The sequence below is a fragment of the Bombina bombina genome, chromosome 1, assembly GCF_027579735.1.
Source record: "Bombina bombina isolate aBomBom1 chromosome 1, aBomBom1.pri, whole genome shotgun sequence".
NCBI lineage: Eukaryota > Metazoa > Chordata > Amphibia > Anura > Bombinatoridae > Bombina > Bombina bombina.
Window position 1 is genome coordinate 1,537,041,023 of NC_069499.1, and position 102,500 is coordinate 1,537,143,522.

The window sequence follows — 102,500 nt, forward strand, 5'->3', positions numbered from 1 at the left end:
TAGTATGCATGGGCTACAGGAGCAGTAGTACAGAACATAAAAGCTATATATATATGCTATAAACTATGCATGAGGTTTACAAGGGGGGCTTTCCACCGCTTTGAACCCCCCAGGCGGAGGCAAAAAAGATAGTGAAGATGGGGGAATTACAGTACATCCTATATATGTTTGATGCAGTGAGTCTATGCACTCTGAGGAGGTTTAGAAAGTTATATCAGGATTTATATATATATATATATATATATATATATATATATATAATAATAGCACACAAATCAGAAAATAGTAACTGTAAACAACAGTATAGCAAAGCAATAGTCCCTGAGGCACTAGTGTGCCACAACTATGTCGGGTGTCTCCGGAATGAGTGACAAAGTATACTTCATATACATATGGCCTCCTTAACATAGAAGGAAAGTCCTACAAATGTAGAGCTGACAAAAGTCACTTGAGTAAAAGTCCTGGTCGACTTGACATCCAAATGGAGTCACCCAATGTAGTAATATAGGGTTAAGATCAGTACTTAGCTTTATCTCCACTTTTGACATAGGAAGCAGGTACGTGATTAGATGGTACTTCCAATCTCCAACCTCACCAGGCGGTCTGTGTGCTCAGCTAATGCGGTCAACATCCACCGGCGCGTCCCGTCAGGCTAGCAACCCCCCGGTCGCGTCGATAGGAAATGGCCACAAGTTGCTGACCCACCGTCTCCAAATCAGCACATATGTTATGTTACACTCACGCATACCATTGACTTACATGTCCTTTTGATAATGCTTGTGATTACCTTATTCTTGCCTGCTATGCTTAAAATTTTTCATAACCAATGTTTCTCTATTAAACATGCAAGCTTCTGCAAATAAAATAACTTAGTGAATGTTTTCATTAGTTCTACCCTGCTAATCATTGCATTATTGTAAAGATGTTACGCTTATTGATTTGCTTGACTCAAATATTAGTTATCATTTCTTATATTTCTTTTCAGAAACTATGTTTATTTATTGATCAGTTTATTCAATAGACAAATCAGAACTAAAAGGATTCAGGTTTTATATGTATTGTCCTTTGCAAATGATATAATTCCAAGTGTTTTTAAAGGGACCGTCTACTTGAAAATCTATATTGCTTAAGAAGATAGATGATCCCTTTATTACTCATTCCCCAGTTTTGCATAACCAACACTGTTATATAATACACTTTTTACCTTTGTGATTACGTTATATCTAAGCCTCCACAGACTGCCCCCATTATCCCAGTGTTTTTTACAAACTTGCATTTTATCCAATTAGTGCAGGTTCCTGCACAACTCCACAGGAATGAGCACAATGTTATCTGTATGGCACACATGAACTGGCACTGTCTGGAGGTGAAAAGCTAATAAAGTGCACTGAGGTAAGATGCAGTCTGCAGGGGCTTACAAAAAGGCAGAGGTTTAGAGGTTAAATATAGCAATGTTGGTTGTGCAAAGCTAGAGAATGGGTAGAAAAGGTGTTATCTATCCTAAAAAAAATCAAGTACACTGTCCCTTTAATTTGCACACAAAAGGGCTAGATTACAAGTGGCGTGCAAGTGATATCGGGTTTTTGCTTGGATTGGAAATAGCACACGTATTACAAATTGAAAGTAAACGCAAACAAGTGTATGTAATCGCAATTTATGCTCATCATGTTAGCGAGACTTCAGAACTCTGGTTAACAGTTTCACGTTTGATTAAAAAGTTGTATAAAACACATACAAAATATACTTTAAAGTATAGTTACAATTATAATAACACTGTCTGATAGAAATTCATTTAAAAACAAGGGCTGCATATGGCTTTAACATATAGATACATACATACACATGCATACATACATATGTATATGTATATATATATATATTTATGTATAGTATGTATATGTGTTTGTGTGTGTGTCTACAAATGTATTTATGTATTTATATGTGTATACAGTATATGTAAGTGCATTAGAGCCCTTTGCAGTCAAGTAGCTGAAAACACGTAAAATCATATTTATGCAATATTCTTTTTTAAAGGGCCCCGTAAACCCACAAAATGATGTTATATAATTCTGCATATAGTGCAGTATTATATAACACCAGCTTAGTGCTAACTTTATACCTGAAAAGATTTCAGTGAAAAATTCCTACAAAAATTACTTTTACAGTACGCCGTTCCTGGCTCTACTGAGCGGGTCTGTTTGTTTTCCTTAAGTGCATCGGGCACGCTGTCTATTCACAGCTGGTCCGATCGCACCATTAAACTCAATGTAGCTCGCTCCTGCTACCAGACCAGAGTGGGAGCAAGCTACAGTGAGTTTAATGGCGCGATCAGGCCGGCTGTAAATAGACAGTATGCCCGATGTGCTTAAGGAAAACAAACAGACCCGCTCATTAGAGCCAGGAGCGGCGTACTGTAAAAGTAATTTTTTTTAGGAATTTTTCACTGAAATCCTTTCAGGTATAAAGTTAGCGCTAAGCTGATGTTATATAATTCTGCACTATATGCAGAATTATATAACATTATTGTGTGGGTTACTGTCCCTTTAATAAAGTGTATGTACTGTTAATATTTCACATTCCAATTTTCTTCAAGTATTTTTAAATGTATATCCCTATATATATCTGTATATATCAATACCTATATCTATCTAATGATATATATATATATATATATATATATATATATATATTTATAGATATTTAATTTACCAAAAGACATCAGATATACTGTATATAGAAATATTCATTTAAGAATAAATAGAACATATTCTGCTATGTAAAGATCATTCAAATGTGAAATATTCATATTTCTTGTCAGGTTAAAAGACTTGGTTAAACCTAATTGGGTTAGCACGTGAGTATGGGTGTTTTTTCCCACTTTTCATGCTCCATTGAAGTCTATGGGGGAATACATTAACGCGTTCAATAAGAAGTTTAGCTTTTTGCATTTGTCAAGTTTTTGCTTGCACACAACTCAACTTGCAATACGAGCAAAACCCAAAGCAAGCACAAAGCCTTTGTCTAGCGAAGTTAACGCCCTCCACTCGTAATCTAGCCCAAAGTTGGTAACCACTGATTTAATGTTTTAAATTACATTAATAAAATTATAAAGAGGTTCCATAATATAACTGAATAGAATAACATTCCTAACAGTTATACAACTATATATTTAGTGGCCGCATATGAAATAAATAATGCAGACTCGTGAGTCTCCCAATTTATTCTATGGATCTTTCTTTTCACATTGCATAATTTTTAATCCACTAAATTGAAAGACTAAATCAGATGCTGGATGCAGTCAGGTTTGGTTACTTGTTGTACTTTTTATGCAGATATAAGACTGCTCTCTATTTACCTTTATGAGAGGGACGCTACAAATAAGGACCTTCCAGGAATATTTTTGAGCATGATATGACTTGCTGCTCTTCATTCAGAATTTCCTCCTTACAAAACAGCTCTTTAAATAAACACATTGTTAAAGGCAATCCACATGAAGATTTATAAAACACAACAGTGTTTTCCGGTGAAAAGCAACTTGCTTCTTAGTGGCCCCTAACAGGATTTTACCATCTTTGGCCCTATCTTATTTAATTCTTAGAAAACTTCCTTTAGATATAGTCACGCTGCTGAGAGCAGTTTATTAAACAGTGCTAAACCAATGTGCTATAATAGCTATTACTAAAAATGTTATAACTTCATAACTTGTATTGAGTCTTAGCTCTTCAAATCCAAATCCACATCAAAAGATTTAGATTCAGATTAAGACATTACTAGATCCCCTAGTTTCCAGGTCATCTTTTTCAATTTAAATCTTAGTATTTAAATAATTGGATTTTTGCATTATTAACCTATTAAGGACTTGATTCCAGATGGCACGCTAAAACTTACACGTGTGCAATATTGGTTATTTTTCATCTTTTTGCACACGTCGGAAATAGTGCACGTACTACAAGTTGAAATTAAAAGGGTTTACTTGAGTGTAATCATGATCACACTTTCTGGGGAACAAGATTCTACTCAACATGTGCACAAGCTCACAGGGTATACGTATACTAGTCTGTGATTGGCGGATGGCTGTCACATAATACAGGGGGCCAGAAAACGGGAGAAAAAAATCTTCTGCTTACGTGAAATTCAGAATAGATGTTAAATCAGTGTCTTTTTATTATGCACATGTTAATTATGTAATTCTACTGCGCTGAGTGGTCCTTTAAGGCAGGTCTAGCCTTTTCTGTACTGTTCTGTACTGTTAGATACTGAAATATTTACAGGGATACTAAACCCACATTTGATCTTTCATGATACAGATAGAGGGGCCGAATTATCAAGCACCGAATGGAGCTTGTTGCCCCTGTTTCTGCATAACATCAGTTATGAAGCAGCAGTCTTAAGACCGCTGTTCCATAACTGGTACGCTGCCTCTGAGGCTGCGGTCTGCAATCCACCTGATCCTATACGATCAGGCTGATTGACACCCCCTGCTAGCGGCTGATTGGCCGCAAATCTGCAGGGGGAGGCATTGCAAAAGCAGTTCTGGTGAACTGCTTGTGCAATGTTAAATGCTGACAGCATATGCTGTCGGCAGTCAGCGATGTCGGACAGATATTGATAAATTGGCCTGATAGCATGCAATTTTAAGCAACTTTCTAATGTACTCCTATTATCAATTTTTCTTCATTATCATGCTATCTTTATAGCACTTGAGTAGTGCTTGCTGATTGGTGGCTAAATGTAGCAAACCAATCAGCAAGCTCTACCCAAGTACTGAACCAAAAATGGGCCAGCTCCTAACCTTAATTTTCAAATAAAGATAGCAAGAGAACAAAGAAAAATCGCTAAAAGGATTAATATAGAAAGATGCATAAAATTGCATGCACTATCTGAAAAATGAAAGAAAAATTTTGGGTTTAGTATTACTTTAGCAAGGTCTCTTTGCTGTTACTAGGGGATCTTTGAATTTAAATCACAAATTCCTGTTAATGCAATATACATTTTAATTAGTACAGTATTATGCAGGTTTTGCTTTCTATTTTTTCCCATTTCAATAAAATGTAGGAAGCTTACAGGAAACAATACACATGTTTCTTTCCACAAATCACAAAAGAGCTGATCAGAACAAATTTCTATAGCAAAGATATAGAGAAAGCTCCCCAAAAAACAAAAACAAATAAAATAGAAAGTAAATAAATATTAAAAAATAACACATTGGGGCCAATTTATCACGGCCCGAATGGCTTCAGGCTCGCCGGAAACCTTCAGGCTCACCAGAAACAGGAGTTAAGAAGCAGTGGTCTTAAGACCGCTGCTCCTTAACTCGTCTGCTACCTCTGAGGAGGCGGACAGCAATCAGCCTGATCGGATACAATCAGGTTGATTGACACCCCCTGCTAGCGGCCGATTGGCCACAAATCTGCAGGGGGTGGCATTGCACAAGCATTTCACTAAAAATGCTTGTGCAATGATAAATGCCGACAGTGTGGCGGACATGATCCGCTACAACGGATCATGTCCGCTGCACTTTGATAAATCGCCCCATAGTGTTATATTTATTTTATGAATAATTGTTTCCAACATTACAAGTCTATTTTGTGGATAAATGTAAAACATATATATTCTATAAACAAATTAGAACATACAAGTTTAGCTTGTTTTAAATTGACTGCCATAAATGCATTTTCTCTGTGTTCTCCTTTTCCTTCGGATGAATGGTGGTTCTACATTCCATTATAAAGGGAATCAAACAGACTGGAACCAGGTAATATACATTTTAGTCAACAAAAGGAAACACCATTTAAGTTCTTGCAAAGATCTACATTCTTTATTACAATAAAGTTAAGACATTAGAAAGACAACAAAGTGATAAAGATGTTCACATTTTGTGAGTTTCTTCGTTCACCTTGAGGTCCATATGCTCCTTTACTCTTCATTTTTTGAAATTTTGGTGACTTCTCGAGTTTTAGCCCTTAGTTTGTTGACCTGGGACTCTGCAATGTCTGCACGTTCCTCGGCTTCTTCCAGCTCATGTTGCACCTTGCGGCACTTGCTTAGGTTGATATTAGATTGCTCCTCCTGAAAATAATATTAACATATAAGCTGTCTGTTTGCATCTATCATCTATCTATCTATCTATCTATCTATCATTTATCTATCTATCTATCAATCTATCTCTTTACCTATCTGTCTGTCTGTCTCTCTATCTAATGTATCTGTCTATCTATCCATCTATCTATCTATCTACCTATCTATCTATCTATCTATCTATCTATCTAGTTATTGATGCAAAACTGGTTAAATTATTTCCATGGTCTTTTATGAGGAGGATGTGAGTAAAACCATAGTGGAAAATGTTAAAAAAAAATCAAAATACTTCTACTCATTCATATTTTAATGTTATAAAACTGAATTAAAAAAAGATGATGAATATTTGTAAGGATAGACAGATGGAAAAATAGATAGACAGATATGACGGTTGCCCAGTAGTAATCCTGTAGGACTGTGTCCACTAAAGAAAAAATAATAACACTAACCTAACATACACATTGATTATGAAATGGACATTCTTAAAATATGGCATGTCTCTAAATAAATACAGTTGTGTTATACAAAGTAGGAAACACCTGGAATACATTTGCATACTTAAGCTTAGAATGTTTGGAATGGTGTCTTTATAGTATACTTCTTAAGTAAAGTTCATAAAAGACTACTTACAATTTCCTCTGTCTGTCTCTTGTATGCTTTCACCTTCAGTTGGAGTTTATCAACCAGATCCTGAAGTCTTATTACATTCTTTTTATCTTCTTCAGACTAAAAAAGCAAAGGAGATAAATATACAGAAAAAATAACCACAGACAGTAATTCTTATAGTACATATTTTTTTGAGACTACACTTTGTTTACCTGATACGTTAGTTCTTTTACTTTCCTTTCATATTTACGTAGACCCTTGATGGCTTCTGAGCTGCGTTTTTGCTCAGCCTCAACTTCATTTTCAAGTTCTCTCACCTGATAAAACAGCAATAAATGTTACAAATAAAAGAACATTGAGTCACATCATATGCTTGTTATAATTAAACTGTTTTGGAAAAAATCTAGCATTAACAGATTTTCCTAGTGGCTCAGTAGTTTAAGTCACTGTTTGCTGTTTTTTAATTAGATTTACTATATGTGTTCCACTAAATAATAGAGTTGCCAAAGCATTTCTCACCCCAGGGGATATAACACTAGTATCTGTATTACATAGGTGTACAAGGTATTATTTAGTTTTAAGGGGAGCCATTGGGGTGGGAGAACGTGTTTTACATGTATACATACATGCACATATTTAGACACGTGTAAATGTTAAAGCCCTAAGCCTTTTTTTTCTAACACCTGAGACTTAATATAATTTTTTTCAAATAATTTTTATCAGACAGTATTATTATAAGGGTAACTGTACTGTTAAATGTATTTTTGATGTGTTTTGTACAACTTCTTTTTCTCGTGTAACAGTTAACCAGCGCTTTGAAATCATGCTAAACCGAAGCACGTTAACTTCATTTACACTCAAGCGAATGCGTGTTCTTTCAAAAACCCGCGATATATACCCCTTAACTCTCATGCACAATAGTTAGGACTTCACAATCTAGCCCTGTATATTTAATACTAACCCTGGCTTCAAGTTTTTGAAGCTGCTTCTTGCCCCCCTTCAATGCAAGTTGTTCAGCCTCATCAAGACGGAGTTGTAGATCTTTTACTGTCTGATCAAGGTTCTTCTTCATTCTTTCCAAGTGAGCACTTGTGTCTTGCTCTTTCTTCAGTTCCTCAGCCATCATGGCTGCCTGATGATGCAGATCAGAAAAATTAATCAAGAACTGCGATACTTACCAAGACATCTTTAAAAATATATTTTTTTATATTTTATATGGCGTCCCTTATCACACGGTTATTTTATAATAAAGCAATATAATCTTACATCAGTAATGGCTTTTTTAGCCTTTTCTTCAGCATTACGAGCTTCCTGTATGGCTTCTTCTACTTCAGTCTGTAGCTGAACTATATCATTCTCCATCTTCTTTTTGGTGTTGATCAAGCTTGTGTTCTGTTAAGAGATTATGTAAATTACAAGTTGCTTATACAGTATGAGAATTTAAGTAACATTGCTCTTTATCTAATTTTCTATTTTGGTAGATTTTTACCCAAGGACTTTATTACTGGAAAACAATAATAATAAAATTAAACCTAAAAGGTTTACATCTCATTTTATTTAAAAAAAAAGAATGGAAAAGTGTCTAGCATAACTTTGTTAAACATTAATAAGTAAATGAATTAGCAGGTTTAAAACACAGCTGTCCCCTATTGCGGTAAGTGCAGCAAAAAGGCTAAGATGTTGCCTACCTAATTTGCATATCTTAACCAGAATCCTCTGGTGTATTGGTAACAGTGTATATGGAGTATTTCTGGGTAAAAACAAGTGGAGATACTTGCTTAGAGGTGCTAATTGCCTATGCAATAAATTCTGTTGTTTTACTTTTATGAAATGTAAAATTTTAATCTCATGCTTTTATCTCTGCCATAATTAAAAAAAATATATATATATATATATGTTAGCAGGGTTCAATATATGAAAAATAAATATTAGTAATGACTGAGATAGACACAGAACCCTCATTTATTACCTGTGAGTGCAGAAGCTGGACGCGCTCACTTGCATCCAGAAGTTCCTGTTCTGCAACCTTTCTGCTCCTGTCTGTCTGCTCAAGTGCTGCCCTCAATTCTTCTATCTCAGACTGCATTAGATTGGCTCTACGTTCAACCATAGCTAACTGTTCTTTTAGATCTTCTTGACTTCTTAGTGAATCATCTAGGTGAATCTGTACATCCTGTATAAAGAAACAAGGAATATAACACATTTACCTTCAGTTTTGTCTTATAGATGTGGCCTAAAAAATACTGTCAAGTTTATACAGTACCTTAAGTATTCCTTGGACATTCCTCAGCTGTTTCTGATACTCTGCAGCTTGACGATTAGCATGACTTAGTTGTATTTCCATTTCATTTAGATCGCCTTCCATCTTCTTCTTGACTCTCAAAGCATCATTCCTGCTTCTAATTTCAGCATCTAGTGAGCTCTGCATAAACTCCACAACCCTGATATGGTTCCTCTTCAACTGATCTATTTCTTCATCCTTCTCTGCAATTTTTCTGTCAACTTCAGATTTTACTTGATTAAGCTCTAATTGGATTCTCATAATTTTGCCTTCCTCGTGTTCAAGAGAGGCCTGAATTATAAAAAAACAAAAGATTATCATAATTTATGATATTCAAAATCAAACATGTTCTTACATATATATTAAATAATGAACAATTAGCAATATTTGAAATGTTTTAGTTACACCACAGTATGTAAATGTTACATATTATGATTAAGTTTTAATTTTTCCAACTTATATTTACATTCGGCAAACAAATCTACACATAATGTCCTTCAATATTCTACTAAAGTCCTATATAATAAAAGACCAAGTATGTTTGTCCGACGAAGTCATGCGTAGTAGAGTCTGCACGAGACAAACATACCTGGCCTTAACCCCTTAACAACCTGCGCCGATGTGCAGTAGAGACTTGCTAAAAGTAGCAAGATCGTGATATATCTGCAAGCCCCAATCATTGGTGGTGTGGGAGGGAAGACGGGTGAGCAGCCGATCTCTGGAGGGGGGGGGCGTTAACAGGTGGGGCCACTACACTACAGAACAAATGTATGCTAAGAGCGGCAGGGAGGGGGAAGGAGGTACAGGGGGATCCTAGAGTGGAGGGGTGAATAAAGGATAGGGAAAGGATCTTGGAGGGGGACATTTTGGCCCATTTACACAGGCTTTAACACTAGTATGTCATATTTTGTTAAATTTCTCTTTATAGTTATATTTAATACCTTCAATTTATCCTTAATATGGCATTTTTATATAATATATAAATTAAAAGAAATACAACAACAAAAAAAGAAATAATTACCTCAGCTTCTTCAAGAGCTGTTTGAATTTCTGTTTTTTCATGCTCGATTAGTTTTTTGGCCTTCTCTACCTCATGCAGAGTCTTTGTACTTTCAGATACTTGTTCACTGAGGTCAGAAATCTCCTCTGTAATTTTAGGAATAGGAAAGTAAATAAGAAAATAAAACTCAAATCATATCAAGTTTAGGATTTAAAAAATACAAAAATATATTTTTTTGTAAATAAAGTTTGTGTAAATAAATGTGCCTGTGTGCTTATACATGCATAGATGCCACACTTTTAGCACAAGATTATGTTGTGTGGTATGTCTTTCCCATAGGCAATATAGTCTTTTCGCAAGCAAATGTAATTGCGCAGATATTACAAGTCTTGAAAAATCACGATTGTTCGTGTGCGATCGTCTTTTACACAACAATCCTTTCCGTGCTCGAAGAGCTGTAGTTAACAGTTTTCCTCAACAAAAAAGTTTCACGAAACACTTCAAAAATACATTACACTCATATTAATACTATCTAATATAAATTATTGTAAAAAAATATTGCACACAAAAGTTATAAGGGCTAAAAGATAGGAGATCTTTGACATACATACACATACAAAGAGAAACATGGATTTATATGTATAGAGATATGTTTAACTATGAAGATATTGGAAAGATTTTACACTTTTCAATCTTATGCACATTAAACAATATCTCAGATAAATTTTCAAAGAGATATTCACATATAGATCTCGAGATATCTAGACATATAAATGTTCATATACATATCTCGCTATAAATAGATATATCTGTCCAAAAATCATCACACATATAGAGAAATATTTATTTACAAATAAATAGGACCTATTCCGTTAACAAAACTTTCTTGCAATATGAAATATTCGCATTTTGATGTATGCGCTACAGATTAGGGTGTTTGTTTTTCTTTCTATTTGTCTTCTCCATTGACAACTATGGGGTAATACATGAATGCGCATGCAATGTGACTTTTTGGACTATGCGGGTTAACGCACATGCAAAATAAGTTACCTTGCAATTTGTAATACCTGCGCAAACCCCAATGTGCAAAAACTTTAACTCACGCTGTGTTTTCACAGTTGCAAATCAGATTTGCACTGCGACTTGTAATCTCGCCCTTAGTGTCTCAAAATATATTTTTCACTATAACCACAATGCACACCATGCAATACTGTTGCACTGCTAAACCTCAAATATGCCATGAATTTGTAGTACTAGTATTTTTTTTTAAAAGACAAGTGCTCTACACAGACTAAAGAAAATGAGAAAGGATAAAGAAGTGGTTTAAAATAAACAATTAAATACATAAATAAATGTTCCTACTTGTACCCCCCTTGATATCTAGTTTTTGCACCCTAAATTGTATGTTATTGAGCCAGCCCTGTGTAACCAGCTTTCTTATTTCAAGAATCCTCCAGCTATGAAACTATGTTGTTTTAGTTTAAATTTAGTTTAAATTTAATTAATACAAAGGTCAGGATCTTAAAATTTCATTTTGATAAAGTAGTATTTTAATTTAGGACTTTTTATATGTCACTTTAAGAGTCTGATGTCCATCAGTTGTATACACACCTAGCCAACAAATTTAGCACTTACGCTGTAAGTTCTTGTTCTCGCGTTTAATGTTTTCAAGGTGATCCATAGATTCTTCATAGGCGTTCTTCATCTTGAATAATTCAGTGCTGAGAGATCGAGATTCTTTCAATGAAGCTTCAAGTTCAGCCTGGGATTCTTCAAACTTCTGCTTCCATTCTGCCAGTATCTAACAAAAAAAAAAAAAAAAAAAAAACAATGTTACAGCAAATAAGGTTATTTTAGTGCACGCAATAACTGACTTGAGTTAAGTTAAGAAAATTATTTTGTTACCTTATCAAAATTCTTCTGCTTCTTATCTAGAGCAGCGCATGCACTGTTAGATCTTTCCACATCTATCATAAGATCTTCCACTTCATTTTGTAGTCTCTGTTTGGTTTTTTCAAGTGAGGCACATTTGGAATTCACAGCTTCAATGTGTTCTTCTGCGTCCTGCAAACGCTGGGCAAGCTTTTTCCTAGATTAAAATTGAAATTAATGTATCTAGCATGTGCAGGAAATACACAAGATATGGCAACTAAATCTCACTAAAGGATTTATTGCTGTAAAAGTATTTAACCAAAGAGTTTAATTTAGTTTTCCGTGACTTTTAAAGAAATCTTAAACTCTTACTGAGACAATTTACCAAAAAAAAGAAATAAAGGAAAGAAAGAAAAGAAAGGTGATTATATCTGCTGTATATAACTACTGGACCCACTGAGAAGTTTGTAGCTATGCAAAATTAACAATCTTTAAAGGAGATTCATAGGCTCACTTTACTGTAAATTGCACAGTTATTTACATAGAAGCCATTTTGAAATTGAGGCAATAAAATAGTCACCCATGGTGGACTCTTTTAATGATTATCTACACTAGAATGTTCAAACATTTTGCTTAGAGGGAAGGAAAATAATGGTAGAATTACATTATGCTCACATGTATGCTACATAAAAGGCTTCAAATAAAATTATAATACAATCCCATGTTGCTTTGAAATTACTTATAAAATTTGTTTTTTTAACTGAATTCAAATTTCTGTATTACTCTGATTTATAAAACTGGTATAAATTGTATAAATAAATTTTATTTTATCATAAGTACAAATATAGGCCACACAAAAAACCTTGGCTGGCCAGACTGTTTGGGTAACATTGATTTACACTATACTTTAATAATTAAATAAGGTCCATTTTACAAAAATCCCATTAAATATCTTGGTAAAGGTTTTAAATATTTAAGTATCTTAGTCAGTAATGAACAGAGTGCTCCAAAGATAATGTTTTTTTGTATGGCTCATACTGTACAAATGTCTTTTAAACATAAGAAGTAAAGATATTATATTCTGTTAAAAATATGTTAGATATTAAAAAAGAAAAAGATTCACATATTGGGCTTTGAGATACAAGTTAGAGTAAATGTAAGTTTCGTAGATACCTTTAATGCTATACTACAGCTATGAATACTTTTCAGTCTGACCAAAAGGTAAATCCACCAAAGTTGCCATATGCTTTAAGTAGCTATAATTTATATGTTACTATGGTAGAATTGAAGACAGACATAATCTATTCCAAGCTACAAATGGCCTCCCTTTTTAAATGTCAGCAACTCCTTTTGCAGTTACGTACTTGGCTTCTTCAAGTTCCTCTGTGCGCTGTATGGCATCTGTTTCATATTTAGTTCTCCACTGGGCGACTTCACCATTAGCCTTGGACAGAGAGCGCTGTAACTCAGACTTGGCCTCTTGTTCCTCTTCATATTGCTCCCGGAGAAGGTCACAGTCATGGCGAGAAGATTGCAATGAATGAGCAAGGGCATTTTTAGCCTGTAGAAGAGAACACATAATTATGAAGTGAAACGGATTCCTTGAACTAACAAGGCAAACATAATATTGCTTTTGAAAAGGTTAAAGAAAATCGATGAAATTATTTTGCATTTCCAAAATATTAGTTCATAAAAGAGTCCACATACTTTAGTTTCCTCTTCTAGAAGTCTCTTCAGTTCTTCAATTTGCTGAGTAAAAGCTTGTTTTCCTCTTGAGAGCTGAGAAATTAGTGCATCTTTTTCATCTAATTGCCTGGCATATTCACCTATGGAGACATTTAATTTTTTTGTTTAAACAGAATATGATGATTTTTGCTTTATCTCGCTATAACAGAGTCTGAGGATAATGTTTAAGATGTATGTGTTGTTTTACCTTAGAAAAAATATAGATATAATAGAGCAACAGAGCTCACAGTTCTAAAAAAAAAGACTCCTAAACCAATAGAATCCCTGATCAGAAATCTATATTACATATACAGTGCGTATGTTAGATTTTTGTGCATTAAAACAGCTTATAGACTACACAGAAGACTTTTTAAATATATATATTTTTTTTTTTGTACTGCAGCTGCATTTTAGAGACTAGATCATACACATGTAGCAGAAAAGTACTGGCCATTTGCTATAATTTGCTAGTAATAAGTCATTATTGTGGCCTTTAACTCTACAAAAGAAGACTGCAGCATTATGAATTATGAATATATTTATTATGTATGTATTGGGTAATTGTAAAGTGTGGCTAATCACCCATGTGGGTCCAAAGGTGCTGCTCATTTTATCGACCTCGGAAGGATGAAAGGCTGAGTGGACCTCGCCGGGGATCGAACCTGCAACCCTTGGGTTGCTACAGAGCTCAGCCACAGTGCCTTAGCATGCTGAGCTATCTGTCAGTAATAAATACATTCATTATATAATATATATACATATATAGAAAAATGTATTAAGGTTTCTGGGAACACAACGTCCCCTTCCTCAGAACTCGAAACTTTAATACATTTCGGTGGGTTTTCTTTAAAAAAATCCTGTGAGTGCTTTCTTTTTTTTTTTATTATAATACAATGTTAGCTTAACACCCAGGTGGCTGGCTTTTTGAGGGTGCTATAACTGCAATCTTGAATATATATATATATATATATATATATATATATACAGTATATTTACAGTACATCATTATTGCTAATTAATTAAATATTTCTTTGTTCTGCAATTTATTTTTGTAAACTTATCTTATATCTAATTTTTCTGTAGAAGTTTTATAACTTAAAACAGGCAGTACAAATAAAACAAATTAGAGTTAGATTACAAGTAGCATAATAACTGTTGCACACAAGCAATATCGCTCATATTACTACAAATTTAAAGCAAACGCAATCTGGAGAGCACAATCGCATTTTACACTTGTTGGACTAGCGCCATTGAAAACCTCGGGTAAAGTGTAGTTACACTTATATAAACACTAACTAATAAAAAATATTAATATAAAGATTTTTAAAAAAGTATTAGGGTTCAAATGTATATGGCATTCGACAAGGTGTTTGACTGCAAAGGGCTATATTGTATATATACATACATATACATGTCTAAATATGTGTATGTATATATATATATATATATATATATATATATATATATATTGAATAAAAGGAAAAGGACCACTATTGTCCAGCACTAGACTATTATAACATAAATAAGAAAAAATCCAAGGGGAGAAAACAAGAGGACTTAAGGGGACTAGCAAGCTCAAAAAACCAGAGACCACCTTTCAAATAGTAACAATTTATATTGATAATGGGCAACATGGTATCAATTTGAATCTATAGGGCAAAAGAATCTGCAACATGAACCAAGTTAATACAACAATGTCCATAGGTACATCCTAGATCATGGATAACATTTGTTGAACACCAGTACGAGTTGCAGTTCATCAATTCACCTCCCAGAACATTGCAAACAGCGGGATTTAAGTCCCATTCACAGAGTAAACTACTATTCCTAAATATCTTCTCAGAGGATATAGTAATTTGAAAGTTGTGTTGGAAACTTATATTTGATATTTGTAAACCACAGGTAGCATAGTATGCATTAGATCAATATTGCAGACAACATCCCTGTATGTTATATATAACACAAGCAGTCAATCACACCCTCTGACTTTCAGACTGCCGGAAGAAGCCTGTATGTTTGGATGGGTGAAACGCGCGTAGCAGTGGAACCACGGCGGTGTTAACAGCTGAACACCGCCACTTCAATTTGTTTCTATTATATGGGGCATATGAGTGAAGGAGTGCGGAGCACTTAAAAGTCTTCCAGTTATACACCAACCAGAATTTGAATCAATAAAGATTGTGTTGTGTTTGGGACCATCCTTTACAGGTGACATTGCAATGGTTATGTAGCATCTATCTTGGTCTACATTTAAGCAGGTAATCATCAATATTTTGCAACACACATGCTGAGACTGCTGAGACCTCTGTGAAGCGGTTAAGATAAAGATCGATATCTGTTACCTATCAGTCAGAGAGTGTGAACGATGGCCTTACATGTATAACCTTTTGTGGATTGCTTACTGGCTGCATACTAATACACGCTATATATATTATGACTCCCCTGCATCTCTACATATGCTGTCTGCTTTTTTGCATTGAATACACACCTATACACACTAATACCTCTGTGAAACGGCTAACCGAGGAAATCTTACAGTCTGAAAGTCAGAGGGTGTGATTGACTGCTTGTGTTATACATAACATACAGAGATGTTGTCTGCAATATTGATCTAATGCATACTATGCTACCTGTGGATTACAAATATCAAATATAAGTTTCCAACACAACTTTCAAATTACTATATCCTCTGAGAGGATATTTAGGAATAGTAGTTTACTCTGTGAATGGGACTTGAATCCCACTGTTTGCAATGTTCTGGGAGGTGAATTGATGAACTGCAACTCGTACTGGTGTTCAACAAATGTTATCCATGATCTAGGATGTACCTATGGACATTGTTGTATTAACTTAGTTCATGTTGCAGCTTCTTTTGCCCTATAGATTTAAATTGTTACAATGTTGCCCATTATCAATATAAATTGTTACTATTTGAAAGGTGGTCTCTGTTTTTTTTTCAGCTTGCTAGTCCCCTTTAGTCCTCTTGTTTTCTTCCCTTGGGATTTGTTCTTATTTATGTTATAATAGTCTAGTGCTAGACAATAGTGGTCTTTTTCCTTTAATTCAATATTTGAATCATTTACCACTACCGTGCACCTGACAGATGTATCTATTTTGAGAACATGAGTCGTGAATGACTGTATTGAATATTACACTAGTAGTGCTGATTTGTTAAATTATATATATATATATACAAAACACAGAAGGGGACTGCACTCTCATACCGGACCAGGTACACATCCCATGACTCTGCAACATGCTCAGCCCTGGGTGCTCACGGGCACTCACAGAAAGCTGTGCTGTCCCCAGAGTCAGGGCCGCCATCAGGGGGTGACAGGGGTGACTCCTGTCAGGGGCCCAATGGGTCAGGGGGGCCCCATGAGGCAAGAACTTTTTTTTTTTTTTAATTTTGGCAGCCACCAGTGGGTACTACAGCAGAGTGCTAATTGAGCATGGGGAATGTTATTACAAGGAGTAAAGTATTAGCATTTGAGAGGATTTCTGAGTGTGCACTAAACTACTATGCACAGTGTGAGACAGACTTGGCAATTTGTTGGTACAGTGTGTGCCTGAGTCAATTTTGAATTCACAGAATTATTTTTGTTTGCACATTTACAAATATGATTCTTTAAAAAGTGATCTCTTAATTTCTGCAATTTTTTGATCATGCATGTCACACACTGTTGATTTAGGGGATGCAAGGTGCATAAATGTTTCCTCCTGTGAGTGTTTCTGTGGGTGTCTGTGTTTATGTCTTTGTGCTTTGGTTTGTGTCTCTATGAGTGTGTATGTATTTGTTTTCTGTGGGTCTCTCTGTGAGGGTGGGTGTGTATGTCTTTGTGCATTTTCTGTGGATGTATGTGAGGGTGTGTGCATATGTCTTTGAGCTTTTTCTATGGGTGTCTCTGTGAGGGTGTGTGTATGTTTGTCTTTGTGTATTTTCTCTGGATGCCTCTGTGAGGGTGGGTGTGTATGTCTGTGTTTTCTGTGGATGTCTCTGTGAGGGTGTGTGTGTGTGTGTATGTATGTATGTCTGTGTTTTCTGTGGATGTCTCTGTGAGGGTGTGTGTGTGTGTATGTATGTATGTCTGTGTTATCTGTGGATGTCTCTGTGAGGGTGTGCGTTTTCTGTGGGTGTCTCTGTGAGGATGTGTGCATGTATGTTTTCTGTGGGTGTCTCTGTGTGTGTGTGTGTGTGTGTATGTCTTTCTGTGTTTTCTGAGGCTGTCTCTGTCGGTGTTTCCTTGGGTGTATGTGCAAGTTTGTGTTTGTGTGTGTCCATTGTCTGTTCCTTTTTAGGACATTTTGACTTTACTACTGATTATTCACATCTTTCTACAGACTTTGAGACTAATGAGACCTTTCCGGAAGTCACCAATCCACCATTTAACCTTTAAATTATTGTTTAGGCAGTTCAGGGCCCTTCCTTTCAGCCACTGCACGCTGTTGTCATCATTTAGTTGGCATCTTCCTTTACAGAAAGATAATCAGAACTCCATATTTTGTTTTCTAAATCTCCTTTTTTTACAAAACTGTAGTCTAGCTCATTACTTGTCAGGTCAATGTAAACAAGTGCTGAGTGTCTGTTTGGATGTCTGTGTCTGAGTGCGTTTCTTTGCGTGTCTGCTAGAGTGTCTATATGTGAATCCTTATGTGTGAGTGTGTGTTTCAGTGTATGAGTGTGTCTGTGTGTTTGTATGTTACTACCTTTACAACATTTCCAAGTTTAAATAGACACTTAAGAATAAGGTGCATATACGTTTTAGTCACTTGGTTAAAAATTGCACATGTCAAAGGAGGGGGGGGGCCCTGATCAATGGTTAAGTCAGGGGCCCCAAAATTTCTAGTGGCGGCCCTGCCCAGAGTCACAGGCAGTTAACCCCAGACAGGTCTGGGTGCAAGAACCATAGGGAAAATTACAAAACAAATTAATACAACACACAGAGAAAGTCCAGCACTCACTTACAAGCTCTCAGCTAAGATTTAAAAGCAAAAATGGAAAGGTTAGTTACCGCATCTTAAATCTTAGCTGAGAGCTTGTAAGTGAGTGCTGGACTTTCTATGTGATATATATATATATATACAGTATATATTTATATATATATTTTTATATATATATATATATATATATATATATATATGTATATGTATACATATGTATTTGTGTAACATACCAATGTTCTTCACATACAGGAACATTTTATTTGTATACATATTTCTATATATCTCTATACATCTATATTTTTATATCTATTCCTAAAGATATATATATATATATATATATATATATATATATATGTATAGATATATATTTTACATTAACATTATCAGATATATATATATATATACATATTTAATAATTAAAATTACATGTTTTTGTATGTGAAGAAAATAGGAATGTAAAATATGCATAATGTGATTCGTGTTTCGTGTTTTAGGTCTAATGCGGTGTCAGGTTAGCGCACATGAAGATTTAGTCATCTTAAAGCGCATTCTTAAAATATTAAACATAAAATATTAAACAATATTAATGATTATTAAAAATTATTATCCATTCTGTAATATATATATTTATATATTCTATGGATTATTTAGATTATTTTTACAGTATGTAAAATATTAATAGCACAAAATATTAATAGCACAATCATGTAAATTCACCATTTTCTGTTTGAAGTCGAGCTCTTTGGGCTGTGATATCATTAATATTTCTTTGATGTTCTTCTTCTTTGGTCTTAACTTCACTCAGTTGGTCTTCCAAGGTACGACAAATCTTTTCAAAATTTGCCTGAAATTAACAGAAAATAGTCTATGGGGTCAATTTATCAATGTCTGTCCGATATGCATATGCTGTCGGCATTTAACATTGCGCAAGAAGTTCACCCCTGCAGATCATATAGGATCGGGTGGATTGCAGACCGCAGCCTCAGAGGCAGCGGACCAGATATGGACCAGCAGTCTTAAGACCGCTGCTTCATAACTGCTGTTTCTGGCAAGCCTGAAGGCTCTCGTGGAAACAGGGGCATCAAGCTCTATTCAGAGTTTAATAATTCGGCCCCAAAGTATCTATATGTTATTGAAGTAATTAACAATATAAATGAACAAATATATATAAAGTGTTATCCTATTGATATTAAAGAATATTCTATAACATTCTATAGTACATTATGTTTTGGACTATCAATGTTGTATATTTTATAGGCTACCCAGTAATTGTTGACAGCTACATATGTTATTTACATGTTTTTAAAGTATTAATAAATTTATAGGTACCTTAGCCTTGGTAACATATTCCATGTTACTGGCCAGGTCATCAATCTCCATTTTAAGTTCACTTTTTTCTTTCTCCAGCTTTTGCTTGACACGTTGAAGGTTATCAATTTGTTCTGAAAGTTCTGCAGCACTGTCAGCATGCTTCTTTCGGAGAGCAGCAGATATAGCTTCATGTTGTAGTGTAGCTTCATCAAGGTCACGGCGCATCTTCTGGAATTCTGCTTCACGTTTCTTGTTCATCTCAATCTGAACAGAAGTTGCCCCACCTGCTTCTTCCAGACGCTCACTGATCTCCTCTAGTTCTCTAGAGAGGTCAGCACGCTGCTTCTCTGCCCTTGCACGGGCTGCACGCTCAGCTTCAATTTCTTCTTCAAGTTCCTCAATACGAGCCTTATTTAAAAAAATAGATTTCATTTTTTTTTTCAGAAATCATAATGATATATTTTTTCCAAACATAATTATGATTCACACTCCCATGCTTACCTGTAACTCCTTAATTTTTTTCTGTAGCTGGGATTCAAGAATTTGTTCATCTTCAATTTTGCTCATTAACTGGCTTATTTCAAAATCTTTCCTATAGTGAAAGTAAAGTATGTCAACATTATAAAAGTAGTCAAGATTAATTAAAATAAATTGATAACTCTTTTAGGTATACATTAATATAAAACATCAATGATTCTACAAGTATTCTATCAGTTGGATTTCTTGGCAACACATACTTTTTAAGTCTCTCATCCAGTTGCTGTCTATCATTTTCCAAATCCATAGTGGTTTCTTGAGCCAATTTTAGATCACCCTCCAGTTTTCTCTTTGCTCTTTCAAGGTCCATTCTGAGCTTTTTTTCTTGTTCCAGAGAACCCTCAAGCTAAATAAATACATATTATTGGAGCCATGCCTTTAGAAAATATCCTTAAAAGGACACTAACCTTGTAATTACCAGACATTTCTTTTGTGTTCCTATACAGGGAGTGCAGAATTATTAGGCAAATTAGAATTTTGACCACATCATCCTCTTTATGCATGTTGTCTTACTCCAAGCTGTATAGGCTCGAAAGCCTACTACCAATTAAGCATATTAGGTGATGTGCATCTCTGTAATGAGAAGGGGTGTGGTCTAATGACATCAACACCCTATATCAGGTGTGCATAATTATTAGGCAACTTCCTTTCCTTTGGCAAAATGGGTCAAAAGAAGGACTTGACAGGCTCAGAAAAGTAAAAAATAGTGAGATATCTTGCAGAGGGATGCAGCACTCTTAAAATTGCAAAGCTTCTGAAGCGTGATCATCGAACAATCAAGCGTTTCATTCAAAATAGTCAACAGGGTCGCAAGAAGCGTGTTGAAAAACCAAGGCGCAAAATAACTGCCCATGAACTGAGAAAAGTCAAGCGTGCAGCTGCCAAGATGCCACTTGCCACCAGTTTGGCCATATTTCAGAGCTGCAACATCACTGGAGTGCCCAAAAGCACAAGGTGTGCAATACTCAGAGACATGGCCAAGGTAAGAAAGGCTGAAAGACGACCACCACTGAACAAGACACACAAGCTGAAATGTCAAGACTGGGCCAAGAAATATCTCAAGACTGATTTTTCTAAGGTTTTATGGACTGATGAAATGAGAGTGAGTCTTGATGGGCCAGATGGATGGGCCCGTGGCTGGATTGGTAAAGGGCAGAGAGCTCCAGTCCGACTCAGACGCCAGCAAGGTGGAGGTGGAGTACTGGTTTGGGCTGGTATCATCAAAGATGAGCTTGTGGGGCCTTTTCGGGTTGAGGATGGAGTCAAGCTCAACTCCCAGTCCTACTGCCAGTTTCTGGAAGACACCTTCTTCAAGCAGTGGTACAGGAAGAAGTCTGCATCCTTCAAGAAAAACATGATTTTCATGCAGGACAATGCTCCATCACACGCGTCCAAGTACTCCACAGCGTGGCTGGCAAGAAAGGGTATAAAAGAAGAAAATCTAATGACATGGCCTCCTTGTTCACCTGATCTGAACCCCATTGAGAACCTGTGGTCCATCATCAAATGTGAGATTTGCAAGGAGGGAAAACCGTACACCTCTCTGAACAGTGTCTGGGAGGCTGTGGTTGCTGCTGCACGCAATGTTGATGGTGAACAGATCAAAACACTGACAGAATCCATGGATGACAGGCTTTTGAGTGTCCTTGCAAAGAAAGGTGGCTATATTGGTCACTGATTTGTTTTTGTTTTGTTTTTGAATGTCAGAAATGTATATTTGTGAATGTTGAGATGTTATATTGGTTTCACTGGTAAAAATAAATAATTGAAATGGGTATATATTTGTTTTTTGTTAAATTGCCTAATAATTATGCACAGTAATAGTCACCTGCACACACAGATATCCCCCTAAAATAGCTATAACTAAAAACAAACTAAAAACTACTTCCAAAACTATTCAGCTTTGATATTAATGAGTTTTTTTGGGTTCATTGAGAACATGGTTGTTGTTCAATAATAAAATTAATCCTCAAAAATACAACTTGCCTAATAATTCTGCACTCCCTGTAGAATAAAACATCACCCAAGTCTTAAACATTTTTAAACAGATATCTTTTTTCCTGTAATTATTTTTCAGTAGCCAAATTCTACCTAATCTTTGCCTTATTCAGAGGAGCCATTCTGAGCTTTAATCCACAGACAACAAGGATAGCGACTGTCATAAAGTTAGTATAAAACACATTGTTTTGCAGTTGTTATCTGATAAAGACCAATTAGGTACATATATGTAACAGGGTTAGCCTTGGGACGTTAGTAGGGTACATTTTAAGTTCTAAGAATAAAAAATGCTACATTTTCAGAGTTAAATAACATTAAAAAGGGGCAAAATAAATAATAAAAATATATAGCAAAAGTAATTTCATAACGCATAACTAAACATTTCATATAAAAATCTCAGGGTGTACTGCACCTTTAATGGATTTGATTTATTCCGCTCTACTTACATCATCAACCTGCTGTTCAAGTTTGCTCTTGGCTTTGGTCAAAGAATTAACTTTATCCTCCTCTGCCTGAAGATCATCAAGTGCTTGTTGGTGTGCTTCCTGAAGGGCTTTCTTTTCCTTTGTTAGCTTGACAATGTTCTCATCCAGCATTGCCATTTCTTCTGTAAGGTTCTTTACCTGTTTAGTTGACAGAAATTAATTTATTACATGAATTATACTAGGCAATTAACAATCATTAAAGGGACATTCAACACTAAATAAATGCTAGATGGAATTATGCATTCAAAGAAAAGATCAGTCTGAGAATAACAGGGAAATTATTTTTTTTAAAGTTTCATTAGCTTTTTAAATATTGACAATAAAACAATAGGAGCTGCCATGTTGTAATTTAGGTTACCTTCTTTGCTGTGGCCAATTAGAGACAGTTATAAATAGGTCACTAGAGTGTGCAGCCAATGGCTTTGTGGAATATTTCTAACAGGAACTGAAAAGCTCACAATTTCAGAACAGAATTACAGGAAAGGGGTACAAACTAAATAACGAAAGCATATTGGAGAGTTTTATATATATATATATATATATATATATATATATATATATATATATATATATATATATACTGTATATATATATATATATATATATATATATATATATATATATATATATATATGATTTATCTTTTAAAATTTCCATCTAAAAGTGTTTACTGTCCCTTTAAGTTTGTTGACACTATAGTTTAATAATTATGGTCCTGTGTAAAATATAGTATTGATAACTTTAATAGCTTACAGGCTGAGACATGCTCAAAGAAATATTTATCTAGAAAAGATATAAAATATAACAAATTTGATTCTTTATCATTGTATGTAATCAAGAGGATGGTCTTTTTCAAACATGTATAATGTTTGGCAGTAGAGCTCTCTACAAGAGCAATATAAGTTTGATGCGCTATACAAATAAATGATAATAATAATAATGACACATGCTGTCTAAAGTATAACACAGGCCCGAAGTCTTAAGCAACAATGTATATTTTAATGTGCAGCTAACTACAGATATGCAATTAGAATTTACTGTCTGGTCAACAAATTCTTAAAGTCAAGAGAGCACACCATTTTATGAAACAATATTTGGAACAAAACATTTTCAGTTTCTTAAAACTATATTTAAAATTACTTTTAGTAAAAGCTGTGAAAATTACTATTTCATTTGAAAAACTATTACATGTAAAACCTTTGCCCAAACGGAACAGGGAACTGTTTTTCCATATAATAAGCATTACAACAAATTTGATGAATTTCCTCTTACTTTGTTCTCCGTGGCATGTTTCTCTTTCTCAACTTTGGCCAATGTCAACTCAAGGTCATCAATATCTTTCTTTAATTCTGAGCACTCATCTTCAAGTTTCCTCTTTTTGGCTGTTAGTTCAGCATTTGATTCCTCTTCATCTTCTAGCCTTTCATTAAGCTCTTTGATTTTGGTCTCCAATTGGATTTTTGTTTTAATTAACTGATCACATCTCTCCTCAGCATCAATTAGATTTTCAGATTCCTGAATAAAAAAATGGTAACAGTAAAAAAGATGCTATAGTCATATACATATATATAAGATCTGGCATACATCTAGAAATTATCACTAGTTTCTCAACTATGTGAGTTAAAAAAAAACCTACAGCAGTCTCTTGATTAGAAAGTTATTGGACTTGATTTAACAACTGCTGGGCAGACAAGGTTTTCTGTCAACCCAGCTTCGTGGGCAGCCCCCAGATAACATTGCACAATTCACTGATTGCGCAATGCCACACGCTGCTTGCACGCATCCAACCGTGCGCAAGAGGGGGCTGTCAATTATCCCTGAGCAACCCTGAAATGCTGGGGCTCCGAAGGTGCTATCACAGCCCATTGTTTCAACATAATTACTTATAATACATCCTTTCACAATAAGTCATTTTAAAATCACTATTTTCTAGTTTTTCCCCAGTTTTCAAAATGTTTTAATACATTATGCTGCCTAACATATATCTGAGATAATTCAAGAACATCTAGATTCCTGCATATGGATGCCTATAAATACCTTCATTTACAAATAGGTCTTTACAGATATTATTTATAAATATGTATATGTCACTGAAGGATTCACTGAGGTTGTATAGACCTACATGGATGCTTAAATAGATAAGTAACCAATAGAAAAGTAATAACAATTTTGTTAAAGGGACAGTAATGTCATAATTAGACATTCATGATTTAGACAGAACATACAATTTTAAACAACTTTACAATTTACTTCTATTATTTAATTTGCTTCCATCTCTTGCTGAAAGGTTTATCTAGGTAAGCTCAGGAGCAGCAAAGAACCTAGGTTCTCGTTGCTGATTGGTGGCTGCATATATATACCGATTGTCTTTGGCTCATCCATGTGTTCGGTTAGAAACCAGTAGTGCAATGCTGCTCATTCAACAAATGATACCAAGAGAATGAAGCAAATTTGATAATAGACATAAAGTGGAAAGTTGTTTAAAATTGTATGTTCTACCTAAATTATGAAATATTTATTTCATGTCTCTTTAATGCAGCCTACGGAGAACTGCTGAGATTTGACCACAAGTTGATATAGGATAAGAGAGGGGGGGCAAATAATTAACACCATGCAAACCTGGCATAAACTCTGATGTGCAGCATTTCTTAGCTGCGGGTTTTTAAAGTACACTGAAAATTATCATGGTCAGTCAAACAAAGGTTATTTGTACATATATTTATAGCTTAGTTTTATAGGTAAAACCTATAATAATTATTATTATTGTATTATTATTGAAAAACGAATACACGCTTGTCCTATATTACAGCTGAGCAGAAGATCTACTAAAACATAAGTTCAATGAGACCTTTATATAATTTGATAATGCTAAGCTATACTAATTAATATTAATTAACTTCTGATTTTAAAGTAGCAAACTGATTTGAACAAATCTTTATTAATATTGTAATCTATTTTTAAGGATTATTTTAGAGATTAAAAAGTTACAACAAATTTGCATAAACATATTATGCCTCATACTCACAGACTGGACTTGGAGTTGTAGATCATTTTTCTCTTGAAGAATTTTGTTCATTTTCTCCTCCAGTTCCTTTCTCCTTGCTTCTGATTTGGCTAAACTTTCTTTAGTCTTCCCAAATTCTTCTTTCATGTTTGCTATCTCCTTCTCAGACTCTGCGCTCTTCAACAAAGGCTTGATTTTGAAGAACAGCTTCATCCATGGCCAATGTTTAACGTTCATGAATGCGCGAATGTTATACTGAATAGTGAACAAGGCCTCTCTAAAAGAAACCAATAAATATAGAAAAAAAAGTTACTCATCATAATAAATAGAAAATGTTTAAAATTAATTGATATAGTATTAAAGGGGCATAGAATTAAATAGATCACACCATTTTAAGAGACTTTTAAATTTACTTCTATGTTATTCTTTTGGTCTCCTTTGTTGAAAATAATACCTATACTACTGGAGCTAGCTGGTGAATAGGGGCTCTCACCAGTGTTTTGCTGCTCTGGAGCTGATTTTTACTATGTTTTTAATAATTTGTAGGGAGTAAACACATAATTATATGGAACACATAAGAGTGTTTTTTGTTTGCACAATTATGTTCCTCTAAACTATATTATTGGGTATATAAGGATTGTGTGATATATCTTCTTGGTAGACAAATTGTTAATACATTACTTGTTAAATTGTTTTACCTCCTGTCAATCATCTTTTTGTATTCTAATCTCGAAAGGTATCCTCTGCACCGAGCTTGGGTTCGTGTTATGACTTGCGCTAAGCGTTCATCTCGCATCTCTTCTAAGGTCCCCAGAAGTCCAGCTTTGAAGAATACCTTTAGAAATGGAAAAGTTACATTGAACAGACTAGTAACAACTTATAAAAGAACATTGTAATTTAGACAATAAGCACTTATTTCTTATTCTAAAGCATGAAGGCATTGTTGTTGTACCGCACTTCTTTTGTTTTATATATATATATATATATATATATATATATATATATATATATATATATATATATATATATACAAAGACAAACTATCTTTTATTTATCTCTCCTATCATTTATATTTTTTCCTCTTTATATTTTCATTCAAGTTTATTTTAAAATAATAAATGAGAATACTTTTTTGTTTCTTTCTTTTATACCTTAGTATGGCCAAATCTATATTGTGTGTGGTCCACATCAATGGAACCAAGAAGCTTTTCAGAAGCTTTCTTGCTATCAATAAAATGTCCTTCTGGGATTGCACTTGCATTTAGGATTTTGTATCTGTTAAGACAGTAAAATAAAAGTAAATATACAAAAATAGAAGTAATATAGTTGTTTGCATATGTCCAGGATTAACCATTATACAACAATGATAAAGTATTGAGTAAATATTGTAAATTATTTTTATATCTGCCAGGGTGTTGTTTATTTTACAGACTATATATTGCAAGAAATATATCAGTCAGAACTTGTATTATACATGTTAGTACCTTTGTTTGAAGTCACCATAAAGGATCCTGCTTGGGAATCCCTTTCTGCAAATTCTGATCCCTTCCAGCACCCCATTACACCTCAGCTGATGCAGTACAAGAGCATGCTCCATAGACCCTTAAGGACATATGGACAAACATATTAGAAAAACAATTATGTGTAATAATTTCTGATATTTACCTTATGGTTATTATGAAAAAGAAAAAGGTAATGTCTCTTACCTGGCGTCTTTGTCTCATTAGGAATAAGACAACGCACAAAATGAGGATGAGTTGTTCTAAGGTTGCTCATCAACTTGTTAAGGTTCTCCTTTAATATAAAGGATTTTTTTTACATTAATTATAGTCGAGTTTGTCTCTTAATAATTTACATTGTATAAGATGGTGTAGGTACTCTACTAAATGATCTGCCAGGCAACTATTCCCATTTTACTATATTTGTCTAAAACAAATACTCAGCTATGGTTAATTGTACTGTATTTTGGTAAGATGTTTAAATACCACACAGATCCTTGAAAAATTGTGTAATAAGTATTATTTAACACTATAACATAAACAAATTACTTTGCACATCATCCTTTGAGTAAGAGGAGCTTTACTCAAGGTAAAAATGTAGATGAACACTCTACAGGGATACTGTAATCAAAAAACAAAATGCGGCTGTGGGTAAAGCCCAATGTAAGATCATAAATCCCATCAGAGAGCATGAGCTTCATCGAGTCACAGCATCAAACAAATATAGCATGCACTATCTTTTCTGCTTCTGCCTGGGGGTTCAAGGGGGGCAAAGTTGTCCCCCTTTTAATCCTTAACCCCCAAGGTTCACTGGATGCCAGAGGATCGGCGGCATGCCTTTCTTGAATCTTTCAGGTGGAGGCCAAAAAATTAGTGTAGATGGGGGAATTAAAGTATATCAGACTTTATCCACAGCTGCTTATATATATAAAGCTGTTGCAGCGAAAGATGTTAAAATTGAAAGTAAACTTGTCTGCATTGTCATTTCCTGTTATGAGCTATTTGATACTGTAGTATTGTTCTGTCCCACACAACTGACAATTTTCCAATGCTCCCTAGCGACTTGTATTACATGTAGAGAGAACCCTACTCAGCTACCAGGAACCCCTGTCTGAGGCATCACTGTATGTAACAGTACTAGCTGTGCAGAGTATATTGTGTAACCTGACATCACTGTGTGTAATAGTACTAGCTGTGCAGAGTATATTGTGTAATCTGACATCACTGTGTGTCATAGTACTAGCTGTGCACAGTATATTGTGTAACCTGACATCACTGTATGTAACAGCATTAGCTGTGCACAGTATATTGTGTAACCTGACATCACTGTGTGTAATAGTACTAGCTGTGCAGAGTATATTGTGTAATCTGACATCACTGTGTGTCATAGTACTAGCTGTGCAGAGTATATTGTGTAACCTGACATCACTGTATGTAACAGTACTAGCTGTGCAGAGTATATTGTGTAACCTGACATCACTGTGTGTAATAGTACTAGCTGTGCAGAGTATATTGTGTAACCTGACATCACTGTATGTAACAGTACTAGCTGTGCAGAGTATATTGTGTAACCTGACATCACTGTGTGTCATAGTACTAGCTGTGCAGAGTATATTGTGTAACCTGACATCACTGTATGTAACAGTACTAGCTGTGCAGAGTATATTGTGTAACCTGACATCACTGTGTGTAATAGTACTAGCTGTGCACAGTATATTGTGTAACCTGACATCACTGTATGTAATAGTACTAGCTGTGCACAGTATATTGTGTAACCTGACATCACTGTATGTAACAGTACTAGCTGTGCACAGTATAGTGTACATCTGACATCACTGTGTGTAATAGTACTAGCTGTGCAGAGTATATTGTGTAACCTGACATTACTGTGTGTAATAGTACTAGCTGTGCAGAGTATATTGTGTACACCTGACATCACTGTATGTAATAGTACTAGCTGTGCACAGTATATTGTGTAATCTGACATCACTGTATGTAATAGTACTAGCTGTGCAGAGTATATTGTGTACACCTGGCATCACTGTATGTAATAGTACTAGCTGTGCACAGTATATTGTGTACATCTGACATCACTGTATGTAATAGTACTAGCTGTGCAGACTATATTGTGTAACCTGACATCACTGTGTGTAATAGTACTAGCTGTGCACAGTATATTGTGTACACCTGACATTACTGAGTGTAATAGTACTAGCTGTGCAGACTATATTGTGTAACCTGACATCACTGTGTGTCATAGTACTAGCTGTGCAGAGTATATTGTGTAACCTGACATCACTGTGTGTAATAGTACTAGCTGTGCACAGTATATTGTGTAACCTAACACCATTGTATGTAACAGAACTAGCTGTGCACAGTATATTGTGTAACCTGACATCACTGTATGTAACAGTACTAGCTGTGCACAGTATATTGTGTAACCTGACATCACTGTATGTAACAGTACTAGCTGTGCACAGTATATTGTGTAACCTGACATCACTGTATGTAACAGTATTAGCTGTGCACAGTATATTGTGTACATCTGACATCACTGTATGTAACAGTACTAGCTGTGCACAGTATATTGTGTAACCTGACATCACTGTATGTAACAGTACTAGCTGTGCACTGTATATTGTGTAACCTGACATCACTGTGTGTAACAGTACTAGCTGTGCAGACTATATTGTGTACACCTGACATCACTGTATGTAACAGTACTAGCTGTGCAGAGTATATTGTGTAACCTGACATCACTCTATGTAACAGTACTAGCTGTGCAGAGTATATTGTGTAACCTGACATCACTGTATGTAACAGTACTAGCTGTGCAGAGTATATTGTGTAACCTGACATCACTGTATGTAACAGCATTAGCTGTGCACAGTATATTGTGTACACCTGACATCATTGTATATAACAGTACTAGCTGTGCAGAGTATATTGTGTAATCTGACATCACTGTGTGTCATAGTACTAGCTGTGCAGAGTATATTGTGTAACCTGACATCACTGTGTGTAACAGTACTAGCTGTGCAGAGTATATTGTGTAACCTAACACCATTGTATGTAACAGAACTAGCTGTGCACAGTATATTGTGTAACCTGACATCACTGTATGTAATAGTACTAGCTGTGCACAGTATAGTGTACATCTGACATCACTGTATGTAACAGTACTAGCTGTGCAGAGTATATTGTGTAACCTGACATCACTGTATGTAACAGTACTAGCTGTGCAGACTATATTGTGTAGCTGACATCACTGTGTGTAATAGTACTAGCTGTGCAGAGTATATTGTGTAACCTGACATCACTGTATGTAACAGTACTAGCTGTGCAGACTATATTGTGTAACCTGACATCACTGTATGTAACAGTACTAGCTGTGCAGAGTATATTGTGTACATCTGACATCACTGTATGTAACAGTACTAGCTGTGCAGAGTATATTGTATACACCTGGCATCACTGTATGTAATAGTACTAGCTGTGTACAGTATAATCTGTTCATCTGACATAACTGTATGTAATAGTACTAGCTGTGCACAGTATATTGTGTACACCTGACATCACTGTATGTAATAGTACTAGCTGTGTACAGTATATTGTGTACACCTGACATCACTGTATGTAATAGTACTAGCTGTGCACAGTATATTGTGTACACCTGACATCACTGTATGTAACAGTACTAGCTGTGCAGACTATATTGTGTAACCTGACATCACTGTATGTAACAGTACTAGCTGTGCACAGTATATTGTGTAATCTGACATCACTGTATGTAACAGTACTAGCTGTGCACAGTATATTGTGTAATCTGACATCACTGTATGTAATAGTACTAGCTGTGCACAGTATATTGTGTAATCTGACATCACTGTATGTAACAGTACCAGCTGTGCAGAGTATATTGTGTACACCTGACATCACTGTATGTAATAGTACTAGCTGTGCACAGTATAGTGTGTAACCTGACATCACTGTATGTAATAGTATTAGCTGTGCACAGTATATTGTGTACACCTGGCATCACTGTATGTAACAGTACTAGCTGTGCACAGTATATTGTGTAATCTGACATCACTGTATGTAATAGTACTAGCTGTGCAGAGTATATTGTGTACACCTGACATCACTGTATGTAATAGTACTAGCTGTGCAGAGTACATTGTATACACCTGACATCACTGTATGTAACATTACTAGCTGTGCACAGTATAGTGTGTAACCTGACATCACTGTATGTAATAGTATTAGCTGTGCACAGTATATTGTGTACACCTGGCATCACTGTATGTAACAGTACTAGCTGTGAACAGTATATTGTGTAACCTGACATCACTGTATGTAATAGTACTAGCTGTGCACAGTATATTGTGTACACCTGACATCGCTGTATGTAATAGTACTAGCTGTGCACAGTATATTGTGCACACCGGACATCACTGTATAAAATAGCACTAGCTTTGCACAGTATATTGTGTAACCTGACATCACTGAGTGTAATAGTACTAGCTGTGCACAGTATATTGTGTACACCTGACATCACTGTATATAACAGTACTAGCTGAGCACTGTATATTGTGTAACCTGACATTACTGTATGTAATAGTACTAGCTGTGCACAGTATATTGTGTAACCTGACATCACTGTGTGTAATAGTACTAGCTGTGCACAGTATATTGTGTAACCTGACATCACTGAGTGTAATAGTACTAGCTGTGCACTGTATATTGTGTACACCTGACATCACTGTATGTAATAGTACTAGCTGTGCACAGTATATTGTGTAATCTGACATCACTGTATGTAATAGTACTAGTTGTGCACAGTATATTGTGTAACCTGACATCACTGTGTATAATAGTACTAGCTGTGCAGCCTATATTGTGTAACCTGACATCACTGTATGTAATAGTACTAGTTGTGCAGAGTATATCTGACATCACTGTATGTAACAGTACTAGCTGTGCACTGTATATTGTGTACACCTGACATCACTGTATGTAATAGTACTAGCTGAGCACTGTATATTTTGTACACCTGACATCACTGTATGTAGTAGTACTAGCTGTGCACAGTATAAGCTGTACAGCTGACATGACTGTATGTAATAGTACTAGCTGTGCACAGTATATTGTGCACACCTGACATCACTGTATGTAGTAGTACTAGCTGTGCACAGTATATTGTGTACACCTGACATCACTGTATACAATAGTACTATCTGTGTACTGTATATTGTGACACTGTATGTAATAGTACTAGCTGTGCAGGCTATATTGTGTAACCTGACATCACTGTGTGTAATAATACTAGCTGTGCAGAGCATATTGTGTACATCTGACATCACTGTATGTAATAGTAGTAACTGTGCACAGTATATTGTGTACACCTAACATCACTGTATGTAATAGTACTAGCTGTGCAGACTATATTGTGTGACCTGACATCACTATGTGTAATAGTACTAGCTGTGCACTGTATATTGTGTAACCTGACATTACTCTGTGTAATAATACTAGCTGTGCAGAGTATATTGAGTATATCTGACATCATTGTATATAATAGTACTAGCTGTGCACTGTATATTGTGTACACCTGACATCACTGTATGTAATAGTACTAGATGTGCACTGTATATTGTGTACACCTGACATCACTGTATGTAGTAGTACTAGCTGGCACAGTATATTGTGTACATCTAACATCACTGTATGTAATAGTACTAGCTGCGCATAGTATATTGTGTACACCTGACATCACTGTATACAATAGTACTATTTGTGTACTGTATATTGTGTACACCGGACATCACTGTATGTAATAGTACTAACTGTGCACAGTATATTGTGTACACCTGACATCACTGTATGTAATAGTACTAGCTGTGCTCAGTATATTGTGTTCATCTGACATCACTTTATGTAATAGTACTAACTGTGCACAGCATATTTGTACACCTGACATCACTCTTTGTAATAGTATTAGCTGTTCACATTATATTGTGTACAACTGACAACACTGTATGTAACAGTACTAGCTGTGCACAGTATATTGTGTACACCTGACATCACTGTATGTCATAGTACTAGCTGTGCACAGTATATTGTGTATACCTGACATCACTGTATGTAACAGCATTAGCTGTGCACAGTATAGTATGTACACCTGACATCACTGTATGTAATAGTACTAGCTGTGCTCAGTATAATCTAATCTGTACATCTGACATCACTGCATGTAATAGTACTAGCAGTGCACAGTATATTGTGTACACCTGACATCACTGTATGTAATAGTACTAGTTGTGCACTGTATAATCTGTACATCTGACATAACTGTATGTAATAGTACTAGCTGTGCACAGTATAATCTGTACATCTGACATAACTGTATGTAATACATTGTGTACACCTGACATCACTGTATGTAATAGTACTAGCTGTGCACAGTATATTGTGTACACCTGACATTACTGTATATAATAGTACTAGCTGTGCACAGTATATTGTGTACACCTGACATCACTGTATGTAACAGCATTAGCTGTGCACAGTATATTATGTACACCTGACATCACTGTATGCAATAGTACTAGCTGTGCACAGTATATTGTGTGCATCTGACATCACTGTATGTAATAGTACTAGCTGTACACATTATATTGTGTATACCTGACATAACTGTATGAAATAGCATTATATGTGTTCAGTATATTGTGTACACCTGACATCACTGTATGTAATAGTACTAGCTATGCACAGTATCTTGTGTACACCTGACATTACTGTATATAATAGTACTAGCTGTGCACAGTATATTATGTACACCTGACATCACTGTATGTAATAGTACTAGCTGTGCACAGTATATTATGTACACCTGACATCACTGTATGCAATAGTACTAGCTGTGCACAGTATATTGTGTGCATCTGACATCACTGTATGTAATAGTACTAGCTGTGCACAGTATATTGTATACACCTGACATCACTGTATGTAATAGTACTAGCTGTGCACAGTATATTGTGTAACCTGACATCACTGTATGTAATAGTACTAGCTGTGCACAGTATATTGTGTACACCTGACATCGCTGTATGTAATAGTACTAGCTGTGCACAGTATATTGTGCACACCGGACATCACTGTATAAAATAGCACTAGCTTTGCACAGTATATTGTGTAACCTGACATCACTGAGTGTAATAGTACTAGCTGTGCACAGTATATTGTGTACACCTGACATCACTGTATATAAAAGTAATAGCTGTGCACAGTATATTGTGTACACCTGACATCACTGTATGTAATAGTACTAGCTGTGCAAATTATATTGTGTACACCTGACATCACTGCATGCAATAGTACTAGCTGTGCACAGTATATTGTGTACACCTGACATCACTGTATGTAATAGTAATAGCTGTGCACAGTATATTGTGTACACCTGACATCACTGTATATAAAAGTACTAACTGTGCACAGTATATTGTGTATACCTGACATCACTGCATGTAACAGTACTAGCTGTGCACAGTATATTGTGTATAGCTGACATCACTGTATGTAACAGTACTAGTTGTGCACAGTATATTGTGTATACCTGACATCACTGTGTGTAATAGTACTAGCTGTGCACAGTATATTGTGTACACCTGACATCACTGTATATAATAGTACTAGCTATGTACAGTATATTGTGTACACCTGACATCACTGTATATAAAAGTACTAACTGTGCACAGTATATTGTGTATACCTGACATCACTGCATGTAACAGTACTAGCTGTGCAAAGTATATTGTGTATAGCTGACATCACTGTATGTAACAGTACTAGCTGTGCACAGTATATTGTGTATACCTGACATCACTGTATGTAACAGTACTAGCTGTGCACTGTATAATCTGTACATCTGACATAACTGTATGTAATACTATACTAGCTGTGCACAGTATAATCTGTACATCTGACATAACTGTATGTAATACTATACTAGCTGTGCACAGTATAATCTGTACATCTGACATAACTGTATGTAATACTATACTAGCTGTGCACAGTATAATCTGTACATCTGACATCATTGTATGCAATAGTACTAGCTGTACACAGTATATTATGTACACCTGACATCACTGTATGTAATAGTACTAGCTGTACACAGTATATTGTGTATACCTGACATCACTGTATGTAACAGTACTAGCTGTGCACTGTATAATCTGTTCATCTGACATAACTGTATGTAATAGTACTAGCTGTGCACAGTATAATCTGTACATCTGACATAACTGTATGTAATAGTACTAGCTGTGTACAGTATATTATGTACACCTGACATCACTGTATGCAATAGTACTAGCTGTGCACAGTATGTTATGTACACCTGACATCACTGTATGCAATAGTACTAGCTGTGCACAGTATGTTATGTACACCTGACATCACTGTATGCAATAGTACTAGCTGTACACAGTATATTGTATGCACCTGACATCACTGTATGTAACATTACTAGCTGTGCACAGTATAGTGTGTAACCTGACATCACTGTATGTAATAGTATTAGCTGTGCACAGTATATTGTGTACACCTGGCATCACTGTATATAACAGTACTAGCTGTGAACAGTATATTGTGTAACCTGACATCACTGTATGTAATAGTACTAGCTGTGCACAGTATATTGTGTACACCTGACATCGCTGTATGTAATAGTACTAGCTGTGCACAGTATATTGTGCACACCGGACATCACTGTATAAAATAGCACTAGCTTTGCACAGTATATTGTGTAACCTGACATCACTGAGTGTAATAGTACTAGCTGTGCACAGTATATTGTGTACACCTGACATCACTGTATATAACAGTACTAGCTGAGCACTGTATATTGTGTAACCTGACATTACTGTATGTAATAGTACTAGCTGTGCACAGTATATTGTGTAACCTGACATCACTGTGTGTAATAGTACTAGCTGTGCACAGTATATTGTGTAACCTGACATCACTGAGTGTAATAGTACTAGCTGTGCACTGTATATTGTGTACACCTGACATCACTGTATGTAATAGTACTAGCTGTGCACAGTATATTGTGTAATCTGACATCACTGTATGTAATAGTACTAGTTGTGCACAGTATATTGTGTAACCTGACATCACTGTGTATAATAGTACTAGCTGTGCAGCCTATATTGTGTAACCTGACATCACTGTATGTAATAGTACTAGTTGTGCAGAGTATATCTGACATCACTGTATGTAACAGTACTAGCTGTGCACTGTATATTGTGTACACCTGACATCACTGTATGTAATAGTACTAGCTGAGCACTGTATATTTTGTACACCTGACATCACTGTATGTAGTAGTACTAGCTGTGCACAGTATAAGCTGTACAGCTGACATGACTGTATGTAATAGTACTAGCTGTGCACAGTATATTGTGCACACCTGACATCACTGTATGTAGTAGTACTAGCTGTGCACAGTATATTGTGTACACCTGACATCACTGTATACAATAGTACTATCTGTGTACTGTATATTGTGACACTGTATGTAATAGTACTAGCTGTGCAGGCTATATTGTGTAACCTGACATCACTGTGTGTAATAATACTAGCTGTGCAGAGCATATTGTGTACATCTGACATCACTGTATGTAATAGTAGTAACTGTGCACAGTATATTGTGTACACCTAACATCACTGTATGTAATAGTACTAGCTGTGCACAGTATATTGTGTACATATAACATCACTGTATGTAACAGTACTAGCTGTGCAGACTATATTGTGTGACCTGACATCACTATGTGTAATAGTACTAGCTGTGCACTGTATATTGTGTAACCTGACATTACTCTGTGTAATAATACTAGCTGTGCAGAGTATATTGAGTATATCTGACATCATTGTATATAATAGTACTAGCTGTGCACTGTATATTGTGTACACCTGACATCACTGTATGTAATAGTACTAGATGTGCACTGTATATTGTGTACACCTGACATCACTGTATGTAGTAGTACTAGCTGGCACAGTATATTGTGTACATCTAACATCACTGTATGTAATAGTACTAGCTGCGCATAGTATATTGTGTACACCTGACATCACTGTATACAATAGTACTATTTGTGTACTGTATATTGTGTACACCGGACATCACTGTATGTAATAGTACTAACTGTGCACAGTATATTGTGTACACCTGACATCACTGTATGTAATAGTACTAGCTGTGCTCAGTATATTGTGTTCATCTGACATCACTTTATGTAATAGTACTAACTGTGCACAGCATATTTGTACACCTGACATCACTCTTTGTAATAGTATTAGCTGTTCACATTATATTGTGTACAACTGACAACACTGTATGTAACAGTACTAGCTGTGCACAGTATATTGTGTACACCTGACATCACTGTATGTCATAGTACTTGCTGTGCACAGTATATTGTGTATACCTGACATCACTGTATGTAACAGCATTAGCTGTGCACAGTATAGTATGTACACCTGACATCACTGTATGTAATAGTACTAGCTGTGCTCAGTATAATCTAATCTGTACATCTGACATCACTGCATGTAATAGTACTAGCAGTGCACAGTATATTGTGTACACCTGACATCACTGTATGTAATAGTACTAGTTGTGCACTGTATAATCTGTACATCTGACATAACTGTATGTAATAGTACTAGCTGTGCACAGTATAATCTGTACATCTGACATAACTGTATGTAATACATTGTGTACACCTGACATCACTGTATGTAATAGTACTAGCTGTGCACAGTATATTGTGTACACCTGACATTACTGTATATAATAGTACTAGCTGTGCACAGTATATTGTGTACACCTGACATCACTGTATGTAACAGCATTAGCTGTGCACAGTATATTATGTACACCTGACATCACTGTATGCAATAGTACTAGCTGTGCACAGTATATTGTGTGCATCTGACATCACTGTATGTAATAGTACTAGCTGTACACATTATATTGTGTATACCTGACATAACTGTATGAAATAGCATTATATGTGTTCAGTATATTGTGTACACCTGACATCACTGTATGTAATAGTACTAGCTATGCACAGTATCTTGTGTACACCTGACATTACTGTATATAATAGTACTAGCTGTGCACAGTATATTATGTACACCTGACATCACTGTATGTAATAGTACTAGCTGTGCACAGTATATTATGTACACCTGACATCACTGTATGTAATAGTACTAGCTGTGCACAGTATATTGTATACACCTGACATCACTGTATGTAATAGTACTAGCTGTGCACAGTATATTGTGTAACCTGACATCACTGTATGTAATAGTACTAGCTGTGCACAGTATATTGTGTACACCTGACATCGCTGTATGTAATAGTACTAGCTGTGCACAGTATATTGTGCACACCGGACATCACTGTATAAAATAGCACTAGCTTTGCACAGTATATTGTGTAACCTGACATCACTGAGTGTAATAGTACTAGCTGTGCACAGTATATTGTGTACACCTGACATCACTGTATATAAAAGTAATAGCTGTGCACAGTATATTGTGTACACCTGACATCACTGTATGTAATAGTACTAGCTGTGCAAATTATATTGTGTACACCTGACATCACTGCATGCAATAGTACTAGCTGTGCACAGTATATTGTGTACACCTGACATCACTGTATGTAATAGTAATAGCTGTGCACAGTATATTGTGTACACCTGACATCACTGTATATAAAAGTACTAACTGTGCACAGTATATTGTGTATACCTGACATCACTGCATGTAACAGTACTAGCTGTGCACAGTATATTGTGTATAGCTGACATCACTGTATGTAACAGTACTAGTTGTGCACAGTATATTGTGTATACCTGACATCACTGTGTGTAATAGTACTAGCTGTGCACAGTATATTGTGTACACCTGACATCACTGTATATAATAGTACTAGCTATGTACAGTATATTGTGTACACCTGACATCACTGTATATAAAAGTACTAACTGTGCACAGTATATTGTGTATACCTGACATCACTGCATGTAACAGTACTAGCTGTGCAAAGTATATTGTGTATAGCTGACATCACTGTATGTAACAGTACTAGCTGTGCACAGTATATTGTGTATACCTGACATCACTGTATGTAACAGTACTAGCTGTGCACTGTATAATCTGTACATCTGACATAACTGTATGTAATACTATACTAGCTGTGCACAGTATAATCTGTACATCTGACATAACTGTATGTAATACTATACTAGCTGTGCACAGTATAATCTGTACATCTGACATAACTGTATGTAATACTATACTAGCTGTGCACAGTATAATCTGTACATCTGACATCATTGTATGCAATAGTACTAGCTGTACACAGTATATTATGTACACCTGACATCACTGTATGTAATAGTACTAGCTGTACACAGTATATTGTGTATACCTGACATCACTGTATGTAACAGTACTAGCTGTGCACTGTATAATCTGTTCATCTGACATAACTGTATGTAATAGTACTAGCTGTGCACAGTATAATCTGTACATCTGACATAACTGTATGTAATAGTACTAGCTGTGTACAGTATATTATGTACACCTGACATCACTGTATGCAATAGTACTAGCTGTGCACAGTATGTTATGTACACCTGACATCACTGTATGCAATAGTACTAGCTGTACACAGTATATTGTATGCACCTGACATTACTGTGTGTAATAGTACTAGCTGTGCACTGTATAATCTGTACATCTGACATAACTGTATGTAATAGTACTAGCTGTGTACAGTATATTATGTACACCTGACATCACTGTATGCAATAGTACTAGCTGTACACAGTATATTGTATGCACCTGACATTACTGGCTGTAATAACACCAGATTTGAAGAGCTCCATTTGTAATCTTGACCTTATTGTTTTTTTGATATGCAAAATGCAGATCTATTTTCCTGCTATAGGTTTGTCCTTACCCTAAAGAGAGCAGATACAGTCTGGAAAGAAGAACCCTTCTTTTTTGCTCCCTTCTTGCTTCCAGATTCTGTAAAAATGATAAACAAAAAATACAATGCAAACATTTGTGTGGTCTTTAGAGGGAAATTAAATTCTTAAAAATGCTAGATATTATTATTATTCATTTAATGCAAAATTTATCCTGAGAAAAATTATCCATATGCATTTCTGTATTTAGTTGGATACATATTGAAAACAATAATATCCGTACAGTGAATAACAACACATTGTAGCGGTATTTGTAACAATATAAAACAGTTCCACAAACAATGTTGTAAAACACTGTTGCCACATAGGTGAGAAAAACTGATATCACATTAGACTTAACCTAGATTTACTCTTTAACAAAGTATACCAAGATAATAAAACCAAGTTTGACAATGTATATTGCTGCTGCATGTAATATATGCAAACAAAATATTGTAAGCTCCTCCTAGGTAAAGTTTGAAATTAGTTAATTAATTGATGATTTTCTGTTACTCAATAAACGGCTAGAATACAATGTAAATTATGAACTAAACCCACTTATATAACCATGTACCCAATACATTTAGGTAGCCATTAACTGCAAGTTTTGGAACCTAGTATTTACTCTTAAAGGGATACTGAACCAATTTTTTTTTCATGATTCAGATACTGCATGCAATGTTCAGCAACTTTCTAATTTACACCTTGTATCAATTTTTCTCCGTTCTCTTGGTATCTTTATTTGAAAAAGCAGGAATGTAAGCGTACGAGCTGGCCCATCTTTGGTTCAGCACCTGTGTACATCTTGTTGATTGGTGGCTACCAATCAACAAGCACTATCCAGGGCACTGAACTAAAAATGGGCAAGCTCGTAAGCTTACATTCCTGTTTTTTCAAATAAAGATTCCAAGAGAATGACTAACAATTGATATTAGAAATAAATAAGTTGCTTAAATTTGCACCATGAAAGAAAAAAATTGGGTTCAGTATCCCTTTAACTGCTAATGTAATTATCCATTAATCTGCTTGCTTATATCCCTGATAATTACCTGCATCAGTGGCAGAATAGCTGGAGAACAAATTTGCCAATGTCTTCATTGAAGACTTCTGGTAGAGCCCAATGACAGTTTCATTCAGTGGGTCCTTGTTCTTGTCAAGCCAGCCACTGATGTTGTAGTCCACAGTTCCAGCGTAGTGGACAAGGGAGAAGTGGGCTTCAGCTTTGCCTTTGACAGGTTTTGGTTTCTGGAAGTTGTTGGACTTGCCGAGGTGCTGGTCGTACAGCTTGTTCTTAAAGGAAACGTCTGTTGCCTTGGGGAACATGCACTCCTCTTCAAGTATGGAGAAGATGCCCATTGGCTGTTTGGAACATAAGACATTATTATAGTCCAGTATACCTAATAACAAGTCATCCTTGGGCTAGTGTGTTCAAGGTTTCTGCAGATTTTTCTTTCCTTTTATTATGATCTTTATATTTTATGAGAGTTTCTTCAACAGAGTATGCGTTGAGAGGTAAATCCATATTAGTGACAATATAATATATTAACAACATTTGAATGTTTTCTTACTTGTATGTCATCACAAGTTGGTTATTTTTACCTTTAATGTCCTTCAAATATAATGCACAATATATTTACCTTTTAATAAATAATATTAATGATGTTTATAACCAAAGAGAGAATAGATTTCTTAGTTAAAGGTCATGCAATTATCTTATAGAGTGGGTGAAAAATAATATTAATGCACAATTCTTTTTTTTACCTGGGCAGTAATCAATGTAATTCAAAAGGATTTTTTTTAAACTTTAAATATTGTAATACCTTCTCAATCAGCTCAATGCAGGCAGCCAAGTCCATTCCAAAGTCAATGAACTCCCACTCGATACCTTCCTTCTTGTATTCCTCTTGTTCCAGGACAAACATGTGATGGTTGAAAAACTGTTGCAGTTTCTCATTGGTGAAGTTGATGCAGAGCTGCTCTAAGCTGTTGTACTACACATAAATGGGAAAACAGCTATAAACAGTTGGGTAACAGACATATTTTAACACATTTAAAATGGCAGGAAGAATGAGATAAGGATGTCTAGGACAAAAAAATATGTAAATTATTTTTTTATCCAGATAAACAATAAAGTGGTATCTTGATACATAATAAAAGGAGAGCCACACATTTATAAAGACTTTGGTTTACCTTAAAGGGACAGTAAACACATTGTAATTAAATGAAATTTCTGTTGCGTTAAAATAGAATAACGTATCAGCCAAGTCTGGACAATTTTACAAGTTAACGTCTTGTTTGCTGTTGTTCTTTCTCAGTAGCGAAAATCCACCAACTACTTTATTTGGAAGAACCAATCTTGGCTTGAGTCTGAAGACAACAAGGCTAGCACTTGTCTTTACAGTAGTATAAAGTAAAAAAATTTTTTTGTTCTTAGCTGTTAAAGTAAAGTTAGGGAAAGATATGTAGCTGGGTTAGCCTTGAAAAATCTGTGTGTGCATTCCCAGCTTTGAGAATTTGAATATTCAGATCAAAATCAGACCTAAATTACATGAAAATTACATAAAAGTACAAGGTGTTTACTAGAGGTGTGCACGGCAAAAAAATTTTTGGCTGAATCTTTCTTTACGAAAATTCAAAAAGCGTAGTTTTTCAAATATGTGTTACCTGTGCTATTTGGTATTCATCTAATTTTAAACAAAACAAATACAGACCATTCGTGGAACATTTACATTAATTTTTGTTAAACAAATGTAAATGTTCTTTTGCGACAGGTGATAAAAGTTCACCTAATATCATAACATACTTACATTTAGCGAGCTGGAATGCTGCGCTAGTCCCTATCTTTCTTCACAGAGCCCTGGGTGCACGCTAATAGGAGGCTTAGCCCGGTGGCTCCCAGTAAAAGGACCTTTTCCTTTTGTGTAGGCCCGGGGAGCCACCACACACACCACCACACACAAGCATATGTTATAACCAAATGCTTTCACATGCTTGTGTGTTGCTTAAAGTTATTGTAAACTTCAATGAATTAAAGCCCAGTATCAAAAAGTAATCTTAAAAACAGGGGCACTTTAATTAAAGTTTACAAAGACGCTTCTTTTTTAAATACTTACCATTGTGTTATGGTAAGCATAACGCCGATCCTCTGCCCGCAGCTCTCCAATTATTGCGTGCCCCATGCGGTGTCCAGATCGTGAGGCACGCAAACGATTGGAGGAAGCTGGAATCATCATCAATCTGCTAAAGAAAGCCAGAGCTGCGTGCGGAGGATCAGCGTTATGTTTAACAAAAAACGAAGTGTCTTTGTAAACTTTAATGAATTAAAGTGCCCCTGTGTTTAAGATTATTTTTTAATACTGGGCTTTAATTCATTAAATTTTACAATTAATTTAAGAATTCAAGTTTTTGTTTCTACAGATGGAACTCTTTTGAGCAACTGAAAACAGTGACTTTAATGTTCCATTTATTATGACATTATGGGGTCGATTTATCAATGCCTGGTTGACATGATCCGCTGTAGCAGATCATGTCCGCCAGACATCACTGAATGCCGACAGCACACGCTGTCTACATTTAGTATTGCACAAGCAGTTCTGGTGAACTGCTTGTGCAATGCCGCCCCCTGCAGATTCGCAGGCAATCAGCCGCGAGTAGGGGTGTCAATCAACCCATTCGAACACGATTTGGCGGATTAATGTCCGCAGCCTCAGAGGCAGCGGACGAGTTAAGGAGGAGCGGTATTTGGCCCCATTCGGGCCATGATAAATCAGCTCCTATGTTTCTTGTCAGATTTGTCGAATTGAAAGAATTAAAGAAGAATAAAGTTGAGTAACACATTATCCACTTACATCAAAAATCTCAAATCCTGCAATATCCAGGACACCAATAAAGAATTGCCTTTGTTGCTTTGTGTACAGTTGTTCATTGATACGTGTTACCATCCAAGAGAACATTTTCTCATAAACTGCTTTTGCCAGTGCACCAACGGAGTTATGCACCTACAAACAGAGCAATGGAACAAATGCACATTTACAAATTACCAACAGTAATACTGATGCAAAAAATGTATCATAAATATATATACACACACAACCCCAATTCTGAAAAGTTGGGACAGTATGGAAATACTTAAGAAAAAAAAAGTTATTTGAAAATTCAATTTACCCTGTACTATATTGAAAACACATTATTTGTGAATGTAACGTATTTTTAAAAATATACACTCATTTAAAATCTGATGACTGCAAAACGTTCCAAAAATTTGGTACAGTTGACTGTTTGCCACTGTGTAACATCAACTTTTCTTTAAATAACACTTATTAAGCTTTTGGGCATTTCTTCAGCTGCGCAACTGTACGGGACCTTTGTTGCCTTATTTTGCACTTCATAATGCACCGGTCAATCGGAGACAGGTCAGGAATGCAGGCAGGCCACGCTATCAACCGCACTCTCTGCTTACACAACGATACACTTGTAATCTGGGCAGAATGTGGTTTGGCGCTGTCCTGATGAAAAATTCAGGGACGTCCTTGGAAAAGATGACGTCTGAATGGCAGCATATGTTGCTTCAAAATGTATATATATCTTTCTGCATTAATGGTATCCTCAGAGATGTGCAGGTTACCCATACCATGGGCACTGACACCCCCCCATACCATGACAGATGCTGGCTTTTGGACCTGATGCTGATAATAGCTTGGATGTTTCTTTGCCTCTTTGGCCCGAAGAAAATGACTGCTGTTTGAAAATGTTGACTTGTCGGACCACAAAACATAATTCCACTGTGCTACTGTCCATCTCAAAAGAGACCAAACCCAGAGAAGTCAGTGGCGCTTCTGGACAAAATTGATGTATGGCTTCTGCTTTGCATAGTTAAGCCTTAACTTGCATCTGTGGATGAAGTGGTGAATGGTGTTGACTGGCAAAGGTTTACCAAAGTATTCCCAAGCCCATGTCAGGATATCCATTACAGACTCATGACAGTTTTTGAGACAGTGACATCTGAGGGATCGGAGATCATGGTCACATCGCTATTAGTCCAAAATTGCCCCTTTCCCAACTTTTTGGGAACGTGATGCAGTCATCAGATTTGAAATGAGTGTATGAAAATATATTACATTTATAAAGTAAAACATTAAATTATGTGTTAATAATGTGTTTTCACAATTTTATGCTTGTTTTTGTGCATTTTCCATACTGTCCCAACGTATTTGGAATTGGGGTTGTACATATCAAGATGTCCTGTTCCTTCCCAAAAAAATTTAAAATTAATGCCATATGGAAAAACAATCCAAAAATAAGTATCTCTTGTTTTTATTACTTCCATGAAGTACTATAATCACAAAAGTATTAATGTTTGTCCATGATAGTGGTAGAATAGAAATAGATGAGAAAATATACGAATATAGGAAAAAAATATATAAGAATAATAGGAATAGAGACTTACCTGCTGTACAGTTTGCCCTTTTGTGACATATTCATTGCCCACTTTTACTCTGGGGTAGCAGAGAGCTTTAAGCAGATCTGAGGAGTTGAGATTCATCAGGTAGGCTGCCTTATCTGCAACTGTGATTAAAAGATATTGAATATTATTCAAGAGCATTTATTTTGCTGTGGTTTTTTTGTTGTTTTTTTTTTCAAATAAATATGGTAACAAGAATAATCCACATAAAAACACAATTTTAATAGTGGAAAATCACAAATCAGAAGAAAAAAAAACCTCATATTTCTCACAGCATAGTCCTATTTTGGGAATTAATTGTTCTTGCAATGATTACAATACCTGACAGCACAGTTTGGCAACAAAACCATTATCCTTAAAGGTCAAACTTTAAAACCTTACGGATGCATTTAAGTTTTAATTAAAAGTATTTTTTTAAATTTGTCTTTATTTGCAAAAATGGTAAAGGTTATTATATTTTTGGTATTGGTATGGTTTTGAATTTTGATGCTATAGTCACACATAGCATATGTGTGTATGCTTCAGAAACAGTTATAACTTTAACTAGAAACATTTTTGGTAATTGAAGTATATTGAAAAATATTTTTATTAGATAAAAATAGATAAATTCATACGCATTTCCATTTTCACCTTTCTATCCCTTCTTTAAAGGGACAGGAAACCCCAACATTTTCTTTTATGATTTGGATAGAACAATTTTAAACAACTTACAAAATGTGCTACTATTATGAAATTTGCTTCATTCTCTTGTTATCCATTGCACTACTGGCAGCTAGCTGAACACATCTAATCAGCCAATCACAAGAGACAAATGTGTGCAGGCACCAATCAGCAGCTAGCCCCCACTAGTGTAGGACATGTGCATATTCCTTTTCAACAAGGGATACTAAAGAACGAAGCACATTTAAAAAAAAGAAGTGAATTTAAAAGTGTCTTAAAATTACATGCTCTACCTGAATCCTGCAAGTAACATTTTGACTTTCTTATTCCTTTAAAGGGACAGTTTACTCAAAAAAAATCTCCCTTTTAATTTCCCAATGATCCACTTTACCTGCTGGAGTGTATTGAATTGTTTACAAGTATTTCCATTACCCTTATATTGACATTTTAAATAGTTTATTTAGGCTGTGGTATCCCCACCCATCCTAAAGGTTTTTGGCCTCAAGGCCAAGCTGTGTTAATACAGCCAGTAGAAGAAATTACACTCCCAGTGGGTTACAGAAGAGATAAGGTAATAAAATGTTAATTTTCCATTGTTCTCTCCAAGTATTGGTGATTGGTTTATGAACAGATATAATATAAAGAAGCATGTATATGTACACAATGTGATAAAGTAATGAGATATGATTATACCTACAAGGCTCAACCCATTTTATTAGGTTGTGGCTTCAAAACACAAAATCAGCTAATTCATATACACAAATAAGCCTTAAAAAGCAAATCTCATACATTTTATACTCTGCAGCTGGTAAAAAAGTAATGGGAAACACATTAAAGGGACACTTAACCCAACATTTTTCTTTTGTAATTCAGATAGATCATGCAATTTTAAGCAACTTTCTACTTTACTCCTATTATCATTTTTTCTTCGTTCTCTTGCTATATTTATTTGAAAAAGAAGGCATCTAAGCTTTTTTGGGTTCAGTACTCTGGACAGCACTTTTTTATTGGTGGATGAATTTATCCACCAATCAGAAAGGACAACCCAGGTTGTTCACAAAAATGGGCCGGCATCTAAACTTACATTCTTGCATTTCAAATAAAGATAACAAGAGAATGAAGAAAATTTGATAATAGGAGTAAATTAGAAAGTTTCTTAAAATGTCATGCTCAATCTGAATCACAAAAGAAAAAAAATGAGTACAGTGTCCCTTTAAGGGAAAAACTATTTTATAGTATACTGTCCCTTTAAGGTTCTCAGATTTAGTCTACTTAGATTCATTATTAGCCTACAGACACTAATATTAAACAAGATTAGGCGACTTGCTAGATTACTCTTCGGGTTATATGTACTAAAGGTCGAGTGAACAGGATCTGCTGCCCGTATGTATCATTACTCGCTCAAGTGAGAGTGTAAAGCCTGCCCCTTCTCTCGAGTGACCAATCGCGTGAGAGAAGGGACTGTCAATCGCTGAGAGCGAGCGAGCTCTTGGTAATTCCTCCTCGCCACCTTAAAGGTGGCATAGAGTATAAGAAGCAGCGGTCTAATGACCTCTGCTTCTTAGATTTGCGGGAAGCAGGCTTGCATATGCGAACCTGCCACGCAAGGGCTCTGGAGCAGCTTTCGCTGTTTAGTACATGGAGCCCTTCAAGTCTGAAAGAAGCAAAGAAAAGTCACTTAATTTCTTCTAGTTCTCTACCTTCTGTGCCGTCTGGTTCAGCCTGCTCTTCACGCGGCTTCTGCTTGAATTTCATGTTGCCATAATGCATGACGGCACCAGTCAGTTTGTAGATGGTATTTTTCTCATCCTGAGTGAATCCTAGGATGTCAATAGCACTCTGTGGAATAAACCATCAAAGAAGCAATTCAATATTCTTAATTCATCAAAGTGAAAATGTTTTAAGGTTTTGCTTCATCTTCCTTTCATTTTTGAGATATGAAACAAACTGTACTACTATGGTCAGTGTTTCTTATGTACTGGGCACATTTTATTATGTTTAAAAGGACACACAAGCTAAAATAAACTTTTATGATTCAGATAGATCATGCTTTTTAAAGACACTTTTCAATTTACTTCCATTGCAGTGTCTTTTAATATACGTACATACTTTATGGGGAACAGGATCCTACTGAGCATGTGCACAAGCTCACAGGGTATATATACATATACTAGTCTGTGATTGGCTGATGTATGTCACATGATACAAGGGGCTGGAAAATGGGAGAAAAAAATAATTTGGCAAAAAAAAAAAAAAATACCGCTTATTTGAAATTAGGTTTTAAATGATTATCTTTTAGTTATGCACTTGTTAATTATGCCATTCTACTGCATTGAGTGGTCCTTTAAGCTTTGAAGTGAATGTACATTTTCATGAATCAGTGCCAGTTTTTAAAAACACTATTAAAAATAGGGGCACTTTCATTCATGAAAGTTTACATTGCAGCTTATTTTGCAAATACTTACCTTTTTCTTCACCAAAGCCAAATCGGCGATCCCCCGACCGCTTCTTCCTGCTGTACATACACAGCAATGACGAAACCGGCTTCCTTCAATCAAGGCGTGGCCTCACGAGATGGACGCTCTGGGGGTAAGCCATGATTGGAGGAAGCCGGTTTATTCATTGGTGACTTAAGGACAGAGGAACTGCAGGCAGGGATCGGCGATCCGGCATTACTGAAGAAAAAGGTATTTCTAAAATACGCTGCAATGTAAACTTTCATAAATGAAACTGCCCCTGTTTTTAATAGTATTTTTAAAAACCGGGCACTGATTCATGAGAATTTACATTCACTTTAAGGCCCATATTTATCAAGCTCCGTACGGAGCTTGAAGGGACGTGTTTCTGGCGAGTCTTCAGACTTGCCAGAAACAGCAGTTATGAAGCAGTGGTCACAAAGACCGCTGCTCCATAACCTGTCCGCCTGCTCTGAGCAGAATATGCTTAGAACATTTACAGCATCTCAACACGTTGGAGTTGATGTATCATATGTCAAGCGGACATGATTCGTTATAGTGAATCACGTCTGCTCGACATCGCTACATGCAGAAGCATTTCTGGTGAAAAATGCAATGCCACCCTCTGCTCACTGACGGCCAAAATAAAGGTAGCAGGCAGCTTAAGGAGCAGCAATCTTACGATGGGACTCCGAAAGCATTTGCTGCGTCCAAAATGGAGCCCTTTGTGGACATAATAACTAGCTATTCAAGTATTAATACATATACTCTAATGTGTGTCATAGTTTAAAATGTTGATTTCTTTATCTTTCTTATATTTTAATCAAACTAGGATGTGTTAATGCTGAAAAGTGAGGTGATGCAAGTCTAAAAAATAAAAGCCATATGAAAATCCCATGTGTTGTGCTCTTTTTTTTAAATTCTTTTATTTTATACCCAGAAAATTAAACAGTTTACATGTTGTATGCCACATAAGATTGCAGAAAAAATCAACAAAGGATAAAAGCGGCATAAACAAAGAAAAAAAGATATCGAAGGAGAAACACATATATTTTATCATCTGCTTTCTATCTATTTGTAGTAAATGTTAAAATTTGCCCCAACCATTTCCCCATGTAGGTATTCAAGGATTGTTCTATATCAGGTGGTATGAGATGTTGTTCCAGGATTATTAAATCCCTTACGTCTTTCAGGATCCTAGAAAGGGAAGGAGCCTTGCTATTCCTATTTGCTAGAATGAGATTTCTTCCTAATAATATAACTAGGTTTATCAACTTGAAATTTCTGTGTCTATCTGGAGCACATAAGAATAAGATAAGTTTTTATATCAAGACAAATATCCCGTTTTAAGGCCCTATTGAGTCAATAATTGACTTTATTCCACATTTGCCTAATTTTTGGGCAGTACCAAAAGCAACGGGGAAGATCGGCCCAAGCCTTATTACATCTAGTACAGTTTAAGGAGTTATTTCTAGACCTTTTACCTAGTACTGCTGGTGTTATATAGACCCTCTTTATAATCTTATAAGGACTCTATACAAGTAGATTTACTGGCCAGTTCAAAACTGTTTTGGATCTCTTCCAGGGTTATAGAGGGTACATCCTTTACCCATTTTATTTGTAGATCATTTATATGGATTTGACCTAAATTATCGACCAGAATATTATATAGGAAATAAATTGAATACAACCCCTGCTTATAAAGATTAATCGCTACATCTAAATTACCTAGTTCCCATTTTGATTCACAGTTTTTGATGGTCTGGTTAAAGAAGTGCCTAAGTTGGAGATAAGCATAGAAACCGTGTTTATGGAGACCAAATTCTTGTTTTAGTTCATCAAATGTTTTTATAGTATCTGAGGTAACTTCTTTAATCTGAATCAGATCCCTAATACCTTTATCCTCCCATTCTTTAAATACTACAGAGTTAGTACTTGGTGGAAAGGCTGGATTACCTCGAATCGGTAGATGTTTGGAAAGTTTATGGTCAATATGAATTTCCTGTGTATATTTCTGCCAGGCTATTATAGGTCCATTGAATATATACATTTTTGAAATATGCTTAGGAATGTGAGCGTTAGGACAATGTATGATAGCTTTCAAGGAAAACCGTGTCGCTATTGTTAATTCTAAGGGTGTATTTGTCACATAGTCTTTACCAGTGATCCAATCTAAGACCACTTTTACTAATGTTGCTAGATTATAATATGTTAGATTGGATAAGGAGAGACCCCCTAAATGTCTATGTATAGATAACTTTATAGAAGAGATTAATTTTTTATTTTTTTTGCCAAATAAACCTAGCTGTAGCTCTATTAAAATTTAAAATATATTTAGAGTGAATTAGAAATGGTAAATTTTGCAATAGATATAGCAGCTTTGGAAAGAGGATAGTTTTAATTAAGGAAATTCTAGCTGATAAGGAAATTGGTAACTGAGACCATCTTTTCAAATCTTCCTCTAGTTTCGAGAATAAGGGGACATAATTAAGATTATACCATCTAGTTGGATCATTACAGATTTTGACTCCTAATTAATTGAGCCATGTGTGCTCTTACTAGATCTTGAAAATATTGTTTTAAATGTCATTCAAAAACGGATATTAAAAAAGTGTTTTCTAAAGGACTGGAATAAAGTTTGGGAGTGATCTCAGTGTTGAGTATCTGACAACTTAATTAAGTACAAAATCTTTTGAAAAGTGTTTGACAATCTCTTTTTATAATGCATTAAGATGGCTGCAGATTTGAAACTGGCTTATTGTACTTCTGTTATATGCAAAAATGAAAACATTGAGAAGACTGGATTGTCTAGTATTGTTTATCTAACAATTAAAACTTTATTAATATTTACAAAACACACATTAAAAGAGGAGATGTATGGATTTTATACTCACGTCAGTAGCCAGAAGTTCATCTGAGTCATCAATGCTGGCCACTGTAATCTCACCCTGGCTAACAAATGGATAGTCATAGGGGTTGGTCGTAATAAGGAGCATTTCTGAAAGGAAGATAGAAATATACACCTAGATTACAAGTTTTGCGCTATAGAGGGTGCGAAACGAACGCAACAAAAGTTGTTTTATTTCACGCTTCATGGCGCTGCCATGAAAAAGCCGCATTGTGCATGCGATATGGTGCTTTTAAGCTCCATACTGCACAAAATACAAGTGCTGCTTTGAAGTGCTCGTACACGCTTTCCCCATAGACATCAATGGGGAGAAAGTGTTAGAAAAAACTTAACACCTGCAATCGCAGAATGAAAAGCTCCATAACGCAGCCACATTGATATCTATGGGGGAAAAAGTTATCTTTAAACACCCTAACATAAGCCCCACGTCTAAACACCCCTAATCTGCTACCCCCAACATCGCAGACACCTAAATAATTCTATTAACCCCTAATCTGCTGCTCCGACATCGCCGCCACCAATATCAATCTATTAACCCCTAATCTGCTGCTCCCAATATCACCGCCACTATACTAAAGTTATTAACCCCTATTCCCCCGCACCCCAACATCGCCCACACTATAATAAAGATATTAACCCCTATTCCACCACTCCCCAACATCGCCACCACTAAATAAAGTTATTAACCCATAATATATATATATATATATATATATATATATATAGTTTTGTTGCCCCGGGTCCAAACCAGCCATGAATTACATGCAGCATTCCACTAATCAGTTCTTAGAAATATGTTTCTGGTTATGTAAAGCATGTTATAAAAGAGCCTTCGCTTTCCACTGATAAATATATAGTTATATATATTAATATAGCTTTCTTTATGTCAGACAATATGTGTTGCTTCTCTGGTCTTACCAATCAGCTCTGGTTTCTTGTTGGACGTAATCTGGTAAAAAATATGGTAGCTCCTCTCAGCCTTTAGTTGAAAAGTAACTCTGGATTTCTCCAGCAGGTCTGTGAGAACAACATGATATAATCTATTTTATTGCTCTGTTATCTTTTTTTACCCAATTAGTATATGTGCACTATAAAAAGAAAGAAGATCAGGATAACACTGGAATAATTTGCTTACATGTTTCAATGTCAGCAGATGACAGCTTTCCTGACGTCCCAAAATGGATTCTGATGAATTTTCCCTAAAATAAAGAAATGTTTTGAAGATTTTCTTTGAGGTTGGACAGTATTTATGTTCTTTTCTTTTCTTTTTTTACTACAACTACCAGGCTGTAAATTCTGTATTATAATAGTTTGTTTTTGTGTATAGCATGTTGACTATTATATTCCCATCTAAACATAGCTAGACTGACATGGCTACAGTCACGGGGTGGTACTATGGACTAAATGCAGAACTTCAGTTCACAGAACACACACGATTTGACATTAATCAATCATTGTCAGAGACCTGATATTCACCAGGAACTGCTACAACATAGTTTATTTAAATTTGCTACAAGTAGAAATGTTACCCAGGTATCACTTATATCATTTTCAACATTAGAGTCAGGGACTTTTTCTATATCAGTGGGGAAGGGGAGAGGGTGACAGACAGTTCACAGCTTTCTACAGCTATCCTATCCTCTGGTAAAATACACACACACATACAGACACTCACCCTTGCACCCATACACACACATTCACCCATACACACACACACACACATACACATAACACACACACACACACCCATATACACACACACACACATAAACACACACATACAGACACTCACCCTTGCACCCATACACACACACACACATATTCACCCATACACACACACACACATACACATAAACACACACGCACACACCCATATACACACACACACACATACACATACACACACACATACAGACACTCACCCTTGCACCCATACACACACACACATTCACCCATACACACACACACACATACACATAAACACACACACACACACACATTTACACACACACACACACATATATACACACACACACCCATTCACCCATACACTCCATATTTTTGGAGCTAAATTTATTCTGCTTAAACTGCTACATACTATAATCTGTGAAAATCCAGATCCTAGTGTGCAGTTTCCATTGGGGTACACATGTAGCTCATCGAGATATTGTCTGTCTACATCAAGGCAATGGAGGACATATTGTGATCACTTCCATCCCATCCAGCCAACAACATAATTAATTTATAGCCTAACTCTGCTTATAAACTGTAATTGGCATTTGTGAAAACTTACAAAGCGAGAAGAGTTGTCATTCCTCACAGTTTTAGCATTCCCAAAAGCCTCCAAAAGGGGGTTAGCTTGGATGATTTGATCCTCCAAGGTTCCCTAGGGGAAAAAAAGGACAATTCTAATTGTTTTCGATGTATTTTACAAATCTGACATCACATTCAGCCATGCTAGCGTGCAAGATCACAGTGTGCGGTATCTATTGAGATTTCTTAATTGCCTTTGGAATTGTAGCAAAGCATAATATGGTGTTTATAAATTATTTGAGAATTTCTGTAGCCAAAATGACTAATAGTTTATTAATTAATTAATTAATTAATTAATTAATTTATTTATGTATAGTACTGGATAGATTTAATTATGTGAGAAGGAATAATCATGTATATAGAATAATTCAATTATGACTTTTATCTGTTTTAATCCATACCATGTTTATGTTAAAAATACCTTGTGTTTTGCTGCTTCCTCTTTTTTCTTTTCACCAGTAGCTGCAATTGTTGCAAAATACTGGATGACGCGTTTTGTGTTCACAGTCTTCCCTGCACCAGATTCTCCACTGCATAGAAAAAAATAATGAATTAGGTGCCTATTAAAGATAATCCATAATACAAAATGAGGTATGTGCTCCGAATCTCCAACCACTGCCCCCACATCATTTAGCGTTCTTCCCGCTGTGTGCTCTGTGCAACACTAAACCGTCCCTCTGGGAACTGTGTTTCTTTGATCCGGTGCTCAGGAAAGGAAGCCTCACCAACGACTCCAGTCAAATACATCACCACACAAAGGAAAAACATAACCCTTTAATTAATCCAAATAAAATCAAATGAAAAGTTAAACGTGTTTCGTCATCAATGATGTAACTTCCTTAATGACTTTTAGACTAAATTCCTGGCATAGCTGACTCTGACTATAAAGTGTTATACCATGCCCACAATTAACAATTCATCAATCTATACACAATTAGCTGGACTGTATTAGTAATTTGGCTACTTATATTATACATATTGTTATCCACGCAAAATATATTACACAGTTACATAGTGTATCATAGCACATTGTCTCTCATCAGTTTCCAATAACTCATGTATAATACATTCCTAAATTTAAACAGAGTAAAATTATAACTTTTTAATTTGCCATTCACCTTTGTTTATATTTGTAACTCATATTCAAATGTGACTTCTAAACATAATATGTGATGCTGTCTTTAAGATATTTATCTTAAAAATGTATAAACCTCCATTTGCAGACTATTCAACAAACAATTTTACATCCTATTCAGAGTTAAGACCTGCTGTCACTCTAGTCCCCAATTGGAATTTAAAGTATACTTCCTGTTGTCTCCAGGACTTTATCCTCTCTTCCCCTCTGGGATGTCTTATTAGCTGTTGAAATCATGATGTTTACGAACATGTAACTCTATGGCATAGTAGATTCTGGGTCCTCAATTTCATCTCCCAAAAATGCATATGTGCAGGATTTACATTGTCTACTACCGCGGCGTCTACCACATCTGTAATAACCAGATTGTTATGTATGCAAGCAAGGTCAATATGTCAGCATATAATTTTACTCTGTTTAAATTTAGGAATGTATTATACATGAGTTATTGGAAACTGATGAGAGACAATGTGTTATGATACACTATGTAGCGTTGTAATATATTTTGTGTGGATAAAAATATGTATAATATGAGTAGCCAGATTACTAATACAGACCTACGAATTGTGTACAAATGTAGGAATTGCTAATTGTGGGCAAGGTATAATGATTTATAGTCAGCTATGCTGGCTGTTTAGTCTAAAAGTAATTGAGGAAGTTACGTCATTAATGACAAAACGCGTTTGACTTAAACGCTATTGCATCTGCTTTTATTTGGATAAAATAAAGGATTTTTTTTTTTTTTACTCTTCACACCTGGTTTCGGTCTAGTTCCTTTCTGAGTGCAAGGATTTCCTTTGTTTGGTGGCCAATTAAGATATATGGATACAGTACATGACTTGAAACATTCCAATAAAGCAGCACATTATAGAACACATTACAGCAAATGAGACCACTTTTTTAAAACATATCTTTAAATGTATACATTGATGGATGTGTCTATAAATGAATTACTAGCTACCAGATTTAGGGCTAGATTACGAGTGGAGCGGTAGATTGTGCTCCCGCTTGCGCATTAACTTCGCTCGACTTTGGCTTTTTGTGCGTGTATTACAAGTTGAGAGTAAAAAGTATACCCTCACTAACGTGGCCCTTAGTCTTTAACCCCTTAATGACCGGACCATTTTTCAATTTTCTTACCCTTAATGACAATGGCTATTTTTACATTTCTGCGGTGTTTGTGTTTAGCTGTAATTTTCCTCTTATTCGTTTACTGTACCCACACATATTATATACCGTTTTTCTCGCCATTAAATGGACTTTCTAAAGATACCATTATTTTCATCATATCTTATAATTTCCTATAAAAAAAATATAAAATATGAGGAAAAAATTGAAAAAAACACACTTTTTCTAACTTTGACCCCCAAAATCTGTTACACATCTACAATCACCAAAAAACACCTATGCTAAATAGTTTCTAAATTTTGTCCTGAGTTTAGAAATACCCAATGTTTACATGTTCTTTACTTTTTTTGCAAGTTATAGGGCCATAAATACAAGTAGCACTTTGCTATTTCCAAACAACTTTTTTTCAAAATTAGCGCTAGTTACATTGGAACCCTGATATCTGTCAGGAATACCTGAATATCCCTTGACATGTATATATTTTTTTTTAGAAGACAACCCAAAGTATTGATCTAGGCCCATTTTGGTATATTTCATGCCACCATTTCACCGCCAAATGTCATCAAATAAAAAAATAAGTTCACTTTTTCACAAATTTTGTCACAAACTTTAGGTTTCCCACTGAAATTATTTACAAACAGCTTGTGCAATTAAGGCACAAATGGTTGTAAATGCTTCTTTGGGATCCCCTTTGTTCAGAAATAGCAGACTTATATGGCTTTGGCATTGCTTTTTGGTAATTAGAAGGCCACTAAATGCTGCTGCGCACCACACGTAAATTATGCCCAGCAGTGAAGGGGTTAATTAGGTAGGTTGTAGGGAGCTTGCAGGGTTAATTTTAGCTTTAGGGTAGAGATCAGCCTCCCACCTGACACATCCCACCCCCTGATCCCTCCCAAACAGTTCTCTTCCCTCCCCCACCCCACAATTGTCCCCGCCATCTTAAGTACTGGCAGAAAGTCTGCCAGTACTAAATAAAAGGAGTTTTTCTTTTTTTTAATAAAAAAAATTAAAATGTTTTAGCTGTGATGGACTCCTGCCTTAGCCCCAACCTCCATGATCCCCCCCCCCCCAGCTCTCTAACCCTCTCCCCTACCTAATTGCCGCCATCTTGGGTACTGGCAGCTGTCTGCCAGTACCCAATTTGCCCCCAAAACAAGTGTTTTTTTTTGCAATTTTTTGCCATTTTAATATTTTCTGTAGTGTAGCAGCCCCCCACAATACCCCAACCCCCTCCCCCTCCCAGATCCTTATATATTTATTTATATTATATTTTTGTCCCCCCTTCCTTTCTCATTGGTGGCAGTGGCCATGTAATCGCGCGCGCACGCGCGCCCCCGCACGCTCCCGGCACCCGGCGTGCACATAGCACTTACAGGAACCGGATGCCGGGTAGCGATGGGCCGCCCACACGCCTCCCTGATGTGCTCCCACCCACCAACGAACCGGCACCATCGCTACCGGTGCAGAGAGGGCCACAGAGTGGCTCTCTCTGCATCGGAGTCTTCTAAATGGTATTGCAGGATGCCTCCATATGGAGGCATCACTGCAATACCCTGAGAGCTGCTGGAAGCGATTGCGATCGCTTCCAGCACTCTCTTAGACAACTGACGTACCAGGTACGTCTATTGTCATTAACTGTAAGTTAATGCATGACGTACCTGGTACGTCAGTTGTCATTAAGGGGTTAAACACCAATTGTATACAGACATACACTTCATGTTCGTTTTAACTTAAAGGGACATTAAACCCAAAACAATTCTTTCATGATTCAGGTAGAGAATACAATTTTAAACAACATTCCTATTTACTTCTATTATCTAATTTGCTTCATTCTTTAGATATCTTTTGTTAAAGAAATAGCAATACACATGAATGAGCCAATCACATGAGGCATCTATGTGCAGCCACCAATCAGAAGCTACTGAGCCTATCTAGATATGCTTTTCAGGAAAGGATATCAACAGAATGAAGCAAATTAGATAATAGAAGTAAATTAGAAAGTTGTTTAAAATGGTATTCTCCATCTGAATCATGAAAGAAAAAATGTGGGTTTAATGTCCCTTTAAGGCTTGATTTATTATACTGCAGTTGGCAATGATTTGTTCTTGGGGAGCAAGGCAGCATTATCTGCCTGAATTTAGGATGAAACAAGCAAATGAGACTGAAATATGTTAAATGGACTCTTTACCGAAATGCTGAATCTGATGCCGCGTATTTGTACAAAGCTGACTAGAAAATATCACATGAGAATATTTATGTAAAAAAGGAAGGTATTTTACATCACAGTTTTCTAAGTAATGACATCCCACTGTAAAGGGGCTTTAAAGGGACATGAAACCCCACATTTTTCTTTCATTATTTAGGTAGAACATACAATTTGAAACAACTTTCCAGTTTACTTCTATTATCAAATTTGTTTAATTCTCTTGGTATCATTTGTTGAAGGAGCTGCAATGCACTACTGGTTTCTAACTGAACACATGGGTGAGCCAATAACAACGGTATATATATGCAGCCACCAATCAGCAGCTAGATCCTAGTTTTTTTGCTGCTCCTGAGCTTACCTAGATAAACCTTTCAGCAATGGATAACAAGAGAAGGAAGCACATTAAATAAAAGAAGTAAATTGGAAAGCTGTTTAAAATTGTATGCTCTGACTAAATCATGAATGTCTAAATTTGGCTTTACTGTCCCTTTAAGAAACCAATCAGAATTCTAGTCTTGATACTTGCGTACATCTGGTATTTGCGGGCACAGCCACTTTATTTCTCTCCTTAGTTTAAGGAAGTTTAGTATGAAATATCAGGATTTTGTGGCAAATTCCACAATATCCCAGTAAAGCAAAGTGTAAACTAAGCACTGAGGATGCTGAGCAATTACTCTGTTAACTGAAGGAATTGTGAGGTAAAATATCTTCCTCCTGCTCATGTATTATTTTATATGTAGCTTTTAAACATCTATTTATCTATCTATCTATCTATCTATCTATCTATCTATCTACCTATCTACCATCTATCTATCTATCTATCTATCTGTCATCTATCTATCTATCTATCTATCTATCTACCTATCTACCATCTATCTATCTATCTATCTATCTGTCATCTATCTATCTATCTACCTATCTACCATCTATCTATCTATCTATCATCTATCTATCTATCTATCTATCTACCACCTATCTATCTGTCTATCTATCTATCTGTCTATCTATCTGTATATCTATCTATCTAATCATCTATCTATCTATCTATCATCTATCTATCTATCTATATATCTAATCATCTATCTATCTATCTATCTATCTATCTACCATCTATCTATCTATCTATCTATCTACCATCTATCTATCTATCTATCTATCTACCATCTATCTATCTATCTATCTATCTATCTGTCATCTATCGATCTATCTATCTATCTATCTATCATCTATCTATCTATCTATCATTTATCTATCAATCTAATCATCTATCTATCTATCTATCTATCTCTCTATCTATCTATCTATCTATCTATCTATCTATCATCTATCTATCTATCTATCTATCATCTATCATTTATCTATCTATCTATCTATCTATCTATCTGTCATCTATCTATCTATCTATCTATCTATCTGTCATCTATCTATCTATCTACCACCTATCTATCTGTCTATCTATCTATCTATCTACCACCTATCTATCTGTCTATCTATCTATCTGTCTATCTATCTGTATATCTATCTATCTAATCATCTATCTATCTATCTATCATCTATCTATCTATATATCTATCTATCTAATCATCTATCTATCTATCTATCTATCATCTATCTATCTATCTATCTACCATCTATCTATCTATCTACCATCTATCTATCTATCTATCTATCTATCATCTATCTATCTATCATTTATCTATCTATCTAATCATCTATCTATCATTTATCTATCTATCTATTTATCATTTATCTATCTATCTAATCATTCATCTATCATCTATCTATCTATCTATCTATCTATCTATTTATCATTTATCTATCTATCTAATTATCTATCTATCTATCTACCACCTATCTATCTGTCTATCTATCTATCTATCTATCTATCTAACATCTATCTATCTATCTATCTATCATTTATCTATCTATCTACCATCTATCTATCTATCTATCTATCTATCTATCTATCTATCTATCTACCATCTATCTATCTATCTATCTATCTATCTATCTATCTGTCATCTATCTATCTATCATTTATCTATCTATCTAATCATCTATCTATCATCTATCTATCTATCTATCTATCTATTTATCATTTATCTATCTATCTAATCATCTATCTATCATCTATCTATCTATCTATCTATCTATTTATCATTTATCTATCTATCTAATCATCTATCTATCTAATCATCTATCTATCTATCTACCATCTATCTACCATCTATCTATCTATCTATCTATCTACCACCTATCTATCTGTCTATCTATCTATCTGTCTATCTATCTGTCATCTATCTATCTATCTAATAATCTATCTATCATCTATATATCTATCTATCATTTATCTATCTATCTAATAATCTATCTATCATCTATCTATCTATCTATCATCTATCTATCTATCTGTCATCTATCTATCTATCATCTATCTATCTATCTATTTATCATTTATCTATCTAATCATCTATCTATCTAATCATCTATCTATCTATCTATCATCTATCTATCTATCTATCTATCATTTATCTATCTATCTAATCATCTATCATCTATCTATCTATCTATCTATCTATCTATCTATCTATCATCTATCTATCTATCATCTATCTGTCTATATATCCTCTATCTATCTATCTATCTATCTATCTATCTATCTATCTATCTATCTATCATCTATCTATCTATCTATCTATCTATCTATCTATCATATATCTATCTATCCATCTATCATCTATCTATCTATCATCTATCTATCATCTGTCTATCTATCTATCTATCTATCTATCATCTATCTATCTATCTATCTATCTATCTATCTATCTATCTATCATCTATCTATCATCTATCATATATCTATCTATCTATATATCTATCTATTATTAGTAAAAAATGAATCTCCCTTGGTATGTTTCCATACAACATTACAATATATAAACTGTATTAGATCTATAATTTATACTTACGTGATCAAGATAGACTGGTTTTCACGATCTGTAATAAATGTAAAAAAATAAATAAAGCACTAAATGATATTTAATAAATGAACATGCCCCTTTCTCAAGTTTTCTTAAAATTTAGTACAAGATTACCACAGCTAGTGCATTTACACAAGCAACATTTTTGGTCATAATGTTGGAAATGCTGGGGTTAAATTAGTGGTTAATTTTTTTTTATACTGTATATTAGGAAAGGGATACCCCAATAGAGGCCACCTTTAAAGGGACACTAAACCCAAATTATTTCTTTCGTGATTCAGATAGAACAGCAATTTTAAACAACTTTCTAATATACTCATATTATAAATTTTCGTTGTACTCTTGCTATCTTTATTTGAAAAAACAGGAATATAAGGTTAGGAGCCAGCCCATTATTGGTTCAGCACCTGGGTAGCGCTTGCTGATAGGTTTGCTACATTTAGCCACCAATCAGCAAGCGCTACCAGGTGCTGAACCAAAAATGGGCCATCTCTTTAGCTTATAATTCTTCTTTTTTTAACTAAAGATAGCATGAAAACAAAGAAAAAATGATAATTGGAATAAATTAGAAAGTTCCTTAAAATTGCATATTCTATCTGAATCATGAAAGAATAAATTTGGGTTTAGTATCCCTTTAAAATGTGGGGTTATGCCTCCAGAACAGTGCAATATGTTTTCCCCATAACCCAGTACAATAATGTCACATATTCTTATGATCTAAATCTTAGCATGAAAATTCCTTACATAATATACAGCAAATTTACAAGTATACCTAATTTACCATTTTTAACTCATTACTAAATATGTTCTGTATTTATTTAGGAAGAAGCGTGCGTCCTACAACCTTTTTAATATGCTACATGTCCAAAACCTTTTTTGACATTGAAATGGTAGAACTAATGTTCTCCTGGAAAATGATTCTGTTTACAATATTTTCTGAAATTAATTAAATCTCACAGTTCTATGTTTTAAATATAACATTTAAAAAAAAATTAAAACATATAAATGTATTTTTTTAAATTTAATTATAATGTAAGTCTAAGAGATTCAACCTTCATATGTTAATATATCTGCCTGTAATGTTTTATTTTTCTAATAATGAAGGGTACATTCAGAATAGGAAATGTAAAAAATCATTTGCAATAACATTTGTCAGAACAAAAACATTCAACACTTGTGCATTTGTTCTTGTAAAGAAATTATCTAGGATATTTGTGCAGTGCCAGTACATACTTCTGTAGAGCCCTCCTCTTTGACCCAGTAAAGTGTATTTTGGAACCCAGTGCTGGGTCATGATCTCTACGACATCTTACTTCACATTAATTTTTCTTTGTTTTTTTGCACAGATAATTTGTTTTTATGCTTGTGAGCCAGGCCATTGTCCACCAGTAACAAAGTTAGAGTTCTTCAGATCAACCAGTGAATAATTAGTCTATAAAGACCACTTGTATACATACACACACTTTGTACTGTATTTATTTAGGACAAACACCCTGCAACTTTTTTAAATGTATCTTGGAACCAGTGCTAGGTCATGACCTTTAGGCTGAAGAACCCTACTCTACAAGACACCATAGGGTCATCTTTAGGACATTTTCCTTCACTTTCATTTTGCATGTAAAACTTACCAGTCAGCATGAACTGATAGGCGTTGTCAGAGATGGAGAATATGTGGGGTGGAGCCTCCTGACGCTTCTTCCCTCTGTATGCATCGACCACCTCAGGGTTGTACACTGGAAGCCATTTGTAAGGGTTCACAGTGACACAGAAAAGGCCCGAATAAGTCTGGAATGTCAAGATGTCACCTTAGTTGTGGTTTTCTGTCGTACAATAATCTTACAATTTTAAACAAACCTTGCACACAGTACGCAGTACTTACGTAGATCATCCAGGCTGCATAACGCTCTTTGAGGTTATACAGGACAGCCGGCTCATTCAAGTGAGTCATCATAGCCATGTCTTCGATTTTATCATACTTGGGTGGATTCATTGGGAAAATGTGGTCATCCTTCACAGTTACAGTCTGGAGGGAAAAAAAATACTAACCTATATGCAGCACACTTTGTAGTTTTGTTCTGCTTCTAAATATATTATTTGGAGCTTCTACTTTTACTCTATGTCACTAGACTGCCATAGAGTTGAGGATATCACAAGGACATGAAAATCAAAATTAAACTATCAGATGGAGTATGCAATTTAAAGATACTATTTATCCTTTGTTGAAAATAATATGTAGGTGGGCATAGGAGCTGCAATGCACAACTGGGAGCTAGCTAGTCATTAGTGGCTACAAACATATCCCTCGTATATCTCTTGTCAATGGCTCACCAGATGTGTTCAGCTAGGTCCCAGTAGTTTATCACTGCTCTGAAGCCAACTTTAACTAAGGGGTCAATCAAAATCCATTAGAAAAACTTAAATGATTTAGCTACAAAAATCCCTAGAGATTTTTTGTTGTTGTTGTTGATAATCATTAAATACAAGTTTCCAAAGGGATTGTGATCGATCCCAATGTTGCAGTTAAATTCAAGTGATAATGCAGCAATAAAATACTCTAACATATAAGTCTATGGGCTCCATATGCTAAATCAATTCACCACTCAACAACCATCAGAACGCTGTTTCTTACACTCTTATCCACCTCTGGTAAAGAGAAATTACCCAGAGCTCATTTTCTCTCTGTGATTGACAGTCCCTTCTCTTGTGGAAATGGCTGCGCGAGTGAGGGGCGGCAGTACACCCTTAGCTGTCTGAACTCCTTTTGATATATTTGGCCTTATGACTTATTTAGCCATAGTGCCGCTGTATGTGTTTTGATAAAATTAGTTGACACATTTTACCCGTTTATGTTTATGTGTTTATGATATAAGATGAGCTTAAACCTAAATGTCTTTATGCTAGCTCAGTGGTGAATTTATTTAGCATATTCTATTCAACTTGCATCCAAGGTTACTGCTAAGGAGCAAAGTAGCTAGGTTTTTTTAACTTCTTTTAGTGAACCATTTCACGTGAGGTGATTTATGGTTATAACTATCAAAATTAAAGAAGCATCATCAACGGTAATAACTGTAATAAATTATACAGCTTATTTTATATTAACCCCTTGAACACTTTATGTCAAAATGAGTTCATTACCAGAGCAAAAGGGTTAAGGTACACATTGTAATATCTATGAAAATGTATAGAAATTACTACCTGTCCAGCTTCGGTTTTGACTGTTGCTTTTCCACCTTCTTTGCTTTGCAAGACACCTTTTACATAAGACTCTTTGACATCGTCCACAAACACTGATGTTTTGGCATCAAAGGGTTTGTTTTGATCCGTTATTCTTTCTTTCTCTGTTTTTCTGAGAAATGGGGCTGCAACCCCAAAAACGGCCATCTCTGCGTCTGAACTCATGGTTACAGTTCAGGAAGGGGGGACACGGTGATAAAATAGCAACTGGAACAGAGTAAAAAAAAAATGTTTTACAGAAATGGCTGTTTTCTTAATTAAAGGGACATTCCACACCAGAATTTTTGTTGTCTTAAAAGATAGATAATCCCTTAATTACCCACTCCCCAGTTTTGCATAACCAACACAGTTATAGTAATACAAGGTTTTCCTCTGTAATTACCTTGTATCTAAGCCTCTGCAAACTGCCCTTTATTTCAGTTCTTTTGACAGACTTGCATTTTAGCCAATCAATGCTCACTCCTCGGTAAATTCACATGCATAAAATCATTGTTATCTATATGAAACACATGAACGAATGCCCTCTAGTGGTGAAAAACGGTCAAAATGTATTTAGATTAGAGGCGGCCTTCAAGGTCTAAGAAATTAGCATATGAACCTCCTAGGTTTAACTTTCAACTCAAGAGTATTTTTTGGACTTAACTGTCCCTTTAATGAAACTTTATTCACCATTAACACTTCATCAATCAACTCCACTGCTTTATTTATGTATCTATACAAGTATGTATTGTTTTGTTTATTATTTTTTGTTTGTTTTTGTTTTCATAATACATAATACTGTTAGAATTTTCTACCTAACCAATTAAACTGACTGCATAAAACATACACATATTAACACATAAATATATATGTATATATTCATATATATATATATATATATATTTAGAAATGCTGCCCATCGCTGCACTACCTGCGCAAGGTTCTGATGCCATCATGACAGCATCAGAACGAGGCTCCCATAGGAGCCTATGGAAGCCCCCTCTCGAGAGCGCAATGCTTCCTAGCAATGCGAAAGTAAGCTTGTGTTTGTTTTTTGATTCACTTGCAATACCAGCACACATTATCCTGCGCTGGTATTACAAATTTGAGCACTAATATTGCTTGCATGCTATCGATATTTAGAGCTCCACTTGTAATCTAGCCCACAATTCTCATTTCAATATTTTCCTAATTAAAATGTGGTTTTATCATCAGATGTCTGACATTTCTTTGAACTTCAAATATATAGCTATTTTGGATGATTGGATCATGTGGGAGGTTAAGTAACGAATAAAAAATAGAAGCAGTTTGCATATATGAAGCTTATGTTAGCGGGAATATCAGGATATTAAGTGTCTATGTTTAATACCGGCGCTATGAAAATCCCACACAAAAACGTAAATGTTTGAGTGTGGAACGGACGTTGCGTCACAGGCTAAAATGCTTGTGGTATAGTTATACCAACACGGCTTGTAATATTGGTTCCTGGACATTCCAGTGTAATGGCCATTTTTTCAGCTTTAAAAGCCGTACCGCATCGTAACGCAAAACTCTTAATCCAAAAGGGATATTAAACCCAAATATTTTTTTGCGTGATTCAGACGGAGCATACCATTTTAAAAAAAAAAAGTTTCCAATTTTCTTCTATCAAATTTGCTTCACTCCCATGAGATTCTTTGTGAAGAAATACCTAGGTAGGCTTCTGGAACACTACATGGCAGGAAATAGTGGATAGCAAATGCATAACATTCTTGCAAAACTGCTGTCATATAGTGCTCCAGAAATGGGCCAGCTCCTAAGCATACATCTCTGCTTTTCAACAAAAAATACCTAGAGAATGAAGGAAAAATTGGATATAGAAGTAAATTAGAAAGTTGTTTAAAATGACATGCTCTATCTGAATCATGAAAGTAAAAATGTGGGTTTCATATCCCTTTAATGAACTGAATGTAAACTGAGTGACATTAATAATTTTTTGTCTTCAGAAGTAGTCAGAAACAACATTTTATCGTCTTAACCTGGCAAAAACTACTGAATGGTTTAGTAATTAGTAGTTACATATAAACATTTAACAAATTATCTAGGAAGTGCAGCAGCTTGATATAAAATTAAAACTGTATATATAAATAATATTAATAATAATAATAATAATCATACAAGTAGTTTTGTACATTTAAATGACCCAAATATATCCTCTGTTATTTGTCTGCGTGTAAATAAAGCTTGTTACATTCTTGTACGCATGTTTAATGCAATCCCTATCTAAGCCTGGGATTAATATGTGGATCTGTAGCAGGGAATATGACTGTTCTTCAGCTGCTTGTTCTAAAGTCAGCTTGCTCTTTTATGTTAAGAGAGAATTTAATCCCAAGATCTGTTATTCCATATCAACTATATCACTAACACTGAACCTATATTAGCAGTCCTATTCTTGCTTTACTTCTGTGCAAGATAAGGCAATCTGCCCATGACATGAAACCCAAAAAAAATGATTTCAAGATCCAGAGGGAGCATAACAATTTAAACCACTTTCTCTTTGTATCCTTTGTTGAAAATCATACCTAGATAGTCTCAGGAACAGCAATGCAGTACTGGCTGCTAAATGCTGATTAGTGGCTGCACATATATCAGTGTCGTCATCGACTCATCAAATGCGTTCAGCTAGCTCCCAGTAGTGCCTTCCTGCTCCTTCAACAAAGGATACCAAGAGAAAGTTTGGTAATAGAAGTAAATTGGAACGTTATTTAAAATTGCATGCTCTATCTGAATCATGAATGAAAAGTTTTGGGTTTCATGTTATGTGAAAGGGATATGAACGTCAAAATGAAACTGTTATGCTTCAGATAGAGCATCACATTCTAAACATTTTAGTTTAATTAATTAGTTTAACGTATTTGAAACTATTATGAAATGTAATTGTTCTATTGGTTTACTTTCTTTTACAAAGCATATATAGATATGCTCACTTTTATAGGAGTTACAGCGACATGATAACTAAAATGTTTCTTCCATGATTCAGATAGAGCATACAATTAAGTAACTTTACAGTTTACTTCTATTATTCATTTTGCCTCATTCTCTTGGTATTCTTTGTTGAAGAAACAACATTGCACTACTGGGAGCTAGCTGAACACATTGGGTGAGCCACTAATCAGCAGCTACTCCAGGTAGCACATTGCTACTCCAGAGACTGCCTAGGTGTTCTTTTCAACAGAGGATACAAAATAGAACAAAGCAAATTTGATAATAGAACTAAATCGGAAAGTTGTTTAAAATTGTGTGTTCTGACTGAAGCATGAAAGTTTCATTTTGACTTTACTGTTCCTTTAATTTTATTTTTTTGTCCTTTTAAAAATGTAAGTCTGATGACCTGCTAGGAGTAACTGCTAAAATAATCTAATAATTGTAATATACTCTGCTATCTGCATTTGTAGAAGAGTAACTAGCTCTATAGCCATCTTCAGGGCAAATTAAAGAATAGATGTTGATGTATTAATCCTTTCTGGTTATAGTCTTTATCTGGATGGGATCTCAATTATAGTAAAAAGAAAAGCTAGAAGATTTAGTTTTATTGTACTTTATTAAAGATATATTAGAATCTTATTATATATGCACATCAGCAATTAAAGTGATGGTAAACTCTCCACTTTATAAAAACATCCGGAATTCTAGTGATAATTTAGATAGAGTTTAATTAATCAGTTGTAATGAATATGCTCCGCCACCCACTTCAAAAGTAAATTTTTCTGTGAGCTAACGGTTTGAATTGTTGTCCAATCAGCACTCTCCCCATATGGCACTTTTAATGTAGCTATAGTGCTGATTAGACAATTCAAACCATTAGCTCAGAGAAAATTTGACTTTTGAAGTAGGCAGCAGAGCAAAGGGTATTTGAGTTATCTATCTGTATTAAAAAGCATGTTACAGCGAATCTTTATTACAACTGATAAATTAAACTCCATCTAAAATATCACTAACATTCCGTATCTGTAATTATAAAAGGGAGAGCTTACCATCACTTTAACGGACAGTAAACACTTTGAGATATAATATGTTTAACAATGCATTGTAGCGACACAACTTTGCAATACCTTTTTATTAGCTATTTTGCTCCTTTTTCCTATAATTTAACTCTGAAAATGAAGGGTTTTAAATCCAATAAGTTAATGTACTGGAACACTGGAGAAAATTATTATAGTTAGAAGGTGTTTATTACATTGTAAAAATATATATATATATATATATATATACATTTATATTTTTAAAAGAATTTACGTTTTGGAGTGTTTTGCGGTCATGTACACATAGATCATGCTTATCTTATTCCCATTGCAGTAGCCAATTAGGCACAGATGTAAAATTGATTTAATATCCCTTTAAATCTAGTATACAAAATTGAAGACTTCACTATCCCTTAAAAAGATTATCTGGAAAGCACATCAGCAAAATTACACGTTATTTGAATATGTACTTTTGTAAATGAGCATTTTTTTAAAGGTACAACGTACTAATTACAAAATGTACTGTCATGTGCCTCTTAAAGGGACATGAAACCAACATATTTTCTTTCATAGGTCAGATAGAACATACATTTTTAAAAAGTTTCCAATTTACTTATATTATCAAATATTGTTGAAGAGCATACCTAGATAGGAAGTGTGCACATTTCTGGAACTCTAGAAGGCAGAAAACACTGTTGCTATCTAGTGCTCTTGCACTAACATTGCTAAAAGTATTCTTGCAAAACTACTGGCATATAGTGCTCCAGACTCGTGCACACTCTTTAGCCTACCTACCTGCCTTTTAGTAATACCAAGATAACAAAGGATTTGATCCCAATCATTTGGAGAAACATATTTAATGATTATCAACTTAAATACGCCAATGAAGCCTATGGGATTTTTGTAAATAAATAATTTGATATACTTTTCTAAAGAATTGTGACTGATCCCAAAGTTAAAATCATATGTCTAAATCATGAAAGAAACAAATCCTTTTTTTTTTGACCCCTTGATTATATTCTACAACAAGTGCTTCAAGCTTTGAGTTTATGGGGTAGATTTAAGAAATACAGAGAGGACAAGTGTGGACAACTCAAATCCTGTCTGTCCAGCATCACGGCTTATGATTTGCAATATGCTGACCGCATTTATCATTGCACAAGCGAGCCCAGCCCCCTGCCTGCACACAGCCAATCAAGTGTGAGCAGGGCCTGTCAATCAGCCGGTTGGAATAATCCATGGGGATTGCAAACCGCCAGCTAAGAGCTGGTATATAGGATAGGAAGCAGCAATCTGATGAAAGACAGAAATGCTCCAAAGCTGCATTAGCAGCTTCTTAAATGGAGACCTATAGTTATGTATGTGTCGGCTAAGTGACCATTTTATACACTGACAATTCAATATAAACTCCCTTGTTTCCTTGCCCTGTACCTCTCCTTTTTTTTCTATACACACATGAAAACTAGAGTGTTACTTTGCTAAAACGCTGATTTTATCTGAAGAAACAATACAAAAAGTGAATTGGATGCCCTGCGTTCTATATTGATTAGCTATTTATGGAATCTATATTCCCAGTTATAGTTGTCAAAGAACAGATGCTTCTGAAAAAGTCACCTCAATTAAATTGAGATACGATTTTTTTATTCTTTCATGATTCAGACAGAGCATACAATCTTAAACAAGTTTCCAATTTCCTTCTTTTATGTTGATATTGTTGTTATAACTGTAGTTTTACATTTGGGATAGAATATCATTCTGAATTAGTAGATGTAATTAGAGTTTTTTAATGCAAGTGAGATCAATGGTGCATTTTTAAACGCACATTAGCATTTGATAAAATCAGTAGCTCCTCTGGGGTGGGGTTGGGTATCACATTTATTACTTTAACACTCCCAAATGACAAATGTATACACTACCCTGAATTTGTTTTTTTCACTTGTCCTGTGTTCTACGCAGAGCAAGTAGAAAGAAATAGGAAGGATACATGGAATTATAAAAAGATAAAGTCCCCTTCACTACAATCTAAATGCTTTTACCTATCTTTGTAGTCAACTTTTTGTTTTGTGACTCTAAATTTTAAGATCTTATACCAACCCTGGTTAAACTGTTGAACATCACTTACCTGTTACCAGCAGATAGTCAGGTGGTTGGACAGTTCTGGAAAACATAAATTATACAGGTGTAATCTTGAGCCTAAAAAAATCCATGGAATGTTTTAAGAAATTTGGTAAATCTGTGATCCATGACTAGGTTTGGCAAAAGTATATCAAGAGCTCCTCCATTTTGTATTGACAGTAGGTTGTGCTAAAATGTTCTACCACTTACCTGTGAGATAGAATAGAAAGGACACAAAAGGCAGTACAGTTGCAGCTTTTATAAAGTTGTAAGGACAGGGCTTAGACAGCAGAAAACTCCCCTATTCTTAATAAGGACAAAGCAATTTTGGCAAAGTTACCCCAGCATAATTCTCATGGGTATGATGTATGGTTAGATATAATTAGAAATTATTACTTTTTTCCTTCTTTGCCTATCTTAAGCTGGTTACTAAATATAATGCCAAAAGGTGAAGCTGAAGGCATCTTCTGATTGTATCCTTTAGACATCCAAAACAATGCTATACATTCATTGAATTCATTCCCTGCATAACTAAGTCACTGGATACCCCCTTCAATCTAATTTTACAAAGCGTATTGAAGTTTCCACATCTCTCACAATAGCTAAACATTCAAGAGAATCTCATTGTAAAGGAAGTTCCTAAATATAGTTAGTTTTCTAGACAAAAACATTAAATGAGCGATCACTTGTATGTTCTTCAAAGGATCCTTTCATTGAAGCAACAACATTAAGGTACAGTTGCTTTGACATTTGACATTTTTAACTGAGGCAGGGAAGTCAGCTTCATAATAATTTTTTATGATGCTTTTATTATAAAAAAATATAACACAGATACAGATGTTTGGATAGATGTATTTTTTGCTTTATCCTTTAACAAAGGAAATAAGTATTTATCTTGGAACATATCCCTGTGTGTTAACCAATGCAGTACTAACTCTATTAATTGATTTAACACATTTTATTTTGTGTGCAAGGTGGCAGGGTGTAAAATAAACATATCTCACCCATGGGTTAGGAAGATCAAGACCTGAAAAACATATTGATAGCTTGTGGTAAATAAATATTTTACAGACTGCTCACATTACACTTAACTGCTCATCACTGCAGAGAAGTAAGGGCTGGTAACTCCATTAGCACCCAATTACAGTGCACAAGTTCAATATATTTAGCTTGTGATTTGTAGGAATATTTTATTCTGTGACAGCCATGATTCTGCCATAGAAAAAAATTATTTTAGTTTGTGTTTGATATTTACAAATATATATAGTACTTTTTTGTATTTTTTATAAGTTCTCCCTTTCAATCTCAAACATGTTAAGATTGTTTTAGAGGGATAACAACTAATTATAATGTTTTGTAGTTTGGAAACTTAAACAAAAACAAAAAGATAATGCCCCCAACTTAAGAATCTATTTTTAAAAACTACTAGTACTGTACGAATAATGTAAGCAAATCTGCGACATAATGTTTTAAATCAGTGTTTCTCACACAGTACACTCATGGGGGGTTTATATTAGTGGCAGTTCAAGAGAGGGAATAGTGCAGCCAATTTATTATTTAAATCGGAGTTTGCAAAATAGTCATCTCCTGGGAGGTTTACATCATAGAGATAGGGCTGTGCCATTTTATGATAAATACTTGATTACATACAAATCTTTGCAGCGAGTGGTCTATACATAGTAGTTTGATCTCTTAATGACTAATATTATTATTATTATCAGGTATTTGTAGAGCGCCAACAGATTCCGCAGTGCTATAAACATAGGCGTTATATAAGATAACACTTATAGGAATCAAATGGGTAGAGGGCCCTGCCAAGTATTTGGGGGTTTATCTTGGAGGGAACGAGATTTGAAGATGTTATAAAATCATATAGAAAATTTAAAATGGGCTTGACAAGGGGATCTTTAAGCCAGTAGGTTAATGTGATCCCTGATTTCCCTAGAAAACAAATTTGAATATGGTGTAAATAGTATTTTGCAGTTGTGAAAATCTGATATTGGAACATGATCACGTGATCTGGAGTTTCCTGATCACGTGAGAAGGTAAATGGTGAGGGTTTTATGTGCTGCTGTTTGTTTTGGGAGATCTAGATGGAGCAAACAAGTTTGGGGTCTGAAGGGAATTCTAATGTTGATTTGATTAGGGATCGCAAAGAGTTGTATACAAAGAGGTTTAATTTTAGGGCAATGCCACCATGTGTGGGATGGGGTACCTATCTGACCACATTCTCTCCAGCACATGGGGGAGTGGTTACTAAAAATCTTATGTAAGATAGAGGGGACTAGGTGCCATCTAACTAGAATTTTATAGTGGAGTACCCATAGGGTAGCATAATGTAGGTGTTTTTTGGTGAACATTACCTCTCGATACCAGGAGTCAGCATCAGCAGCGAAATTCAGGTCTCCCAATCAAAATACTATGCAACATGGGAATGTCCACAGCACAATTTGCTTAAAAAAGTATCTTTATTGGCAAAAGATAGAGCGACATTTCGTGACTACTGTCACTTAATCATGCTATACATACAATACTCAGAGGTGGTTCTTTTAAACAGTTATCTTGGCGCCAATACATTTTACTCTTGAGCGCCACCTGCTGCACAAAATATCTTACTCTTCAAACTTTCAAAATTTATACAATTTGCAACAAGATACTTTTTGTTCGAGATACATAGTTTAAACATTTTTACAGCAGACATACTATCCTACAACATTTAAAGCAGTTATAACTAACCCTGATAGCAGTACTACATATCTACATACCATTATAAATCAAATTTAATTAAACCTATTCTTCACCAAAAGACTGACCAATCAAAGTCCCTATTCATACCATGTGGTACTAATGATCCAATCTATGAATCCAATGCATTTCTTTTTGTTTCAATATTTTCTCACGGTCACCACCCATTCTCTGCGGACCCACATAGTCTATAACCTGCCATCGGAGCTGACTGATACTGTGTCCTTTCTCTAGGAAATGATTGGATACAGGTGCCTCCCTGTTCCCACATCTAATATTGGAGCGGTGCTGGCTAAGCCTATCTTTCACTTTTCTTACCGTCTCTCCAATATAGATGAGGGAACACGGACACTTAATTAAATAAATTGCATATGTGGTGTCACAAGTAAAGAAATTCCTAATAGTGTACCTTTTACCACTTCTAGGGTGAACAAACTCTTTGCCCCTTATTACTGAATTACAACTAATGCATCCTAAACAAGGATAACATCCTATATTCTTCTTAGTTAAATGACTCTGCTGTAACTGCTTAGCTGGTCCTATGTCAGACTTCACAAAGTAGTCCCTCAAATTCTTTACCCTTTTATAGGCCATAATTGGTCTCTCTTTAAATTCAACAATGTCATTATTACACCCTCTGTAAAATAGGCCAATGTTTATTAATGATTTTAGCTATTTGCCTCCCATGGGCACTAAACTGTGATGTAAAAATCATTCTCTTGTTCTTCTCCTTATGATCTTTATGAGTGGTAAGGTTATTGCTGCATTTATCTAATACATGTTGGGGGTAACCTCTATTGCGGAATTTTTCTTGCATTTCTTTAATCCTTTTATTTAGATTATCTGTCTCTGACACGATACGATGGACTCTCATCAACTGACTCTTAGGTAAGGATTCTACCAAATGGCGTGGATGGAAACTGTTGAATTCTAGCAATGTATTCCTATCTGTTTCTTTTGAATATAAATCAAATTCCAATTTAGGACCTTTCTTATACACTCTAGTGTCCAAAAACATGATACTCTCCTCACTGTAATTCAGTGTAAATTCCAAATTTCTCACAGAAGAATTAAGGTCTGTTACAAATTGTACCAGGGAGTCCACGGGGCCCCACCATACGCCAAATATATCATCTATGAAGCGCCACCAGGCTCCTCCATAGTCTTTAAACCATTTATTTTCATAAACTATATTCTCTTCAATCATGCTCATAAATAAATTGGCGTATGATGGGGCCACGTTGGACCCCATGGCAGTACCTCTTATCTGTATGTACCAATCATCCTGAAACATAAAGTAATTCCAGTACAGAATCAAGCCCAATAATTCTTCTATGAAAACATTTTGTTGTGGGGTATAACCCCCCATTTACATGTAAAATTTTCTTAATAACCCCCATACCTGTCTCATGCTTTATGCAGGTATAGAGGCTTTTAACGTCTAATGTATACAATACAAAGCGGTCGCTATGTAAATGCAATTCTCTCACCTTTTGCAAAAAATCACCTGTGTCTTTGATGTATGAACTACATTTTACGACCTCAGGCTGCAACAATTTGTCAATAAAAATAGATACATTAGAAAAGGCAGAATCTATACTGGAAATAATTGGCCTGCCTGGAGGAGCAGCAAGGTTTTTGTGAATCTTTGGTATAGTATAAAAAAACCGGTGTTCTTGGTGACTTATTATATAAAAAATCTCTCAATTTTAAGTCAATCACCCCAACCTTTACTGCCCTCTCCAGGCAGGCCAATAATTCTTTTTGTATCCTGTGAACAGGATTTTGTGACAATTTCTTATATGTTTCAGGGTCATCCAGTTGTTGTCTGATTTCCCTAATGTAGTACTGTCTATCGATAACCACAGATGCACCTCCCTTATCGGCTCCCTTCAGGATAACATTTTTCAATTTACCCTGAAAAGACTGTAATGCTTTCTTTTCAACATTATTTACATTACTTTTTACCTTCTTACCATCTCTAAGGACCTGGTGTTGTAATTTATTTACGTCTAAATTCACAAGTTGTATAAACGTATTTATGCTATCGTTATGGATGTTTAAACTATGTATCTCGAACAAAAAGTATCTTGTTGCAAATTGTATAAATTTTGAAAGTTTGAAGAGTAAGATATTTTGTGCAGCAGGTGGCGCTCAAGAGTAAAATGTATTGGCGCCAAGATAACTGTTTAAAAGAACCACCTCTGAGTATTGTATGTATAGCATGATTAAGTGACAGTAGTCACGAAACGTCGCTCTATCTTTTGCCAATAAAGATACTTTTTTAAGCAAATTGTGCTGTGGACATTCCCATGTTGCATATTATTATAGTGGAATTGGGCAGATTTCCACGGTCGACACGAGCACAGTATTTTGCCTGGCAGCTGTTCTACATATTGCTGAGGATTGATTAACACTGCCCTAGAACGTGCAGCCGGCATTTTGCAAGATTTCAAATTTAAAGATGGATCTTGTTGGCAAGTCTCCTGTGGGAGGTAATATGTTTGCATACTCAGAGGCCGATGCAGTTCGAATAACGACCCTGACCAGGGGGTCTAGAGACTTCCTAAGAGTTAACCCAGTTGATGAACTTACCAAGCAATATGAAAAGTTGCGATACAGGAATACAGCCTGGGACCTGCATATAACAACCCTTGCAGAATACTATCGTGTTAAGAGGATCCCGAGGGGGTTACGAATGAGCACTTGCCCTACTTTGTTGAAAAATAACAAAGAATACTGTGACAAGTTTGAGGCAATTATCAACAAGTGCTCATTTGATCTAATTGTACATACAGTGGAATCCCTTACCAAGGAAATGGCTAAACAAGAAATGGAACTGGCTACCGTCAAAGAGGAACTTTCCGGTCAAATCTCTGAGGAGGATCTTAAAAATCTAATAACACAGACAGATGAAAGAATGGATCGCCTACAAAAAGAGCTAAAAGAAAGAAAGCGGACGAAATTTGTTCGGGATGAACAAGATTACTTACAAGGCTGGGTCTACAGATGGCGACAGGGTCCCCATGGCAACCGGGGTAAACAAACCAGAGGTAGACGTACGACCAATCAGCAACACAAGAAAGCCGCACGTGATACGGAAGGCGACTCGACGGATGTGACGTCAAGTTCCACGAGTCTGAGCGAAAGCGATACAAGCGGAGAGCGGGTAGAAAGCACCGCAAGAAAGGCACCGGTCAGGAAATCCAACCGGAGGGGCGGAGGACATCAGAGGAATCGACAGTAGTGAACATATCTGGAGTCACACTGGATGATGGTGAGCTAGCACTCCTCAATAGAGGACTTTCGTTTTGCCCAAGAAAACAGACTGACTTTTTTGAAATAAATAAAGATCTGAATAGGTTCTACAGGAACATTAAATTGAGAGTACAATTTGGTGATGTGAGTGCAAAGCATAATACCCCCGATAAAGATTCTGGGAACTGGACTCTTAAAAAGTTGGGTCTATGGAAAAAGAGTAATTATACACCATTAATCCATAACGATAGCATAAATACGTTTATACAACTTGTGAATTTAGACGTAAATAAATTACAACACCAGGTCCTTAGAGATGGTAAGAAGGTAAAAAGTAATGTAAATAATGTTGAAAAGAAAGCATTACAGTCTTTTCAGGGTAAATTGAAAAATGTTATCCTGAAGGGAGCCGATAAGGGAGGTGCATCTGTGGTTATCGATAGACAGTACTACATTAGGGAAATCAGACAACAACTGGATGACCCTGAAACATATAAGAAATTGTCACAAAATCCTGTTCACAGGATACAAAAAGAATTATTGGCCTGCCTGGAGAGGGCAGTAAAGGTTGGGGTGATTGACTTAAAATTGAGAGATTTTTTATATAATAAGTCACCAAGAACACCGGTTTTTTATACTATACCAAAGATTCACAAAAACCTTGCTGCTCCTCCAGGCAGGCCAATTATTTCCAGTATAGATTCTGCCTTTTCTAATGTATCTATTTTTATTGACAAATTGTTGCAGCCTGAGGTCGTAAAATGTAGTTCATACATCAAAGACACAGGTGATTTTTTGCAAAAGGTGAGAGAATTGCATTTACCTAGCGACCGCTTTGTATTGTATACATTAGACGTTAAAAGCCTCTATACCTGCATAAAGCATGAGACAGGTATGGGGGTTATTAAGAAAATTTTACATGTAAATGGGGGTTATACCCCACAACAAAATGTTTTCATAGAAGAATTATTGGGCTTGATTCTGTACTGGAATTACTTTATGTTTCAGGATGATTGGTACATACAGATAAGAGGTACTGCCATGGGGTCCAACGTGGCCCCATCATACGCCAATTTATTTATGAGCATGATTGAAGAGAATATAGTTTATGAAAATAAATGGTTTAAAGACTATGGAGGAGCCTGGTAGCGCTTCATAGATGATATATTTGGCGTATGGTGGGGCCCCGTGGACTCCCTGGTACAATTTGTAACAGACCTTAATTCTTCTGTGAGAAATTTGGAATTTACACTGAATTACAGTGAGGAGAGTATCATGTTTTTGGACACTAGAGTGTATAAGAAAGGTCCTAAATTGGAATTTGATTTATATTCAAAAGAAACAGATAGGAATACATTGCTAGAATTCAACAGTTTCCATCCACGCCATTTGGTAGAATCCTTACCTAAGAGTCAGTTGATGAGAGTCCATCGTATCGTGTCAGAGACAGATAATCTAAATAAAAGGATTAAAGAAATGCAAGAAAAATTCCGCAATAGAGGTTACCCCCAACATGTATTAGATAAATGCAGCAATAACCTTACCACTCATAAAGATCATAAGGAGAAGAACAAGAGAATGATTTTTACATCACAGTTTAGTGCCCATGGGAGGCAAATAGCTAAAATCATTAATAAACATTGGCCTATTTTACAGAGGTGTAATAATGACATTGTTGAATTTAAAGAGAGACCAATTATGGCCTATAAAAGGGTAAAGAATTTGAGGGACTACTTTGTGAAGTCTGACATAGGACCAGCTAAGCAGTTACAGCAGAGTCATTTAACTAAGAAGAATATAGGATGTTATCCTTGTTTAGGATGCATTAGTTGTAATTCAGTAATAAGGGGCAAAGAGTTTGTTCACCCTAGAAGTGGTAAAAGGTACACTATTAGGAATTTCTTTACTTGTGACACCACATATGCAATTTATTTAATTAAGTGTCCGTGTTCCCTCATCTATATTGGAGAGACGGGTAAGAAAAGTGAAAGATAGGCTTAGCCAGCACCGCTCCCAATATTAGATGTGGGAACAGGGAGGCACCTGTATCCAATCATTTCCTAGAGAAAGGACACAGTATCAGTCAGCTCCGATGGCAGGTTATAGACTATGTGGGTCCGCAGAGAATGGGTGGTGACCGTGAGAAAATATTGAAACAAAAAGAAATGCATTGGATTCATAGATTGGGATCATTAGTACCACATGGTATGAATAGGGACTTTGATTGGTCAGTCTTTTGGTGAAGAATAGGTTTAATTAAATTTGATTTATAATGGTATGTAGATATGTAGTACTGCTATCAGGGTTAGTTATAACTGCTTTAAATGTTGTAGGATAGTATGTCTGCTGTAAAAATGTTTAAACTATGTATCTCGAACAAAAAGTATCTTGTTGCAAATTGTATAAATTTTGAAAGTTTGAAGAGTAAGATATTTTGTGCAGCAGGTGGCGCTCAAGAGTAAAATGTATTGGCGCCAAGATAACTGTTTAAAAGAACCACCTCTGAGTATTGTATGTATAGCATGATTAAGTGACAGTCGTCACGAAACGTCGCTCTATCTTTTGCCAATAAAGATACTTTTTTAAGCAAATTGTGCTGTGGACATTCCCATGTTGCATATTATTATAGTGGAATTGGGCAGATTTCCACGGTCGACACGAGCACAGTATTTTGCCTGGCAGCTGTTCTACATATTGCTGAGGACCAATCAAAATACTGGGGGATTTTATGATGTCTGTGAGGTTCCAGTAATAGTTTGTAATAATAAGAGAGAACACCTCTAAACCTCTGTGCTTGGTTCCATCGTTGCTCCCAGGGCTTAGGGTCTCTGAGGTTATTGTTTGGGTATCCCCAGGATCTCAAGAGGGAGCAAAAGCGAAAAGCTTCAAATCAAAGGTTAGATTGTAAATGAAATTGGAGACATAATCTGGAATGCGACATCTATTTCTTATGTTCATAGAAGTCAGATATATACAGGGCTTTAGTTTTCTGACAGGAGAGGACATGTGAGTCAGAGAGGCAGTGTATGGAACTTGCTACTGTCTGAGATGGTGGGGGATGAGAGGCAATCTCGTGAATATGTCTAATCTGATCCCAGAACTGCAGAATGTCAAGTATTATAGGGTGAGTGATCCCAAGATCCTTCCCATAGTATGCAGGTATCCATGGTAGGTCAGTTAATTTAAAGCCTGTTGGCAGGAATGAACTTTCAACTTCGCGCCAGTGCGAAGATTTATCTGCGATACTCCAACTCATTAGATGGGATAGACAGCCGAGTTAAAATAATAGATAATATTCAGTGAAGCTAGGCCTCCTTTGGAGAACATTCATTGGATGGTCTGTCTAGATGTTCTGGGTTTCTTACCTCGCCAAATATAAGTAGTGATAATACATTGTAACTTATTAAAAATCGGTCTAGGTAAGTAGAGTGGGATACACCGGAACAAATAGGTCAGTTTTGGGGAGAAGGAACATTTTAATGGCAGCTATCCTCCTGTCCAGGATATCCTCTCTGTATTCCCACAATTCGAGAAGTTTTCTAACTCTGGAAGTCTGTCTGAGAAGTTTTTAAATATGATTAGCGAAGTGTCTGCACTAATGTGGATCCCTAAAAATTTAATAGATTGTGCTGACCATGTGGAAATTATATGTTTTCTGTAATTGGGACAGCTCATTAGTGGCAATGTTAACATAGAGAGCTTCAGTTTTAGTGAGGTTCAATTTGTACTAAGAGAGCCAAAATGTGTGAGTAATTTAAAGACTTCCCGAAATGAGGTGGATGGGGAGGTCAGGAGAAGAGTAATGTCATCTGCATAAAGGGAAATTTTATGTTGGGAGTCTTTAATCTGGTAGACAGAAATTTTATGGGTTTAGCCTGATTGCTTGTGCAAGGGACTCTATAGCAAGTGCAAATAAGAGTGGCGATAAGGGGCAACCTTGTCTGGTTCTGTTCTTGATTTCCTCGGAGTTGGACTGGAAACCAGGGGGCAAGGGTAAAGGGCCTGAACTGCTAATATAAACTTTTTGATTGAATACTCTCATGGTCTCCCACAAGTATTCCCACCTTACTCTGTCAAAGGCTTTCTCAGCATCTAGGGACAGAGCAAGTAGGGGTACTCTCTTTTTTGAAGCTTTAGTGAGAATGTTAAGTATGCACCTAGTGGCGTCTGGCCCTTCTCTCAAAGGAATAAAGCCCACTTTGGTCGGATGAACAGTGAGGAAATTATTTTAGACAGTCTATTGGCTATAATTTTGGAGTACAATTTGGTGTCTAAATTAAGGAGAGAGATAGGGCGGTAACTGCCAGATTCTTTAGGGTCTTTTCCAGGCTTTCCATTCTTTGTGTAAGCAACCCTTGCGCATTATTTTGTTAAACATTCTACATAGAATGGGAGTGACCAGAGATTGGAAGATTTTCTAGAAACATCCTGTGTAGCCATCAGGTCCCGGAGATTTGCCTAATTTAAGTTCTTTAATGCTAATCTGTATTTCTTCTATGGTGATCGGGGTGGTGTGGGTTTGAAAGTCTTCCTCTGGAAGCTGAGGTAAGTTAAGTGTATTTAGAAAGGAACAAACTTCTGCTGGAAGGTATTTTGGACTGGGCTGTATGATTTAATAATTTAGTGGCTAGAAGAGAGGTAGCTTTATTACTTTTGTAATAGTATAGCTGTTTAAGTCTCTCTAAGTATGAATTTTCTGGAATTCATGATTTTTAATCTGCTGTGTAACATCAGATATTTTATCACTTAAGGTGGTGGCATAGTATATATGTAGTTGTTCTTTCAGGGATCTAAGTTGACATGTTAAGGAGGTGAGGGATGCCCCTTGTGTTTTTTACATCTGTGCAGCCTTTTTGATAAAATTACCCCTTAGGAAAGCTTTTAGTGAGCCCTAAAAGATCTCTACTGAGGTCTTTGAGGTGTCATTGAATCTCAAGTATTCAGAAATGATATCTAGGGTTTCCAATTTTTGGATAGGGTTGGTGATTAGCCAGTCTTTAAGGCACTATGTAAGTGGTAGTGAGCTGTTTAAATGCGGGCCTATGGAGATCAAGAGAGAGCCGTGGACTGACCAGGAAACTGGGGAAATCCTGGCATAGGTTGTATGGCCTAATGCACGTGAGCTCATAAAAAGGTAGTCAATTCGGGTGTAACATTTATGGGGAGAGGAATAGAATGTGTATTATTTGTCTGAAGGGTGAAGGGCTCTCGATCCATCATAGAGATCCTACTAGCGGAAAAACTTTTAAAAGGCTTCAGAAAGGGAGTGAGCAGACCGTTCCAAGGTGGAGATCCTCGGACTGAGTCTATCTGTCAGGCGATTCTTCACTAACTGTGTTTACCTTTAATTCTCAGCCTTCAACTGTTTAGCCCTGCCCACAGAGTCTTTAAATTCACCTGTTCTCCTAATGGCCAGTGCTTAGTATTTTGTTGTTTGCACTGAACAGCTACTGCTCATACTGAGCTTGTCCTATTCCTTACCAGGATTACTTCAACTTCTACATTTGCTATTGTGGATTACAAACAATTTTGCGTTATCTCCATAACGCTCCTAAAAATCAGCCTGCACTTCTGTGTCTACATCAATGTGAGCCCCACCTGTGCCTTAGTATTACGGCACTTGCCGTGTTCACAACCAAGCTACCGCAAACTGTGTTCTCTCATTCTCAAGCTTCTTGCAGTCTCCTCTCTAACACTCATATTTACCTCCGGAGTCTAATCACCTTCTGTCTCTCAACCGGTTTCCTCGAAGCAGCATTTGCAAGCAAATCAACCGGGACTCACTAGCGGTCTGCGCTGTCAATCATCCAGTGTGTCAGTGAGTAACTCCTCCCCAGACTCCTGCACTCCAGCTGCCTGTGTGCTGCGTGAAGTAGCTGAAGATAGCAGGTAAAGGATTTTCACTCTATCTCCTTGCTGCTGTGAATTTGAACGGGATTATTATATATATTCAACAGAGAGTGGGGTTTACTCCTATAAGATCTACACTCACTCAAGTTTGCTAGAGACTTTCTGTTACTTATATAAATACCATTCATATAACCTCGTGATACATAATCACTAGGTCCTGACTAATACTAATTCACTTCTCTATCTTTACCGATATCACTGACTTCCCATAGTGATATCATTCAGAGGGGTGAAACATTTCAAGCAATTACTTCTACTTCTGTAGTTGTGTTTCATAAAGCTACTAATTTCAGATCAGCATTACATAATACTAAGCCTATAAAATAATGGAACCAGCAGAACTCCCACAAGTTGTTTACAACTTGACACAGAAAGTGGATCAAATCGCTCACGCTGTTAGAGAGCTTCAGATTGAGAATAAGACACTGAAAGATTTAATTAAGGACTCCATAGCAGTCAAGTCTGCTCAAGAGACTTTACATGAACCACAAATCTCACTCCCAGAGACTTTCAGGGGCAACAGACGTTCATATAAACAATTAAAAAACGCCTGCCATTTGTTGTTTGCATTAAGACCTAAAAGTTATTCTACTGAAAAGATAAGAGTTCTTACAGTAATTACATTTCTAAGAGGGGAGCCTAGGGTTTGGGCAGACAATTTATGTGACCATGAAGATTCCACTCTTGCCACCTTAGGGTCATTCTTCAGTGCTATGGATGAGTTATACTTGGATAAGGACACTCAAACTGACCGCTGAAGCTCATATGAGAGATCTCAAACAGGGTAAAAGGCCCGTGGAAGACTACATCGCGGAGTTCAAACTATATGCATCTGACTCCCTTTGGAGTCCTATAGCACTCCGTAACCAGTTCCGTTTAGGATTGGCGGAGAATCTGAAGGATGAGTTGGCACGGATTGAATTACCATCCACATTAGAAGCCTTGATGAGGATCTCTTCTCAAATTGACAGAAGACTTAGAGAGAGACGTTTAGAGAAATACCATAGCGACTCTTACACTAGGAATACTGTATCTACAACACCACCCATACCCACACCTCAAGCATCAGTTCCTATGGAGATCGGGGTTTTCAGAGGACCCTTATCAAACGAAGAGAGGATTAGACGTAAGACTAAGAATCTTTGTATGTACTGTGGAGATCCCTCACACTCAGTACACCAATGTCCCATCCTCCAGAAGAATAAGAAAAGTAAGTCCACCGCTATCTGTTCCTCTTATGGTGTTCATAACAAGTTCACTTACTGTAAACTCTCTTTATTCCTGCAGTGGGATCAGAAAAGACTACCAACTGAAGCCATCATTGATTCCGGGGCTTTCGGAAACTTCATAGATTCTGAGCTTGTAAAAATAAATAAAATCCCACTTGTGTTGAAAGAGATACCACTTGTACTTCGTGTTATTGATGGCTCTACAAATACGTAATGGTCCCCATTACACATCATACTGTTCCTCTTGAGAGTTGTTACAGAGAAGGGTCATACAGAATTCATATCTTTTGATGTTTTACCTTCTTCTCATTTTTCTGTAGTCCTAGGTATTACCTGGTTGCAATTGCATGAGCCTTTTATAGTGTGGACATCCTCAAAAGTTCGCTTCAGTTCTTCGTATTGCCACACTACTTGCTTCCCACAACAACATCTTCTTCATACTCTTCCTGATCCACAGCTTCTACCTAGTTACTATAAGGATTTCACTGACGTGTTCAGTAAGACCGAAGTTGAGACTCTTCCGCCTCACCGACCTTATGATTGCCCTATTCAACTACAGCCAGGGGCAAGTATACCATTTGTGCATATTTATCCGTTAAACAAATCTGAATTAGTACATCTGAAGAATTACCTAGAAGAAAATCTTAAGAAGGGTTTCATAAGAGCATCCTCTTCACCAGCCGGAGCCGGCATGTTCTTTGTGAAAAACAAAGATGAAACCCATCGCCCTATCATAGATAATTGAGAGCTTAACAAGCGTACTATAAAGAATCGGTATCCGTTACCACTAATTCCGGAAATGATAGAACGCTTATCAGAGCTACCCCGTGGAAGACTACATTGCGGAGTTCAAAACTATATACATCTGACTCCCTTTGGAGTCCTATAGCACTCCGTAACCAGTTCTGTTTAGGATGGCGGAGAATCTGAAGGATGAGTGGCACAGATTAAATTACCATCCAATTAGAAGCCTTGATGAGGATCTCTTCTCAAATTGACAGAAGACTTAGAGAGAGACGTTTAGAGAAATACCATAGCGACTCTTACACTAGGAATACTGTATCTACAACACCACCCATACCCACACCTCAAGCATCAATTCCCATGGAGATTGGAGTTGTCAGAGGACCCTTATCAAACAAAGAGAGGATTAGACGTAAGACTAAGAATCTTTGTATGTACTGTGGAGATCCCTCACACTCAGTACACCAATGTCCCATCCTCCAGAAGAATAAAAAAGTCCACCACTATCTGTTCCTCTCATGATGTTCATAACAAGTTCACTTACTGTAAACTCTCTTTATTCCTGCAGTGGGATCAGAAAAGACTACCAACTGAAGCCATCATTGATTCCGGAGCTTTCGGAAACTTCATAGATTCTGAGCTTGTAAAAATAAATAAAATCCGACTTGTGTTGAAAGAGATACCACTTGTACTTCATGTTATTGATGGCTCTACAATACGTAACGGTCCCATTAAACATCATACTGTCCCTTTGAGAGTTGTTACAGAGAAGGGTCATACAGAATTCATATCTTTTGATGTTTTACCTTCTCCTCATTTTTCTGTAGTCCTAGGTATTATCTGGTTGCAATTGCATGAGCCTTCTATAGTGTGGACATCCTCAAAAGTTTGCTTCAGTTCTTCGTATTGCCACACTACTTGCTTCCCACAACAACATCTTCTTCATACTCTTCCTGATCCACAGCTTCTACCTAGTTACTATAAGGATTTCACTAACGTGTTCAGTAAGACCGAAGCTGAGACTCTTAAGCCTCACCGACCTTATGATTGCCCTATTCAACTACAGCCAGGGGCAAGTATACCATTTGGGCATATTTATCCGTTAAACGAATCTGAATTAGTACATCTGAAGAATTACCTAGAAGAAAATCTTAAGAAGGGTTTCATAAGAGCATCCTCATCACCAGCCGGAGCCGGCATGTTCTTTGTGAAAAACAAAGATGAAACCCTTCGCCCTATCATAGATTATCGAGAGCTTAACAAGCATACTATAAAGAATCGGTACCCGTTACCACTAAGCTACCATCTTCTCTAAACTTGATCTCAGAGGAGCATATAACCTTGTACGGATACAGGAAGGTCATGAATGGCTCACAGCCTTTCGCACTAGATATGGGCTGTTCGAATACTTGGTGATGCCATTCGGATTGTGCAACGCTCCGGCGACTTTCCAACATTTTATAAATGACATTTTTCGGGACTTACTGGATGTCTGTATGGTAGTTTACCTTGATGACATCTTAATTTATTCCATTTAATTTATTATGACCTTAGAGGACCACATTAAACATCTTCGCTGGGTACTCTCACAACTCCGTACTCACAAGCTTTATGCCAAGCCCGAAAAATGTCAGTTCCATTGTACAGAAATATCTTTTCTTGGTTATGACATCTCCCCTGAAGGTATAAAGATGCAACATAAGAAGGTAGATACAGTATTCGACTGGCCTCAACCCTCCAATAGAAAGGATATACAACGTTTTCTAGGCTTCTCCAACTACTATCGAAAATTTATCAAGGATTTTCCAAGTAGCAAAACCCCTGACTCAACTTACATCCCAGTCCAAACCAATTCATTTGGACTAAGGAAGCATCCACAGCTTTTGAATTTTTAAAGACCTGTTTCTCCACAGCACCTATACTACGGTTCCCTGATGCAACCTTGCCTTATACCCTTGAGGTTGATTCATCAGATTTTGCCATTGGGGCTGTCCTCTCACAACGACAATCTCTGACGGAACCTTTACAACCAGTCTCATACCTCTCCAAAATTATGTCTCCGGCGGAGATGAATTATACTATAGGTGACAAAGAACTTCTCGCCATTCGAAGAGCTTTAGAGAACTGGAGGCACTTATTGTAAGGAGCTAAATATCCTGTCACCATCTATACAGATCATAAAAACCTCCAATACCTCCAGAACAATAAGACCTTATCAGTGAGGACAGGTTCGTTGGAGCCTCTATTTTTCCAGGTTTGATTTCATTATTCTATACCGACCAGCCAGCAAGAATGGGAAGGCTGATGCTCTCTCTAGGAGAGATAAAAGACCATCTACATCTCCAGAAAACCAATCAGTGATTCCCGAAGAATGGTTCATAGGCCTCGCTACACATCTACTATCCGAGGTAAGGAGACATCAAAGACAAGATAACGAAGTCTCAGGTTATCAACTAGAGCGAAAAGAGGGGTTGTATTTTCACAAGGATAATCTTTACATTCCTCAAGCACTAAGGACACAGATTTTAAAATATCATCATGACATCCCGATGTCTGGTCACCCTGGCGTCAGACGTACCTTGGATTTACTGAATAGATCTTACTAGTGGCCTGATATGAAACAAACAGTCAGAGACTATGTTAGCACCTGCTCCACCTGTATTACCTCAAAAAACCGTACGGATTACTGATGTCTCTGCCCATCCCTAGCCGTCCCTGGGAACAAATAAGTATGGATTTCATAGTTGAACTACCCCTTTCTCATAAACAGATCACCATACTAGTCGTAGTGGACATGTTCACCAAGATGGGACATTTCATTCCCTTTCATAAGGTTCCTTCATCATCAGAAACAGCCCGTCTTTTTATAGATAATATTGTTAAATTACATGGCGTACCTACTAGAGTAATCACTGACAGAGGTACGCAATTCACCTCTCGGTTTTGGTCTACATTGAGCAAACTCCTCCAAGTAGATCATCGATTCACTACCGTTTACCATCCCCAAACCAATGGGCAGACGGAACGATTGAATCAATGGCTCGAGGAATATCTTCATTGTTTTTGTTCCTATCAGCAGGACCAGTGGATCTCCTTCCTACCCATGGCTGAATATGCCTACAACAACTTAACCAGTTCATCCACTAAACTATCTCCATTCTTTGCGAATTACGGATTCCACCCTACTCTGTTTCTAAACCCTACCTCAAGTACTGATTCACCCAAGTTGGATGATTTTACTAACAGGATTTTAGACAACTTTGGTTTCATCAAACGGAATATTCAGAATGCTCAGGCTAACCAAAAGAGGTACTATGACCTAAGAAGAAGAACTCCCCCCAGCTATTCCATAGGGGACAAGGTTTGGCTTTCCACGAAGAACTTAAAACTTCAAGTGCCTTGTAAGAAACTTGCCAGGAAGTTTATCGGTCCTTTTGAGATAAACCGCATAGTCAACCCTAACGCTGTCACTTTGCAATTGCCCCCTGGAATGAAGGTCCACCCCACGTTCCACGTCTCTCTTATCAAACCGTATACCAGTACCAGACAACAGGAACCTCTTTATGTAGACACCACTGTTTCGACCGATACGGATGTATACGAAGTTCATTCCATTCTGGACTCCCGTTACAGGGCTTCTGTACTGCAGTATCTTATCCACTGGAAGAATTATCCGTCGGAGGAAGACTCCTGGGAGGCTGCTTCGGACATTAATGCTCCTAGGCTCATTTCTGCTTATCACAGTCGCTACCCGGATAGACCTTGGCCTCAAGCTGTGGGACAGCTTGCTTGAGGAGGGGATGATGTCAGCATTCTTCACTAACTGTGTTTACCTTTAATTCTCAGCCTTCAACTGTTTAGCCCTGCCCACAGAGTCTTTAAATTCACCTGTTCTCCTAATGGCCAGTGCTTAGTATTTTGTTGTTTGCACTGAACAGCTACTGCTCATACTGAGCTTGTCCTATTCCTTACCAGAATTACTTCAACTTCTACATTTGCTATTGTGGATTACAAACAATTTAGCGTTATCTCCATAACGCTCCTAAAAATCAGCCTGCACTTTCTGTGTCTACATTCAATCTGAGCCCACCTGTGCCTTAGTATTATGACACTTGCCGTGTTCACAACCAAGCTACCGCAACTGAGTTCTCTCATTCTCAAGCTTCTTGCAGTCTCCTCTCTAACACTCATATTTACCTCCGGAGTCTAATCACCTTCTGTCTCTCAACCGGTTTCCTCGAAGCAGCATTTGCAAGCAAATCAACCGGGACTCAGTAGCGGTCTGCGCTGTCAATCATCCAGTGTGTCAGTGAGCAACTCCTCCCCAGACTCCTGCACTCCAGCTGCCTGTGTTCTGCGTGAAGTAGCTGAAGATAGCAGGTAAAGGATTTTCACTCTATCTCCTTGCTGCTGTGAATTTGAACGGGATTATTATATATATTCAACAGAGAGTGGGGTTTACTCCTATAAGATCTACACTCACTCAAGGTTGCTAGAGACTTTCTGTTACTTATATAAATACCATTCATATAACCTTGTGATACATAATCACTAGGTCCTGACTAATACTAATTCACTTCTCTATCTTTACCGATATCACTGACTTCCCATAGTGATATCATTCAGAGGGGTGAAACATTTCAAACAATTACTTCTACTTCTGCAGTTGTGTTCCATAAAGCTACTAATTTCAGATCAGCATTACATAATACTAAGCCTATAAAATAATGGAACCAGCAGAACTCCCACAAGTTGTTTACAACTTGACACAGAAAGTGGATCAAATCGCTCACGCTGTTAGAGAGCTTCAGATTGAGAATAAGACACTGAAAGATTTAATTAAGGACTCCATAGCAGTCAAGTCTGCTCAAGAGACTTTACATGAACCACAAATCTCACTCCCAGAGACTTTCAGGGGCAACAGACGTTCATATAAACAATTAAAAAACGCCTGCCATTTGTTGTTTGCATTAAGACCTAAAAGTTATTCTACTGAAAAGATAAGAGTTCTCACAGTAATTACATTTCTAAGAGGGGAGCTTAGGGTTTGGGCAGACAATTTATGTGACCATGAAGATTCCACTCTTGCCACCTTAGGGTCATTCTTCAGTGCTATGGATGAGTTATACTTGGATAAGGACACTCAACTGACCGCTGAAGCTCATATGAGAGATCTCAAACAGGGTAAAAGGCCTGTGGAAGACTACATTGCGGAGTTCAAACTATATGCATCTGACTCCCTTTGGAGTCCTACAGCACTCCGTAACCAGTTCCGTTTAGGATTGGCGGAGAATCTGAAGGATGAGTTGGCACGGATTGAATTACCATCCACATTAGAAGCCTTGATGAGGATCTCTTCTCAAATTGACAGAAGACTTAGAGAGAGACGTTTAGAGAAATACCATAGCGACTCTTACACTAGGAATACTGTATCTACAACACCACCCATACCCACACCTCAAGCATCAGTTCCTATGGAGATCGGGTTTTTTTTTGAGTTCTTCGTATTGCCACACTACTTGCTTCCCACAACAACATCTTCTTCATACTCTTCCTGATCCACAGCTTCTACCTAGTTACTATAAGGATTTCGCTGACGTGTTCAGTAAGACCGAAGCTGAGACTCTTCCGCCTCACCGACCTTATGATTGCCCTATTCAACTACAGCCAGGGGCAAGTATACCATTTGTGCATATTTATCCGTTAAACAAATCTGAATTAGTACATCTGAAGAATTACCTAGAAGAAAATCTTAAGAAGGGTTTCATAAAAGCATCCTCATCACCAGCCGGAGCCGGCATGTTCTTTGTGAAAAACAAAGATGAAACCCTACACCCTATCATAGATAATTGAGAGCTTAACAAGCGTTCTATAAAGAATCGGTATCCGTTACCACTAATTCCGGAAATGATAGAACGCTTATCAGAAGCTACCCGTGGAAGACTACATCACAGAGTTCAAACTATATACATCTGACTCCCTTTGGAGTCCTATAGCACTCCGTAACCAGTTCCGTTTAGGATTGGCGGAGAATCTGAAGGATGAGTTGGCACAGATTGAATTACCATCCACATTAGAAGCCTTGATGAGGATATCTTCTCAAATTGACAGAAGACTTAGAGAGAGACGTTTAGAGAAATACCATAGCGACTCTTACACTAGGAATACTGTATCTACAACACCACCCATACCCACACCTCAAGCATCAATTCCCATGGAGATTGGAGTTGTCAGAGGACCCTTATCAAACGAAGAGAGGATTAGACGCAAGACTAAGAATCTTTGTATGTACTGTGGAGATCCCTCACACTCAGTACACCAATGTCCCATCCTCCAGAAGAATAAAAAAAGTAAGTCCACCACTATCTGTTCCTCTCATGATGTTCATAACAAGTTCACTTACTGTAAACTCTCTTTATTCCTGCAGTGGGATCAGAAAAGACTACCAACTGAAGCCATCATTGATTCCGGGGCTTTCGGAAACTTCATAGATTCTGAGCTTGTAAAAATAAATAAAATCCCACTTGTGTTGAAAGAGATACCACTTGTACTTCATGTTATTGATGGCTCTACAATACGTAACGGTCCCATTAAACATCATACTGTCCCTTTGAGAGTTGTTACAGAGAAGGGTCATACAGAATTCATATCTTTTGATGTTTTACCTTCTCCTCATTTTTCTGTAGTCCTAGGTATTATCTGGTTGCAATTGCATGAGCCTTCTATAGTGTGGACATCCTCAAAAGTTTGCTTCAGTTCTTCGTATTGCCACACTACTTGCTTCCCACAACAACATCTTCTTCATACTCTTCCTGATCCACAGCTTCTACCTAGTTACTATAAGGATTTCACTAACGTGTTCAGTAAGACCGAAGCTGAGACTCTTAAGCCTCACCGACCTTATGATTGCCCTATTCAACTACAGCAAGGGCCAAGTATACCATTTGGGCATATTTATCCGTTAAACGAATCTGAATTAGTACATCTGAAGAATTACCTAGAAGAAAATCTTAAGAAGGGTTTCATAAGAGCATCCTCATCACCAGCCGGAGCCGGCATGTTCTTTGTGAAAAACAAAGATGAAACCCTTCGCCCTATCATAGATTATCGAGAGCTTAACAAGCATACTATAAAGAATCGGTATCCGTTACCACTAAGCTACCATCTTCTCTAAACTTGATCTCAGAGGAGCATATAACCTTGTACGGATACAGGAAGGTCATGAATGGCTCACAGCCTTTCGCACTAGATATGGGCTGTTCGAATACTTGGTGATGCCATTCGGATTGTGCAACGCTCCAGCGACTTTCCAACATTTTATAAATGACATTTTTCGGGACTTACTGGATGTCTGTATGGTAGTTTACCTTGATGACATCTTAATTTATTCCATTTAATTTATTATGACCTTAGAGGACCACATTAAACATCTTCGCTGGGTACTCTCACAACTCCGTACTCACAAGCTTTATGCCAAGCCCGAAAAATGTCAGTTCCATTGTACAGAAATATCTTATCTTGGTTATGACATCTCCCCTGAAGGTATAAAGATGCAACATAAGAAGGTAGATACAGTATTCGACTGGCCTCAACCCTCCAATAGAAAGGATATACAACGTTTTCTAGGCTTCTCCAACTACTATCGAAAATTTATCAAGGGATTTTCCAAGTTAGCAAAACCCCTGACTCAACTTACATCCCAGTCCAAACCATTCATTTGGACTAAGGAAGCATCCACAGCTTTTGAATTTTTAAAGACCTGTTTCTCCACAGCACCTATACTACGGTTCCCTGATGCAACCTTGCCTTAGATTTTGCCATTGGGGCTGTCCTCTCACAACGACAATCTCTGACGGAACCTTTACATCCAGTCTCATACCTCTCCAAAATTATGTCTCCGGCGGAGATGAATTATACTATAGGTGACAAAGAACTTCTCGCCATTCGAAGAGCTTTAGAGAACTGGAGGCACTTATTGTAAGGAGCTAAATATCCTGTCACCATCTATACAGATCATAAAAACCTCCAATACCTCCAGAACAATAAGACCTTATCAGCGAGATAGGTTCGTTGGAGCCTCTATTTTTCCAGGTTTGATTTCATTATTCTATACCGACCAGCCAGCAAGAATGGGAAGGCTGATGCTCTCTCTAGGAGAGATAAAAGACCATCTACATCTCCAGAAAACCAATCAGCGATTCCCGAAGAATGGTTCATAGGCCTCGCTACACATCTACTATCCGAGGTAAGGAGACATCAAAGACAAGATAACGAAGTCTCAGGTTATCAACTAGAGTGAAAAGAGGGGTTGTATTTTCACAAGGATAATCTTTACATTCCTCAAGCACTAAGGACACAGATTTTAAAATATCATCATGACATCCCGATGTCTGGTCACCCTGGCGTCAGACGTACCTTGGATTTACTGAATAGATCTTACTGGTTCCCTGATATGAAACAAACAGTCAGAGACTATGTTAGCACCTGCTCCACCTGTATTACCTCAAAAAACGAAAGGTTAAAACCGTACGGATTACTGATGTCTCTGCCCATCCCTAGCCGTCCCTGGGAACAAATAAGTATGGATTTCATAGTTGAACTACCCCTTTCTCATAAACAGAACACCATACTAGTCGTAGTGGACATGTTCACCAAGATGGGACATTTCATTCCCTTTCATAAGCTTCCTTCATCATCAGAAACAGCCCGTCTTTTTATAGATAATATTGTTAAATTACATGGCGTACCTACTAGAGTAATCACTGGCAGAGGTACGCAATTCACCTCTCGGTTTTGATCTACATTGAGCAAACTCCTCCAAGTAGATCATCGATTCACTACCGCTTACCATCCCCAAACCAATGGGCAGACAGAACGATTGAATCAATGGCTTGAGGAATATCTTCGTTGTTTTTTTTCCTATCAGCAGGACCAGTGGATCTCCTTCCTACCCATGGCTGAATATGCCTACAACAACTTAACCAGTTCATCCACTAAACTATCTCCATTCTTTGCGAATTACGGTTTCCACCCTACTCTGTTTCAAAACCCTACCTCAAGTACTGATTCACCCAAGTTGGATGATTTTACTAACAGGATTTTAGACAACTTTGGTTTCATCAAATGGAATATTCAGAGTGCTCAGGCTAACCAAAAGAGGTACTATGACCTAAGAAGAAGAACTCCCCCCAGCTATTCCATAGGGGACAAGGTTTGGCTTTCCACGAAGAACTTAAAACTTCAAGTGCCTTGTAAGAAACTTGCCAGGAAGTTTATCGGTCCTTTTGAGATAAACCGCATAGTCAACCCTAACGCTGTCACTTTGCAATTGCCCCCTGGAATGAAGGTCCACCCCACGTTCCACGTCTCTCTTATCAAACCGTATACCAGTACCAGACAACAGGAACCTCTTTATGCAGACACCACTGTTTCGACCGATACGGATGTATACGAAGTTCATTCCATTCTGGACTCCCGTTACAGGGCTTCTGTACTGCAGTATCTTATCCACTGGAAGAATAATCCGTCGGAGGAAGACTCCTGGGAGGCTGCTTCGGACATTAATGCTCCTAGGCTCATTTCTGCTTATCACAGTCGCTACCCGGATAGACCTTGGCCTCAAGCTGTGGGACAGCTTGCTTGAGGAGGGGGTGATGTCAGCATTCTTCACTAACTGTGTTTACCTTTAATTCTCAGCCTTCAACTGTTTAGCCCTGCCCACAGAGTCTTTAAATTCACCTGTTCTCCTAATGGCCAGTGCTTAGTATTTTGTTGTTTGCACTGAACAGCTACTGCTCATACTGAGCTTGTCCTATTCCTTACCAGGATTACTTCAACTTCTACATTTGCTATTGTGGATTACAAACAACTTTGTGTTATCTCCATAACACTCCTAAAAATCAGCCTGCACTTTCTGTGTCTACATTCAATCTGAGCCCACCTGTTCCTTAGTATTACGGCACTTGCCGTGTTCACAACCAAGCTGCCGCAACTGAGTTCTCTCATTCTCAAGCTTCTTGCAGTCTCCTCTCTAACACTCATACTTACCTCCGGAGTCTAATCACCTTCTGTCTCTCAACCGGTTTCCTCAAAGCAGCATTTGCAAGCAAATCAACCGGGAATCAGTAGCGTCAATCATCCAGCGTGTCAGTGAGTAACTCCTCCCCAGACTCCTGTGCTCTAGCTGCCTGTGTGCTTCGTGAAGTAGCTGAAGATAGCAGGTAAAGGATTTTCACTCTATCTCCTTGCTGCTGTGAATTTGAACAGGATTATTATATATATTCAACAGAGAGTGGGGTTTACTCCTATAAGATCTACACTCACTCAAGGTTGCTAGAGACTTTCTGTTACTTATATAAATAACATTCATATAACCTCGTGATACATAATCACTAGGTCCTGACTAATACTAATTCACTTCTCTATCTTTACCGATATCACTGACTTCCCATAGTGATATCATTCAAAGGGGTGAAACATTTCAAACAATTACTTCTACTTCTGCAGTTGTGTTCCATAAAGCTACTAATTTCAGATCAGCATTACACTATCCATCGTTGGGTCCCAGATTAAATTTAAGTGTTCTCCCACAATTAGTTCTCCCTGCTTTACTGCTGACACTGACTCCAGGTGTCTCTTCAGAAACCTAATTTGCTTAGAGTTAGGGGCATAGGTGTTTACTAGAGTAACTAGTTTGTCGTTCAATTTTCATATGAGGATAATAAAGCGTGCTTGGGGATCACGTTCAATATATATAGGGTCATATTTGAGATTTGCACTGATGAGGATGGCTACTCCACTAGATTTGGACTCATAAGAAGCTTCTATAGTTACTGGGAATTTTTCATAAGTGTGAGCGTTACTTGCATGGGAAATCCAATGAGTCTCCCGTAGGAATGCTATTTCTACTCTAGAGCGCTGGAGGAGATTTATCAGTAAACTATGCTTCATTGGGGAGTTCAGGACCTTAGTATTGAGTGTCATAATGCGGAGGTCTGTCATGATAAAAAAAAGTGGGAGGGAGGGGAGAACGTAAAGGGTGCTCTGAAGCTAGGTCATCAGTGAGTTGGCAGAGTAGCCTCAGTCTAGGAGAAATGATCACGGGTAATTAGGCTGGCAATGAATATAAAAATGTGAGTAATAAGGGTGAGTATTTGGTATTCTTAGGTATCTTATGGAGGGGGATGTTCAGCAGACAAAAGCCGCTCTAAGGTTATAAGGGGATATGGGGGAGGTAGCTACTGGAGAAGATAAGAGAGTAAAAGTGTATGAGAGTGCACTATAATTTAGTCAATAAGGTAGTCCAATTTCGGCAAGTTGCTGACAAAGAGTCAGCAATGGAGGGCCTATGTAAGGAGTTGAGAAGGGGGAGGGGGGAGCTCGCAATTGGAGGGTAGTTTAAATCTGGGTTATGGGGAGGGGTGCCGGGGTAACTCTACCAGGAGGTGGAAAAATAAAAAATGCCAAGGAAGTAAGGCAGGGGTTAGTAGGTGTGGGAATATCAAATTTGAAGGTAGGTAACATTTACGTAGGAGTAAGGGTTGACTACAGTAGTTAAAGGGAAAGTAAACATCAAAAATAATGTTATATAATTTTGCACATAGTGCAGAATTATATAACATCATATTATCCTTATCTGTATAAAACTTAATATTCCCTTTTAATTTAAAAAACCCCTGGCTGTTTTACAGACCCGCTCTCTGCTCTCTTCTGAGCGGGTCTGTTTCATTCACACAGCGCATCGGGCCAGCTGTATAGTCACAGCCCGGCCCGACCGCGCCATAACACAAAGTGCAGCTCGCTCCTGCTCTGTCAGGTTTACTGACACTTTAAGATGATATAATCAGCAATGATATAAGTCAGGCTAAATCATAGAAAGACATCTAAATCTGAAGAACATATAACATTAAAATACTATAAACAAAACATAGTAATTGGACTATAAATGTATAAAGCATTTTGGAGAATGAGTAACATAACCCTGTTACTAGCACAGGTTAGTACTATCTATTATATGTATAGGGTGTATATACTAGGATAAACTGGTTAGTAATGGCATATGTGTCTATGTGCGTTGAAGGCTAGTGAATCGATATAGGGTAATACTGAGATTATGTGTCATATACTGTATGTCTAGTAAATGCAAGGGTATATCAACCTAAATGATATCCCATGGTTTTGTCAAGGTGACCAGTGTGTGAGATGTGCATGTCATTTAGGTGTGATGATGTTGAAATCTGGACCGCTTGTAAACTAAGAGTAATATATATAGTGTGAGAATGTGGTGATTGCGTCTTAAGGTAGATTCATCTAACATATTTGCAAATAATTCAAAATTAGATAAATATTAAAAGCAAAACTGAACACTTAAATAGAAACATTTTATAAACATTTGAAACCTTGTATGAGAGGTCAGATATCCCCAACAGGAACACGGGGGTGGAGGGACTTCTGTCTTCTGATTTGTTGGTTGAAGTAATTTAATGAGAAATTACATTATCCATAGTTGATTCAGGAGTCCTGTACATCAGGGTATAGTATAAGGTTAAGGTTCTTCATTTTAAGCGGTCAGCTCCTTACTCCTGGACTAGTAATTCAGTCTGTTCTAGGCATCTTCATTATGGGCAGTCAGTTTTTTCCTCTTGGATTGTTGATTATGTCTTTTTGGCAATGGTTGCTATTCTGGCGCTGCAGCGTTCAGGTCATCCGTATTTTCTTTTGGTCTATTGTTTTGTTCAGTGGTAGACTGGAGGCCAAGCAAAAGCAAGAGTACCATGCCTTGATCCGGATCAGACATGACATATGAGTGCTCTTCATATTGAAAAAACAGTTTAACGGGGAAGCCCAATCTCTATTTTACATAGTTTTTTCTAAGGCATTGTGTGATTTGTTGGAAAGTGCGTCTCTTTGCTAGGGTGTGTGAGGATAGACCTGGAAAGATTTGTATAGTATGATAAGGGTCTTTCAAATTTTTGTTGAGAAATGAAGCTCTGAGTATCTTCTCCTTAAAGGTGTAATAATGTAGTCTAATTATAACGTCTCTCGGAGTACCTGATGTGGTGTTTCTGGGGCGAAGGGCATGGTGAGCTCTATCAATAAGTGGTTCCTGGTCTTGTAAGGGTCCACACAGTTCCTTGAATAGGCCATCAGGAAACCAGGTAGATCTGCTGTTCCTACATCTTCAGGTATGCCCCGAATTTGAATGTTTTTACGGCGTGACTTGTCCTCCAGGTCCGCCATTTTGGATTCCAGGTCAGAGATCATGTCAGATAGAGATTGGGTGTAAGAGAGGAGATTAGTATGGTCTTTGTTAAGATGTTTTGTTTCGAGCGTTTCGGTATGCTCTTCTAGAGATGAAATGTCTCTTTTAAGCTCAGAGACTGATGCCTTCAGTTCCTGCTTAAGAGATGAATAATGAGAGTCCATTTTGTCGGATAGGAATTTGATGGAGTCTAGAACAGAGCAATGTCCTGCATATGATAAAATGCAGGTAGATTGGTAAGGTGCCTGAAGAAACGGCCTTAGAGCTGAGAAATGCATTGAATGCACAAGGAGATATTTAAATACCCCCATTCCACTTTTGTAATCTGATTTTAAAATTTCTTCTGTTTTTAATAAATCACATTTTTAAACCAAAAAACTAGAAACACCTTACCTTCATGCTTATTTTTATCGCCTTCTTGCTAGTACTCCCCTACACCTGGACTCTGATCCTTGGGGTTGAGCTGACACACCTATTTGAAATCTGCCAGCCTGCTCCTACCAGCACATTTGTGTGCTTGGCCAGCATGTGAGTACCCATTTGACATCTATTAAAGCTATACAGTCAAACTTTGATTGATATGCACATGTAGTGTTTTCTTTTTATGCTTCACATATCCACTGCAGCACATAGGATATTCTAGCTGAGGGTGAGCTGTTACACCCGATAATTCGACAGCCCGTACCTACTAGCACATTGGTGTGTTATTCGAATATGTGAGTATCAATTTGGCACAAATAACATTTAACTCATATACACACTTGATGATCCTGCACATGAGGCGCCCCTCTATTTTTCTCTATCCTGCATATGACCTGTCTGCTTGGTGGATGTCAGACCTGTGTGTCCCCTTAGCTGATATAACTGACTCTCTTGAGTCTTCATCAGATATGTCCTGATCATATTGGTTTTTGCTGTTGAAATGGTCTGCTAAGGTTCTTTTAGGTATTTCAGACTGTTTTTGATTATTCCACACTCACCCAGTGTAAAATTCTGTGGGACTGTTATCAGGAGTCCGGAGTTATGCAGTGGCTGCAAGTCTGCTCATATCCCCCTTTGAAGGTGTATTGTGAGGATGAGAATCGGTAGCGTGATCCAAAACCTCTAGTTCCCCTGATGGTGGCTTGCAACTGCGTCTTCATTAGGAGCACTGTGCTGAGTGGCTATCGCTGCAATAAGACAAGCTAGTCACAGGAGCCCGTTGTGAAGTGAACCTTTGCATGCTGTCTCCACTGATTTGCAGACCGCCTACACGCTGGGCCTCTATGATGCCGCTGGTACCACAGGATAGCGTGAGGATATGGTGAGGAGTTTCAGGTTGCGCTTCAAACAAAGATCTGTCTTGCAAGTTAAGGTGCAAAGTGAAGAGGTATAACTTTTCCTCCGTCAGCTATCTAGTTGAGGTGTCTATTAAGGGGATGCGATTATTCCTTTGAGCGTGCCTTACAGTGATGTACTTATTCAATTTGGCACCATATCAGCCCTTTTGTAGCGGCAAGTACTTCAGCCGTGTATGGGGTTTTATAGGGTTTCTTTTTAGGCTATAAATCTATCTAGGGCTCCGGTGGGAAGTGAAGGCAAAACGAGAGTTGGGTAGAGGAAAAGGAGATGTGGGAAGCCCTTTTAGTGCAGAGAATATGATTTGGAAAAGGAGATGTGGGAATGCCCTTTTAGTGCAGAGAATATGACTTGGACTACGCAGCTAATCAAAGTTTGTCTCTCCATCTTGTGGCTATCTCTGCCCAAGTTGATATTTTTTAAAGAAATTAAATTATTAATTTTTAATGTACAATCTTGAAATCAGACTTGTCAATCAAATACTGTGTGGATGCGCTAAACATTCTCCACCGTGACACCAAGCTGTCATCTAAATAGTGAAGCACGGGTTTTGCCATGTCCATGACAGACGGCTTTAGAGGTTTTATGGTATTCTGTGATTTAGACCAAGAAAAGGGTGCTGAAAGGAAAAACTGGAGCAAATTCAAATCTTGTGATCTCCATGCAAAGAAGTACAGGAAATTGTTCAGCTCTGCAAGATGTTCTAAAACTAAATACCTAATGCTTATGCATAACTGAATAAAGGCTCAGAAGTTTACAGTGAAAGTATTGTATAATGGGCACCATAATACAAAGTTCATTATTTGTGAAATGCACAGGAAATAAAAGACTTACACTATAAATATAACATTATATTAAGTTCATTTTTATTAGAGTTTTAGGGTGCTTCAGATAACGCTCTTGTTTCTGTGCGCTGCTCACCCAAAATACATTTTCGGCAGTAGCTAAAGAAGTGCGCATGCACAAGAGGATCCGGCTGTGTGAGGACTCTATTTTAAATAATTAAAGCATTTAGGACCAGATTACGAGTAGCACGCTAACAGTTACAAGCAATTGATATTGTGTTCATACGCGCGTCGGATGTAGGGCTCGTATTACAAGTTGAAAGTAAACACAATAATAGTTAAAGGGACAGTCTACACCAGAATTGTTATTTTTTTAAAAGATAGACAATACCTTTATTACCCATTCCCCAGTTTTGCATAACCAACACCGGTATATTAATTTACTTTTTACCTCTGTGATTACCTTGTATATTAGCATCTTCTGATAGTCCCCTGATCACATGACTTTTTATTTATTATCTATTCACTTGCATTTAGTACTGTGTTGTGCTGACTCTTAAATAACTCCCCGGGCGTGAACACAATTTTATCTATATGGCCCACATGACCTAGCAGTCTCCTGTTGTGAGGAGAAAGTAAAAAAACATGTGATCAGAGGCTGTCTGTAGAGGCTTAGAAACGGGCAGAAATGTAGAGGATTAAATGTTATAAAGTATATTAATATAACAAAATTGGTTGTGCAAAGCTTGGGAATGGGTTGTAAAGGAGTTATCTATCTTTTTATTCAATATCAATTTTAGTGTTGACTGTCACTTTTACACGCGTCGGGATAGCGTGATCTCAGAGCTCTGGGTAACTGTTTTGCAAAATAAAAAATGTCACAAAACACATCAAAATACATTACAAAGTACAATTACACTCATAATAACACTATCTAATAAAAAATAATTTAAAAAATATTCTACAAAAAAGGGTGAATACATTAAATTGTTTGCGATATTGTAACTTCGGTGGCTCTTTGCCCTCATCGTGTTAGCGTTCAAGTGAACTTTGTACCTTCAGCTTATAATACGAGCGTGTTAGCGCACAAGCAAGACCATTAAATACCCCTCCACTTGTAATCTGGCCCTTTATTTTATTATTCTTAGTAAAAACAACTTTGCAATATACTAGAATTTTGCAGTGTTTAACTGTATTGTTGATATGTGGTTGACATAAACTATACATACATAAAGAAAACATATTTTATATCCCTTTAATATCTGAGCTGAGGTCATGGAAGTAATTTTTTTCAAGCTCTGGATTTCCACCAAAATGGGTAGGTGGAGAGATCTCATATTGCTTAGTTTAGAGGTCAATATGAGATTTATGGCCTTTCTTGTAGTTGGCCTCAGCAACCACATTAATTCAAGCAGTGACAATAATTGGAGAAATTATGTGAAAAGCAATGGAATACATGAGCGCTGTTTTTGCTGATGATCAAAGTTCGCCAACATGGAGAGAAGTTACAATATATTTGGGGGGGGAGTTTATCATGTTCTTGTAATGTAGGTGTCTTGCGTTAATATATAGAACATGCATAGCAAGATAAACAACTCTCGAGCTAAAATTTGTATTTATAAAAATGTTTTATGGACCTCACAGTAATGACAAAACTTCTCAGATAATCTTGCCAGAGCAGAGCTTCCTGAAGAAGAGGGGGAAAATGGTTTAAAGAATTTGTCTTCATTCGGTTTCAGAGCCTCTATTGCAACCAATGAGAGTCTGTCATGCAAAAAAAGCTTCATATTCACGTTTGTTTTTAATTTAATTTCTATATCATTTCAATGTATTAGGGACACTACAAGTTCAGTTAGCTAAGCCAATTGGATCACAAATATCATATAATTGGACAATTAAAGTTTTATGTAAATTACATTTTAATTTAACACAGACATTCAAGTCAAAATGTAACTCATAATTCTGAGAGCAGCCATTTTAAACAACTTTCCAATTTGATTACATTAAAGGGATATGAAACCCAAACATTTTCTTTCATGATTCAGATAGTGAATAGAATTTTAAACATCTTTCCAATTGACTTCTATGTTTTAATTTGCTTCCTTCTCTTGTTATCCTTTGCTGAAAGGTTTATCTAGGCAAGCTCAGGAGCAACAGAAAACCTAGGTTCTAGCTGTTGATTGGTTGCTGCATATATATATTGATTGTCATTGGCTCACCCATGTGTTAAGTTAGAAACCATTAGT

General features: G+C 36.6%; 2 protein-coding genes across 2 annotated transcripts; one reads left to right on the top strand and one right to left on the bottom strand.

The window, feature by feature from the left end:
• Positions 1-5,796: 5,796 nt before the first annotated feature.
• Positions 5,797-71,119, bottom strand: LOC128654615 (myosin-1B-like). The gene is made up of 39 exons (XM_053708626.1): positions 70,992-71,119; positions 64,851-65,096; positions 63,535-63,678; positions 63,284-63,440; positions 61,644-61,671; positions 54,624-54,732; positions 54,183-54,275; positions 53,025-53,088; positions 52,808-52,906; positions 51,876-51,979; positions 48,226-48,364; positions 45,851-45,969; positions 44,253-44,402; positions 42,225-42,395; positions 41,454-41,763; positions 40,398-40,465; positions 27,548-27,635; positions 27,326-27,443; positions 26,993-27,116; positions 26,540-26,676; positions 25,863-26,118; positions 24,110-24,352; positions 22,799-22,975; positions 20,555-20,700; positions 20,319-20,409; positions 19,836-20,225; positions 19,224-19,350; positions 13,545-13,663; positions 13,202-13,398; positions 11,871-12,054; positions 11,601-11,766; positions 9,987-10,111; positions 8,948-9,256; positions 8,654-8,857; positions 7,951-8,076; positions 7,646-7,816; positions 6,897-7,001; positions 6,709-6,804; positions 5,797-6,069 (listed from the first exon to the last, which is right to left on the bottom strand). The coding sequence occupies exons 2-39, from the start codon at positions 65,052-65,054 to the stop codon at positions 5,917-5,919; spliced, it is 5,811 nt and encodes a 1,936-aa protein (XP_053564601.1). The 5' UTR covers positions 65,055-65,096; positions 70,992-71,119; the 3' UTR covers positions 5,797-5,916.
• A 21,154-nt stretch (positions 71,120-92,273) lies between these two features.
• Positions 92,274-92,681, top strand: LOC128666925 (uncharacterized). The gene has a single exon (XM_053721747.1). It carries the CDS (start codon positions 92,274-92,276, stop codon positions 92,679-92,681), a length of 408 nt encoding a protein of 135 aa, XP_053577722.1.
• The last annotated feature ends 9,819 nt before the right edge of the window (positions 92,682-102,500 follow it).

Coding starts and splice junctions, on each gene's coding strand:
- LOC128654615 (XM_053708626.1), bottom strand. CDS start 65,054: ATGAGTTCAGACGCAGAGATGGCCGTTTTTGGGGTTGCAGCCCCATTT. Junction 61,672..63,283: donor CTATCAGTTCATGCTGACTG/GTAAGTTTTACA, acceptor CATTTATTACAG/ATCGTGAAAACCAGTCTATC. Junction 42,396..44,252: donor CAGGATTTGAGATTTTTGAT/GTAAGTGGATAA, acceptor ATTTATGTGTAG/TACAACAGCTTAGAGCAGCT.
- LOC128666925 (XM_053721747.1), top strand. CDS start 92,274: ATGACCTTAGAGGACCACATTAAACATCTTCGCTGGGTACTCTCACAA.